Here is a 134,467-nt window from a genome sequence, read left to right as displayed (position 1 = left end):
TAAAAATAAACAAAGATGAAGTGTTTATTGGATGCATAAGTGAATAGATGAATACATTAGTACTAAAATGCAGAGAATACAAGTTTAAAACCGTTTGCTATGTTTTAAAACTATTAGAGATCCATTTCAAAGTCACAGATTCTCCCCTAGTTGATCTAGCTACTTAGCTAAAAGGTACACAAACAGTTAACATCTATAATCATCTTTTGACAGATAAAACCAAAGCAAGCAGGTGGTGTTCATAGGCAGGCTTGCAAATGACTCATGTGACCTCAGCTTCTTAAAATGTAAGCAGTACAGAGTTCTTTGCATGTGTAGGAAGCACTGGGATTTTGCAAGGAGAATGGGCGGACATGTGGGACAAATGGATTAAAGGAGATTAAATCCACACAAAGCATTCATTCAACTCAGTACCTGGCTCCTAGCACCTTTGTGCTAATTGGGCAAACACCTCTCCCGGCAGATGCAGCTTGGGCCCACAGCTTGGCAAGCTCGGTGGGGTTTAGAGTTCTGTTCCCAAGCTTCCTTGTGGGGCAGCCTTGTATAACGAACAAGCTGCAGAGCTATTTTTGGAGGTCCTGGGGCTTGCTGTTGTCATTAAGAGATGGCATGACATCAGGTCATGATCTCGCGGTTAGTGGACTTGAGCCCCACATCGGGCTCTGTGCTGACAGCTCAGAGCCTGGAGCCTGCTTCGGGTTCTGTCTCCCTCTCTCTCTCCCCCTCCCCCCACCTCGAAAAATAAATAAACACTAAAAACTTTTTTTAAACATAAGCGGCGGTGCTCTCCATCCCTTCCTCTCAGATGATTACTTATGAGTACCTCCCCCAATACTGCAGCATGCTGAAGCATATTCTCCCGTATGTCGTAGGTTCGCACACCTCCGCTTTCTTCTCAGGAATATTTCTTTTCTGGAATGGCGAGGAACACCAACAAACACAAGAGGTCTTGGAGTGCATTCTCCTGGATTTTGAATAATAGTAACATTGCTCATCGTAGACTTTAAAAAAACCAAGTAGACACTATTTCTAGAGCAGTTTTGGGTTCGCAGCAAAATCGAGAGGAAAATGCAGACGGTTCCCTTGTACTCTTCCCCTGCCAGGGCACAACACCCTCCACATCAGCCTCCTGCCCCAGGGTGTTAAGGTTGGTGGACCAACACCCACACATGGTTTTCAAAAATGTTTATGTACTTCTTTTGAGGGGGGAGGGGCAGAGGAAGAGGGAGAGAGAGAATCTGAAGCAGGCTTCATGCCCAGGGTGGAGCCCAACGCGGGGTTCGATCTCACAACTGTGAGATCATGATCTGAGCCCGAAATGAAGAACCGGAGGCTTAATGGACTGAACCCCCCAGGCGCCCCTTGTCACATCATTATTGACCAAAGTCCACAGTTCCCAGTAGTGTTCACTCTTGACGTTGTACATTCTGTGGGCTTGGACACATGTATAATGACACCTGCCTACCGTTATAGTTTCATACAGAACAACAACAACAAAAAACCCTTTGCTTTGGCTATTCATCTCTCCCTCCCCGGGACCCCTGGCAACCACTGACCTTTTACCCGTCTCTACAGTTTTGCCTTTTCCAGAATGTCAGAGAGTTGGGATCATACAGCATGTAGCCACTCCAGACTGGCTTTTTTTCACTTAGTCGTGTGCGTTTCAAGTTCTTCCACGTCTTATCAGGGCTTGATAGCTCATTCGTTTTTAGTGCAGAATAATATTCCATTGTATGGATGTACCACAGTGTATGTACCCATTCACCTACTGACAGGCATCTCGTTTGTGTCTAAGTTTTGGCAGCTAGGAATAAAGTTAATGTGAGCATTCACGTGCAGGTTTCGTGTGGATGTCAGTTTTCAGTTCCTCTGGGTAAGAACCAAGGAATGGGATTGCTGGATTGTATGGTACTAATATGTTGAGTGTTGTAAGACACCTCCAAACCGCCTTTCAAAGGGGTTACACCATTTTGCATCCCCACCAGCCATGAATGAGGATTCCTTTTGCCCCACCTCCTCACCAGCATTTGGTGTTAGTGTTTGGGATTTTAACCACTCTAATGGGCGTGTAATGGTAGCTCGCTGTTGTTTCAATCTGTAGTCCCTTTAATGGTGTATGATTTTGGCCATCTTTTCATCTGCTCAATTGCCACGTATATATCTTCTTTGGTGAAGTGTCTGTCCAGGTCTTTTGTCCGATAGTAACTGGATTCATTTTCTTATTGAGTTTCATCATGATTTTTTTTTTTTTTAACAGTGGTGGAGACTTGAGTAAATGTAGAAAAGCACAGGGTAAAAAAAAAAAAAAATATATATAGAAACTTCCATAACTTAGAAATAACCAGAGCACTGTTTTATACTCATTGGACCTGTTTCCTCTGTACATAAATAAATGTTATTATACACGGTACGTGAAAAATTAGGATAATGCTCAACAACTGTACAAATGCCAGATTCGTAAATGCTCCCCGGCAGAGTTAACACTCCTGCAGGGTCTGTAGTCTTCATTTGCTCAACACATCACTTCAGTTCCAGATGCTCCTCCTACTTTCCTTGTTGCAAACAAGGTCAACATCTTCACAATGGCTCAGTGATTGGCAGGTGGCCTTCCATCTTTCTTCCTTAAAAACCACAGCGATGTCAAGCAATGTAAATACAGTATGGAAAGGGTTTCTGTAAATCTCTTACGGATGATAGTTATTTCTCAAAGGACTTGGGAAATGATACCAAATCCAGTTCCTAATTCACACGTGTCCAATTTACAGCTCGGTGTCGTTCGGGATAAATAAATCTGGGTTCAAATCCCGGCTCTGGGTGGTAGAATGTAAGTTTTTTAGCCTCTTACCCATTTAGCCCATCCCCCCCTCCCACAACCTCTCCAGTAACCCTCTGTTTGTTCTCCATATTTAAGAGTCTCTTAGGTTTCCTCTCTCCCCCCCGTTTTTATATTATTTTGCCTCCCTTCCCTTGTGTTCATCTGTTCTATGTCTTAAAGTCCTCATATGAATGAAGTCATATGATATTTGTCTTTCTCTGACTAATTTCGCTTAGCATGATACCTTCCAGTTCCATCCACGTAGTTGCAAATGGCAAGATTGTGTTCTTTCTGATTGCCGAGTAATACTCCATTGTGTATATATATATATATATATATATATATATATATATATATGTATATATACACACCACATCTTCTTTATCCATTTAGCCATCGATGGACATTTGGGCTCTCTCCATACTTTGGCTATTATTCATAGTGCTGCTCTAAACATTGGGGTGCACGTGCCCCTTCGAAACAGCATACCTGTATCCCTTGGATAAATACCTGGTAGTGCAACAAACATTATCTATCTTAATGATCTATTATGGCCCTATAGGTATTTATGCGTTGAAGATATTGAAAAAAGAAAAGAAGGAAGGAAGGAAGGAAGGAAGGAAGGAAGGAAAGAAAAAGCTTCTTGCCCTCGAGAAGCTTGTTTTCTAGTGCATAAGGCAGATAAATAAGCCACCAGCCAGAATGCAGTGATGGAACTAAGTCGGAGTTGTACACAGGGTGTGAAGGTATTCTGAAGGGATGCTTGTCTAATCAGGGAGGCTTTCCCGGAAAGACCATGATTAGGCTTCCTTTCAGAGAAGGCATGGAAGGGTGAAGGACTACAATGTACTTGCAGAACCATAAATGGCTTGTACGAGGCAGTAGTGTTGCCTTGAGCAGCCGTAGGAGATGAATCCAAGAGGTAATTTCAGCAGACATCGCTATCTGGCATCGTTTTCTGACCCCACCTCATTTCCTACAACTCCCTCCCTGTTCCGATCCCACTGGCCTCCTTGCTCTTCCTCCCATACCCCAAGCACACTCCAAATTCAAGGTCTTTTCCTTTGTCCCAGGCTCCTTTGGACTGTTCTCCCTGCAGATAGCTGCAGGCCTGCTTTCTCAGCTCCTTTGGGCTTCTGCATAAGTGCCACTTCCCTGACCACCCCGCTGACCATTTTCCCTGTGCTGTCTCTCTCCCCGGCACTCATCACCACCCGACACGCCGTGTACTTTACCCATTATTTGTCTGTTGTTTATCTCTGCTGCTCTACCCCAGTGATACGAACAGTGCCTGACCTGTGCCAGGCAACTCACATATTTTTATTTTTAATTGAGTGCCACATGATTGCTGTTAAATTGAAGTTGACAATACATCTCTTTGAATGATACTTTTGCTCGTGTTTGTGCATTTGTTTTTGTTTTATAGTCAGGTAAGGGCTAAAGATATACAGAGTTCTTACCTTTTTCTATGTACTAAAGCAGCCAGCATTATGATCAAAATAATTTTAAGTTGATCCTAAAAGATGCTCAACGTCACTCATCACTGGGGAAATACAAATCAAAAGTACAACGAGATCTCACCTCAACAACTAAAATCAAACAACACAGGAAACAACAGGTGTTGGCGAGGATGTGGAGGAAGTGGAACCCTCTTGCACTGTTGGTGGGAATGCAAACTGGTGCAGCCACTTTGGAAAACAGTGGGAAGATGCCTCAAAAATTTAAAAATAGAACTGCTCTGGGGTGCCTGGGTGGCTCAGTCGGTTAAGCGTCCGACTTCAGCTCAGGTCACGATCTCGCGGTCCGTGAGTTCGAGCCCCGCGTCGGGCTCTGGGCTGATGGCTCAGAGCCTGGAGCCTACTTCCAATTCTGTGTCTCCCTCTCTCTCTGCCCCTTCCCCGTTCATGCTCTGTCTCTCTCTGTCTCAAAAATAAATAAACGTTAAAAAAATTAAAAAAAAATAAAATAAAATAAAAATAGAACTGCTCTATGGTCCAGCAATTGTACTACTAGGTATTTACGCAATGAATACAGAAATACTAATTCAAAGGGATACATGTACTCCAATGTTTATAGCAACATTATCTACAATAGCCAAATGGACACAGACCCAATGAACATCAGCAGTAAATGGATAAAGAAGATGTGGTATATATATGCAATGGAATATCACTCAGCCATAAAAAAAGAACAAAATCTTGCCATTTTCAATGACGTGGATGGAACTAGAGAGTATTATGCTGAGCAAAATAAGTCAGAGAAAGACAAATACCACATGTTTTCATCCATATATGGAATTTAAGAAACAAAACAAGTGAGCAAAGGAGAAAAAAGAGAGGGGCAAACCAAGAAAGAGATTATTTAATTTTTTTCATGTTTGTTTGTTTGTTTGTTTGTTTAGAGAGAGAACAGGGGAGGGGCAGAGAGAGAAAGGGGGAGAGAGGGAATCCCAAGCAGGCTCCTCACTGTTAAGCACAGAGTCTGAGTCCGACAGTTTGTTAACAAACTGTGAGATCATGACCTGAGCTGAACAACGGACTGAGCCACCAGGGTGCCCGTAACCCGTCACCAGGGTGCTTAACTATAGAGAACACACTGATGGTTACCAGAGGGGAGGAGGAAGGGGGTATGGGTGAAACAGGTGATGGGGATTAAGGAGTGCACTTGCTGTGATGAGCACTGGGTATTATACAGAGGTGTTGAATCCCTATATTGTACACCTGAAACTAATATTACACTGTATGTTAACTAACTGGAATTTAAATAAAAACTGAAAAAAATAATTTAAGTTGATCCTGAGAACTGCTGATGGAGACATCTGTGAGAAATTTTCTATTCCTTTAAAAGGGGCTCATGCATTACTCATATTTAAGAAACACTATTATAATATCTTAGATTGTGTATGTGTTTTTTTTTCAGTTAGTAAGGAATATAGGAGTTAAACATTAAATTTCTTAGTACCACCGCTTACTCGCTCTGTGTTCTTGTGCAAATTATTTATTTATGAACTACCTGTCTATAGTTTTTGAGAGGATTAGATGAGCTAATGCTTACTACAGTGCCTAGGCATAGAAGGCTCTCAATAAATTGAGTTATGTTGTGCTAATTATCTCAGGAGGCGGGGACTAAAGCTGAATCATTTTCAAAGAACCATATCCTTTCCTCCAGAAGAGTCACCGCGGTTTGAAATCCCATACGGACTTGAATCCTGAGCATATGTCTCACAAGATCTCAGGAATCGTGTGGGTTTTGCTCATGACTGCACCTCTAGCCAAGTGCCTGGTGTGCCAAAGTGTTGACTCCGGAAGTCCTTGTATAAAGGCGGTGTAAATCCCAATAGTGAACACATGGGGGTAGTGTTGTGCCATTTATCCCCAGCCTGGCTCCATTCAGAAAACTTGATTGAGGAAAGGGCATTTTTTTAAGCCTAGTTTTAGTCGAGAAAGCAAGTTCTTTATTTCTTTCAGGCTCAGGCTCTCTGATTTTGCTTCATTACTGCCTGAAATATATACCTATCCCCTCCATGGAAATATAAATAAAATCTAAAAGCTTGGCTGTATCTGTACCCAAGACTTAATAAGGAGTTTTAAATGTCCAAATGTTTAAATCAAAGAAATTTAAGCTGGTTATCCCTCTCTATTGGGTAACATAAAATATAATGATATTGCAAGTAAGGTGATTAGAGGTGCCCTCTTAAAACATTAATTTGCTCGGTTAATCATTGTGGACATTTTCCAAAGGTAATCGCTAACCCTGAATACTTCATTCTACAAATATTTACTGAGCGCCTTCTAGGTGCTGGGGCTTTTTCTGGGTGCTGGGGAATTGAGGAAGGCAGACAATGGTTGTATCTTTGTGTTTGGCCTGCCAGATATTCTGTCAGGAGAGGGAGGGAGGGAATTAATCTGCTTGCAGAGGCTCAACACTCTTGAAAGAATATCTTAGAAACATTTAGGTGTGTTCAGAGGAAGGGGGATTTAGAGATTATCTTGTGGAAATGCCTAGAGGGGCCAGACAAATAATATGCATAAATGAAATGGGACAGGTGGGAACTGCCATTAAATGAAGAGCAGCAGCCAATTAAAAAAAAATTTTTTTAATGTTTATTATATTGTTGAGAGAGACAATGTGTGTGTGCAAGCAGGGGAGGGGCAGAGAGGAAGACACAGAATCTGAAGCAGGCTCCAGGCTCCGAGCTGTCAGCACAGAGCCCGATGCAGGACTCGAACCCATGAACTGTGAGATCATGACCTGAGCCAGAAATCAGACGCTCAACTGAATGAACCACCCAGGAGCCCCAAGCAGCGTCCAATTTAAAGGCCACTCCCTCCCAATTATCTCAGGCTAGAATTTTCTTCTCTCTCTCTCTCTCTCTCTCTCCATCAGCACACACACCCCTTTTCCTCAGGTCACCAAACAGAAAGCACTGCTCTCAGAAAAGTGGATTCAGAGAACCAGAGACAGGGCATCATCATCTTCAGGTGCTATTATCAGAGGAGGGATGAGGTGGGCAGCTGTGCCTTCCTCCCTGTCATTTGCGAATGTGAGAAGCTTGTGAGATGTGGAAGGGAGTCTCTGAGGCCAGAGTTTTCAAGGGAATTCAGATTTGGATTTTGCAAAAGAAACCAGAGATATGAAATTTCATGGGAAATCTCCCAACTTTAGAGGGTTGCCTGTGACTGAAATTTTTTGTCAATGCTACGGAGGGCCAATCCAAGCTCAGCGGGGAGCTAAATTTGCCTCCTTGCCCCATAGTTTACTCTCTAACCTAATTCCATCCTCTGATTTCATGGACCAAAGAACAGACTCGGAGAGGTGTGCCTGGCTGGCTCAGCTGAAGAGCGTGAAATTCTTAATCTAGGGATTGTGAGTTTGAGCCACACGTTGGGTGTAGAGAGGACTTAAATAAAAAAAAAATTGGGGGTACCTGGGTGGCTCTGTCGGTTAAGCGGCCTGCTCTTGATGGCAGCTTATGTCAGGATCTCATGGTTGGGAGATAGAACCCCATGATGGGCTCCGCGCTGGGCACAGAGCCTGCTAGAGATTCTCTCTCTCTCCTCTCTCTGGCTCTCGCTCTCGTTCTCTGCCTGTTCCCCCACTTACATGTGCATGCATGTACAAGCTTGCTCTCTCTCTCTCTCTCAAAAAAAAAAAAACAAAAAAACACTTAAATAGACTCAGAGAAGCGAATGACTTGCCCAACATCTATATTCTCTCCCTGTAGTAGGAAAATGGCTGGGAAAAGTGGAGGAGAGGTGTGACAGCTACCAGACGGCTCTTGTCAACTTTAAACACGCGGGGCTTGAAAGGGAGCCGTGCTGCTTGGCAACGTTGGTGTTGAGACAATTCAGAGTGTGCTTTATCCTAACAATGAACGTAGTGCCTAATGTGGAAGATGATGATTATCGCCGAGGGGCCAGGGAGGCAACAAAACGCGCTCCTCTCCGGGCTCCGTGGTGGTAAGCTGGAACACCACCGCGTGCGGGAGGCCAGCTGCGGGATAAGGTCGGGAAATTCCGGGTAAGTCAGACATTGTATTATTTCACAAACCTAATAAGGGAAGCGCATGTGGGTTTGACTATTAAGTGAAGAAAAAACACGGGAAACGCAATGAGCTTCGGGGTGTGGAGGAGGAGCTCGCATGAACGAGGACACGAAGGCGGCTGGGGCTTCCAATTCTGCGGGCATTTCGTGGAAATGGGAACTAAAAATATTTTGGTACCATTTGAGAAAGTGCCATGTCCTCGATTGTCGACTCCACACGGCTGATTCTTGTGTCTTGACGTTCCGAGGGGAGAGCCAAGGGCTGACGTCAGCCTCCGGCTTCGTGAAGTCTTGTTCACCTCCCATTTATTCTGTTGGGGCAGAGTGGGTGTCTACACGTTCACTGTCACATTCCCGGTGAGGCCTCAGGCACTCACAAGACCCTCCGTGACTGCGTGTTTCGTTGGGCTGAAGTGACTTCGCTGGAATGGAAAAATGAGAAGCCATTGGAAGGGACCTTAGGGCTAGATCTCATCGTGTGCACCCACTCCCACCCCTGCGAGTGTGACAACGCTCCTTCCTGTCACACGGCCGCTCCCATCAGCGATGGGACACGCTATGTACTGTTGCCATGGCTGGCCAGCAGCCAGATCCAACTGCTCGAGACCCTCCCCAGATGATGAAGCCTCACTCCAAACTAGATTGTCATGATGTTCTTGGCCAAAAGCCCATACTTTTATAATGAGACTTCATGTGATTCATGGGTTGTAATAAAACCGTAATAAGTATTAATAACACATGCCGTCTAATCAATTGGCATTCTCCCACAAAGAGCTCAAACTCTTCTTATTTCTTACTGTGATATCTTTGTACTTACGGAGGCACGTCAATAAATCTCTCTACATAAGGGGAAAAACAAGAAGTTTCCAGGCAACAGTGTGAGTTAGCTCTGCTAGGTCAGAAGAGCAACGGGGCTTGGCAATTCTATTGTTTATTTTTATTTTTAATTTTATTTTTAAGTAAGTTCCGCCCACACCCAACGTGCGATTCAAGCTCATCGAGGGTCAACACAGTCTCCTGACTGAGCCCACCAGGCACCCTGTGATCTTGGAGCTTTTAGATCAATGGTCACTGAGATTACTCCAGAATGGAGTTTACTTTCTCAATGCATGCTCTCGCGCCATCCAAAAATGAAAGTTTCTGACCTAAGTCCGGGCCTTGCACACCTTGAACACTTTGGGTCCTTTTATCCATTCATCCAATAATTGAGTTCCTACCGTGCACCGGGCACCATGCAAGTTAACAGAGACACGGGATGAGCACCATGGACGTGATTCTTGTTTGCACTGAGCTGTTACTTCAGAGCCAAACAAAATGAAAACAAATGGCCTCGGAAGGCCTCGGGGAGATGACATTTAAGCTGAGGTCTTTGCAAAAAAAAAAAAAAAAAAAGTTGCAGCGCTTTCCAGGCAGGAGGAAGGGACACTGTAATAGACCTCTGCCTCCTTGGCTTGGTGCTGAGAAGAAAACCCAGCCATGGCCACAGCTATAGCAAGCAGGAGATGGGGTGCCAGATGACGTAGAGGGGCGCGGCACTCTCGCCGGTCATGCTCAGAGGAGCCCAGATTTTGTTTTAGGGCGTTGGGAGCCACGGAAGAGTTTTCAGCTGCGAGGCAATGCGATCTACTTTAAGTTTTGAGAAAAATGTTCTTGGTGTTGTAATGGGAATGGACCGCAGGGGGCTGAGAGCAGACACAAGGACATGGATTAGGAGGACACTGTGGGAGAGAAGACCAGACGGCTGGCTGCATCAGGCTGTTGGCCCTGCAGATGGAAAAACAGTGAGGCAGATTTGGAGTTCTACTTTGATGAGGTAATTGACAGGACCTGCGGATGGATTGATGTGGGAGGTGAGGGATGAGTCAGGTTTCCGGCTTGATGAATGGAATGCATGGCATCCCAATCTAATAAGACCATAACTAGAGCTGGTCCACTTAAGGAGGAAGACAAGGAAAAGGAGCAGCTGGTCCTGTCTATTGGGGTGCCTTCCCCTTTTCCAACTGCCCTTGGGTCCCCCTCCAGTACTCACGCATGGCTCTCAATTTTTAGGGTGCTGAGACACTTGGAAAGTTTATTCAATACTGGTTTCTAGAATATTCTAGTACATAGAATATTACTAGAGCAAAGCACTTAGAGCAGATACAGAGCAGAATGGTGAATGTGGCCGTGTCTGCTGATAAGAACTATGTATCCACTCCTTTCCACTAACCTGCAGAGTGTTGGTTGGAAACACTTTTAAAGCAACTGGCAAGCAGTTTGCTGGTGGACTTATGGCTCCTTTTTGTATGCTTTTTCTTTTTTTAAAGGAGATTTTTTTGTTTGTTTTTCTTTTTACTTTATGTTTTTCTATTCTTCGTACTTCACTGAAATAGAGTAGAACCAATGACAATTATTCATATTCCTAGAAACTCTACCAGTGGTTCTTCCAGTGGTTGGGATGAATTGTACTTTTTTTTTTTTTTTTAAGTAGGCTCCACACCCAGTATGGGGCTTGATTGAACTCATGACCCTGAGATCAAGAGTTGCATGCTCTACCAACAGAGCCAGCCAGACGTCCCTGAATTGTACTTTTTTTTAACGTTTACTTATTTATTTTGAGGGAGACAGAAAGTGCAAGTGGGGGAGGGACAGAGAATCCCAAGCAGGCTCCACGCTGTCAGCACAGAGCCTGGCGCACTGCTCGATCTCATAAACGATGAAATCATGACCTGGGCCAGAATAAAGAGTCAGATGCTTAACCAACTGAGCCACCCAGCTGCCCCTGAACTGTACTTCTGTAACTTAATGATGTTATCATAGCATCATCTCTAACCACAAGAACTAAGTAATATGGATGTGCAAATATGTGTCTCTGCTCAAAGCATTCATGTGCTTATGAATAAAAGTGAAGCAGAAATGTGCTAATTAATCCATTCAGAAGATCGACACAGAGGGTCAAAAGGGGGCAAATCAGCCCCAGACAAAGCTAGCTGGGTTTTCTTTTTCGTTGTGTGGCTTTTGTTTTTGCAAATAAGTGTCATCAGTCTCCTCTGTGTTTCTGTTGTTAGCAGGTGGCCTGTCCAGCCGGAACCATGCGTCCCTCCAAGTGACTTACAGAAGCTGGGTGGCCCTGCTATGAGCCACAGGGACAGTTTCCGCTCTGCCGCTCTGTCTCCCTTCTCTGAATGGTGATCACACTTCTGTGACCCCTCTGGCACGCACTACATCCTACTTAGCACTCAGCTCTGCCTCTTTCTTATCTGCCCTGCTAGACATTGCGGACATTCCCCGAGATCCAGGCCTTGCCCTTCTCCTCTGGTTTCATCTCGGCTTGCTTGCATTGAAGATTTTCAAGCCATATCTCGAACTTTTACCTTTCCCCTCGGCCCCTGACCTGAATTTCCAACAGCCTGCTGGGCATTTCACTCCCAGCGCAAGCTCCACGTGTCTAACATTGAAGAATTCACCAGCTGCCAGCTCTTCTCTCTCTGTTAATGATCACCATCCTCCTGGCTGGAGACACACAGGCTCCTCACGTGTCTTCCACTCCATATCTCATCAGGCACTTTGTCCTATTGATTTTTCTCTGTTCTCCTGAAAATGACTTATTTACTCTCTGCCAAATACACCTTGCACTTTCCCTCTGCTGATATTATAACCTGTAGTTGCACCTACCAAGACGGCCCTCCTACCTGCTTAGTGAAAGGCTCCAAGAAGGAGTTCCAGCCCCACCTGTAAAGTCCAGCCTTCACCTGGGCGGTTTGTCTGCCAAGCATTCCACTTCGGCGCTCTCCTAGCAAGTGCTGACGTCCTTTTTCTGAACGATCAGGCGGTCATGCGTCTTGTCTTTGTGAGACTGTAAGGGTGTGGTGCAGGTGTTCTTGAAGTCTTTCATTGTTACTAAGCTTCTCTCGGTTCATGAATACTTACATTTCTTTTTTTTTTTTTAATTTTTTAATGTTTATTTGGGGAAGACAGAGCGACAGAGTGCAAGCAGGGGAGGGGCAGAGAGAGAGAGAGGGAGGTACAGAATCTGAAGCAGGCTCCAGTCTCCAAGCTGTCAGCACAGAGCCCGACATGGGGTTCAAACCCACGAAGCGTGGGATCATGACCTGGGCCGAAGTCAGACGCTTAACCAACTGAGCCACCCAGGCACCCCTTTTTCTAGTGTTATTTATTTATTTATTTACTTAATTTTTTTTTAATGTTTATTTATTTTTGAGACAGAGAGAGACAGAGCATGAACAGGGGAGGGGCAGAGAGAGAGGGAGACACAGAATCTGAAACAGGCTCCAGGCTCCAAGCTGTCAGCACAGAGCCCGACGCGGGGCTCGAACTCACTGACCGCGAGATCATGCCCTGAGCCGAAGTCAGACGCTTAACCGACTGAGCCACCCAGGCGCCCCATAGTGTTATTTATTTTTGAGAGAGAGAGAGACAGAGCATGAGTATGGGAGGGGCAAAGAGAGGGAGACACAGAATCCGAAGCAGGCTCCAGGCTCTGAGCTGTCAGCACAGAGCCTGACACGGCTCGAACTCATGAACTGTAAGATCATGACTTGAGCCGAAGTCGGATGCTCAACCAACTGAGCCACCCAGGCACCCCTACCTTTCAATTGCATTGTAAATTCCTTGAAGACAGGAACCTCATCTTAAAACACTTTGCACTGGGGGCCCCCGAGTGGCTCAGTTGGTTAAGTGTCCAACTTGGGCTCAGGTTATGATCTTGTGGTTAGTGAGTTTGAGCCCCACGTCAGGCTCTGCACTGACAGTGCGGAGCCTGCTTGGGATTCTCTCTCTCTCTCTCTCTCTCTCTCTCTCTCTCAAAATAAATAAATAAACTTAAAAAAAGAACACTTTGCACTGTGCATAGTGTCTATACACACTCGACCCTCAAAACAACTGGCTGATGTGTTCGCACTGGATTTGTCTGATGATAGAAACGAAGGAGAAACACACTGTGGTTGAGTTTCCAATTTAGTTGTTCATTGAATAGGCCCATCACACAAAAATAATTTCTAATATATTGCTCACGGTATGTTTCCCCCCGCCTTGAGTAATTAAAGAGAACAAAATAGCATGATAAAAACCGGGGAGGGGCGCGGGGGAGAGAAAGATTTCTGATAGATATGTTTGTAAAAACGTATCCCTTCCTACAATTGTCGGGTACGTACAAGATCTGCGGGCATTGTGAATGTATACTTTCTCTTGGTAAAGTGATGCTGCACGATAAGCACGACACCCCAGTGGCTACAACAGTAAAGCTTTATTTTTGTGTATGCGTGAGTGGGTTGGCTGGGCAGGCCTGATCTGAGCTGTTCTCAGTGGGCTCCCTAGTGCACCTGCAGCCTGCCATGGGGATGGTAGCAGTTTCCCTGATCTTAGCTTGACTCTCCCGGTGTCTGCGGCCTTGGCTGGGGTGGCCGAGCTGACTGGGCTCGGGCCCTGTGTTCTCCCATCTTCCTGCAGGCTAGCCCGGGCTTGTTCTTCCAGCGAGGCAGGGTTCTAAGAGACAGCCAGGTGGAGGCATGGCCCCTTAAGGCTCAGAAGTGGCTCGCCACTATTCGTCTTTCCCACTGGCTGAAATAACGAACAGACTGGCCCCGATTCAAGGGGTGAGGCAACAGGCCCCACTTCTTGATGGGAAGATACAAATTCACACCACAAAGGATATGGAAACCCAGGTGGAGAGAGTCCCAGCTGTTTTTGTATCCAGTCTACTCCAGATTTACACCAGGCTTCACATACCAACGGCGCTGTTACCTAGTTGCACAATGTTGCACAATTCATTTCACCACTCTGTAGGGGCCGAGGGCAGGCTGCCCCAAGATGAGTCGCTAGGGTGTAAAGATTATTTTGAGCTGAAGGCAGTTGAGAGCCTACAAGCTCAAGAGAAACTTTTGCCCCTCTGTTAACTACGTAGAAGAATCTAAACTGGAGGGGGGTGTCTATCCCAGAATAGGGGTTACTGGCAGAGGTAAATTTTATCTAAGTGACCATCTGCATGGCAGGGCAAATGTCTAAACGCCAAACATCTGTTCTTCTTATTTCCCTGTGAATCACATTCCTTTCCCCTTCTCCCTCGTTCAAGAAGACAAAGATACCTCAATTTGCCTGACTGGCTTCAGAATTTCCACGTCTGTGTGGATTCCCCACTAAGTATGTTATTAAATTTGATTTTCTCTTGTTAACCCGTCTCATGTCAATCTGAGTCTTAGTCCAGCCAGAAGGACTGAGCAGGAGGAGGGATTCCTGTTCCCCGAGAATTCTGAGCCACCTTCCTGCACTTGGAAAATGGGTGCTGTGAGAATGAACGAACTATATTTGTCTAGAACACTAGAGGAGTTCTGTAAATCCATCATATTCACCCTCCAGCCATTCAGGGGTGGGAAAGAGGGGTACACCAGCTATGAACATTAACGGAAATTGAATAATTTTATTTAAGTTTAATTTGGAGAACCAAAATGCTAAAACCAACACATACTTCAGAAAAAAAAAATGATATAGAAGTTTGAACACTAATTTACAAGATTTTTGAATAAATGAACTGGGAAACAAAGCTCAATGTTATTAAAATCAGTAGGGGCCAGAGTACCCGGGTGGCTCAGTTGGATCAGGTCACGATCTCACGATTCGTAGGTTCGAGCCCCGCGTCAGGCTCTGTGCTGACAGCTCGGAGCCTAGAGCCTGCTTCAGATTCTGTGTCTCCCTCTCTCTCTCTGCTCTTGCCTGCTTGTGCTCTGTCTTGCTCTCTCTCAAAGGAAATAAACATTTAAAAAATTTTTTTTTAAATCAGTAGGGCCTGTGTGCTACTTTAACGGGAGCAAGAAAGGGTAGGTCATGAAGTCTGTGGGTCAGGCCATGGTGAATTTCTCATCTCTTTTTTTCCATACTCCACTCTGGTTGGTTGCTAAAACCAGTAGCTTTTTCTCTCTGTCCCATTCTTCATGGAAATATGCATTTCCATTACAGATGTGTTCCCCAAAGGAGTTTTAGCTTGGTCAGAGAACTCTCAAAACTGCACACACAGTAGCTCAGAGCCGGGGAAACCATTGGCCTCAGGGAAAAAAGTACCAGGTTAGGTCTGAGGCTATCGTGATCCTGACCATGGTTGCTGACTTTGTTCGGAGTAAATGCTTCGTAAATAGTAATTGGATGAATCTACCAGAGGAACAAAAGCAGAGGTGAACAACCAAGGTGACATAGCTACAATCACTCATTCTGCAAAGATTTCTTAAAATTCCTGCTTTGTTAGCATTGGGAGAATTGCAAAGGAGACAGAGAGGGTCCCTGCCACCAAAGAGCTTATGCTTTATGTGGAAAAGGGAGGAGTGTTTGTATGTGATTTTCAGCTAACATTTATTTTAATTTTCCCCCCAGCTTTACTGAGATACGATTGACAAATAAAAACTGATCTAGGGTACACAATGTGATGATTTGATATATGCATACATTATGACATTATTACCATAATCAAGCTAAGAAAGCATCCATCACATCACGTAGTTACTTGTGTGTGTGGTGAGAGCACTTAAGGTCTACTCATTCAGCAAATTCCAATATATAATAGAGCACTATTAACTATAGTCATCACGCTGTACATTGGATTCCCAGAACCTACTCATAAGTAAAAGCTTATATCCTTTGGCCAACATTTGCCATTTCTTCCACCACCGAGAATGGCAACGGCCATACGACTCTCTGCTTCTGTGAGTTTGACTATTTTAGATTCTACGTGTAAGATTGTACAATAATTGTCTTTCTGTGTCTGGCTTATTTCACATAGCATAATGTCCTTCTGGTTCATCCACGTTGTTCCAAATGGCAGGATTTCCTTTTTTGTGGCTGAATAATATTCCATTTTATAAAAAGGTACCACATTTTCTCTAGCCGTTCTCATCAACAGATAGGTTGTTTCCATATCTTCTTATTGTAAATAATTCCACGAACATTTGCCAAATACTTACTATGTGTCAGCAGCCGTGCCAGGCAATTCAGGAGTTACGTGTCTCACTTAACCCTCACAGCGGTCCTACAAGGAAGGTGTTGTTATATAATTTTATAGACGAAGAATCTGGAGTTTTGAGTTGTTACGGAACCTCCTCAAGGCCCCCCAGCCAGCGAAAGGTGGAGCTGGCTTTGAACTCAGATCTACCTAATAGCAGAGCCCGAATTCTTGATTACTATGGGTTAGATGGAAAGGCTTTGATATGTTTGTTTTATCTTTTAAAATTTTTATCTCATTTATTTTTATTATGACCATTTTCAAACAGAAGAAGTTGAAAAATTATACATACACTGCTCCTCGATTCTAGATTAACATTTTACTACATTGCTTTAGCACTGACTATCCATCTCTCCCTCCCTCCATCCAACCATCAACCTATTTTTTTTTTCTTTTTTTGATGCCTTTCAAAGGAGGTTACAAACATCAGTAGAAGCTAGGATTTGAACTGAGCCTGGAAGGATGTTATCAAGTCTATAAAGGCAGAAGAGATAGAGGAAGCAAAAGTCCATGTATGGGGAAAAGTGTGGGTGAATGAACAGGGGCAGGAATGTGCATGATGACTTCATAGAACAAGAAGGAGGCAATGACAGAGGGTGACGGGGCGGGGGGGACAATGATAATGAAGGATGGGTAGGAAGGCTGGGTGGAAGAGAACTTGGGCAAACGAACAGAGGAGTTCCACTTCAACGAGAGTAAATAGGGGAAACAGGAACAGCCAGAGTTTCCAGTAGAAAGAACGCAGGTCATAAGCAGTATCGGGAGGGGTCGGTGTCCAGAAGGGCAGGAGTAAGGGAACACTAACCTAATGGAAGGCTACTAGTTGTAGCAAACTACGCATAAGGGAACCTGAGTCTGGAGAGCAGTGGGAACAGATAGGGAGAGAACAAAAATCACCAAGAAAATGTAATATAAGAAATCTGTTTTATTGTTGCTTAAATTCAAAAGCAGTATTTTCTAGGATAGAATAATGTAGAACAACACAATCTAAATTAATTTTTTCTAAAAATGTTTTTCAACTGTGATCTTCGGAAAACACGTCCATTGACAGAGCTCATGGGTGAGCGGATACCCACGTCCCGCAGATGTTGACCTAGTCAGGCTCTGTGCCGGCTGCTTCCTGTACATCGTCTCCTGGAATCCTCACAGACCCACAGGGGAAGGCATTGACGCTCCTCCCAGAATTCCTCTAACGCCATGGGTGCCAACAGGAGGCAATTTTGCCTGTGCCTAGGGGACATTTGGCAATGTCTGCAGACAATAGCGATGGTCATGACCAGGGAGGTTACTACCGGCATCTGATGGGTAGAGACCAGGGCTGCTTCCGAACATCCTTCAATGCACAGGGCAGCCTCGCAATGAAGAATTATCAGGTCCAAAATCTAATTAGTGTGGAGAGTGAGAGTCTAACCTAATTAGCACAGAGGTTAAGATAAGTAGCAGCTCAAGTCATAATTTTTGAAAGGTACTGTTGGTCTAATTTTGTTGATGAGAAACACAAGGCTTAAGAGGGTTAAGAAATTTCCTAAGTTCACACTGCCAATGGGTGGCAAAAACCAGGGTGTTTACTTAGGTCTTTTGATTCCAAATTCAATGTCTTTCAGTTATACCATGACTCCATGAAGAAGAAAAAGGGGTTAAAATCATTCCATGGCTTCAAGTCACGGGACATGAGAGAATTTTAGCGCCAAAGACCAGGGCAGTGACATCAACGAGAAGAAAACAGAAAGTCTGGGGGCAACTAATGGCAGAGTGTACCTAATAAGTCCAGTTGCTGACAGGTCAACGCTGGAAGTGACGGGGTGGGGAGAAGTTAAGTGACAACGTCCCCTGGGGATCTGGCAAGAAGACCCAGAGGTCAGAACCGGAAATTTACTGCCTTGAACAGGCAGCTGTTAGCTACAGGCATGACAAGAGGGGCTTGGGAGATGGGTTAAGTAAAGAGAGCAGAGGAATTGGGGCTGAATTCTAAGACAATGCCCGTAAGAAAAGAAGTGCAGGAAAAGGAACCAAGGAAGACAATAAAGAAAGTGGAATCCGAAAGCTGCCCACAGGATGTGATTTTATTAAAGAAGGCCCAAGAATAGGAGTTCGAGAAGGTGGTGTTTCTTGGTGTGCTGGGAAGAATTTCCCTGTATCCCATTCCATGTATAATTTGTATAACTAATTGGTATAACTGACAGCAGATAATACTTGTTTCTTTTTTATGCTGTTTGTAATTATTCTTAGAATCTGTGTTAGCCCTGAAAATAAACTTTCAACTTTCATTTAGGCAAAAGCCTCAGACTGCCAGCCCCAACCACCAAGCTTCTGGTAGCTTCCAGTCTGACGTGGACACCCCAAATATTACTTATCTGGAGCCAATGTTCTCATTTCTCTCTGCTGAGTCCACACATCCTTGTTTGACCAAATAACAGGAACAAACAATTCTTTCCATAATGGATGTACCCTAAGGTGTCACGCTTCTGAGAATCTCCACTGAAAATTGATTCCCCTGAACTATGGCACGGTATGATTTTTGTTAACACACTTGTTACTTATTGGACACAAACGGTAGGGGTTGGAGCAAATATGCCGAGCCCCGGGGCTAGAATAGTACAGGTAGTGCCCAGCTCTGAGCAGGGGGGAAGAGGGGAGGGGAGGGGAGGGGAGGGGTTGGAGCGCAGCTATAAATGGTAGCCGTGGTACCAGAGCAGCTGACCACACCAGCAAAAAGTTATTGACTAATAAGGATGTAACTGTTGTACTATGTGCCCCCCCCGCAACTTTTTTTTTTTTTACTGTAAAATGACTATTAATGCTTATACTGATTAAGATTTTTTTGCACGTTTACTATATGCAGGAATTGTGTTCAGCACATCGTATGGATTACCCCATTGTGACCCTCACGAGGACTCAGTGATCTTGGTTTAATTATCAACCCCTCCACCCACCGTAGGCCAGATGAGGTTCTGACAAGGATTTGGGACAGCTGGAATACCGGGGCTCACTCCCTCCTCAAAATCCTGCTGCACACTGAAACTTTGTGTGCTGAGGAAAAGCTTGATATGCTGTCCGGTGTTCGTGTGGAGCGCTTGAAACTTGGTTAGTGCAACAGACTGACACTCAAACACAAGCACACACGCACGAGACCTCTGAATTTTAGCTAAAAATGTAATTACATTTTAATTACGTTTGTATTAATGCATTTCAATTACATTTTAATCAAAATTATGCAATGTGGTAAATAGCCACATTTCAGAGCCGTATGGACCGTGCAAATGCAGAACATTCCTACCCTGGAAGAACGTTCTATTAGGTAGCACTGTTTAGGAAAAAATGCTGCCTTTTTCCTTTCCTCCCTGGTTGGATTCCAGGGCAAGCACACAGGTCTTTCTCCTCCCCTTCCTTCCCCAACTACTCCAAACCCCCAGCCTCTGAGAAAGGAGATTCCTTTCCTCTTTCCATCTTCCCTTCTTCCACACGGCCCATCTGCATGGCCTCAGCCCTGCGTAGGCAGATGGGCGTGACCTTTCCAAATCAGGCCCTGCGTGCAGCATTACCCTCCACCTCATCAACAATCTGCAATTACTCAACTTGTAAAAGACGGAAATCATTCTGCCAGAGCTACCATCGGGCAGACTCAATCTGAACATTCCAAGAATCAAAAACAAACCCAAACACACAGCATTTAATGAAATAAACAAAATACATGCTTTGGGCTTTGCTAGAGCCTCTGTGATGACTTTGGTTAGAGGGAAGCCTGTGAGGTTTGTTTCTATTCTCCAAAACTTTTTATAAGAACTGGTCATCCTACATTACTTAAATGGAGAATGGGCCTTATTTGCCACTGAAAACAATGTTCTGAAATGCAAAAGCCCTCAAGCCTTGAACCTAAAGACCTTCACAGATCAGAGCTCAGGGCGCTCCAGCTCTACGTTTAGAAGTCCATTTTCAATGCTAATGAATTCTTTTACGAGCCATATTTTCTAATTCTTACCTGTGTTTTAGACATAGATTCGCTAATCATTACTTAGAAGCAACCCAGAGGTTTTTGCAGTGAAAATGGGACGTCAGTTCAGATTTATAAAGAGCAGGTGATTGCGGGAAGGAGAAGAAACAAAACAGCCAGAGGATAAAATGAGGAAGGGCTTGACTTAGCCTGTTTTTTAAATATCCTAAAGTACCGTGTGGCTACTGCTCAGTAACTTTGCAGTCCCCTTCTCAAATTTTCCAAAAAGTCCAACTCTTTCTGAAACTTCCTGAAACCGACTAAATGACCTAGGGATGCTTGTGAAGATGGAGATTATGATTTAGAGGTGCCGGGGTTGGGCCGGAGATTTTGCATTTCTAGCAAGCTCCCAGATGACAACGATGTTGTTGAGTAGCAACGGTGTAGAGCCCAAGAAGCTGGAATCAGACTGGCAGCTGGAACCTGCTTCTGCCCGAGTGAGTTCCAGAAAGGTTAGCCTAGAATCTGCCTTACGTGGGGGTACCTCTGAGCAAGCTCGGGAAGCTGCTTCTTCAGGCCTTTGAGACGGCCGCCTTCAAGGCGAAGTTTGAGGACCTGGGCGAACCGCAACATAATCAACATCAGTAACGTCTACTGGGGACGAGTTACACACGGGGCACCTGCACCTCCTTCGTTCGGTCCTCTAGGCAAACACAGGAAGTGGACCCTATTATTATTATTCCTGTTTCACAGGTGAAGAAACTTGAGGCTCAGAGACTTAAGTTAACTTGCGCAAGGTCACAAGCTTTTCAGGAGACTTGAATCCAGGTCCACGTAACTCCAAGAGACAAGGCCCCGAATGGCCTCAGTTTCCGGTGCTGTGAAATGGGAAGCGCTGGCCGGCAGAATACAGATTCGTGCCAGATGGTCTAAGGGAGCCCTCGATTTTCCCCTGGAGATCCTGCTCGCTGACGCTGCAGGGAAAAGTTCTGTTTGAGAACACCGGGCCCCCTCTGCTTGCCTAGGTCAGGGGCCCGCAAGGCTGCTAAGGGTCACGGCGGACCCCGGGGAGGGTAGGGCAGTCCTGGAGCGAGCTGGCTCGGAACACAGCGGGCCGACCCGTTACATAACCGCCAGGCGTCCCTCCGCCCCCGCGCCCCTCACCCCACGCCACTCACCCCGCGCCAAGCCGCGGCGCGCAGAGCGGGTCGCAGTGATAAACCCCTCTCGCCCGCCCGACAGAGTCCGCGGCGGAGCTGGCGCGGCGGGGGCTGAACCTGCCCGTGCGCTTCGGCACGCGGGCGCTGGGCTCTTCCCGGCCGCGCTCTCCTCCTCCCGCGCTGCCCGCGGGGCCCCCGGCCCCAGCCCCGCCGGCGCCTCCGCCCCGAGCACTCCCCGCCCCTCCTAGGAAGCGCGGACCGCGGCGGCTGGGGCCCGGGACGGGGGCCACGGCGCAGGGCCACGGCCGGGTGGGTGCGCCCCGGAGGCATGTACGCGCGCCGCGGCCCGGGATACAGCGGTCCACGCGAGGTGAGGACGCGGCGGGGCCGGGCGGAAGGGGGTTCGCGCGCCCTGGGCGGGCTGCGGGGCGCCGGGGTCGGCCCCGCTGGGCTGCACCGGGCGCGCCCTCCCGCCCGCGGCTCTGGCGTCCGGAGCCCCCTCGGCTCTTCTTCTCCCAGTTCCCCGGCGGCGCGGGGCTCAGTCGACCCAGGCATCCTGCGCGGCGGGGCTCTCGGGCTGCGCTTGGTGGAGCTGGCGGAGGGCGCTCCGTCGGCTGCCGCGGCCCCCCGCGCCCAGCCTCGCTCCGGGAGCCCCCACCCCAACCCGGGTCCCTCGGGACGCCTGCAGGGTTAGGAGACGGACGTGTGCCCGCTCGTCGTGTCGGTGTCGGGCCAGCGCTCCGGCAGTTTCTGGGCAGGTGGCTGGAGAGGAAGCGGCTTTGATCTCCATCTCCTGTGCTTTCCAAAGGCGGACTGCCCGATGTAGTAGAGACCGTTTTTCGGCTGGATTCGGTTTTCAGTGTCTTTTTTTAAATCTTCGTCTGCCTCGGGTAATAATATTTATTCCTCGTGGGCGGTGTACTAACAACACACCAGCCTCAGTTGATTGAATTTAATTTTTCAGCTGTTTCTTGTCCTCAAGGAAAGTAGTGCGGACTCAGGGTCAAGTGTTGGCAAGCACAATTTTAAAGCACGATCCCAGTAAAACCTGGGGCGATTTGGTTAGCCTTCTGTCTTCACAGCCCAGCTTTCTGACCATCTTATAACTTTTTTTTTTTTTTTAATGTTGAGACGGATGGAACCTACTAGAACACTGGTTAAACCATTCCATTCTGATGGGCTTCCATTTGTGCAACTTAACTTGTTTCTTGGCTGAGAGCGGGGTACTCTGAAGGCGCAGCCAGCTTAACCCAGGAAGAAAAGACTTCAGGCCTGACAAATTTAGAAATACACTGTCTCCATGGGTATCTGAGGTCACTAGCTTTTAAAATCATCAACCGACCCTGCAGAGTTTGTCTCGCCCCTCCCCCCCCCCCCCCCCCCACAGTGTCACGCCCGACTGGGCTCATGGTGTCTGACCCTTCCAAGGTGCTCAATGTATGTTTGTTAAAGAAAACAAACGATTAAATAAGGAGTAATTAAGTGACTGGGATTGCCTCACCTAATCACAGGATCTTGGAAATTGCTAAGGGTTTTAGAGATCATCTCTTCAAACCCTTCTCCTTGCAGGCCAGGAAGCTCAGATTCTGGTGGTCAAGGATTGGCTAAACTCCTACTGGTAACTGGTGATGGAACCAAGCCCACAATCCAGGCCTTCTCCTTCCCACTTTCTTCGACTTTCAAAGCGTATTGCCGCTAGGCATTTTGAACTACAATGATAATACTGGAATCACTTATGATCATATCATTTTCCTCTTCTTATTTATTTATTTTAACTGGTGTGATTTTGAAATAAACGAGAGGTTGATTTAGTCAAATTGTATTTGGGGTACAATTTTAAAAGTGAACCCTTAATTTAAAATATTTACATTCTACCTGAACAACGATGAATATGCAGATATGTCCTAGGTGAACATCCAGAAAAGAAAAGCAATCAAAACAGGTGGACTGAATTTACCATTTCTCCCTGGAACGTCTTCTGATTCTCAGCTCCTGATGGCGATGATTGGTTAGAGTAAAAGGTGTAATGTATGATATTGGAGCGAACTTGAGGATCATTTGTGTGTTATAAGGAACACCACGACCATATTGTAGAGCTGAGACGGGAACTTTAAGCTGACTTATTTAGCGTTTTATGCATTGCACATTTTTTTATGTTTTTCAGTTTAGTTGAATTTAACAGATATTTACCTGCTGCATTATATAATGCCTACTATGTGCCTGGTATATTCTGGGCATTTGGGATAGATCAGTGAACACAACAAAGAAAGTTGTTCCTGCGGAGCTCAAGTTACAATTCATTCATGAGAATTTTTTCCAGATTTTGTTTGGCAGCTAGAAGAGAATTTCAGGGGCACCTGGGTGGTTCAGTTGGTTGAGCATCTGACCATTGATCTCAGCTCAGGTCTTGGTCTCCAGGTCGTTGGTTCAGGCCCTGCATTGTGCTGGGTGTGGAGCCTACTTGAAAAAAAAAAAAAAAAAGAGAGAGAATTTCAGTTTTGCCTAAAGTAGGGAAATGGACATAAATGTTCCGGATTATCTTCCTTCCAGTCCTATGATTCTGCTGATTTTATAATCACTGAAAAGAAAGAAGCGAATTCAGTGAAGTTACTTGGACTTCTATAAACCGATACCCTCCTATACACTCACGAAGAGCAAGTCCCACTTTTGGTTATTTTATGGATGTTCATTCGGAGTCTCTTAAATTACATTATCTTTAGTGCAGGGATATCGCCGCCTTGGTGACATTAAACTTAAGCGTGGAAGGATTAGTTTTCTCAGTAGTGTTAGGGTACCCGTGTTAGGGTTACATACTGTAATTGTACTAGTTTGTAAGATGTAGCTTCTTATTTATTTATGAAGATGGTGTTCTGCTTTCATTTTTTTCTCACTTTACATTTGTCTCCCATCCCCCTGACTATCCCATAGGCCACACAGTGTTGTGACTTCTTGGTAAATCCGTTACCAGGGAAGTTTTTATTCAGACATTCCAGTTTTAAGCATTTTCTAATTCTCTCACTTGCTTTTTCTTCAAAACGGCATGGTTTGCAAGCTTAGGCATGTTTATTGTTTTTAACGAAGGCTTATCAAAATGAACTTGGCAGTTTTTCAGTCGTATACAGCCAAAAAAAGTATTCAGTGCAGCTTTTGGGGCTGTTTATACATTCCTTACCTAACCAACTGCTTTGCTTTTAAAAATCGCTAATTTGGAAGCTATTTGCTTATGAGAGAACCTTTGTCGTATATCTCAAAACTCACCCGTTAAAGGGGTATAATAATTGAATTGAGAAAAACCAAATCCACATTTGATGTTGGGAGATTCGGAGTACAAAGATGTTCTCTCTGTCTGTTTCTAATTTGTTCCACATCAAAGGACTTCGGGAAGTGTCATTATCTAACAATGTCCTATTTGAAAGTGGTCTCTGTGAAACACTTGGAGGAGAGTCACGATTTCTGACAGCTGCTAGGCACCCAAGATGAGTTGATTTTCTTCATCCGCCCGCCACTTCAGGCACCCATCAGGTACCCGTCTCCTTTACCCCTTCTTTTACTCCACACTCATGAATGGGATGAATTGCTGTAGCCAGGTAGGAAGTTACACGCCATTAATTAATTATTTAATGTGCTCCTTCTTTGCTTAATGAGTAAGTAATAAACACTTATCATTTCTACCCCCCTCTGCATGCCATCCCCTCCACCCCCCCCCCCCCCGGTACTCCTGGGTAATGGAGTACTGACCCACACTAAAACAACACATCGGGTTAGCCAGTGCCCTCCTTCCCTCTGAAACACCTATTGGTTGCTGCTCAGAGCACAGGGGCCACTCTGGCACATAGCTATCATCGCAAGAAACTGGTGTACTTTGCTTTTATCAGCCCAGGTGTATGCTTACAGTGGCGTTTGCTCATAGTCCTGTTTATTCCAGCACCACTTGCTAGTGTAATTTTGCAATTTAATGAAGTGTCACAGAAAGTGAAGAGATGGGAATGCCGAAGAATGCCTTTTCTATAAAAACTAAATTGATTGGCGTATAGGCGCATAAAAGTAAGTCGTTTTTTTTTAAGTTTATTTATTTATTTTTGAGAGAGAGAAAGTGCAGGTGGGGGGAGGAGCAGGGAAAGAGAGAGAATCCCAAGCAGGCTCCACACTGACAGTGACAATGCAGGGCTCGGATCCATGCACTGTGAGATCGTGACCTGAGCCAGCACTTCATCTGCTGAGCCACCCAGGTGTCCCAAAAGTAAGTTATTTTTAAAAACAGTGTCAACACATGCTACAACACGGTTGAACCATGAAAACATTATGCTAAATGAGAGAAGCCAGACACAAAAGACCACATGTTGTACGATACGCCCACAATAGGCAAATCCATAGAAACAAAAAGTAGATTCGTGGTTGCCGTGCTATGGGGGTGGGGAAAGTTGAGGGTGACTGGTGAGGGTTACATGGTTTCTTTTGAGGATGATGGCTTTGTTCTAGAATTAGATAGTGGTGATGGCTTTGTAGTATGTGAGTGCACCGAACTGTAGCCTTTAAAATGATTAAAACAGTAAATTTTATCTCAACCTCCTCCCCCAAAGATAATGAAGCTAAATAGAGAAAGAAAAGTCAGCAAACAGGCTGCTACTATTTAGGCATGGAACCGACAGCTATAAATGATTGGAAAACTATAATAAAGCAAATCCAGAAAGATTTTGCACTCAGGTTTTTCCACAAGTGACTTTAAGGTACAAGTGCTTTTAAGAACCAGAAGCAGGAAATCTGGGTGTAGTTTCACCAAGAAGGCAACACAGAACTCCAGTCGTGACCTGATAGCTAAAGGTTAGTGAGTGATTTTGCTTGTATTTATGTGACTAATGTTGAAATACGATGTTTGAAATATGTCGTATCAACTTTTTGACTCTGCTTTTACTGACTTCTGACTGCCCCAGTTAAGAGAGGTCTTAATTTTTCAGTTTCTTAGAGTACCCGTGTATCTTGAAAATAGCTCATCCCTCTGCTGCTGGAGAGAAATTCCATGTTTATAAGCCTCTCTTATGGATGTAATGTTAGTTACTTCCTATTTATAAAGGGGACCTGAACCTAGTCTTCAAGCTTTAAATCCCCATAAAAGTCACCGTCTGTCTCCCCCCAAGAAATCTTATGACTAGTATATGTAAACAGAGTAGCCACATAAAATCTTAACCACCCCAATACTTAAATATTTGTTAACTTTATAATTTTTCAAATATTTCTGAGCACAATCCACCATTTTCTAGTTTATTTAGCACATTACAGATTAAAGCTGTAATTAATTATCTGGGAGGCCAAGGGGTGTTATTTTTGTAATTTTACTTTTTTTGGATGAAATACTTTCCACGGGAGTAAGCTCATATTTACCTACTGAAACCAGTCGTGTTTCTTGAAATAGTAATTTCATCGTTCTAAACTTGTGACTTCAAAACACCTGCATTCATAGCCCATGAAGGAACTGCCCCCCCCCAAAAAAACCCCCAAAAACAAACAAACAAAACCCAAACCCACACTCACAACTAAGTTAGATCTGCTTGAAGGGAGAATAGAGTGCTATTTCTTCAGTCTGATGTTGGTCAACCAGACAACTAGCAAAAAGCAATCTTGACCATCATCATTAACGGGTCACGAATGCGGAAGCCCACTCACGGGCATCACTGCCATCAAAAAGAAGTTGTTTGTCCCAGGGGTACCTGGCTGGCTCAGTGGGTAGAGCACACGACTGTTGAACTTGGGGTCATGAGTTTGAGCCCCAAGTTGGGTGTAGAGATTACTTAAGGAAATTAAAAAGAAAAGTGGTTTGTCCAGGTTGAGGCCTGACTACTGAGTGATCAGTCACTTGATTCAAGACTGTATCAATGGTTCTCAGTGCTAGCTTCACATTAGAATCGCCTGGGAGGGAAAAACAGTATTTGTGCCAAGGACCCATCTTCAAAAATTCTGATTCACTAGGTCTGGGCTAGGGCCAGGGCACTGGTGGTTTTTCAGTCTCCCCTGGTGAACCTCCTGTGTAGGCAGGGTTGTGAACCTGATGTATATAATACTTAATAATTTTACACTTTTTCAGAACAATTTTTATTGAAACAAAGTATGATTTCTTAACATACTTGATGAAAATATTAAGCATGAGACTTTTTTCTTCTTTTTAATTAGTATTACAATTTCTCTATATGGTACTCACTCAGTATATGGGAAGCTTTCCCAATGGTCGAATGAATTTTCACTGATTTTCCTCCTGTGGGAGGAATTCACTGAGCTTATGTCTGTACAATGTCAGAATAACCAAATCAAGGGGTGCCTGGGTGGCCAAGTCAGTTAAGCATGCAACTCTTGATCTTGGCTCAGGTCATAATCCCAGGGTTGTGAGATTGAGCCCTGCCTAGGGCTCCTCGCTGAGCACGCAGCCTGCTTGAAATTTTCTCTCTCTCTCCTCTGCCCCTCCCCCCTGCTCACATGTGTCTGCGCACCCTCTCCCAAAAAAACATAAAAAAAACCCAAAAAACAACCCAAAAACAAATCGACCAAGTTGGTGTTATTACAGTCAACCAACCAATAATTGATCAGTCACCCTACTTGCTTTATGTTTTGGTGATTGTTTTTCTTGAGGACAGTAATTTGGCCTTTTCTACAACAATCGGTTTCCTCTATAATAACTTAAAGATGTGTCCTTGTTTATTACGCATTTCCTCAAGTTGATAGGAATCTTAATGTTCAAACTTGTTTCTGAATACTTTTAGTTTAACTGTATCAAAATAAATTTTGAAAATACATGGTTTCTATGTAAGAAATACCTAAGACTCATAGAAGCAAGCAGCTTAAACCTTGCCTTATGTGACTTAAAAAAATAGTGTCTGCTTTTAAGTTTTTCCTTACCATTAGGACTTACTGTCTTTGAGAAAATGTGATAAGGTGATAGACACTGTGAAAGACACTGATCTAGTGCACTTCTTAGAACTGACTTTATGTTTAATGACATTTGTTCTTATTTTACTTCTAATACTGTTGGGAATTCTCACCCACTGTTACCAGTTAGCTGTCCCCAAATGTGCTTTCCCTGTTGATTTTTGTATTAAAAGTAGCACCTTCATGGATGTTGGCCAGTCATTTTTGAACTGTGTTTTGCAGATTTCTGGGAGTTTCAAGGAGTCGCAGGGGCTGTTATGGGGCATGGGGACAATGAGGGGGAAGGATGTCCTGCATCCAGTTTGGGGTTCCCTTTGGTGGTCTCGACTGCAACCTGAGCAGGTGTGCTATTCTTGGTTTTGCATTTTGGATTTCCAAGTCAGATTTTATCTGAACAAAGGCTTTCTTGGTGAAAACAAGTTTGTAAATGATTAGGCCACGTGTTTGCAAGTTTCTGCTTCTGCAACCCTGCCAAATTTGGTTTGTGTCATTCTGGAAGCTCCTTATTGTTTCTGCTACTGTGCACCTGTGTTGAAAAAGCATGGGAAGACCTTGGTCTTACTAACTTTATATCCTCTGTGCCTGTGCAGACAGACAGCCAAATGAGCAGTTAGATATTCTGGGCAAGAAGCATAGATTGGGAGTTATCCGCGTAGAGACTCAGTTTAAGTCCCGCATGTATGGAAGTAATCGCCCAAGGAGAGCGTCTATAGAGAGACATGAGGTGAGTCAAAGATGAAATCCCGAGGAATGGCTGTTCTGGGTCAGGTACCCTCTGTAGTCACATTTTGGTCAATGGAGTTTCCTCTTTACTTTGCCATTTCCCCACGTATACTTGGGCATAACTGTCAAAAGAGTTGGAGTATGACTGTCTATGTGTGTGGGTGGGGGTAGGGGATGAGGTCAGAGCACATAGACTGTGGAAACCATCCAAGGATGTTTTCTGTTTCTTTGAATACCCTACATCCTAGAAGGCTTATTCTTTTTTTTTTTTTTTTTTTTTTTAATTTGAGAGAGAGAGAGTACACGCATGTACAAGCAGAGGAGAGGCAGCGGGGAGGGGGAGAGAGAGAGACAGGGAGAGAGAGAGAATCTTAAGCTCCACACTCAGTGTGGATCCCAACGTGGGGTGTGATCCCACAACCCTGGGATCATGACCTGAGCCAAAATCAAGAGTTGGACACTCAAATGACTGAACCACCCAAGTGCCCCACCTAGAGGGCTCCTTCCGCGTGTGTGTTGATGAGCAGAACAAGAAGATAAACTTGAGTGATTGCCTCATGGATTTGGTAGTGAGAGAGCCATTGCAGTATTTTTGGCATACAATGATTTGTTAAGAAGCATTATGGTTTCTTGACTTCTAAAATCCAGAAATTGCCTCTTCATTCTCCCCTCTGGAACGAGAGTGGTGACTGCTAGGCTCTGGGTAAGGTCCCACTGAAGCCCCAGGGTGAGTCTGCATTCCAAAGGGTCTGAAGCTTCATTCTGTTTCATTGACACAGACCCTGCCTTCAGTGCTGGCCAGCTGTTTGGCACATTTACTTACAAGTCTCGACAGGCAACAGTGTATTAACATAATTTATAAACTCACGAACCCTCTTAGAAAAAGCTCAAAGTACCATGGTAAAGAATAAATAAATGTTCATAAATAAGATACTGGCAAAAATATTTTGCTTAATAGTTAGGGGGTTCCAACAATAAGGAGATTGGTCGTTGTATCAAAAAAATTAAGCACCACACATTTATTTCCTGTCATTTCTACTTCTTTTGGTTGACTTCTTCCCCACTCAAAAAAGATAAAGTGCAGAAAACCATATATTCTAATTTTATTAGAGGTGAAGGTCTAATTAACATTTCAAATGACACTGAATAACTGCTGCATCCAAATCAGCATCTTGGGATTGTTCTGGCACATTCTGCTTTCTTCATAAACTCTTGCATGATGGTATACCTAATGGGTGGCATATACAGGCAACGTTAAGGTAATACGTCAGTTTGGGTTTTTAAAATTTTAATAGTTTTTAAGCTGGGAAGAGACATTTGAATTAGATGAAATAGAATTCATTACTTTTAAAGCCCCTAATAAAAAACATATTGGGATTAAGTAATGTTAAAATAACTCAGTGAGTTTACCGCTTCCTCAGGCAAGTGTGTGCTGAGTACCCAGCATGTGCTAGGTACTTGTGTCAGGTGCTGAAGGCCCACAGAGAATAGAGAGGATTTTATCCAAAGGCTTACAATCTCCTAGGGGATCCGGATGTGTGGACAAATAGTCACGGCATTGAGAAGAGTCCCCTAAAGACCACCTGCTACCTGGTTCAGAGCCAGAGACACTTCATGCTGCCTAGGTTGATCAAAGCATTAAGGAAGGGTAGAAATTCATGAGGCAAACAACAGGTGCAGGCACAATACGTACAAAGGCACTGGGGTGGGAAAGTCACACTGTGGATGGGACTTCAGGGCGGTTAGGTATGGCGGACCTACAGTGTATGCATATGGCTAGATGCTAGATAGGACCAGAAGAACTGGCAGGAGCAAGATCATTTAGGGTCTTTGTGTACCACACCACTGAGTTTCAGTTTTGCTTTAGCTGCTAAGAGTAGTCCTTGGAGGCCTTTAAACAGGGGGGTGGGGTAGGAATGGGGGTTGGGTGATAAAATTAGCTTGTGTTTCAAACATATATGTCTGAATGAGGCTTGAAGAAAGGTCCCAGAGGGTGACAAACTGGGGGCCTGTTGAAATGGTACAGATGGGAAGTAAGGTTAATGCCTCATGTAAGACTTCTGCTTTATTCATATTTCTATTCTCCGTGCTTGCTGCCCTTATAGGGATGTGGTGGAGATGTCTGGTTAGGCAATTTGATAATCTGGGCAAGCAATCCAGAAGGTGGGCATCACCAGCCAGTAGGCTCAGTTGAGCATGACAGGATTGGATGAACAAGACATAATTGAATGTAATTACCCGAGGAGCACATAAAGAATGACATGTGAAATGGGTCCAAAAATTGTGGAGGATAACTGGGGTGTGTTCGTTCGTGTTATACCCAGGGCACCTCTTGGTCATCGTGCCTTTCTTTTTCCACTCTAGTTACATGTTGATCTTTTTCACTAGCCCAACGGTGAGGGCAGAGACTATGTCTTCTTTACAGTGTCACTGCCATTGTTCACGGTTTAAGTCCTGTGTGTGGAAGTAAGCACCCAAGGAGAGTGGTTATAGAGAGACGTGAGATGGATCAAAGATAAAAATCCTTGCACAGTTCCAGAAAGTGCCACTCACGTGTCTGAGTAGTTGCGTCTCACGGTGAATAGTGCCTTCTGGACTTGTGCTTCAGCTGTGCCTGCCTTACTTGTCCCAGCAGCTGTCACAGTGCCTGAGACATGGTAAGAGTTCAGTAGTGTTTGTTGGATGAATGAATAAATGACACACCATCGAATGAGTGGTCAGAGGAAGAAGGATCTAGCAAAAGAAAATAAGCATGGGTATGTAGGGAAGAAGGATACACAGGGGAGACTCCTGTCATGGAAATTCAAGGAAGAGTTTCAACAATGACAGAGTGCCAAATGCTGCCGAGAGGTCAATGAATTACGGGTGGCAGAGTTACCACTGGCAATTAGGAGTCATTGGTGACGATGTCTGACACGGTGTGAGCAGTATGTAGGGGAGGCAGAAGCCAAATTCTATTCCATTGAGGAGGGAGTGAGAAGAGGGATGAGGAGACAGTGCAGACAGATCATTAAGAGGCTGGGTTTGTGAAGGGACAAAAGTCACTGGGGGCACCTGGGAAGGTGGCACCGTTGGAGGGGGGTTTCTTCCCTTGTCTTCTCTTCCCTTCTTTCCCCCTCACATTTCTCCTTCCTGCTTTCAAGATGAGACATACTTGAGTAAATGTGTAGGCTAAAGAGGACCCAGTATAAAAGTCTAGGTTCAAAATATAGAAACTAGAAGAGGGGATACTAACCTGAAAAATATAAAAGGACATGTCTTTCTTTTGAAAGGAACAAAAGGGATCAAGGATGTGTGTGGATAGGGATGAACTGGAGGAATAAGCAGAAGGGGAAAAATGGAGTAAAAGCAGCCCCCATTTTCCCTATAAAATAGTAACAGCATTTTTGGGACAGTTTATATGTTCTAAGCATTGTTACGGCTACTTTACACGTGTTAACTCTCTGAGTTCTTGCAACCATCACGTGAGGAGGGAGTTGTTATCCCAATTTTAAAAACAAGACAACTGAAGCCGGGAGGGGTTCAGCATCTTGCTGAGGTTGTACAGCTGCTAAGACACAGAACCAGGAAGCCCCTCAAGCTGTTTGCCATCCTGCTGAGGGGTACATGGAGTACTTAAGATTTTGAAGAACCATTGTGCAGATGGAGCAGGTGCTGATAGTGTTGCTGAGTCACTTTGAGCGCTTAGTTTACGTGTTGGAAATCATAACTGTGCCATTGAATTTGCAAGGGTGAGAGATTTCCTCTAGCGAAACTTGCCTTACCGGTTATAGGAACGGACAAGTTTGGATGCTCTGAATTGATTCAAAATTGGGGATTGGTGGTTTGGCAGGAGTGGGGGTGTCAGAAAAAGAGCAAGTGACATAACAGGGAATGAGCTCTAGCCTCTAAGGAGCGGGACAAGCTGAGGAAATGGGAGAAAATGGAGAAACCAGGGACGTGGGCGCTCAGAGAGGTTGGAAACTCGGTGCAGTAGGAGTTAGGGAATTGCTGTTGGATAGAAGCCTGGGGTTTGGGAGGGATACTGACATCTCACAACAACTGTAGATTCCAGAAGTGAGGATTAGCACAGGTGATGATTGATGATGTGGCTTGGGGAGTACATGGCTAAATTAAATGAAAGTGAATCTTTTTTTTTTAACTTTATCTTTTTTAATTTGCATCCAAGTTAGTTAGCCTATAGTGCAACAATGATTTCAGGAGTAGATTCCTTAATGCCCCTTACCCACTTAGCCCATCCCCCCTCCCACAACCCCTCCAGTAACCCTCTGTTTGTTCTCCATATTTCAGAATCTCTTATGTTTTGTTCCCCTCCCTGTTTTTATATTATTTTTGCTTCACTTCCCTTATGTTCATCTGTTTTGTCTCAAAGTCCTCATATGACCGAAGTCATATGATATTTGTCTTTCTCTGACTGGCTAATTTCGCATAGCATAACACCTCCGGTTCCATCCACGTAGTAATACTCCAGTACGGTAATACTGCCGAGAATACTCCACACCTTCTTTATCGAATGGAGGTGAATCTTAAGGGTTGTGATGAGCTCAAGGTTGAGGCTGAGATCAGCCAAGATGTTGGGGACATGTTGACTAGATCCTTTCTCTTGTTGGAAGATGGTGCCCACTAGCCCCGTGGACTGGTCTGGACTTTAGAAAGCTGTAAGACAAGTATGTTACAGTTCTAGGGAAAGATACAGAAGGTTGACTGATATCTGGCATGCAATAAATATCACTCGATCTCAATAGAACATTGTCAAAAGACAGTTGAATAGCTTCTATTTTGCACTGTCGTTTTTGAAAAACTAATTTGCAAGTACCGGTTGGCAAAACAACACATTTCACAAGTAACTTCTGATGCTTTCGCCAAATCGTCCTTATCAACCTGCCAAGAAAGGACTGCGTGCTCTCACGAAACCCCCTCTTCCTCTTCCTTCTCCCTCCTCTTCCTTTTCTCTGGTAGTGTGCAGTACAGCACTCTGTGGGCGGGGAGGCAACTGGGGATCATCAGGCTTCCAGCTGCCGAGCTTTGTTGTGATTTGTGGGGGTGGGGGTCATGGGAGAGGGGCCAGAAACTTGAGTGGGACTCAGTGTGGTGTCTTTGTTTCTATAGTTAGCCATGTGATGGGAACCAGCAATATGCATTCCCTTTGTACAGCTGTGCATACCACTGTCTGCTTTCCTCCTCTGCCCATTCAGGATTTTGGAAGTCAAAATTAGATCTGATGTAAGCTTAGAATACCCACATGTGAGGATCTGGGGCTACTGCACGGGGGACAGGACACGTGTGCTGGGCCCGATGTGTAAATGGCGTTTGTAGAGAGTATATCAGGTGGGCAGTTTGGGGGTATAAGAATGGAAACTCCAACCTGGCCTGGCTTCACTGGTAAGGAAAAGGATTCTTTGTGCGGTGGAAAGTCCAGGAGCAGAAATGTCTGGGCTCTGACTTTAGTTCTCTGTGATTCTCTTGGCTCTGCCCCTGCCATGGTCCTCAGATGGCTACGGTTGTTTGAAGGGCCACATGGAAGGGGAGTGACAGAATCTTTCATGTCTGCTCAGTAGTGATGAAATCTTTCCAAGAAGCTCCCGAAAGACTTTGTTGTCACTGGCAAAGTTTGGGTCACTGCCCTTTCCTTAAATCAGTCCATGACTGGCTGGCGGAACAGGATTGCTATAATTCTTGATTAACCACTTGGGATGGACTGGATGTTGGGAATCACGTCCATGATAGAGAGGAGGCTTGAGGCCATTATTATAAAATTCCAGCCTCCTCAAGGGGAAGGGGCCTTGGAGGACCATCAAGTCCCCAAGTCAACATTTGCTGGCAGTAAGGACTTGGACAAATTATTCAGTGAGCTTCTGTTTTCTCTTACAGGATCACTGTGGGACTCGAAAACACTTTATATAAACTTTAAGGAGCTATACAAATGCTAATTTTTCATTTAATAATAATGTTGATGATAATAAGGATAACAGTTTCATTTACTGAGCACTTACATGTTCCAGGCACTTGCAGAAGGCATTTAATGCATTTTCTTTATTACTCACTAAACACAGACTGAGCAACCATTATACTCAAGGCATTCTCCTAAGTGCTTTATTTCTGATCTCTGTTAAGCTGAGATCTGGAACAGTAAGGCTAGGGACAGAGAAGGGGGGGTGCGGTGCTCTGTTTCATGTACGGATTTCAGTTTTTTGGACTGCGTGACTGAGAAGTGGCAGCTGGTTTGTGGTACCTCTGACAACTGCTCTGTTTTCTGCCACTGATGGCCTTCGGCTAACTAGTGCAGGGCTCCCTGCACCGGGGATTTGCCGCACACTGGTGTGCATGTGCTTTTGATGCTTTTCTTTTATAAGCGTTTGCATGTTTCTGCTCTTGAAATAGAGGGATTTATAAGTGTTTATTAGGTGCTTGTCTGTGCTGCCTCATCTGAGCCTCATGAGGTCAAGCCTTATTTTGTATTTGTACTGAGGCTTAGTGGTCATGAGATCCTCAGGTAATGAAGTCTGTAGGTGGCGGGGCATCGGTTTTTTGATGTTGCAAATTGCCCTGCTGTGAACATCATTGCAAAGTGAACTTTTTTCATATTTTGGTTTTGTGTCCTTCAGATAGTTTCCCTGAAGGAGAATCTGGGTCAGAGGGTCTGAACTTTTTATACAGATTGCATGATTGGTTCACGGAAGGTTTTTGAATGGTGAAAATGGCACACTTGTAGTGTTTTGTTTTGTTTTTTAATGTTTGTTTATTTTTGAGAGAGTGAGAGCAAGTGAGGGAGGGGCAGAGAGAGAAGGGGACAGAGGATCCGAAGCAGACTCTGCACGGACAGCAGTGAACCTGATGCAGGGCTCGAACTCACGAACCGTGAGATCATGACCTGAGCCGAAGTCAGACGCTTAACGACGGACTGAGCCCCCCCAGGCGCCCCGGCACACTTGTAGTGTTACTTGGGAATCATGTGTTTTCTCATTCTACGGTGTTTTATATGCCCGGGATCATAAGGTATTTCCAGAAAATCTGAACTGTTCTAATACCATACAACTTACATTTTCCCAGGTCCCCCCTTGCAATTATAATAAAAACAGTGTTACTGTGGCTCAGCCCCTACTGGATTTTGAGGGGGTCCCGCCTATGTCAGTTCCTCCCCATTAGTTCCTAACGTCCTGGGGAGAAACTAAACTTCTCCATCTTGATTTATCCTTTCCTTAGTGTGTGAGTTGCTGCTCTTGAGGCTTCTTGATCTGCATGCAAATAGACTCCCTGCAGGGCTATCTTTGATGCACATCTGCTTTTTATTCGTAGTTCTGGCCCTCATGCTGGGAGCTCTGCTATACTCTTAGACAATATGTGAGCAAATTGATGGGGAAAATGAAGAGATATACTGTGATTTTTTGCTGATGCAGTATGAATATGGAAAATCTATTTTGGTGTTGTGGTGCAAATAGAACGACTTTCATTCGGATGACTTGACTTCCCCTGTAATTCTCTCAACGGTTCCTAAAATACTTCTCTCCCCAATTCTTCCTACCCCACCAGATCTATTGAGGAATGAAGCTACGTAGCCAATGGAAAGTCAGGGGAAGAAACCACTGCTATTCTTAAATAGATTTTTAAAAAATCATAATTGCAACCATAGCCAATTTGTATGTGTATTTTGCTCTTTGTACATTTCCTCAGCTAGTTTTTCACACTAGTGTGTTGAGTGGGATAATAGGAAAAAGCAAAAGAGTGGGACCTTGCAGGGGACTCTCAACAGAGCACACAGTGTGACCAGGGCTGGAGGGGACACAGAGAGTGCCGTGGCAGCAACTAAGTGGTTTGAGGGAGGGCCCAGGACAACCCTATGTAGCCCGTAGGACACTGGAGCCCCAGGAGGCCACTCCTACCTGGTTGGTTACACAGCAAGTCAGTGGGAAAGCCCGGTCTTTCTACATTCAAACCAGGTCTTTCTACATTCAAATGGCACCTTCTTTATTTGCTTTTTTTGTTTTCTTTTTCCAGATTTGAATTTTCAAAACTACCTCTAAAATAATTCAGACTTCACAGAAGGGAACAAAAGGGCATACTGCTTCCCCCACCTTCTCTCATATCTGAGGCTTATGTTATTTTTTATTATTTTATTTCAATTCTAGTATAGTTAACATATAGTGCTTAGTTTCAGGTGTTCAGTATAGTGATTCAGCACCTCCATATGTTACCAGTGTGGGCAAGCACACTCCTTAATCCCCCCAGCCCCACTCATCTCCCCTCTGGCAACCATCAGTGTGCTCTCTATAGTTAAGTATCTGTTTCTTGGGGTGCCTGAGTGGCTAAGTTGGTTAAGCGGTTAAGCCTCTGACTTCAGGTCACAGGTCATGATCTCACAGTTTGTGGGTTTGAGTCCCATGTCTGTGCTGATGGCTCAGAGCCTGGAGTCTGCTTTAGATTCTGTGTCTCCCTCTCTCTCTGCCCCTCCCCTCTTGTGTTTCTCTCTCTCTCTCTCTCTCTCTCTCTCTCTCTCAAAAATAAATAAATAAATGTTAAAAAAAAAAAAGGGGGGGGGCACCTGGGTGGCTCAGTCGGTTGAATGCCAACTTCGGCTCAGGTCATGATCTCACAGTTCGTGAGTGTGAGCCCTGCATCAGACTCTGTGCTGTGACAGCTCAGAGCCTGGAGCCTGCTTCAGATTCTGTGTCTCTCTCTCTCTCTGCCCTTCCTCTGCTGATGCTCTCTCTCTCAAAAATAAATAAAAACTAAAAAAAAGAAAAAAAGGAATCTGTTCCTTGTCTTGTCTCCTACCCTGTCCCCCCTTGCTTGTTTGTTTCTTAAATTCTACATTGTGAGTGAATCAAGTTTACATTTTACATTTTCTAATCTCCCCCTTCCACCAGTAGGACTCAAGAAGCTATTTTCATTTTGAATTTTTAAAACATGGCTCTTGGCGCGCTTGGGTGGCTCAGTGGGTTGAATGTCCTACTTCGGTTCATGGTTCATGGTTCATGGTTCGTGAATTCGAGCCTCACTGGGCTTGCTGCTGAGGATGCAGAACCCACTTAGGATCTTCTGTCCCCCTGTATCTCCACCCCTCCCCCGCTCCCACTCTCTCTTTCAAAAATAAATAAATAACATTAAATAAACCTTAAAAAGACTCTTAAACCCTTGAATTTTTCTCGAATTAGGCCTTGGCAAGAACTATTTGCCTATCATGGATTTAGGGGGTTCCTCACCCTTATTGGAAATATCAGTTGGCCCCCAAAGTCTCGTACCTCGGACAGAATGTTAACCCAAAAGAAGTGCTAAAATTCAAATGGGAAATTACAGTGCCACTTAGTTCCTGTGATTTGCCAATTAATAGGAGGGGATTAAAAACTATTACTCTCTTCCTGTCCCAGTGGAGTTCAGTTTGAGAACCTTCCAATAGTGAAGACTGGTAGACACTGAACTAAATTTCCCCTTCCAGCTTGATTCAACCAAGCTGCCCTAATTACAAGTTTGGAGGAGTTTATAATCTAGTAGGAAACAAGGTAGGCAGTCACCTTGCCAGGTAAAAAACAGGGTGCAGAGCAAATAACTCCTGGAAACAAGATCACAGAGAGAATACATCTATTCCAAAAGAAATCTTACCAGTTATTTACAGTATCCGTTCACAAGGAAATGGTCGGTCATGGCAGTTAAACCAGGGGTTGCAAAATCGCCCCTCTTTGGGAACTCAAGCGTGAAGTAGCTGAGTCTTGACCTAATAGGGAAGGAGCGGGCTGTCGCCAAATTGAGGAAAACATTCTTTCGCCATTGGACAGATCCTCAAGTTCTGTTCTTCGTGCCAGGGATATATCAGCCAACAAGGCTGACAGAAATCCCTGCCCTTCTGGAGTTTACATTCTAATTTGTCACTGCCTTGAAAAACAAATAACCAAGCCAGTTAGACTTCTCTCTAGAGTAAAAGTCAATGAGTCAGACACATTGGTGTGTTCCTGTAATCAAACTGCCCAGATCCCAGCTTTGTTTGCCTGGAGGCCCTTTTCACGTAGCTGATGTTTCTGGATAAGTGAGATTCTTGTAATTACAATAGATGTTGAGGTGGCTAATTTTTGGCATTCTGCTCATTCTGTTGCCTTAATTTGCCAAATAACCATAATTATAAAATACTTTTGGCTCTACAAGGCAGCCCCTGGTCTATTTCGTTCTAGTTTTGCTACTGAATTGAAAATAGAGCATTGGGAAAAAGGCCATCTGTCCTTGCATGGATTGTGTTAATTGGTGATGCCCTAGTGCCGTTGACAACCACCCCAGCTCCCTCGGGGCTCCCCTGCGCTGGGAGCTCCCCCCACCCCCACGCCCACCCAGAGCCGTGTGACTCTGATGAGGTCACTAGAATAACACGCTTGAGAGATTGGACCTCAGAAACCATGTGCCTTTTCTTTGAGCTTCTTGTGGGAAAATGGGGATAAGGAGCATTTGTGACTGCTCTTATCTCATTTTTGCAGATGGAACTTCTGCTGGGTCTGCAAAGTGAGGCGAAATTGATAGTTTGGGAGAGAGAAAACGCTGGCCACTGGCAGGGATTAGAGTCCTCTGTTCTGTTCAGCCTTCAGTGCCTGGGAGATTGTCTTTAGCAATTTAATGGGTATTAAGGATGTGAACGGCTGTGGCCCGGATTCCTGTCTCAGGAACTTCTTGGCGTGTGTACTCAGGAGCTCCTGCTTGCCTTGCATGTGGGGGGTGCTGTGCTGAGCCCGGAGGCAGTGATTTTGCCACGCCAGTGTCTCAGCAGTCCCGACCTGGGGCATGTTCCACTGGGGGGACCTGAGAGTCCCGACATTGTATTACAGAAGTGGTCTTGGGTTGTTACTGCGAATCTGTGTGCCCTCAAGTAATCCCATCACCCACTGAAATGGCTGCCAAACGCCTCATGGGCATCTTTACATCTACACAAAGTCCAGTGGGCACTGTTGGGAGCCCAACGTTTGTGTCTCCCCTGCGTATGTCGAAGCCCCAACCCGCAATGGGGTGGTCTTAGAAGGTGGGGCCTTTAAGGTGTTAAGTTTAAGTGAAGTTGTGAAGGTGGAGCCCCATGATGAGATTAGTGTCCTTAGAAGAAGAGGAAGAACGGGGAGGGCTGAGGAGAGGCCATGTGAGCACACAGCCAGAATTCAGCCCACTGCCAACCCCAGGAGGAGAGCTCTCACCAGAGCCCCACCATGCTGGCACCCTGGCCTCCGACTTCCCGCCTCCACAACTGTGGTATATTGTTACGACAGCCCGAGTGGACTAGGACAGGCTCAAGTGCCTCTTTTTAGAGTCTTACCTGATCTGCCAGTAGGGTTGATAATGCTGTACCTTTCTTCTTTGACCTCTGACCCCGTGCTCTCCTGGATTTATCTTCACCTTTCTCAATTTCCTTGCAACCTCTACTTCTCCTGACCCTCCTTGAGAGATTGAGATTCCTCAGATTCCTGCTCTCTCTCTCTTTACTCTCTCTTCTCTTCCACCTACCGTCAGGACACCTCACTCCTCAAACTGGGGTCTGTGGACCAGCACATAGGCCTCACTTGTGAGTTTGTCAGAAATTCGGATCTCAGGCTCCACCTCAGACCTGCCGAATCTGAATCTGCCTTTAACAGGAGACACTCACAGAAGTCTGAAGGGCCTACTCTTTAACGTCTCAGTGACCAAGGGTGCTCCCCAGCACCTGTGTACATGTGAACACCAGACCTCTCCCCTGGGCCCTAGACCAGTCCCATAGGGATAGCAAATGTTCCCTGTCTAGAGCTTTGCTCCTCTTTTTCCAAATAAGCACCTATTCCTTTGGGCAACCAATAAAATACAGGGGCTCTTCAAAAACTTAAACAAAATTGTTTTTTAATGTTTTGTTGATTTTGGGGAGAGAGAGAATGCGAGTGGAGGAAGGACAGAGAGAGGGGGACAGCAGATCTGAAGTGGCTATGCACGGAGAGCAGCAAGCCCGATACGGGACCCAGGCTCACAAACTGCAAGATCACGCCCTGGGCCGATGTCAGACACTCAACCAACCCAGCCACCCAGGTGCCCGTCTTCAGAAACTTTTACTTTAGAACTTCCGTTTAACCTCATACTCCTGGTTAAATGGTTCCTTTGGGGTTAAGAGAGCTAATCTAATAGGCAATATGCTCTGATCCGGCTGACCCCATTGTTCAGCTGGCCTCTCCTCTGAGTGATCCGTGCAGCTAACAGCCTTTGCTAAATATTTTGAATATTGCCCAGGGTATCATGTTCAATTCGTACCTTGTCTAGCTTTTTCCCTCTGTAGTAAACTTGAAAGTATACAGGTACTTAATAAATATTTTTAATTAGTATTATTCATTATATTTGTTACTAACTGTAACATATTAAAGGTACTAGGACTTAATAAATATTTTTAATGGTGAGCAGACAGCAAGTTCTCTTGAGTGAAGTGCAAGCTTTCCAGAATATTTGTGAATGACCCTAGGTAGGGTTCCCTGGGAATGTAGTGCGACCTGATATGTCACATGATTGAATCATCCAACATCTTTTTGGGACAAGAAAAGTCAGAGGCAATGCAGCTGTCCGACAACAGAGGATTGGTGACATTAATTATAGTAAATTCACACAAATACTTTGCAGCCATTACAATGATCAGAGTACATTTATTAACATTCATGATGTCAAACTAAATGAAAAGAACAAAGTACAGATAAAATGATTACAGTTTTGGATTTTTTTTTTTTTTGAGAAAGAGCAAGAACATAAGTGGGGAAGAGGTGCGGGGAGGGGGGAGAGAGAGAGAGAGAGAGAGAGAGAGAGAGAGAATATCTTAAGCAAGCTCCATGCTCAGTGCAGGGCCCTACGCGGGGCTTGATGCTACCACCCTGGGATCGTGACCTGAGCAGAAATCAAGAGTCAGACACTCGACCAACTGAGCCAGCCACCCAGGCACCCCAGTTTTGGATTTTTTTTTTGAGGTATGGTGAAATATATGTAATGTACAGTTTACCCTTTTAACCTTTTTAAGAGTACAATAACATTAAGTACATTCCTATTGTTAAGCAACCATCACCATCGTCTATCTGCAGAACATTTTTTTTTTTAATCGCTTCAAACTGAAACTCCATACCCGTTAAACAATAACTTCCCATTCTTTGTCTCTCCAGCCCCTGATAACCACCATTCTTTGTGTTTCTATGAATTTGACTCGCATAAGTGGAGTCATGTATTTGTCACTTTGTGGCTGGCTTCTTTCCCTTAGCATAATGTCGTCAGGGTTCGTCCGTGTTGCAACATGTGTCAGAACTTCCTTTTTAAGGCTGAGTAATATTCCATGATGTTCATAAACTTTATTTTGTTTGCCACTTGAGTTGCTTCTACCTCTTGGCCCTTACGAATAGTGCTGCTGTGAAGATAGCTGCACAGATACCTGTTCGAGCCCCTGCTTTCACTTCTTTTGGGCATATACCCAGCAGTGGAACTGGTCAGTCATAGGATAATTCTATTTTTAATATTTTGCAAAGCCACCAATATTTTGCAAAGCCACCATGCAAAGCCAAAGAGGCTGCACCATTTTACATTCCCACCAGCAGTGCCCAAGGCTTCCAATTTCCCTGTGTCCTTGCTAGCACCAGTTATTTTCGGGGTTTTGTTTTTGTTTTTTATAGTCGCCATTGTAATGGATATGAAGTCTCAGTGTTGTTTTTAAAAAGATGTATTGAGGGGCGCCTGGGTGGCTTGGTCGGTTAAGCGTCTGACTTCTGCTCAGGTCATGATCTCACGGTCCGTGAGTTCGAGCCCCGCGTTGGGCTCTGTGCTGACAGCTCAGAGCCTGGAGCCTGTTTCAGATTCTGTGTCTCCCTCTCTCTCTGCTCCTCCCCTGTTCATGCTCTGTCTCTCTCTCTGTCTCAAAAATAAATAAACGTTAAAAAAAAAAAATTAAAAAAAAAAAAGATGTATTGACGGGCATACATAATATAGAAAAAAAAATTCTCCAATGGATTTACTCCAAATAAAAACAGTACCTATTGGGTGGCAGGATGTAGATGATTTTTGTCATCTTTGTAGATGATTGTTCTCCTTTTGCTCTATGCTCTCCTTTTTCTGCATTAAGGATGTATAATACGTGTAATTAAAAATGCCTGAAACTCAGAGTCAAGGTTTATCAGTTCAGACGTTGGCAGCAACTTGTTTGCCTCTGGCTGTGCAGCGCTCACGTGGGTCCTCATACTTGCTGATTTTGGACTTGAGGCTGCCCCTGTCATGTTGCCACTCTTCACCTTGAGGCCATCCACGGATGCTCCAGTGCTTGGGGCCCGGCTGCTGCTCATTCCTCTGCCCAGTGAAGCAGAACCAGGTTTTCTTGGCATTGGATGAGATGCAGGAAACTATTATAACCAGGTGTCAGCTTTCTGGTGCCCTAGGCCACTTCCTCCCCCATTTGGATTTTTAGCACAAAGAAATCTCCTTTTTGGGGGTGTTTACTCAGCAAGGTTTGGGCCGGTCGTCTTAACTGATTGCAAATGGAAGGGAAAGTTACTTTCTTCCTATTCTGTGAATTATACGCTCTGTAATTTTCCAAAGAGTTTCAAGGCTCATACATCACAAGATTGACTCTGTGTCGGCTTAAAAAGCAGTGAGGGTTGCATATGTACCAGTTCAGAAAGAACCAAAAGAAAAGCTTTCATGGAGCAAATTACTACCTTTATGAAAATAAGGGCTGTCCAGTTTACAGTAATATAATTTATTCCTTTTTTTTGCTTACTGTATTTGTTGATGTGGTAGCTGAAAGGATGGCTTTCTGCTTGTTTTTTTTTAGGGGTGGAGAGGGAGCCAGGGACGGGTATAAGGAGAGGCTTCAGTTAAAGCTCTCTGTACTTGTAATTGGGTGTTTTAATCAATTACCAATGACCTTTTGTGGGGACCTTCTTTTGGTTGTTTTGCTTTGACGGGACGATTCTGGCTGCCGAGTTCGAGGGCCAAGATTTTGAAGCAAAGTCCAAGAGACTGTTGGAACAGTCCAAACTTGAGCTGTTAGCACTTGTGCTGATCTTGTGCAGATAGGAGACGGACTGGTGAGATCCGACAACTGAGCCTGGGGCCTCATAGAGATGGAAGGAGTGGAAGCTGAGGACAAATTGTGGATCGGGGAGGCGCGAGAGCAATTCCACATCTTCATCACGTTACATCTGGATAAGGCATCGCTGTTGCTTTTATCTCCACATTTCTTCCCTGTGCTCAGATTTCTCACAGACCTCTCAAGAGAGAAGCCGTCGATAACTTTGGGTTTGGCTTTCTGCCACCTTCTCCTCTCACTTCTAGCTTCCTCCATGCCTGCCATTCCTTTCCGTCAGCATAGCCCCAGCCTGGTGCAGGCCTTGGCGGCCCAGATCGTATGGAGGCAACTTCAGACTCCACTGTAGGCACCGTTCCTGCCCACAGCCCGACTGTGGGCTCATCTCTGGTTACTCTGGGCGCACCCCCCCCCTGACCCAGCTGGCCCCGTGGTCTTTTTCAGGTCACTGCCTCTGACTCACCTGCTCGTGTCTCTTTCTCTAGGCACATCTAGAATCCATGTGCTCCAGCACCCGCCGCACCCTCCCTCCCCTCTCTCCCTACAGTGCGTCACCACTCATTTTAGTCTGTTCACCATTATGCGCATCCACACGGAAAAGGCAGGCAGCCATTGAAAGAGGTCCTGCACAGGTTGATGGGGGAGGGTACAGGGACCTTTTATAATTCCAAGTGGGATCGGGATAACAACTGTGGGTTAGATGGCGTTACATCAATTGTTCCTGAGTTTTCTTTTTACCAAAGTTAAGTCACCACCTCATTTTAAAACCTTTTTTAAATAAAACAAGGCCATGTTTACATGTTGAGGTTGACCAGGGACCTACCACTTAAGTAAGACATTTTTAATATAAAAAGAAAGTAATGAGAAAAAAGGTGGAAGCCAGTTACATGAGAAGTAAGCCATTTCGATGTATTTGTAATTTAATAACGTTTGTTATGCCAAGAGAGAGTTGCCCTGTCCTTTTTAAAGCCTGTTGTTGAATGATGTGGGGCTGCTTTTGAGAACATTCACTGGAGAGAAATGAACTGAGTGCTTGTCTGTCATTGACAAGGTACAAACAGGAACCCCCTGACCGTGACCTCAGATAGTAATTTTAATTGTGGGTAGAACACGCGTTTCCTATAAGCTTTGCCAGGCACTGTTGCTTCTCATTTGTTCAATTTCTGCTGAAGAGGTAAAAGAGAGACGACTGCTGGCTTCTTTGGACAGATGGAGGTCTAATGGATAGGAAGTCGGGGAATTCCTGATCCTTTGCCAAATTAATATTCAGAAGCGTCGTGTTGGTCTCAGTCTGAGGCAACCCGTGTGATTTGGCAGCTGGAAACTTTAGTGCATGCTCCTTATGGAATGGGTATTGACTTTATCGATGCCCGGCAGATGCAGAGCTAAAATGAGTGATGTTTATTTGCTTCTGTAATCCCAAGGGCTCAGGGCACTTGACGCATTTTTGATAGCCCTCCAGAGTGTGGCTCCGAAACCCTGCAAACCCCTGGGCAAGACGCTGAATTCTCAGGAGCGTTGCTCGTCCGCTGGTGAACGCATGCAGGATCCAGTTCTCTGTCGTACCAGGAATATTTCGGTGGGCATCACTCCTGCCTGAATCCCGGCATCAGGTGGAGGTTGTGCAGGCTGTATACCGCCTCTGCTCCTCTTGTAAGCAGTTGTGAATCTGTGAGTAGCCAACCTACGTCACTGAAATGGAAAGCAACGCGGTGAGGATCAAATTGTCTTCTATTTATGAGGCAATGAATCCTGCATTTTCAATAAATATTGGTTGGGGGTTTGCTGTATGTTAGGCTTGTTCTAGATGCTGGGAATCCAGCAGCATTTAAGTAAGATAGGCAAGATTCGCTCCTTCATGGGGCTTACAGTTTTGTAGTGAAGACAAACAGGAAACAAGTTAATGAATGAGACAACTTCAAATAGTGGTAGCTACATGAAAATGAAAAAGCCTAATTAGTGCAGAGTTACTAGGATTTGGGGGGGACAGGGAACGTCGTAAATTATTATGGTGGGGAGGGGCTATCTTAGAGGCATTTGACCTAAGATCTGAATGGTAAGAAGGGGCCATCTATGTGAAGATACGGCATGAGGGGGCTTGCTGGCATGAAGGGGCTTTCTAGGCATGAGGGAAAAAATGCAAAAGTCATGAGGCAGAAATGAATTTGAATTTGGCAAGTTCAGAGAACAGAAAGAAGGATACTGCTCCTCCCATGGCTGAGAGGAAGAGTTCTAGAAGGTGACGTTTGAAGATTGAAAAGGGTCGGATCATTCAAGGCCTTATGTTATAAGGATATTAGGTCATATTCTCAGGGCAAGGGAGAAACCATTAGAGAGTCTTAAGCAGGGTCTGATAAACAGTGCTTCTTTCTACCCAACTTGACAGTGATAGTCTATAGTCTTCCCTTTTTATATCCTGACTTTTTATTATATAATGTTCCAGATTTTTTTTAAATTTTTTAAAATGTTTTTATTTATTTTTGAGACAGGCAGAGACAGAGCATGAACAGGGAGGGTCAGAGAGAGGGAGACACAGAATCTGAAACAGGCTCCAGGCTCTGAGCTGTCAGCACAGAGCCCGACGCGGGGCTCGAACTCACGGACCGCGAGATCATGACCTGAGCCGAAGTCGGCCGCCTAACCGACTGAGCCACCCAGGCGCCCCAATGTTCCAGATTTTTTATAAATACTTATGTACATTTGATAAAAAAAAAGAGATCATGCCTAGTTTCACAACTGAATTCATCCACGTATCTATGTATCTGGAACAACTTCCCTGGTCAGTAATATGCATCATAGCCAATGTCATTAACCCCAATCAACTGAACTAGTAAGGGTTACTGTCTTTGTTTTCTCTGGTTATAAAAGTAATACTTGTTCCTTGCTATATTTTTTGTTTTGTTTTTTGTTCTTATATTTTTAAGTAGTACAGAATTAGATAAAATAAAATTGTACCTATTTCTAACTTCATTTTATGTCGTCTGAGTGCTCAAGTTTACTATTTGGAGGGAATAATTACCTACTTAACATATGTACCTAAAATATAGTTTTGACCTCAATAAGAAAATGTTAGTTTATATATTATTGAAAGGGTCTTTTTTTAATTAACAGAGACATGCTCTTAATGAAATAATTTTGGGTTTTCTTTTTCTGCCTGATGTCTATACCCTTCTAATTCCTTTTTTTTTTTAATTACATTTTTTTAGTGTTTATTTTTTGACAGAGAGAGAGAGAGAGACAGAGTGCCACCGAGGGAGGGGAAGAGAGGGAGACACAGAATCTGAAACAGGCTCCAGGCTCCGAGCTGTCAGCACAGAGCTTGACACAGGGCTTGAACTCACGGAGTGAGAGATCATGGCCTGAGCTGAAGTTGGACGCTTAACCGACTGATCCACCTAGGCACCGCCCTCCCCGTACCCTTCTAACTCCTAAATCAGTAATTCACACAGGATAGCAATAGCATATAGTAGGATGTATGCTAGATTAGGAGTTAGGAGATCTGAATTTAGTTGCACTCTGCCTTTAACCAGCTGTGCATACGTAGACAGATTGGGGCTCCGAGCCCCTAACCCAGTGCTCTTTCCCCCGCACCATGAGGAATTCTCCCTTGTGCTTTTGCCAGGTACCCCTGTTGCACCATCGTGCTTTCCTACTGAAGCTGAAAAGACCTGGTCTTTGAGTTTTCAGAAATCGGATGCAAACAATGCAATATACAATAGTTTGATTTAAGAATGATATACATTTCTTATTGGCATAAATAGTAAATGTTCCCCTGAATTTCTTTGTTTCTACTTCTACTCTTTAAGAATACATAAATAAAACCGAAGAAGCTTGATACCCAAGGAGAACGTGTTGATCAATGCGGCACATGACCAGATGGATGGGTTCTGAGTGGACTCAGCATATGCATACAGTAGTCCCCCCACCCCCTTATCCTCAGGGGATACGTTTTAAGATTCCCCAGAGGATGCCTGAAACCGAGGGTAGTACCGAACCCTATTTATACCACGTTTTTCCCTAAACATACATGCCCATGATAAAGTTTAATTTATGAGTTAGGCAAAGTAAGAGGATTAACGGCAATAATTATAAAATATAACCATTATAATAGTATACTGTAATAGAAGTTATATGAATGTGGTCCCTCTCTCTCTCTCTCTCAAACTATCACATTGTACTGCACCCATCTTCTCCTCATGATAGTATGAGATGGTAAAATGCCTACGTGCTGAGATGAAGCAAGGGGAATGATGTAAGTAAGCATGGTCTTCTTAAGGCTTAATTGTTTTGCTTTTCATATTTTAGTTGTATAGCACACCAGAAGTTGATGTTTGTGAATAGTGTGAGATGGGGGGCTGTGGGGTTTTGTGTTAAGATTTTTGCACACTCACATGTGGGGTATGTTTTCATCATATATTTTCTGTGTTTAGGGGACACCTATTGTGAACATTGGATCTCCTGAACTAATCCAATAATTTTCTTATGTCTCCACTCTAATATTCTGTGTCTTTGTGTTTTTGTCTGCTTTTTGGGTAGACAAAGCTTTACCTTCCAATTCTTCTATTACATTCTAAATTTCTTTTTTTTTTTTTAATTTTTTTAATGTTTAGTTTTGAGAGAGAGAGAGAGTGAGCGTGTGAGCAGGGGAGGGGCAGAGAGAGAGAGGGAGACACAGAATCCAAAACAGGCTCCAAGCTCCAGGCTGTTAGCACAGAGCCCTATGTGGGGCTTGAACTCACGAACAGCTCATGACCTGAGCTGAAGTCAGATGTTTAACTGACTCAACCACCCATGCGCCCCTAAATTCCAACTTTCCACTATCAATATTTTTGATTCCAAGAGGGTTTTAGTTCCCAAATGTTTCTTTTTTAAAGACTCCTTTCATTGTTTCATTTATGCACTTTTTTGTGTGTCTGAGGATAGTAACTACAGTGGTTTTTAAGTTGAAGTTTTTTAAGTTTATTTAATTTTAAGTTATTTAAGCCTTTACGTTTATTTATTTATTTTTGAGATAGAGCACCCACAAGCAGAGAGAGAGGCAGAGAGAGGGAGAGAGAGAATCCCAGGCAGGCTCTGCACGATCAGTGCAGAGCCGAATCCGGGCTCAAACCCCAAACTGTGAGATCATGACCTGGGCTGCAACCAAGAGTCGGATGAACAGTTAGCCGACTGAGCCATCCAGGCGCCCCATCCTTGCCTTTTTTCTTTTAAGCTCTGAATTGTCCTCATTTCCTCTGAGTTCATTCCCCACTCCCCTCCCCTTCTGAATCCCCCATCCCAGCTCTTATATTAGAGGCTTTTAATTATCTGGTGATCTTTAGTTGTCTGTTCATTTAGGAATGAGACACTAAGAAGCTGATCAGAAGGTCTTATGAATTGGCAGCTACATTGTGAATGAGTTTTGTTGGATCTGGCAGTTTTGTTGGACTTAGTTCCTGCATCCCCCAAATGACAGTGCCTTTTTTCTCAGCGTGGTCAGTCACTCCAAAGATAGAGCTCAGTCCTCTGCCTGGAGGTTCGAAGGCTGACTGCTAGTCTAATGGGGCCAGGGTGTTTCACCATTTAGCATGATTTCTATTTAATCCCCTGTGTTCCTGTGGTGCCTCGCCTCCCCGCTCTGTTCTCCTGTAGTCTGCTATCCCCAGTAGGTGTGCAGCCTATCCACAGAGTGAAATCTAGTTTTCTTCCAGGGAGGGGAAGGCTAATTGTCAAGGGGGCAAGAACTTTTAAAGACCTTCCATTAATCCTCCTATTTTTAACCCCATCCTGTTCTGGCTGCCTTTAGAAATCCTCCGTTCCTTCATGCCTGACACTTTCTGAGATTTTGCAGTTGGCTTACTTTTTATTGTATTCCTTCCCTGTTGGTTCAGTTCTCTGTCTTGCTACATTGTATATACCATCTGTTGGGTCACTCCCAGCTTCCCACAGGTGGTTCACCTCTTTTACCTGCTGTTCCCTTCTCTCCTTTCCCTGTATCTTTGTGGCTTCTTTCTTAATTTCTTTGCTATCAGTGGTGTTTTAGGAGAGAGCAGATATAAACATGTGTTTTCAACCTGCTGTATTAAATCAGAAGTTGTATGTACCCCAATTTATCCAACTGATTACCTGCTAATGGAAACTTATTCCGTTGTGTTTGCAGTTATAAATAATGCTAATGACGGGGCACCCGGGTGGCTCAGTCGGTTGAGCCTCCAACTTCAGCCCAGCTCACGACCCCTTGGTTTGTGAGTTTGAGCCCTGCGTCGGGCTCTGTGCTGACAGCTCAGGGCCTGGAACCTGCTTGGGATTCTGTGTCTCCCTCTCTGTCTGCCCCTCCCCCACCCTGTCTCTGTCTCCCCAAAATAAATAAACATTAAAATCTTTTTTTTTAAATAATGCTACTGTGCCTTTATACAAACATATCTGAGCCCACGGGGGAGCGTTACTCTATGACATTACAAAATGTAGAAGTCTTGGGTCTGAAGTTAAGTTTGTTTAAAGTTTTGACAGATACTGCCTAATATGACTCAAAAAAATTGAATCAACTAATACTCCTATCAAAGTGTGAGACAGAACACATGTTTTTATTCATGAACTAGCTATATGTCCTCCTTGATCCTTGACTGACAGATTTCTCTGTGGGGTTGAAAACATTCTATTTAATAATTTTGACAGATTTTCCCATTAGGTAACCGAAAAATTCAATACTAAACATTATAGTTCTTCAAGACAAAAAATGATACCATGTGGGTGATTAAATTACCAACAGGAATGGAGCCAGTATGATTGCTTGGATTTTCTTTATTTCTACTCTATTCTTGTGGCTCATAGTACTTCAGTTTCATAGGCTTCCAGAACTTTAAGTATTAAAGGAACTGATGATCGATTTGGTAATAGTCTGCTTTCACAAAATTGCTTTAGTGAACATCCTTCATTTGTCTGCTTCATGTCACAAACTCATTCTCCTGATCCTTCTGCTTCTGACATGGCTGCTGGCCTATCTGATTAGGTGAGTGCTTATGCAAAAAGAGGTAAAAAATGCAGTTAGGCCTGTAAAACGCTGGTAGTATAAGTATGTGGGATGGAGAACCAGCTGAGAATTGGGAAGAGCCACAGACAGGGAGTTTGACAGCTTTGGGTTTGCATCCTGGCTCAGCCACAGATTATTGCATGATCTTGGAAAATCATGTAGGCTCTGAGCCATATTTATGTAAGACAAGAATAACAATGGTTACAAAAACTAGTAAGGATTTTTGGGTGCAGTGAAAGAAATCAAATTCAACATGACTAAAATCAAAAAACAAATTCATTTATTTACTTAACAGAGAACCCCAGGGATAGAATTTAGACATAGCCGAATTCAGATGTTTACACAATTCCAGAAATATGTGTTTCTTTACCTCTCGCTCCTTCTCTTTCCTGGGTTGGCTTCATTTTAGGTGGGGGTCTCTCAAAGTGGAGAGAAAAATGGCTTACCACGGGCGCCTGGGCAGCTCAGTTAGTTGGGCATCCGACTCTTGGTTTCGGCTCAGGTCATGATGTCACAGTTAAGGGGTTCGGGTCCCTCGTCAGGCTCTGTGCTGACAGTGTGGAGCCTGCTTGAGATTCTCCCTTTCTCTCTGCGCCTCCCCTGCTTGTGCTCTCTCTGTCTCCTAAAACAAATAAACGAACTTAAAACAAAATAAAACAAAAAATGGCTGCCAGCAGCTCTTTATATCCATTCTGGGTCTTGGGAAGCCCATGCAAAGAAAGCACTCTTTTCCAACTGTTTTGGCAAATGTCCTGCAGCTGACTCTTACTGCTCTAGCTTGGCTCATAAGTGTCTGGTCAGTCAGTGTCTCCAGCTGGCCAGGCCTCTCCAGGAGCGTGTAGGTTCTCAAGGCATGTGAACCGAGAATAGATAAGATGCCCAAGGAAAGCTGCTGCCGCCTCTAGGTAAGGACAGGATGCTGGGCAGAAAGAAAACAAGAGCTGTTTTTCTCACTGGATGGTCTCAGGCTTAAATACCGTAATATTTTGAATATAAGCTCCATAGCGCATATAACATAGTAAAGTATTCTTTTTGTCCCATTTTATGGATACTCAACCCACGTAAATTATTTGTAGTTAATTTTTGCAAGTTCTTTTAGGCCTGGAGGGCCTCATGCTTATTCCTAAACTACTCTTGTCCCAGGTCACATGACTTGAAGGATAACTTTAAGAGAACGTTAATAACCTTTAGTGGATAGTCTATGTGCATTTATCATCATCTTTATAGAGTCTTGTTTAAAATGCCTTGGTCAGGGACACCTGGGTGGCTCAGTTGGTTAAGTGTCCGACTTCAACTCAGGTTGTGATCTCATGGTTCGTGAGTTTGAGCCCCGTGTCAGGCTCTGTGCTGACAGCTTGGAGCCTGCTTCGGACTCTGTGTCTCCCTCTCTCTCTGCCCCTCCCCTGCTTGAGCTCTGCCTCTCTTTCTCTCTCAAAAAATAAATACACATTAAAAAAATATTTTTTTAATGCCTTGGTCAATGAGATAATGCTCATGATAGATTATTTTATCTTGGTATATAATGGTTATGGTCAATTAAGACATGCACAGTTTTAAAACATTGAAGTTGATCTTTTGTTTGCTTGTTAGTATGACACCAAAAACAGAAGAAGCCACTGGGAGGACATGGTTATCATATTAGTGCAAAGTATGACAGCATCTTCCAAATATTCCCTGTTTCTCTTGGCAGCCAATCTTGACATTATCCGTGAACTGATCTAAACTTTTCTTGAATCTACTTATACCTAAATTGGTATTGCCTCCAGAGATGAGAGCCATAATTTTTTTGTGGGTCCTATCGATACACCTCATTTTGTGTGATGGTATGTTGAGTGAGTACTACTTACAGAATATAATAAGCTGCAACTGTATTTTTCATCTCCTGTTTTCCTTTAGAACGTGTTCCATAGGGAATAACCCTCTGCCATCTCTCTAAATAAAAACGTGGACAGGTCCCATGGCTCTCTGTTCATTCTTGGGTAGCAGGTGGCCCCATGGCCACCTCAAGTCCTGAACATGGTCTCGATTCAGACATTAGAATAGCTAACCCATGCAGGTAGTGGAAACATAGAATTGAATTTAATGTCAATCCTCACCTCCTCCCCCAGGCAAGGTCACTAAAATGTTGGCTGTTTGTAGTGGCAGAAGGAGGCATGATTCTTTCCCCTTCCCCAGCTTAATGTTTCTTCCTCACTAGCTTGCTGTAATTTTTTTTTAACTCCTTGGGACCTGGCTTAAGTAGGAGAGGGGATTAGGAGAATAGGGCACAATGTTACACTTGTCAACTCTTTATCTGGCAGGTGATGTTTGCTTGTTTTTAGTTCTTGTTTTTTGTTTTTGGGTTTTTGTTGTTTTTCAGCCCTTGGAGCACAGCACCTGTGAGGCACGTAGTACTTCTCATCTGGCTGCCTGCAACCCCCTTGGCTCCTGGTTCTCCAGGGATTATGGACCTTTGCTGTTAGAGAACCATCTCCCATCAGGAGGCCCTCCTGGGCAGAAGTGTAATGGCTCTAGACAGCTCTTTCCTCAGCAGGGTCTGTGCCTGGCCCAGGGGAAACTATGTGGCACCTGTTGAGTCACCTTGAGGGACGGGGGAGTTCTCTCTCCTTCATGCCAAGGTCAAACCCACGTATTAGCCACTCTTGGGATTCCCTGGGCCTGGACTCATATCTCCCTCCTCTGTTCTCAAATGCAGAGTCCAAGTAGCCCCCCCGCCAAAGTTTCACTGACACCTTACTTCTTCTAAACTTGAGGTAGGGTGGGGGTATCCCCTCATCTCTAAGGAAATTGTCTTTAAAAACTCCTATTTATTTATTTATTTATTTATTTATTTATTTATTTAGATAGATAGATAGATAGATAGATAGTGAACAGGGGAAGGGCGCCCAGTGTGGGGCTTGAACCCATAACCACAAATGAGATCATGACCTGAGCTGAAATCAAGAGTTGGACACTTAACCGACTGAGCCACCCAGGTGCCCCCCACAAAATCCTCTTTTTAATTTCTAACTCTCAGTTCTTTTGTATTTTCAAAGCTAGATGAGGAGCCCAAGAGTTGTGGAATGAGATTTTTGTGTGTAAGTTCCGAAGACAGTCATCTGGCCTGTCACAATAGAATTTCACATTGGGTGTTTCAGATAAGACTTTAATGTTAACAGACTTGCGGTATGATTAAAAAAAAAATTTTTTTTTCAGTCTCTGTCCCTGGCTCCTGGCACAGCACTCCTAAAACTCTTGGCATTTCCTGAGTGATAGGGGAATGTCTTTTGTTATTCATAAGGAACCACTTCTTGGCACACTGGAGTCTGCTAAGGAGGTGACGTAGGGTGGGGCCCTGGGTAGCCTCAGGATGGGGCTGGTCACCAGAATGACCATGTGATTTGGACTTTCAACCATACTCACTAATTTCCTGGGAGCAGCAAGAAGTGGGGCTAGAGATTGGGCTCTGTAGTGAGTCAGGTGGGAGTTTGTTTTTTTGTTCTTGTTTTTGGTTTTTGGGTTCTTCGTTCTTGTTGCTCAATCCTTCGAACACAGCGCCTATGAGGCATTCAGTACTTCTCATCTGGCTGTTTGCAATTCAGAGAGCTTCCAGGTTGGTGAACACATCCACATGAATTCATCTGCCAGGAGGGTGGCCCACTCCAAGTCCACAGACGGAAGCGCCCGACTTGGGACCCTTCGGGTCCTTGCCTTATGTACCTTTTCATCGGTTTCCTCTGCATCCTTTATAATAAACCCGTATATGTAAGTAAAGTGTTTTCTTGAGCTCTGTAAGCTGTTCTAGCAAATTATCAAACCTGAGGAGAGGGGCGTAGGAACTCGAGTTTCTAGCTGGTCAGTCAGGAGTACAAGTGGCCCAGAATTTGAGATGGCGTCTGGAGCGGGGACAGTCTTGTAGATGAGGCCTTTAACTTGTAAGTTCTGATGCTAACTCTGGGTTGATAGTGTCAGAATTGAATTGTGGACACGCCGTTGGTGTAGGATTGCTGGAAGACTTAAAAATCAGAGAATACTGTATTACATATAAGCCACTGCAGTCCCTTCTAGCCTTCCGGAATTGCTGGCAGGTTCTGAGATTTGTTGCAAGTCCAGATTCATCATACCTACTCGTCGTGATTTTTTAATCTTCAAGCCCATCAACCTTTGATCTATTTCTTTGCCTACTGAAGAAGAGCCCTACGTCTTCATTTCTCTTCCTATGAAGACCTTTGATGTCTTGAGACACTGTAGCCATCTTTCGTGGGCCCTTCTGAAATTGTTCTATTTTTCTTGATTTTCAAGTGAATGGAACTGTAGCATTATGGATGCTGATGTTTGATACAAGGGGAATTACATTTTTTTAGTTTGTCCCTATTTCCCCTTGATGATGGCCAGAAATTATATTGACTCTCTTGATCACAGAAGCACTTGAACTGATGATACCTTTAGGGACTATTCAATAATAGATTTACACCTTTTTTTCCCATCATTTCTGAAATAACAAACATTATTATATGTTCACAGGTTTAGATACATGTAATACACTATTGACTCAAAAGGAAATATATATCCAAATGATATTATCCTCATAAAAGCAGCTACCTTAGGAATTTTTAAGGTCAGTCTATTGTTCACAATATTTTAGAACCTCATATTTTGAAACTACTTTAAATCTTTAGCATATTCTTTTGAATGTCCTCAACAATGGCTATTCACTACAAGAAAGTGACTATGATTTTTGGAAACATCAAAAATCATTGGAAACCACATCTTGCGTGTGATATTGATTATTCATTTGAGCAGTACTGTTAAGGTCAAAATAGTGTGTCTATAAAATGGTGGGCCTGGTTTCCTTATTTAAATGAAAACAATACCAAGAATAATTGTAAGGCTTTTTTGACAATGATAATACCATTGATATTGATAACCCACATTTTGTAGAGATAACTGTTTAAAAGTAACAAGTATAATCACTCTTTCTTTCCTCATGAAAGACTCCTTCCATGAGGCTGTACGATATCTAGTGCCGACAGGGAAGTGAGCCACTCTCTAGTCACTTTCCTGACATATCAGTTCTCATTTTGACTCTTGTCACATCAAAGCTTCTACTTATCCTGATACTGTGCAGAATGATCTTAACCAGACCTTACCATGTCTAGCTATAGCCTGTATCTCAGTTCCCCTTGAGCTTTTTCCATCCTAGGACATATCCTTCCTCCTTATTTCTTTTATAAGTGGGAAGTGGTCCTTTGGGAATCCATACTGCTCAGAAAAGGAGCATCTGTAGATTTGTAAGGCATCATTTGGTGGAGAACTGTCATTGTAATTGGTTTGTTGCTGCTGGTATCCCAGGCGTACGTATCGCAATGCCCAAATTAATTAAAGCTAGATTATTTAAAAAAGTTTTTAAGTTTATTTATTTATTATGAGAGAGATGGGGAGAGAGACAGAGAGTATGGGGGAGGGGCAGAGAGCTAGGGAAATGGAGAGAATCCCAAGCACATTGCCAGCGTGGAGCCTGATGTGGGGCTCGAACCCACAAACCTTGAGATCATGACCTAGGCTGAAACCGAGAGTTGGGTATGTAACCTACAGAGCCACCTAGGCGCCCCAAAGCGAGGTTATTTTCAAACCTCACTGACTCTCCCACAGTCTATTCGAGGGTGAGGGGGTTTGGTTGCCAAGCTCTCAGCACTTCTGGAGGCTTGGATTAATTCAGAAAGGAAAGGGAAATTCTGCTACGCAAAATCAAGGTACCATGATGCCACCGACAGTGAGGAGCAGGTACTCAGATCCTCTTCTGAAAGACTATTGCGTATGTGACTCCCTGAGCACAGTGCCTTGCCTGTGGATCAGTGCTCACAAAATAGTAGCTTGTTGCTATTTTGATGATATTCATCTATAGAATTAAAATGCTAAGTTGTCTTTTGGCCACACCATCCTGGGTATTTCCTTTAAATACCCAATTAGTCAGTCAAATGTTATTCCCCCTTAGAGAAGCCTTGTTGCCTTGCCCAGGATGGCCATGCTGATCTGGAGGAATCTGACCCTTCGTACAGATCCCACAGAGCCTATGGCCTCCTTCCCAGCCAGCTGTGAAAGGGATTGATGGTGGCCCTCCAGCAGCTTTCTGGAGCACTGCTGCCGGGCAGTGAGAAGGTCTTCATTTCATCCCATACTTCCAAATTTCATCCTTGAGCGTCTTTTGACCTGCAGGGGTCCATTCACCGCTAGGAAGCAACACGGATCTCTTCTGGAACACTGTGTATCTACTGCTTTCTGACCTAGGACCTTTGAACTGCCAACTACAAAAGGAACTTTTCCTCAGAATTACATTATCCATACTAGAGGCTGAGTCGAGAAGAGGAGAAATAAGGGATCTAGGAGGCCTCTGTTTCTGTAACATTGGTTTCCTCTCCTCCCTCTGTTTCTACTTAGTACATGTCACGGTCACATAATTTACATATGTAAATTACAAATTACATTTGGCTCTGGTTTTTCGAATCTTTCTTCCCCGGAAAGATTTAATGATCCTTTTTTTGTTTGTTTGTTTTTAATCCTAAACCTCCTTCTTTGTCTGAGGTTGAGGGGATGTCCATTTCTCAGTCTTTGTGGACTTCTTGTTTGTTTCATAAACCACAGGAGGCTTTTCCATGTAACCCCAGATGCTCACCCATGCCAGGCAGTGAGCTTGCTGCCCACCAACCCTGCAAGGCACGCATCAGCTTCCCCTTCCATCTTCTGGGGACCAAATAGCTCATTAAGAACTATTGCAGCTAATTGCCACAAATGCTAGAGATTTCTGCCTCTGCTCTGGTTAATTTTACAAAATGACTCCAGGCTCTTGAATTTTTCTGGGTCTTTTCTTTTTTTATCTTTTTCTCTTTGTTTCTTTTATTCTAGGTTGTCTCTGTTGCTCTCAGACTGTCAACAGCGATCTCACACTTGGTTACAGATTTGTCTGTGATACCAACCCCCCCTCCCCAACACTATGACTACTGCTTACCGTTGGTGGGCCTGAAACCCATAACTTGTTCATGTAGAAGATACAGTGGAAACACACTGGCCTTTGGAACATAGACTTCAGCCATTCATCAGCCTTTTTTTTTTTTTAAGTTTATTTATTTATTTTGAAAGAGAGAAAGTGAATGGAGGAGGGGCAGGAAGAGGGAGAGAGAGAACCTCAAGCAGGCTTTGCACTGATCGTGGGATGATAGCCCCAATGCGGGACTGGATCCCATGAACTGTGAGATCATGACCTGAGCTGAAATCAAGAGTCGGATGCTTAACCAACTGAGGCACCCAGGCGCCCCCCCCCCCCCCATCAGCCTTTTTTGCTGTGTTCTTAATTAGTTGTGTTTTTGCGAAATGAGAACCAAGTAAATTGAATTTATATTATTCGACACTCTATTCTAAGTGAGGAATACCAGTTTAAGACATGAGTGATTAAGTACCGACAAAACTGTACTTCTCAATCTTATAGACGATTGTCTTGTAGAAATCAAAATGTTCATTTTCTTGGTTCAGATTATTCTCATTCCAAGATCCTGCAAGTATCCAATATAACTCAAGCCTTTATTTATTCTTACTCTGAAGATGTTAAGTAACTCCTTCCCTTGCCCCCAGAGAAGACAATTCTGTCATTGTCCACATTCTTTCAAAACACAGGTCAAAGAAGACAGAATGAGATTCTTATGGGAGCCTAGAATGTCCTGAGCAAGAACGTCAGATTCTCATTCCATCCAGTACAGTTGTTAAGGTGGACATTTTCATTCCCTGTTATTTACTCATCAAATATTGCATCACTGAGGTGTCTGGGTGGTTGTCGGTTAAGCATCCGACCTCAGCTCAGGTCATGATCTGGCGGTTTGTGGATTCAAGCACTGCATCAGGCTCTGTGCTGGCAGCACAGAACCTGCTTGGGATTCTCTCTTTCCCTATCTCTGCCCTTCCCCTGCTTGCACACATGTGGGCGAGGGCTCGCTCGCTCTCTCTCTCTCTCTCTCTCTCTCTTCCCCCCCTCCCTCCGTCCTCCCTCTCTCAAAACAAATAAATACACAACAACTATTGCATCACTTTGTAAGAGGAGAACAAACCTGGAAATTATAGTGAAAGACCATGCTGGAATAAATTTATTTTACATACACACACCACACCATACCACATACCCCACACCACACATACACATATATGAAAAGAAAAACCAACAATAAAAATTAAACTCTGCCAATTGAATTGTTTCCTTAGACAACCTTAAAATATGACCAGACAGCTTCTCTTTCCACAAATAGATTTCTTGTTTTCAGCCTGTTGGGAAGAAAAGAAGTGAGGGGTGCCCTTTAATTCATGTATGAGAGAGTGGTCCCAAAGCAAAGCCCTCTCAGGTATTACTGGAAGGAGAAAGATCTTGACAAGTTTGAATAAAGACAGTAAACATAAGCATGATAAACATAATAAATGGGAAATGTTATCTCTGTAAAATATATAAAAAAGCATATATAAATGTATGGAAAATGGAAAAACCCAGCTTACTTAGTTACAACTGTGTAAAAATGGTTTTGTTACTGTTTGTAAGAAGGCTATGAGTATTACGAGACTTTCAAAAAATACACGAAAAGACCATTCATCATCTTACTTTCCTCACACCATACTTTCTATTTTTGCACATTCCTTTCTCATTTTGTCTGTATGCATCTGTATTTTCTGTAGGTGTGCTCAGAGCACGCACATTTTGTGTTCTGACTTTGGGTTTGCCCAGCATAGGCGTGTTTTTGGTGCTGCCCCAGTCCTCATGACCATCAGTGGGAAAGGCTTCATAATAATCCATGGCTTGGATGTGCCCTCCCTGTACCTCTTAGGAAAAGTCATTAAAAGGGAAGAGAATGTGGCTACGGATGTTTGGTATACAGGTAATGGCCTGCAAAGAATTGCTGTGTGCATTTCAAAAGGACCAACTAAATACTGCAAAGAAGTGAAAATTGGCTTACATGTTCAAAAGACATTGTATTTCTTGGATGTATTGTTTTCTCTTTCATTTTCTCTGGCACTCTTTCTCCATTATTTACTCTTTTGTATCGTCTCTGTAGCATAAGAGAAAGTTGACATAGCAACGTGAAGTCATTGGGTGGCTCCTTGGCTTTTTTCCTTTGGATACTCTAGCAAAAGAAACATGGGTACTTTCAGCTATAATGAAGATACTCATTGACTAATAATTTGCTAATCATGTCACTACTGGAACTAGTAACTGGTATGAGTTTAACTTAGGTAAGTATTTTGTGAGTGTGTACTGTGTTAATATGCGAATTTTTTGGTGGGTGCTAGGTGCTTTTACGTGTACTTTGCCCTTCAATCCTCATTAAAGCCCTATTAGAGAGGAACTATTAACTCCCACAGACACAGCGGTAGACTGTGATTCAGCAAGCTGAGTCCCGTGGTCAAGGCCACTCAGCCAGCAGTTGTCTGAGTTGGGTTTCTAAGCCGGAGATGTCTGGCCCCGCCCCAAGCGCACTGTTGTGCATGCTTAAAAATGTGATCCAGCGTTTGTATTTGTGGCAGTTTTAAAGGCATCAAGGTCAGTAGTAGAGGGAGGAGGGAACTCCTGGAATCCTTTAACGGGGGAGATCCTGTCAGAGAAATGTGGATTTCTTTTTCCTCTTAAAAATGTTTTTCTAGGGGCACCTGGGTGGCTCAGTCGGTTAAGCGGCCGACTTCGGCTCAGGTCATGATCTCACAGCTTGTGAGTTCAAGCCCCGAGTCCGGTTCTGTGCTGACAACAAAGAGCCTGGAACCTGCTTCGGACCCTGTGTCTCCCTCTCTCCCTGCCCCTCCCCTGCTCGTGCTCTGTCTCTGTCTCTCTCTCTCAAAAATAAATAAACATTAAAAAATTTAAAAAATAAATAAAAATGTTTTTCTAGGGGCGCCTGATGGCTTTGTCGGTTAAGCATGACTTGACTTCAGCTCAGGTCATGATCTCACAGTCGTGAGATTGAGTCCCACGTTGGGCTCTGTGCCTGCTTAAGATTCTCTCTCTCCCTCTCTCTGCTCCTCTCCCTCACTCACGCTTTGTCTCAAAAAAAAAATTTTTTTTTTAACCGTGTTATGTCACTATGTCCAGCTGCATCATGGCCTAAGAGCCTCTTGTAAGCCTCCTTCTCAGGGAACTGCTCTTTGAGAACATTTTTCACACGCAGCCTCAGAACACACATAGGTGCTCCAGTGTGAAGTCTCTGGAGAGGGGAGGATGAAAGGTCTTCTTTTGCAGTTTTTGAGGTTCCACTTGATATAACTGTTATCCCCCCCACGCTCTCTCAATATAAAAAATTATAATAATCAGGACACCTGGGTGGCTCTGTCGGATAAGCGTCCAACTGTGGCTCACGTCATGATCTCACGGTTTGTGAGTGTAAGCCCCACATAGGGCTCTGTGCTGACAGTCCTCTGTCTCCCTCTCTGCCCCTCCCCCCCCCTCAAAAATAAATAAACATTTAAAAAATTATCATAAAATATTGAAATCTTATCCCCCTCCTATGGCTCATGGAGGCAGCCTGTAACAATTAGAGTAGTAATAGCTAACATTTATTTGAACGCTTATGCTGTGGGGAGGGTCTATGCTTCGTGATATAATATGGGTTACTTATTTCATTTTCCAAATAACTCCACGAGGTAGGCATTGGGATTTGAAAGGATCAAGAAAAAACACTCATCTTTTCCCTAAATTCTGAACCAGTGTAGAGGTAGAAACAGATATCCAACAGAAGAAGATCAAAATGCCACCTCCAGTGCTAATGATTACCGATAATTGGGGAAAGAGGCTTGGGACTACTAACCAAGTAGGATTGCAATACTTTCCCCATAAACAATACAGATTTACCTAGTCGCAGTCCCTGCCAGCCCCGGACAACCACAGGCTTACTGGCAAGGGCACCTGCCCCTATCTCATTTATAGTGTGGAAGACCTGAGAAGGATGAGCACTGTCTACTAACAGGCAGATCCCAAGTGGAGGGGGGGGGGGGGGGCGGGGGAGACAACGGTGAGAAAGGCGGAACTGAATATGTGCAACTGTGTCTGTTTCTCCCAAACTCACAAATCAGGTAACTGCTTTCCTCCTATGGAGAAAAGGAAGTGAGGAGGTTGAGACAGGTTAAGGATGTCACATCTGCTGGAGTCCCTGACACATGGAATCAATCGAAAGAAGGCCTTTGTCCCCATTTGTAGGTATTGTACATGGATCTGTCCTACAGATATGGCAGCTGGGGCACTGAGACACTAAAGAGTTGCGATTAGTGAGTAGCAGAGAAATCTAAATGGGGTCACTCTGTAAGTGATGGATGGAGCCAGGAACACTGGGGTGGGCTTCAGCGTGGCTCAGGTACAAGACAAAGGGAAATTCAAAAGGGAGGGCAGATGTGAGAGGCACACAAGCAGAAGCCATGTGTTGCACTCGCTGGTTATGAGAGCTGGGGAGTTGTCGAGGGGACTCAGGGTGTTCTAGTATGCCTAGTTGGAAAATACTGAAAGCATTAAACGTGTGCGTGCGCTCGCGCACACACACACACACACACACACACACACACACACACACACACTGTGTTTCCAGGGGAGATATAGCCTGTGCTCTTTTGGACATGTGAGTTTGAGGTACCCTGGAGGCTATTGGAAGTTTGAGTCCACAAGTTGAGGAATGTCGGCAGCAGAGGCAGATTTGGGCATTGTCCCTTTAAGGGTGAGTGCTGGCTGAAACTAAGGGAGGACTAAAGTAAGAGCAGCAAAGGAGGAGGTCAGTTTCACAACTGAGTTTTGTATTTGAAATAAGCCAAAAGGTTGGAGTTGGTAACCTTGAGCGACTTGCTCTTGTCTAAAGGCAAGCCTGGCTGCGGTTCAGGAATTGACCTCATCTTTTAACCAGAGCCCTGGTGCATGACACAAGATTACAGCCCACACTGGTGTGCCGGACGGCTTCCATTTGTCCAAGTTCACTGTTTATCCATTTCCACCCTGGGAGACTGACGTGTGGGCTGCATCAATTGGGTCCCCCTTGAGTCCAGCTACTGAGAGGACTTGGAAGGCATGTGGAGTGCGAGGCTGGTGCATTTGTGTCCTTGGCTCTTTTACTGTCTGATCCTTGTGGACTGGCTGCTTTCTTTTGCTCAGGATTTTCTATGGTGACTTTATAGAAGGTTCCAGTAACTGTCCTTCAGACCTAGAGGTGGTAATATCTTCCACTATTACTACCCCCTGGGGACTCTACTGACCTTTGTTAGAGTTTATGAACACAGCTCACATCTTTCTAAATGTCTTTGTGGAAGCCTCCCCAACTTCCTGGCCTTGGATAAAAAAGGACCTTGGATAAAAAAAACCAAACCAAACAAAACAAAAAAACACCTAGTAAACCAGAAGGAATTTATGGTCTCCAAGGCACCAACCCTACCCTTAATAGACAGAGAGGGGCTTCTAATTGGGGGGTCTCTGACCTGGAAGGAGACAAGAGAGTTAGTACAGGATATGCAAACCCACATGCACAGGCAGCATCCTTATCCATAAACAGAGTAACATCTTACACAGTTGCCAGGCTCTTTCAAATGTTTGTAAGTGCCTTAGTGATTTGTAAAATAAAATATATTTGAAAATACCGTGAGATTCATTTTAACTGTTGTCTTTATATATTTTCTTAATCAGTAAACATATTAAAAATATAACCATTGCTAGAGTGCCTGGGTGGCTCAGTCAGTTGAGCATCTGACTCTTTTTTTTTAACTGTTCTTTTTAATGTTTATTTATTTTATTTTTGAGAGAAAGAGAGCTTGTGGGGGGGGGGGGTGGGTAGAGAGAGAGAGGGAGAGAGAGAAAGAATCCAAAGCAAGATCTGTGCTGTCAGCACAGAGCTCGAAGGCAGGGCTTGAACCCATGAACCGTGAGATCATGACCTAAGCTGAAATCAAGAGCCGGGCATTTAACTAACTGAGCCACCCAGGCACCCCAAGACATCGACTCTTGATTTTGGCTCAGGTCATGATTCCGGGGTCATGGGGTCGAGCCCCACATCGGCTCTGTGCTGAGCACGGGGCCTGCTTGGGATTCTCTCACTTAACCCTCTCCCCAACTCAGGCTCGGTTTCTCTCAAATAAATTAGCGCATATGTGTGTGTGTGGCCATGTTTGGCTAAGGAAATATTTTATTTATTTATTTTAGGAAATATTTTTAAACGTTTAGTGCAAACTCACACATGAAGAAGTTGGCAACTACTTCCAAGGCCTTTGCTGTTAAAATTCACCAGACTTTTCCTTGGGCCCCAAACTAGGAGAAAGTAGAATGAATTGGTTCCGTTCTAACTCGTTCTATCAGGATCGAGACAGAGGTGACCACCCACATCTTGAAAGAATTTTTGTAAAATCCTTTCCAAGTTTTTTTATTTCCAGAAAGAAACTCAGGTCCTCGGTCTTGAATCAAAAAGTACACCACATTCTCAGCCTTGGCAACACCTTGTCCTTTGCGTGACCTACTGTGGCTCAAGCAGTGAGCAGAGTCTGCGGAGCGCAAAAATAAACATCTCTAAGGGCCTGTGGAATTTGATGGCCTGTGCACTGTGTGAGGCAGACCGTGGGCTGAGTGCCAGGCCCTGTAGGTGAGCCCTCCGGCAACCCGTGTGCATTTTTAGCCTCTCTCTTGGTCGCCAGAAAGGCCAAGCCTTGATTAGAAGCGCGGGATTTTCAGCCTCACACCCACCTCTCTTTTTCAGAGAAGGGAGAGGGGCTGAAAATGGAGCTAATTGACCCTGTCTCTGCGAGGATGTCTCCATAAATTCCCAGTGGTGTGGGGTTCGGGAAGCTTCTGGTTTGGCGAACGCATGTAGGTGCTGGGAGAGCGTCATGGCTGGAGACCGCGTGGAAGTCCCGCGGCCCTTCCCCCATACCTTGCCCTATGTGTCTCTTCCACCTGGATGCTCATCTGTGTCCTTTATCATACCGTTTTACAGTAAACTGGTAAATGCGAGCAAGTGTTTCCCTGAGTTCAGTGAGCCACCCTAGCAAAATAGTTGAACCCAAGGAAGAGGTCATTAGAACTGCCCGTCTACAGTGTGTTGGTCAGAAGTTCAGATGACATCCTAGGCTTGTGTCTGGTGTCTGGAGGTAAGGTGAGAGACAGACTTCTGGGCCCGAACCCTCGACCTGTGGGATCTGACACTCTCTCTGGGTTGACAGTATCAGAATTGAGATGAATTCTTAATAGTGTGGGGGAAACCTCCACGTGTCTGGTGACCAGAAGTGACAGAAACGTGTTTTGTGTGGGAGGTTAAGGAGACTCACAGGAGAGAAACACCCAGAGGGAAGAACCAGGTTTTCCCTACTCAGGAAGGAAAAATCTGAGTTTTTATATTATACTAGCAGTGAAATTGTGTTTCCAGGTTTAGCCTGGTCGGGGGTCAGGATCTGGCCATGCTTGGTGTACTCAGTGAGATACATTCACTTAAGGCTCTGTTACCCAGATGCTGGGAAGGCTGGTCAACCTGGTTTGACAGTGGGTAAAAAGAACAAAGAATGATGGGTAATTTCTTACCCCCCATTCCTCAAGCTCCCCTTCCCCCTTCCCCATGCGATTTGAGAAAATGTCCAGAACGTGAGAATTGGGGATATTCATTCCCTAAGTATTTATTGAGTGCCAGTGTCCGAGCCATTGAAGCGTCAAGGGTCCCCGCTCCCAGGGAGTTCACACTCTGTGCAGACTTGACTTCTGCCTGCACTGGCTTTCAAACGGCCATTCTCCACGACCCTGTATGACCTGAGGGGTTAAGCTCTAGCCCACCAAAATAACGGACTGGTTGCCCCTCCCATTCCAACCACATGGCAGCAACAGCGATTACAGAGCGAAGAGAATGTTGTGGTATAGACAGGCGGCACTGTGCTCCGATAAAAGGCTCTCTGTCAGCTAACAGAAAGACCCTGTGAAATTCATCACAAGCCCCGAGGTTCTCCTCTGCAGCCAAGAAGCCTCTGATATAACATATTCTCACCTAATAACTTCATATGCCGTAAGAGTGCAAAATTAGACTCCGCAAGGCCACGGAGTTAGACTCCAGGATTTATTCACTGAACCACACAAATGTTGAACGCCAGCTTCATACCAGACACTGTCCCAGGCCCAGGCATCTCTGACTGCATAGTGTGTGTGTGTGTGTGTGTGTGTGTATACATACATGTATACACATATTTTTATCAAAGAGGGCTACAGCTCAGGCCTGTCACTTCTTTTACATGCCCTTCCAAATAGGAGAGAAAAGAACTCCGTCACTGCAGAAGAAAACAGTAAGTGGGAGCAAGCTCCTGGTTATGAGTTGCACCATCAACAAACTATTAGACGCAGAAGTAAGCATTTTTCTGACGTTGCCTAGACTCAGCAGCTTCTGTGGGTTAGGAGCTGGCGGCGAGGGAAAGAATGTTGCTTTCTGCTCTCTGCGCCTTACGGGAATCACAAGTCGTACCTTTTTCTCCCTTGTGTAGACCAAATACCATATAAATTGCTCTGCTGTTTATTCTAGGTCTTCTGTAACGTATTCCTGTCCCCGAAGTCTTACACAAAGTAGGAACTTGAGCAGCTGCATTACCAGAAGTCAGAATTTCTCAGTTTAGTGCCCAAAGGTGCCCAAGAGACAGCCCCAGCTTTCTGGTCGAAGTCAGTAGTTTTACTCCCCTGTTACCAGGATCTGTTGGAGGACTAAGCAGAGAGAAGCAGAGAGGAGAGGGGGCAAAAGCGAATCACTAGTTTTTCTTTACTAAGAACAATATTTTTCATAGCACACATGTGATATCATTGAGCAACAAAAATAAATAAATCCATATGCGTTAGGAGTCATCCCTAAGACCCAGAGACTCCGATGGAAAAAATAGTTGGGTCCCTGAGCCAGAGACTGTGCAAACCCAAGCAGAGAGGACTTTCTTTAACTTCCCTCCCCATTCAGTCCTTTTCAGAGCTTGTGTTTGGCCCAGGCTACAAGTCTGCAGGGTTACCAGCTGGAACGCTTTGCTCCACTGCTATAAAGGCTATAAATGCTGTGCAAAAAAGTGTTGGAATCCTCTCATGGCATACTTGGAAGATTGCCCTTCGGTGTACCTGGCGTCCTCTGTGATTCCTCGCCACTGAAAGTATCAGTCAACTTGGATAGATTTCGGCATCTTCCGTGGAATGAACGTGGTAGCTCTCTCTCTCTTTTAGGCATTTATAAACCTCTCTCAGCACTGTTTTGGAGTTTTTAGTGTAAAAATAATGCAAATGTTATGTCAAGTTTGTTCCTGGACATTTCATGGTTTTTGATGCTACCATAAAGTAGTATTTTTACATTTTAATTTGTAATTTGTAATTGCCTATATATAGAAATACTATAATTGACTATACAAGAAAAAATAATAAATTCCAGTTCGTCAAAAGTAATAGCTTCTGTTCTTCAAAATACACCACTAAGGAACGAATGGGCAAGCCACAGAATGGGAGAAAATATTTTTAACGCATGTGTTTACAAAGGACTTGTGTCTACAACATACAAAGAATTTTTATATCTCAGTAAAAAAACAACCCCCCCAAATGTGCATGATATTTGAATAGACAAAAGAAGATGTATGAGTAGTTAATAAGTACATGAAAAAACTGGTTAGTATCCTTAGTCATCAGGGAAGCACAAATTAAAACTAAAAGGTGTGGGGCATCTGGGTGGCTCAGTCGGTGAAGCGTCCAACTCTTGGTTTCAGCTAAGGTCATGATCTCATGGTTCGTCTGTTCGAGCCCTGCATCAGGCTCAGCACTGCTGGTGCGGAGCCTGCTTGGGATTCTCTCCCTCTCCCTCTCTCTCTGCCCCTCCCCTGCGCTCTCTCTCAAAAATAAATAAATAAACTTAGAAAGAAACTACAATGTGAATCCATTATACACAGGAACATCTGGACTTCTGATATATTACCAATAATATTGTACAGCCATTTTTGAAAAAAAGTTTGGCAGTTTTTTCTAAAGTTAAGTATATACTTACAACATGACTCGGCAATTTCATTCCTATGTATTTACTCAAGAGAATAAAAATAGATATCCACACAAAGACTTGTATAGGTGATGTCACAGAAGCTTTGTTCATAATCGTCTAAAACTGGAAACATGTCCATCAACAGATGACTACATAAATAAGTCGTAGTATATCCATTATATAGGTTACTATTCAATAGTAAAAAGGAATCTACAGATACACACAGCAACCTGGATGAATCTCAAAACATTATCATGAGTGAAAGAAGCTGGAAACAAAATAGTCCCTGTTGTGTGGTTCCATTTTTATGGAATTTTGGACTGGCAAAACTAATCTATGTTGGACAGAAAGCAAGTCAGTGGGGGCGTGGTGCTGAGGTTGGTTGAGACTGACTTCAGAGGAGCACGAGGGAATATTTGGGGTGATGGAAATGTTCTATATCTTGGTTGTGGTGGTCGTGGTTATGTGAGTGTATACATCAACAAGTCATCAAAACAAAGACTTAAAAATGGGTGTGTTTTATTGTGTATGAATTGCACCTCAATTTCAACACGTTTCTAGCAGCCTTTGCAAGTTGAAAGTACTCTCTTGCATCTTTGCTCAGTCTTCTGGGATCAATATTTAGCCAAATCCAAGGTTAATCTCTAAGTAAGTGTTGTTTCTCCTTTCTGTGGTGTTTATCCCTCCCTCTCCTCTATGCCTGTCTGGCTTCGGGGAGAACTCATGCGTAATGGTGGAGGAGGTGGTTGGCATGCAGGTCCCTGAGTTCGTACTAGCCTAGGCGCAGCTTTCCTTGGTGTTGGTGCCTGGGCGTCCTGCCGGCGACTCTAATCTGGCTGGCCCCTGGGTGTTGGCTTCTGTCCTCACTGTGTACCATGCTGACGCTTGTGCTACTGGTGAAACTTACAGTCCGTACCGCCTTTATGGCCAGGACCTGGGGGGGATTCCCCATCTTTCTTGTTGCAGATCCTCGTGTGAAGATCAGCCATGATTTCCGTTTGGCTCAGCCTGTTTCCCCTTTGCCACAGCCCTGCCTCTCATCGATAGATGTATTTCATGTCTCCACTGAGAATACGGAAGAGCATCTGGGCCACTTCTGTGTCACATGGGAGGTGAGGGACGGTCAGTAGGCACCGTCTTTGGCTTTCTCTCTGCCCTGACACATCACAGGCCAAGGGCACCCAATGAAGTTGGGTCTTTCCACAGTTACCCACAGGATACATAGCACAAGGCTCCTTATTGCAACCCCCTGCCCCAAATACCCAGTTTAATTCTTCGCTATACCACTTACCTACCCCTGCTCAGGACTCGAGAGAATGGGAAAGGCAGCTCATCACTCTTCCTTTAAAAAAAAAAAGGGGGGCGCCTGGGTGGCTCAGCCGGTTGAGCATCCGACTTCGGCTCAGGTCATGATCTCGCGGTCTGTGAGTTCAAGCCCCGCGTCGGGCTCTGTGCTGACGGCTCAGAGCCTGGAGCCTGCTTCAGATTCTGTGTCTCCCTCTCTCTGACCCTCCCCCGTTCATGCTCTGTCTCTCTCTGTCTCAAAAATAAATAAACATTAAAAAAAAACCTTTCCCCTTCATCTCTGGGCAGGCTTCTACTTTCCCTTTGTGTGGTGGAAACTTCCCCTACAGCACAATCCTATGGTTCCTTATTTATGGATGAAGTTATTATGGACAGGACCCATCTTCTTGTTTCCTACAACAAGAAACTTCTGGGCTTAGCCTTAATGATAGAACGGGGTCAATGAGAGAAAACCAGCTTGCCAACCTAATATCAAGAGATATTTCCAAAAATCATCTGCAGTAGAGGAATATTTTAGAAATGCCGGAAAAAAAAAGACTGGCAAATTTCATGATTCTTAAGTAAAAACAAAGAGTAGAATCAATCCGAGTTTACTGAGAGTGTCTGGACTACCAGGTAACTCACCTATGGGGGAAGAGGTCCTTAATAATCAGTCACCTGGTTTGAAACATCAGTAATTCAACTCCCTGGTTTTATAGATCAGGAAATGGTAGCAGAGAGGAGGTGATTTGCACAGGGTCATTACTAAGTAGTATCAGCTGGACCCAATGGTCTTGATTCCTGCTCTTGATATCTTTCTCCCACACACCCTTATCTGTTTTGTGGCTGTAAAGCAATTAATAAAGAAGCGTACTTGATGAAGGTTAAGGCACTGGACATAGAAGGGAATGGAGGAAGGAAAGGATAATAGAAAGACCATGTTGGGAGCCTAACAAAATGAGTGGTTCCAGGACCACTGTGAACTTTTCTCTAGCAGTGTCCTGACTGTAAGAAATTCGTAGGTCTTCTACTGACAGAGGCGATCACTTCAGAAAACTTTACTGAAGGCAACATGAAAGATTTGCCCCCAAAATGTAGTGCTATATTGGGAAGTTATGGACCATTGGCAAGAATTCTTTGCAAATGTCTAGATTTTTGAAAGCAAGGAGGATGAAGTGAAATTGAGCATATAGCCTAATTTGTACCGTGAAGGAGTAATCTTAGTGGGACATCATAATATGGAGCCTCTTTTGTTCCAAAAAGATTTTTCTGAAACCAGAATGAGATGCAGAATGCAATTATATTTCAGTGGTTGGACGTCAAAATGAAATAAATTAGAGGCTGATTAGTAAAATGACAAACTACGTGATGGTAACATGCTTCCTTTGCATACTGTTTTAGGTATACTGTTAACTCAGTAAAGGACTTTTTCATTATATTTGTGCCGTATCGGGCCAGTTAATTATTTATAAGAATGTGCAGACTAATACTGTAGGGGACCTGCAGGTTGCTCCAAAGTCTCTATGAAACTAGGTTAGCCTGGTCTAACTTGTGCTCTTCTGAAGGCGTATAAATCTAGTAAGTGACCTGTTTTGAAAGAAACACGAGTTATTTTTTGGGCAGTATACCCTTGTGTTAACCTGTGGGCTCCCTCCCCTTTCTTTCGTCATGAGCACTCACACGAATGGGTGCTCAGCCTTCACCATTATTTGCACGGCTTGTTGAAAGAAATGCCCAATAGCCGCTCTGAAATCTGGAGGGTGGATGGGCAGGCGCACCGTCCAAAATCCGCCAGACCACACGTCTCCACCTGCATCTCCGCATAGCGCTGCCAGGTGAGTCCCTTCTCTTCTCTGGGCTTCAGCATCATCACGGTGAAGGGGAGAAGACGGTGCCCAGCTCTGAGGCTTGGGAGGCTCAAGTGTGCCTGCTCAAGAGGACTGATTAATCATAGGACTGCGCACCGATGCTTTCAGAGCTGTTTCTCCCCACCCTGGAACCCCGTGAGAATGTTCCTGGGTCTGTGGTGTTACCCAGGTTGACTTTAACTTAACAACAGACCTCTGTTCGCTGTGCCGTCGGCTCGGCGCTGCTTGGGAGGGTTACTCCCATCTTTAATTTGGATTCATGCAATTGTATCTTTTGAGCGATCCTCTCAAGTTGGTCCTTAACTCCTAGATTGTGGGAATGCCAGGGAGAAGCTGCTCGGCTGAAACAAACGGAGACCGCAGAGGCGAAGTAAAAGTTAATAATGCTTAATATTTTTGTAATGAAACGGAACATTTTCTTTTGCCAGGCCTTGTTACCTACATCATATCTTCTACTGAACAATCACCTGATTTTCATTGTGTTGCATCAATAAATGATACAGTTCTTTCTAGTCCTCGAGAAACTATACAAAGAATTTTTGTGCGCATGTCCACGGTGCAGGAGTGGATCTGAATTACCTAAGAAAACTATATATGAAATGGTATCAAATACAGTTTTGAAAATGAATCATAACAGTCATACTGGCTGTATACTTTTCTGCATAGTCTTTGCAACTGCATTCCTTCTGGCACAGTCTTCCTACTCTTTGTGACAGTTACGAATATACAACTTTTACGTGAGTTTCATATCACTTCCTTCCCAATGCACACACAATATTAGTGGCTGCTTTTTGCCTTACTGTTGCATCATAAATGTTTTCCCATACTACAATATTATCTTCTTGTTTATGGTTTTAAAGGGGTGGATACTGTTCCATTTGTTGCTTGTGTCATAGCTCTCGAACACTTCCCAGTTGTTGAGCACTTAAGTTGTTTCTGTTTTATATATTATTCATAATGCAACTATTATTTTTCACCTATAGTGTCCATCTTCTCTTAAATTGTTTTCTTAGGATAACTTCCCAGCAATGAGATGACTGTTCAAAGAATTTGAACAACTTTTTAATTCCTGATCTATCGTGCTGTATTATACTGCCTCCTTGGGCATTCTATTTTTTAAATTTTTAATGTTTATTTATTTTTGAGAGAGAGAGAGAGAGAGAAAGAGCAGGAGAGGGGCAGAGAGAGAGGGAGACACAGAATCCAAAACAGGCTCCAGGCTGTGAGCTGTCAGCACAGAGCCCAACATGGGGCTCGAACTCTAGAACAGTGAGATCATGACCTGAGCTGAAGTTGGATGCTCAACCTACTGAGTCACCCAAGCGTCCCTGTTTGAGCATTTTTGAACAGCACTGGGCAGCACTGACTGGGGATGGTCCTTATTCTGGACATTTATGGGTTCGTGGATGTATGGTCTTAAATTGGAACACAGCTTACCCTTGGGGTTATTTTAATGGGAAAACCTATGAAGAGGCTAGGACCGAACCAAGGCAGAGGTTTCTGAGTTTGGCTTTTTGACTTGTACAACTGATTCTGTCCTTTCATGACACTTGCCACCCCATTATGTCTAAGCAGTGAGTTATTTCGTTGTGCGTGTGCAGGTGTGGGCAGAACTTCAAATGCTAGTCCCATTAAAATTGTGAGAGAGAGACGTGCTGGACGAAAAGTATCCCATAAATGTGACTCACATGTGGCTGTTCAAGAAACTTGGAGTTATGGCAATGTGGTACAGGCAGACGTTCAAAATCTGCTTGCAGGAGCCTGTCTGGTGTCGTATACGAGTGAAACAGCAGGGCTGGGCGATACAGGAGGTCAGGGACAGGGTGACGTGGGGAACACGGGCCTTATCCAGGAATGTGCTGGTACTTGACTCCCTCTGATAGCTTCAACAAAGGAATGCCATCTCGGTATCTTTAGCACTTCCAATTTTTCAAGAGAGTTTGGAAATCTAAAGTTTTAGGTGTCTTGGTCCATTTGGGCGACTGTAACAAAACTACCACAGACTGGGTGGTTGACAGACCTTTATTTCTCACAGTTCTGGAGGTGGGAGGTTCAAGATCAAGGTGCTGGCAGGATTGGTGTTGGGTGAGAGCCTGTCTCCTGGTTCCTAGACAGACTTCTTTAAGCTGTGTCCTCATATGGCAGAAGGGGTAAAGGAGCTCTCAGGGCCTCTTTTATAAGGGAACTGATCCCATTCACTGTGAACTCACAGGCCACCAGTTTGTTCGGGTGGCTTTAAAGAGGCACACTTGTAAGATTCTACCGTGAGCCGTTTCCTTCAAAAATTGTGGTTTTAAAGTAAAAGATATCTTATTAGTTTGATTTGTCCATCATTTACCAAGTGGTACATAGCCCGTGTTCCAAACAATGCGTGCTTCGCCATATTTGAAATGGTGTTGCGTTGAATTAATATTATTTCAGATTTCTTCTGGTGACTGTGATACAATCGTACCGACCACTGAGTGATTTGCTCAGTCCAGTGGAAAATGTATCTGTCCTGTCAAAACTCTTATTTTCGTCTCTTAAATAATTCATCCCTAATGGTAATTTAAGAAGTCTGTTTAATATACTAAAAAATATCCTGAGAAACACCGTATGTCACCGTTCCTGTGAGGCCAGAATCCAGGACAGCTTAACGGGGTCCTCAGCTCAGGGTGTCACAGGCCACAGTCAAAATGTCAGCCAGTCTGTGTTCTCAGCTAGAGGCTCACCAGGAAAAGAAGTCGGCTTCCAAGATCACTTAGGATGTTGGCAGAATCTGCTTCCTTTCTGTCGTAGTACTGAGAACTTCAGTTTTCTGCTGTCTCCTGGAGGCCGTCCTCAGCTCCCAGCAGGCTGGCCACAGTCCCCTCCACGTGGCCCTCTCCATAGGCAGTGTGCAGTGTAACAGCTTGCTCTTCAAGGCAAGCAGGAGAATGAGAGCATTCGTTTCTAGCATGACTGAGCCTTACACAGGATGCCATAATCATGGGATTCCTGTCCAGTCACCTGTGCCCTACTCTGGTTAGGAGCAAGTCACGGGTCCCACCCACACTCAAGGGGAGGGATTATACAAAGTCAAGAACACAGGAGGAGGGACCATAGGGGTACAGTAGAGTCTGCCATAGAATTTCCAGTGCCCTAAATACTGCCTGGCACATGGTAGACAGTAAGTGCTGGTAGTTGATTGAATTAATGTTGCAGCCATTACTTTTTGAACCACGTATTGCTATTTTTTTCCCAAGTCTGTGGTTTATCATCTGGTTTTATTTATTACACGTTTTGATATGTAGGAAAGGTTAAATTTTAATTTAGACAAATCAACCAAATTTTCCCTTGGTTTGTTGTGTTACTTTACATCTCAAGGTGCCCTTCTCCTATCTAGAGATCAGATAAATATTTGCCTCTATTTTCACGTAGATTCTTAATGATTTCTTTCTTTCTTTTTTTTTTTTTTTACATTTAACTCTGACCTATCTAGTAGGTTAAGAACTAGAGGGAGAGTTGTAACATGATACAGTGAGTAATCCTTTTTTTCTCCACTAATCTTTGCTACCTTATTTAGCTATATTGAGTTATTATATACTTGCTGCTGGACTCTCTATACTGTTTCATTTATTTGCCATTCTCTTCTTGCTTTAATTACACACTTACAAAATACAGCATTTACAAAAAAATTTTCATTAAAAAATAAAAATTATAGCATCACCAGTCAGAAATGCCAAAGAAGTTACTATCAGACTCATTCAGTGTAATAATTAGGTACATGGTCTAAGCTGTTTTAACAGAGAGACTGAAAATACAGAGGCTCAAATAAAATTGAAGCGTTTTGGTATTTTGTGTAACTGTGCAAAGGTATGTGTAGTCCAGAGCTAGAGAGGCAGTCCTTCTCCACCATCATCTAGGGACCCAGGCTCCTTCCACCCCATAGCTGTCCAACCCCCAGGGTGCTGTCCTGGTGTGTGTGGCATAGCTGTCTCACCCTTACATCCATGCTCCGGTCTATGGAAAGGGAGTGGTGGAAGTCCTGGGAAAGTGCCTTGGCCTTTGAGCTCATGAGCCAGAAATGGCGTATTATTTTTCCTTGCATCCCTTTCATTTAGACTAAACCATGTTATAAAGAAGATGTGGTGTGTATGTATGTGTGTGTGTATATATATATATGTGTGTGTGTGTGTATGTGTATATATATGTGTATACACACACACACACACACACAAACACAATGGAATATTACTCTGTGATAAAAAGGAATGAAATCTGCCATTTGCAATAATGTGGATGGAAATAGAGTATATTAAGCTAAGCTAAATAAATCACAGAAAGACAAATATATGATTTCACTCATGTGAAGTTAAAGAAACAAAACAGATGAACATAGGGGAAGGAAAGGAAAAATAAGATTAAAAACAGAGAGGGTGGCAAATTATAAGAGACTCTTAAATACAGAGAACAGGGGCGCCTGGGTGGTTCAGTCGGTTAAGCGTCCGACTTTGGCTCAGGTCATGATCTCACTATTTGTGAGTTCGAGCCCTGCGTCGAGCTCTGTGCTGACAGCTCAGAGCCTGGTGCCTGCTTCGGGTTCTGTGTCTACCTCTCTCTGCCCCTCCCCCACTCACAATCTGTCTGTCTGTCTCTCAAAAATAAATAAAACATTAAAAAATTAAAAAAAATACAGAGAACAAACTGAAGGTGGCTGGAGGGGTATTGGGCAGGGATTGGGCTAAATGGGTGATGGGCATTAAGGAGGGCACTTCTTGGGATGCGCACTGAGCGTTACATGTAAGTGATGAATCACTAAATTCTACTCCTGAAATCATTAGTACACTGTATGTTAACTAACTTGCATTTAAATAAAATTTAAAAATTAAAAAAAATAGGCTAAACCATGTTGCCACATCCACCTTCAAGAGAGGTTAGGAAATATGGTATCAAACTGGGCGGACATGGATTTGGCTAAAATTTAGGAGGATCTGTTATTAAACAGAAGGAGAAGGGGTATCAAGGACAGCTAATGGCCTTTGCCCCAGTCCAGGATCCATAGCTACAAATAACCGTATTTAACAGGAAAAGAATGATCATTTTTGTCAAGTGAAAAGTCAGCCTTTGGATATGACCATAAAATATAAATATGTCCTGGTTTTTGGTTTTAGATGGCCAGTAACCCATGTGCCAGGTAGCATTCTGTGCCAGTCTTGAATGCCAACAGGAAGTCACTGGACAGCAGACCTCTTCCAGGATCACAACTGGGCTATTGAAGTAACTCGAAAAAGAGGAAAAAAAGAGCTGAGGCCATGGCAAAAAGAAACCGAGTTCGGTCTACCTCTCCTCCAGATGGAGGCTGGGGCTGGATGATTGTGGCTGGCTGTTTCCTTGTTACCATCTGTACTCGGGCAGTCACCAGGTAGGTGGGATTTTCTTCTAGATTTATTAAGATGATCTGGCTTGTCTTTTCTTCTAAGTCTGCTTCGTTCTATTTCTGAACCTCTCATTGTGAAAATATCTGTGTATATGTACAGGGTGTGTGTGTGTGTTTGTGTGTGTGTGTGTGTGTGTGTGTGTGTGTGTGTGTGTGTGTGTATTTCTTTTGCTTGGATATCTTTTTCTTTGAGAGGAATGTGATTTTCTAATACCTGAAAGTCCTGGATAGTGGTGTCTTCTATAATATCTGGCACATACACCTGAAATGTGAGGACATTTTTAGACTAAATGTTGTGGCTATTCCAGCCGTTTGTTTTCGTAAACAGCTCATCCCAGAAAAGAAAAATACATAAGGTCAAAACAATCCTTGAAAACCTCTTGGCTCACCAGATACTGAGCTGTTGGAAAGCTTAATACCTAGAATTTAAATTCTTCTGCTTCCTTTTACATTTGGCTGGAGGCTAAGTTCTAGGTTGAAGGAAAGTAACAGCGTTAAGTACAGGCTTCTCTCATTCTTGTTCATTTCTCCTCGTTCTTTTATCCAAGGCCCTATTGTTGAATATGCTTAAGTTAAACCCATGTACATTGGGACTCATTCGTCTCACTTATATTTGGAGTAAATGTATGCTTGAGGTCTGCATGTGCTAGCTCTTCCCTCTACTTATGCCTTCATTGAAGTAGAACTCTTTACTCTTCTCTGGCAACACACCCTTAGCAGTGACCGAACGTAATTTGCCCTGAAAACTTTATTTGATGACATCATCAATAAAAGCATCAGTAACAAATATATAACGCAGGAAATAAGCAGGCTCTTTGTGTTTGGTAAAATAAGAGTTGGTTGATTATGTATCATAGAAACCTATAGATTTGTTTAACATAATATGGTATTGGCTCTGGTTTTTTTTTTTTTTTTTCCATCTCTATCATGGGTCTTCTGTTGTGGGTGTGAGGAGTCATAGAGTTAAAAAGGAATCTTTCGGTTCTTACATGTGGAAGCTCCCATCATTTCCATCATGGAAAAGTTCTGGAAGTGACTTCAGTGCTTTATAAGGAGGTTGATATCTTTATAAGGAGGTAGTGGAGTCTTCATGACCCCTTTTATTTATTTATTTATTTATTTATTTATTTATTTATTTTGACGTTTATTTATTTATTTATTTATTTTTCAACGTTTTTTTAAATTTATTTTTGGGACAGAGAGAGACAGAGCATGAACGGGGGAGGGGCAGAGAGAGAGGGAGACACAGAATCCGAAGCAGGCTCCAGGCTCCGAGCCATCAGCCCAGAGCCTGACGCAGGGCTCGAACTCACGGGCCGCGAGATCGTGACCTGGCTGAAGTCGGATGCTTAACCGACTGCGCCACCCAGGTGCCCCTAACGTTTATTTATTTTTGAGACAGAGAGAGAGCATGAATGGGGGAGAGTCAGAGAGAGAAAGGAAGACACAGAATCTGAAACAGGCTCCAGGCTCTGAGCCATCAGCACAGAGCCCGATGCGGGGCTTGAACTCACGAACCGTGAGATCATGACCTGAGCCGGACGCTTAACCGACTGAGCCACCCAGGCGCCCCTCATGACCCCTCTTAGATGGAATAGTTTTATATGTCCCCACGAATAGATTAGGACACTGGTGCTAACATAGGTTAAGTGACTTACCTACAGTTTTGGTCTAGTGGGACAGAACTGGACCGGATTTCTAGCCTTTTTTACTTCTTGTCTTGTTTACTTGCCATTGCATGTGCACATGTAATCCACCAACTCTTTCCAACACAAACCAGATTATCTTCCTATCTCATTATTTCTCACACATGCACCGTATCTGCCCCATCTTCCATACACATGTATATATTCACACACATATCCTCTGTTAGTGCCTTTTCATTGTGAGAAGTGATTACTTCAGTCTTCACCTTTGTTCTGCTCTAAGATGTAGGCACTTGGAGGAAGTTCTGTGGCCAGTTCCTTGTCCCCTGAAACACTCTGCACCTTATCCTGTAGAACAGTGTGGTATCACCAGACGTAGGTTTTTTTAAAAATTGCCTTGGTGATGGAATCGTCGTCTTAAGATCTTACTTCCTAATCTCCATATGGTTGTCACACCAGTGATGAGAAGTCATGGTGCCAGGGGACAGCTGTCCCTAAATTCTTCTAACGGAGGCTCTCTACCCTCCTTGTCCTGTTGGCAATTAGTCATGTTAGTTGTCACCCCAATTCATGTACAAACAACTGCACATTAAGGCTTGGAGACATCTGGATTGTTTTTGAGTGTTGTACTCTGAAACTATGGAAGTGACTTGGGGCAGGTGTCTGTAGAAAATTGAGGACTTACCTCAAGGACACTGATTTCTTGATGGTCTTTTATGCTCATTGGCATCTTATATGGCTTGTCTTGTTTGGCAGGACAATGAATCTCATTTTTTTTTTCTCAATCACAGTGGAATTGCTGTGGAACCCATGACTGTCACCCAAGGCTGAAAATCTTGCATATTTTTTTCGGTTGTATCCTTAAGTTTTCAACTTCAAGTTAATGGAAATCAAGTTCCCTAATATCTAGCTATACGTTCATTGAGGACAATGCTCTATCTAGGTGTCTTCCAAAAACACAGAGATGCTGGAACACCGCCTGGTAGGCTCGGGCACAAATAACTGAAATCCAAATCCAAATGGGCTAAGTATACATCGGATAAAAACAGCGTGTAAAATAACACTGGTGAGAGAGGGGTTAATTCTGATCTGGGAGTTCAGGACAGCTTTCAAGAGAAGTTGTCCCTGGAGTGAAGTCTTGAAGAGTGGATACTATTTGGCCAGGAGGAAATGAGAGGGAGAGAGGTTTCAAGCTGCATTAGGTGCATGCACTTTATTTGCTTTCCTCACTTTGTGATAACAGTGGGCAGTCCCCCTTCCTGAACTGCTAAGGGTTTAGCCAGAAACCAGAAGAGCGTTGTGGCAGGTAGCAAAGACCTGTTCTCAGAGGTTAATGGGAGAGGCTGAGAGGGGCATAGCTGAGCCGAATTAAGTTTAGAGGAGAAAAGTGCAAAGGCACGGCCAGCATTGGAACTCAGTGTCGTGAACAGGCAGCAGCCAATAGGACTGGAGATAGGGCCAAGGAAAGCGGCCCCTAGGGTGATTTGTCAAGTCAGAGGATCAGTGCCTATTGTGCAATTAAGTCTTTTTTTCCCTGTTTAAACTGTATACTTAAAAATTAAACCATGGGGCACCTGGGTGGCTCAGTCGGTTAAGCTGCCGACTTCAGCTCAGGTCACGATCTCGCGGTCCGTGAGTTCGAGCCCCGCGTCAGGCTCTGGGCTGATGGCTCAGAGCCTGGAGCCTGTTTCAGATTCTGTGTCTCCCTCTCTCTGACCCTCCCCTGTTCATGCTCTATCTCTCCCTGTCTCAAAAACAAATAAAATGTTTAAAAAAAAATTAAACCATACTTCTAGGTGCTAAAAATTTGAACAATACAGAGATGCATAAAATAGTCTTTTTCTCATCGCTTCCTGAATGCCAGTTTCACTGCCCAAAGTTAACCTTGTTATTAGCTTCTTCAGGTGTGCCCCCCCCCCAATTTAAGAACCTTATATCCATCTGTAAAGCATATTATTATTCTTTTCATTGACACCAATAGGATCATACTGCACACACTGTTTTGAACTTATTATTATTATTATTATTATTATTTGCTTAATAATATCTCTTGGAAGTATTTCCATATTCAGCACATACAGCTCTACCTCACTGAAAAATAACAGCTTAAGATTCCATCACAAGGATGTGTGCATAATTGATTTAACACATTTTGATTGAAGGACTTATATTGTTCCCTGGGTTTTGATTTACAAACAATGCTACATACAGTCATGATCCAGACCACTTTAAAATCAACTTTCAACTCTTGCCTTGTAACTGACGATGCTGCCTTACATGTAAAGTTTACATAAAGCTCGAAGTTGTCTAGGCTATTAAAGCCGTCATTCTCATTTATTTATACTCTCTGTTCATTAATGTGTGTTGAGTACTTATTTTTTGCCTCAGGATATCTTATTACCAAACACATTCTCTATTTCAAGAATCACATTTCATCGTGAAATTATGTGACATTCTGTTTGTAAACTGACAGCTTGAGTTGGAGTTGATGGTTGAAAAAGCAATACTTGATTTGAATGTTCAAAGAAAACCTCCAGCTGTAAGACCTAACTTTTCTCAGGGCACCTGGGTGGCTCAGTCTGTTGAGTGTCTGACTCTTGATTTCAGCTCAGGTCATGATCCCAGAGTTGTGGGATCGAGCCCTGCGTCAGATTCTGCACTGAGCTTGGAGACTGCTTAAGATTCTCTTTCTCTCTCTCCCTCTGCCCCTCTCCCCCACTCACTCTCTCTCTCTCAAATTAAAATAATAATAAATAAAATAAAAAATAAAAGTAGTACATGCTCATCAAAAAAAAAAAAAAATCAGAAAGTAAAAGGAAAACAAAAGTTCTATAAAAAAGAGCACCTGGGTGGCTCAGTTGGTTGAGTGTCTGACTCTTGATTTCAGCTCAGGCCATGATCTCATGGTTTGTGAGTTCGAGCCTCACACTGGGCTCTGTGCTGACAGAATGGAGTCTGCTTGGAATTCTTTCTCTCCCACTCTCTCTCTCTGCTCCCCCCCACTCTCAAATGAAATATTTTTAAAAAGTTATATTAAAAAAAGACCTATTTTTCTTGACATCTTTTGGATCCAAATTAACTTAGTTGCAGTAGATGCCTAGAGTCCTGTGGAATTGGGGGGCTCTTTTAACAATGGCTGAATTCCTATAAATAGTAGCTAATGTTAGCTGAGTACTTGTTCTGTGCTGGTTAACATCGTTCCAAGCACTTTTCATTTATTAAATCATTTAGTCCTTGAAACAACACACAGAGGTCGAATAGTGTGTCCAGAGTCACAAGGGTAGTGAGTAGTACTGCTTTTAACTACTAGGCTACACTGGCCAGTGGATCACTTCCACATTGATGCACTGGATGACTTCATCAACTGGAGGACCATCTTTCCCAAATACCAGATGTTGTCAACATCTAGCTCTATAGGAGCCAGAGAAGAAGTTTTATTTTTTAAGATTATTTTTTCTTTAAAAAATTTTTTTAAAAAATGTTTATTGATTTTTGACAGAGAGAGAGAGAGAGACAGAGCTCAAGTGGTGGGGTGGGGGGTGGGAGGTGGGCAGAGAGATAGGGAGACACAGAATCCCAGCAGGCTCCAGGCTCCGCACTGTCGGCACAGAGCCCGACACAGGGCTCAAATCCGTGGACCGTGAGGTCAAGACCTGAGCCTAAGTCGGATGCTCAACCGACTGAGCCACCCAGGCGCCCCAAGATTTTTCTTTCTTTTTAAGAAATCTCTACACCCGACAAGGGGCTCAAACCCACAACCCCGAGGTTAAGAGTCACATGCTCCATCAACTGAGCCAGCCAGGTGCCTCGAGAAGAATTTTATAGCAGAGTGGCAAGATGGAGATACTAGGCATGTTGGCCCTTTGAGGGAGAGTATCTTTGAGAATGGTATTTCATACAGATGACACTTGCGTGACAATTTTGTTTCCTTATTCTTAGGAACAGAGCTTATCAACCACTGAAGGATGATACTTGCATGATAATTTTGTTTCCTTATTCTTAGGAACAGAGCCTATCAACCACTGAAGGATGTTAGGAGTTGTTTGCTACTGAGCATGATCTAATGAATGCATTATGACTGATCCAGTTATGCTTATCAAACTGCTTATTTGAGAAATGAGGAAAAGAGACTCTGAGAGATTAAGAAGCTTTATTCAAACTCTCAGTTACTCAGTGTGAGGATCAGCGATCAGGACCCAGCTTTCCTGACACATCAGATGCACAGATTTTCCAAAGGACAATAAAAATTATTTCTGGAGTGAGAAGCACGTGTGCTCCCGATAACATTTATTTTCTTTAAGGTCATGCCTGTGTTTAGAAGCCATAAATTATGGAACTTTACCATTTGAAAAGTACTTTTTTCCCTTTTGAGAACAAGTAAGAAGTGATACTTGTTTTTTGAAAGTCGCAGTCAATCAGAAGCATGTTCATGGTTATTAAATTTTGCCTCTGGCAAGCCTATTCACATGGTTAGATAAGAATCTCGGGTATTATTTTTGAACTTTGCATACCTAAAGTTTGACTGATATGACTAATCAGGTCAGTTAAGAAAACCATCAATCAGAAAACTGAACAGCAATAAAACGAGATAAAAAAGTCACAAGAGACAAACATAGTCGCACAAACATGAAATCCCTCAGAATGATTTAGTGAAGAGAAGAGACTGGCTTACCATCGCAAAATGTCTTCTCATCATCTGGGACCCTTTTTTCTTAGTCACCCCATGTTCTTTCCCATCTCTAGCTTCGGGATCTTCCTCCTACTGATACTTCATTCTGCCAGCTTATGAACTCAGATTCTTCACATCTCTACTTCACCTTATCTGGCTACACGTTCCTGGTCAGCCACCCTCCAGTCTTCCTCTTCCCTTTCTCATTCATGTCCTTGAAGTTGCCGTTCAACCTTTTTTACTTCCTTCACTTCTAGTCACTTCTTTACCAATGCTAATCCTTCCTTCCTTCTTTCTTTCCTCCCTGCGATACCTTGAACCTTGAACAATATTTAATGAACACCCAGGTAATGATATGAGATCCAGTGCGGACATGGTCTTTGCTGTGACAGAACAACAGTCTAGTGGAGAATACAAACAAACGCAAAGGGAATCGCCATATCCCTGTAGTGTGGTAGGTGTCCCGCACGTCATGTAAACACTTACGAGAGGTATTAAGCCCAGACTCAGGTTGTCAGGGAGGCCTTCCTGGAGGAGTTGACTATTAATGTTTATTTTTGAGAGAGAGAGAGACAGAGCATGAGCATTTGAGGGCAGAGAGAGAGGGAGCCCCAGAATCTGAAGCAGGCTCCAGGCTCCGAGCTCTCAGCACAGAGCCCGATGCGGGGCTCAAGCTCCTGAACCGTGAGAACGTGACCTGAGCCGAAGTCTGACGCTTAATCGACTGAGCCACCCAGGTGCCCCTGGAGGAGTTGACTAATATCTTTAGACTACAAGAATGAGGGCAGCTGAGAGAGCAGCCTAGAAAAGAAGAAAACTCTTTAATGCTCAGAGGTGTGAAAATGTATGGGTGGTATGTTGAAAGTGATGGAAATAAGTTCAGTCTGGCTGAAATGAGGAATGCATGGTGTAGGTTAGGGGAAACACTGAGAAGGGTCAACTCCTGCGGGGGTCTCAGAAGTCATGTTAAAGAGTTTGAAGTGTCAGGATCTCTTTCGTGTTCTAGTAAGGTCACTGACCATTGCACATAAAATGTACAGAAGGCAGCCAAGTGTGAATTCAGGGAGATGAGTTAGGAAGGTTTGGGCTGCAGTCCAGGAGAGAGGTATGGGCATGAATTATGAATGATAAGGGGAATGGAGAGCTGTGGAGGCATTTGGGAGCTATGTATAAGGTAGAATAAAACCTGACCATAGATTAGATCAGTGGTTCTCAACAGGCTGATTTTGACCTCCAGGGGACAGTGGGCAATGTTTGGAGACATTTGGGGGGTGGAGGCCAGGGATGCCACCAAACACTGTATGATACCCAGGACAACCCCTAAAACCAAGAGTTGTCTTTGTTAAAGATGATGGCCAAAATGTCAGTAGTACTTGGGTTGAGAAACCCAGGCTAACGATAACTTAACTATTTTGATAATGAGGCGATGTCTATGAAATTGTTATTCTCTTTTAAGTTTATTTATTTATTTTGAGAGAGAGAGAGAGGGAGAGAGCATGCATATGCACACACAGGCAAGGGGCAAAGAGAGAGGGAGAGAGAGAATCCCAAGTGCTCTCTGCGCTGTGAGTGCAGAGCCCGAGGTGGGTCTCTATCTCACAGACTGTGAGGTCATGACCTGAGCTGAAATCAAGAGTCGGATGCTTAACCACCTGAGCGCCCCCAGGTGCCCCTTCATGGAGTTTTTAATTTGCTCTTCGGTGTTCTTACTAGCATGAGTTTACCATTCATCTTTACATCCTGCAATTCCAGTTTTGAACACGAACGTGAGCGTTGAACTCATATGCGGAATCACTGGAGCTCACGTGTATGTATTTCATTTTCACCAGAACAGGGGAAACCCTGCACCAAAAACCAAAACAAAACAAAACAAAACAAAACAAAACAACCTCTACCGTTTTCTCTTCGTTTCTTGATGCACTCACTTTCTGTCAACATTCTCTATCTTCCACTTCCTGATGAATAAGGGAAGACAGAGCAGGAAAGGGAAAGGAACGGTGGGTAGCCCTACCTTTCTTTTTTCCTCCACGTCATGATTTTCAGCGTAAGTGGTTGGCTAGTAAAATACAGAGACATAACCTGAGTCGGAAAGGATATGGGAATCCTCAGTGCTTTGTGTTTCCTAAAACACTGTTGCTTGCTTTCTGCATTTGAAACAAGTTCTGATTTGAAAGGAAAGCATGGCCTCTCTCAGGAGTGAGAGCCTTCCTCCCCCTACCCCCATGCTTACTCAGTTGTCCATGTAACATAACTTGCACACACTCTGAGTCTAACCCAACTCCCACACATTGTGAGTCTACCAGAGTTTGCGTGTCTAATACCACACGTGTCCATGGGAAGGCGGAGAGTCGCAAACACATGGTGCGTGTATCTCCTCTGCTCGCGTGCATGCCCTGTCGTTCCTTTGGACTTTACGTACAAAACATGAATTCAGAGATGAACGTGTTAGAAATTTTAAGACCGTGACAGCTGAAATTCTATGCTTCTGAGTGCCAGATTCTGTGCGATTGCAGAGGATGCACGCTGGGAAAGCTGGCCCTGCCTAACACAGTTGTCCTGGTTCTACCTGATTCTCCTCCTTCTTCTTTTTTCTCCATCACCCGCCTTCACATCTAGCAGCAACTGGAAAGGGCTGGGGAGAGAAATAACAGGTTACTGCGGGCTGCTGAAGCATGATGGGTTAGACGGTAGCCCTATCCAGAGAGACGACCTCCTATCTCATCCTCACCAAGACCTGATCCTTCCCTGGCTGTAATCGAGTACCAAAAGCTCCTGCCCTGAATTGGGAAACTTGCTAATCTGTATGACATTCATTCCAACTTGTACAGTGATACAAATCATTGCTCTAAAATCACTTACATCATTTTTTCCTGAGTAATTAACAATTTTTCAGTGTAAAGTTTCTCTGTCTCTGTATGTCTGTCTCTCTCTCTCTCTCGTGATTATTTATAATTTCACCATTCACATATAATGACTGGGTACTTTTTTGTTTTTTTCTCTATTTATATGAACTATGATTTTATCAAAATAAGCCTTTACTATGTAAACTACTTTGTTTTACTTAACATTGTATTGTGAATTTTTTCCCAAATCAATAAATACATATCAAATCATCATTTTCAACACCTAAAAATATTTCATTTTATCGATGTCAAAATTTACTTAGCCAGTCCCTTATTGATGGGCAAATAGGTTGGTTACAATATTTGGCCTTTATAAATAGTTCTCTAAAATATATCCTTTTATGTGTATCTATTATTACTATTATTATCATCATTTGATTATTACCTTTTGTTAAAACCTAGAACTGAAATTGCTGGGAGAGGAGATGTAGAACTCCTTTTTTTGAGAGAGAGAGAAAGAGAGAGAGCAGAGGATGGGCAGAAAGAATCCCAAGCTCCGACATGGGGCCCGATCCCATGAATTGTGAGATCGTGACGTGAGCCAAAATCAAGAGTGGAATGCTTAACTGGCTGAGCCACCCAGGCACCCTGAGAGATGTATAATTCTTAATTGTCAAATTGTAACTTGTGAAACAACCTCTTAGAAGTCACAGATGTTGGTGAAATATGAAGATAAGAAAGAACCCATATTTTTGACCTGCCATATTTCCCATAAAACCTTCCCTACAGCGGTGATCCTCATATCCACTTGGCTTCAGCAGCCCTTCTAGTGGATGAACATTCCTTCTCATCCTTTAGAGTGGCTCTGTGGCCGTTGGGCCATTCTGACTTCCTACTTACTATGGCCCAGCAATGTACCACTGAAAACCAATTAAACCAGCTGAACCAGAATTTGAACAGCTGAACCAGAATTTGAAGCTGTGGTTTTGATCCATGCTTATTCTTTTTTTTTTTTTTTTTGTATAAAATTCTTGCACTAGGGGCGCCTGGGTGGCGCAGTCGGTTAAGCGTCCGACTTCAGCCAGGTCACGATCTCGCGGTCCGTGAGTTCGAGCCCCGCGTCAGGCTCTGGGCTGATGGCTCGGAGCCTGGAGCCTGTTTCCGATTCTGTGTCTCCCTCTCTCTCTGCCCCTCCCCCGTTCATGCTCAGTCTCTCTCTGTCCCAAAAATAAATAAAAAACGTTGAAAAAAAAAAAATTTAAAATTCTTGCACTGTATTTTTCAGATGTATTTCCATTTTTTTTGTGGAGTTCCAGACATACTTCACTCAGGATTATGCACAAACAGCTTGGATCCATTCCATTGTAGACTGTGTGACCATGCTCTGTGGTGAGTATCACCAGGGCTAGACAATTATTGGTTACTCTTGAACTGTACGTGACACTGGCCTTCCACTGCTTCTGTTTACCAGCTTTTTATGAATAGAAGGGCTTTGCTAAAAGTTGGCTAAGACTATATATAAAGAAAAGACCGATCCTACCTTCAGCCAAACCCAACCAGACCTGCCCTTGGAATTAATGGTCTTCACCGAGGGCAGATAGAACAGGTGGTTAATTAACACTCTCAAAAAGACATACTATTTGGTGCTCCCATATAGAGATAGGGTGCTGGACCTCACAGGACTCATCCTGATTTGGGAAACAGTTAACCATACAGTATATGCTTGACCTCTCTTTGCTAAATGCTATGGTCCCTCATTCTCCAGTCATGAAAACGGTCATTGGATTGCACTATGAGCCATTCCTATATGATCTCCTTAAGCAAATGCCAACGAAATCTTGTTCTTATTCTGTTCCCTTCCCAGAGGTTCAAAATGTGGCTCATGGATTTTGTTTTTCATGCGTAAACCTTCATTCTTAGAGAAGTATGAGGGAAGGATAGGATGATACAGTCATGTGATCAGCACGTTCACCGTCACTATAATTTCATTCAGGAAACCCCAAGGGGACTACAGAGGGCATATAGAGTCATCTCAAAATCCATGGAATCTCTCAATCCATCTATGTCATAGAGGAACGCTAGTCTTGGGATTTTTCTTTTCGAACGTTTTAAACCAAAGTTCTTAAATGAATGTCTTAGAGAGTTTCTGAGATTGGGACAAGTTGGAATGATCTATTTGCAGTCTAGACCCATTTAATCATTTCATTTAAATGAATCCTTAGTATTAAAAAAAAACCACTATTATCTCTTCAGGCCATGTCTTGTGGCAAAAAGGAAATCCCATATTATTTAATAACTTATAAATAACATCAACTGATTCCACTCTAGGTACTGATTCATACTTATTTTTAGGAAAAAAAAGGACACACTCAGGAATCAGTTGAATTGTGCTGAAATGTATTTCCTTTGTTGGGAGGAATTTGAGAGCAGTTCTAGGATGAAGAGCAGGTTTCATGAGAAGCCTAAGTTGACTCTGTCTACTGATAACCCTGGAAGGTCTTAAGGGATCAGAAAATAATATCTTTGGGTTTTCTACCCTGTTTTCTTGTTTGTTTGTTTTGTTTGTTTTTTTAATCAGGAAGACTATCACTTGGTTTTCAGGGTCATGTTATTAGTCACAGCCTTTGTATGACCATGCCAAGTGAGCCATGTTTATCTTTCTCAGATGACACAGGTGACTCATTTCCCTCACTGTTATCTTTTGGAGAATATTTATAATCCCCAGAAGAGGACTAAATGGCCTTCGGTGACCAACAGGATCACAGTGACTGTGTGATAAAGCTGGGTCGTATTAGATGCAGCATTTTAAAATTCAAGGACTGGAGGCCATGCAAGGACTTGAGGCCTGTTGGATCCAGTTTCCATGTACCAGTTTCCATGTTGCTCACCTGGCAACATTAGTTGAGGTCAGGAGATGGAGAAGAGGCTGCAGACACCCACTGGGGGCACTTTTCATTGAGTTTAGTGTAAGTTTTGTCACTTTCCAGTAGCCATAGCAGCAGCAGCCTGGAGACTTAGATACATTCTCGGGAGTTTTGCTCCTTCCTGTTCTCCAGAGATTATATAGACACACAGCCACTGTTTTAAGTAGGCAGGAGACATCAGGCTGACGGCTGGTTCTGTCACGTACATTTGAGTTGGGCCCCAGTTTCAACCTGACCAATACAAAATTATACTCCACAGATACCCGAAGAACTTGCTCTTCTGATCTTCGTACTAGGAATACTGCTCAGCATGAGTTGTTCCATAGAAAGAATTCTCATGCTTTCCCCATGTCTCCTCTGCCATCAGTCTGGGAGGCCCAAGGAGACAGAGTAACAGGGTGAAATAACCCTGAACTTGGTGTCAGGTGCCCTGAGCTATAGTTGTTGGTGATCTTGGACATGTCATAGTCCCCTGAACTTCAATTTCTCCTTGGTCTATTCCAGCTTAATTAATATTCTATAAACCTGAAAGCTGGCACAATTATAACACATTGTTAAACCACAAATAGAGTGAGGCCAACCCAAATGTCGCTACGGATGTGAGGCATTTTCCTAGATTTTCTGGGTTTTGATTTCTCATCCACAGGGTTTCCTGTATGAGAAAGGTTTCCACAGTACCAGATTGTGGAATGGTCTTTTTCCTTGGCCTTTTCCTGCATAACACTACTGGCCACACAGTGTTGCCACTTTCCTTCCCTACTAGTTAACTGTGATAATTATTGCTAATGATGCATGATTAATACTATGTGAAACATACAAGCCACATCCCTGTGTAAGTGGCATGTAATTTAAATAAGGAGTTGATTCGCTATTTTAAAAGCACCCCGAGCCCTGGAATTATGACTATAATAGAATGGAGAAGCGGAGGGCGCACGGAAATGCAACTCAGCGGAACCGATCCTAATTCCAGCTTTGCTACTTGTTCTCCGTGTGACCATAGACAAGTCATTTCCTCTCTCCTCAGTTTCCAAATATGTGGAATGAGCGAGACGGGCTTGATGCCGTAAAGATCAACCATTCTCTGTTCTGTCAACGCAACACCACAGCCTTTCCACAGTGCCCTCAAGGCCTCTCTGCTGAACCTATTTATTATTGTTTTTGAAGCTCCACTTGGGAGTGTCGTCAGTAACCATTTATCCTGTCAAGTGGGAATCATGCTGGGTGGCTTGCTTGCATCGACTGGTCTCATCCTGGGCTCATTTGCCACCAGTCTGAAGCATCTCTACCTCACTCTGGGAGTTCTCACAGGTAAGGGCTCTTTGTACCGCTTGTCTCCCCACCCCCTTCAGGTGTTGTCAGGCACATCAACAGAACTGTCTTCCGTAAAGTAGTCATCTTGTTAGATGCGTAACGTAAAATTTTTTTCATGTTTATTTATTTCTGAAGGAGAGAGAGAGAGAGCATGAGCAGGGGAGGGGCAGAGAGAGAGGGAGACGCAGAATCCAAAGCAGGCTCCGGGCTCTGAACTGTTAGTGCAGAGCCGGGGCTCGAACCCACAAGCTGTGAGATCATGACCTGAGCCGAAGTCAGACGCCCAACTGAGCCACCTGGGTGCCCCATAGTTGCATAATTTAGTTGACTTAGCTTATGTCTACCTACCTAGCAGTTAAAAGAGCTGGAAATGCAATTGATTGCACTCCTGGAATGAAAATGTATCACTCCTCCAATTCAGCCACATGATAGAAGTGATTTCCGGCTTCCCCTCTGGTAGCAGTGGATGGCTGAGATTCTGTACTCAGAAGCAATGAGATGTTAGCCAGGGCACCGTGAATTTTCAGCGGTCATCATTCTCCCAACATCTTTGCCGAGACTCCAAAACACTATCTGCACTCGACCTGAGTTGCCCCTGCTTTATAGTGAGTGAGGAGCATCATCCAATAAATGGGGGTTTACAATTTAAAAAAGAAAGCCCCTTATTGTGAAGGTTTTTACATTATGCATTCTCTCTCAATGTGATGGAATTATGCTTTAGAGAATTATGACGGACCCTGCAAGAAGAGAAGTAATCTATGTGCATCCCATAAATCATACCTAAGGGCACTGCATAGCATCAAGGTGGGGTCACTCGGTGGCACTGGAGTGGCATTTTGCCCCATCACTCAAAGGAATGTGGAATAGCACTAACTCAGTCTGGGCCGTAGGGGTAGCATGATCTGGTCAATGAAGGACATAATCTCATAGTGATTTTATAAATCTGGCTCTGTCAGCTTAAAAAAAAAAAAGGTATCTGTTCCATGTAACCCAAAAATCCCAACCGCTAGGTGTCCAGTCATCCCAGTTTACCAAGGAGTGCCCTGGTCTTAGCACTGAACATCTCGTATCCCAGAAACCCATCGGTCCAGGCAAATCTGGATCATTGGTCACCCAGCACTGCAGATGGGAATAGGAGCCGAAGGTGGTTCTGTTTTTCCATTTAGATGCCATGAGTTCAAGGTTTTACACTCTTCAGATTTTCTTGACTTAAAAGGAATAGAAGCTGAAAATCCTTAAAAGGCTTTCTGCTGACTTTAAGGAATATGTTCAGGTTACTATGTGTACATGCTGTGTTCATACACAAAGTTGGCATGAAGTCTCCCCATTATGTGAAATTATTCTGGAACTTTCATGGGGTCATATATGCTATTTAAACCCAAATTCCATGAGTGGTCCAGATGATCAGAGTTGTGTTTTCATAGGCAGTGAAGAGTTGAAGTAATCCTCTGGATAATTTAAGATAAAAAGAGGTATTGGGTGGGGAGAATAAGTTTCTTGGGTCAGCATTATCTTCATTTTCTAGTTAATTCAAATTCAGTTCGTGTAATGATTTTTTAAGCTCTTCCTTTCATTTTAATATTTCATATATTAAAATAGATTTCATTTCATATATCTATCTATATCTATATCTATATATATGACTTTCTTCTTTGGAAGCAAACCTTAAAAAAATATGGCAGATATAGATATAGATATCTGTACGGGGCGCCTGGGTGGCTCAGTCGGTTAAGCGGCCGACTTCGGCTCAGGTCATGATCTCGCGGTCCGTGAGTTCAAGCCCTGCATCGGGCTCTGTGCTGACAGCTCAGAGCCTGGAGCCCGTTTCAGATTCTGTGTCTCCCTCTCTCTGACCCTCCCCCGTTCATGCTCTGTCTCTCTCTGTCTCAAAAATAAACGTTAAAAAAAAAAATTTAAAAAAAAATAGATATAGATATCTGTAGATATCTATCCATCCATCCATCCATCCATCCATCCATCCACACACACTATACTTCCCAAACTGTGAATGACTGGTCAGGGAGACTCCTCTTCAGCTTGCGTAGAAAATAGTTTTAAAAGGGTTTGACAGAAGGCCAGATTCTCTTTAATCCAACTAAGTTTATTATGAAATATTTTGTTTCATCGGCTGCTCACGGTATACCAGAACTCATATACTTCTCTTCATCCTTAGGTCTCGGATTTGCACTTTGTTACTCTCCGGCTATTGCCATGGTTGGCAAATATTTCAGCAGACGGAAGGCCCTTGCTTACGGGATCGCTATGTCAGGAAGTGGCATTGGCACCTTCATACTGGCTCCGGTGGTTCAACTCCTTATTGAACAGTTTTCCTGGCGGGGAGCGTTACTCATTCTTGGGGGCTTCGTTTTGAATCTCTGTGTTTGCGGCGCCCTGATGCGGCCTATTACTCTGAAGGAGGACCATACAACTCCAGAGCAGGACCACATCTGTAGAACTCAGAAACAAGACTTTAAGCGAGTGTCTCCCTGTGCAACTTTGACTAAAAAATGGGTGCAGACCTGCCTCTGTTGCTCTTTGCAACAGGAATACAGTTTTTTACTGATGTCAGACTTCGTTGTGTTAGCCATCTCTGTTCTGTTTATGGCTTACGGCTGCAGCCCTCTCTTTGTGTACTTGGTACCTTATGCTCTGAGTGTCGGAGTGAGTCACCAGCAAGCTGCTTTCCTTATGTCCATACTCGGGGTGATTGACATTATTGGCAATATCACATTTGGATGGCTAACTGACAGAAGGTAAAATCCATGAAACCGCAGTCGGCCCCCTACCAGGGGACTCCCAGCTTTGAGATCCCCCTCATCCCTTTACCCTGTACAAAACCTACATCTGAGTGATGTCAGTGAGTTTTCAGTATCTGAGGGCAACCCCCCTGCTGGTTCTTCTAGGTAGAGGTTGGAAACCTTTTCCCGTAAAGAGGTAGATAGTAAACGTTTTTGGCTCCGTGGGTCCTGTGATCACAAGTGTTCAGTTCTGCTGTTGTAGCACAAAACAACTATAGACAATATGTGAAGAAATGAGAGTGGCTATGTTCCAGTAGGACTTTACTATGGATACTGAAATTTTTATTTCCCAGATGATTTTCACACGTTGAAATAGTATTGTTCTTTTGATTTTTTTGTTCCAACCACTCAAAAATAGAAAACGCTTCTTAGTTCACAGACAGTGCAAAAACAGGTGGTGATCTAGATTTGGCCATAGTTTGCCAACCTCTGTTCTAGACGGTTCAGGATGACGGGTATGTCTAAATTGCAGAAACCTGTGGTAACCACAAGTTCTGGTGACACATTTCATTCCATCCGAAGTCAAGTCAGTGCTCAGGCTGGGTGTTGTGGTTTTAGTTTAAAGACAGAACAAAACAAAACAAGCAAACAAACAAAAAACACAGAGGCTGGCTGGAAATGGAGAGAGGAACAGAATTGAGTCCAGGCAGGGAGATTAGGTGCAAAACTAACACATTATTTACAGCCACACGTTTGTGTTTGACCATGCGGATAGCAAATACTTTCAGTATGGTTTTAGGCTTAGAAACCCAAGTTATAACAAATCTACTAGGTAGTTTCTTAAGCTAATGCTTACTGCTTGGATTGAAGAAGAGTGAGATACTCAGATTCTCTTCACACTCGAGCTGTGACCTGGGAGAGCAATCATCATGTGGCTTCTCACATATTATGTCTTCGGTACTTAGTGTCCAACAGCCATTCTCCAGTGCTATGAGTATAATATTTAAAGTTAATTCCAAATTTAATGGTTAAGGAAAAGCGGGAAGAGTTGGGGTCTCTATCTTGACCACTAACACCACAAGAAGCAGCCCCAGTGTAGGTTTGATAGAGGCATCTCTGCTCAGGGGCTATACCAGACCTAAGTTCTTCTGCTGGCCCTGCCCCTTACTATCCCTGTGACCTAGGGAAAATTAGTGACCCTCAGATCTTCAGGGGTCTTCATCTGTAGAACAGGCGAGTGCAATATTTTTCTGTTGACCTCTTAGCATTTTGTGAGGCTCAAATGAGACTGCGGGTTGAAAAACATTTGTAAAGCATAAATGGCCGGGGCTGATACTGTACCGAGTCTTTGAAATAATTGGTATCAGTGATGAGTTTGGAGCTATAGGGGGAAAAGGTAACGGAAGTACCACTGGGGAGGTCTTGAAAATAACACTTAGTCCTGGTACAAGATTGACATCATCTCTGGCCGCTCATTTTAATGTCTTCATATTCTAGCTTCTCCCTTGTGTAACTTGGGTTATTGACCACATATGACGTAGCAGACACCAATGGGTGACGTACCTGAAAGCATCTAATATGGTAGACGGCTAGAAAATAGTCACCTGACACTCGACTTGTTATTTTACAACTATCCGTAGGGTGACCGTATGGGATAGGTAACCTTCCCATTATACAGCTTAAAGAAATGGAGATTAGAGTTAAGCAGTTCGTAGGTGACAGAACTGGATTCAGACTTCCGCCTTTCTAGTTTTAGAGCGTATTTTGTGCCACACCATGTTTCCTGGGAAGATGAAGTCTTGTGTTTTCCTATACCAAAAGAAAGATAGACGACATGGATAACGGGAAGCCTTCTCTATAAATAACTGCAGTGCTTATCACTGCATGGCCATGGTTCCAAAGCTCTTTGATAGAAGCTGTGCATTCTGCACTCATTCTTGGTCTTCAAATCCACAGGTGCCTGAAGAACTACCGGTATGTCTGCTACCTCTTTGCCGTGGGACTGGATGGGCTTTGCTATCTCTGCCTCCCAATGCTCCAGAGTCTTCCCCTGCTCGTGCCTTTCTCTTGTACCTTTGGCTACTTTGATGGTGCCTATGTGACTCTGATCCCAGTAGTGACTGCAGAAATAGTAGGGACCACGTCTTTGTCATCAGCCCTCGGTGTGGTGTACTTCCTTCATGCAGTGCCGTACTTGGTGAGCCCACCCATCGCAGGTAAGTTTCCAGAGAGATCCCCCCAGACACCTCTTCTGTTTGTCATACTGATGTGAAAACTGTCAACTCACACACAGACAATGGGGACTGGAAGTTAAGTTGGGAAGAGCGAAAGAGAAAGGGATTCAAGAGCCACCGAGGTATCATGGTCTCACTTGTATCCTTGTTTTATCATTTTCTTCCAGCCAAGTGGAGACTTTAGCCTACTTGGAAAGAAAAAGTCCAAAATTAGGGTCTTGATTCCATTCCACACTAATGATGGGAGCGATGGAATGGAGCAGCTGTTCAGGCTTATAAATAAGTCAGGCACATTCAGAGGGAAGTCTGAAGGGAGTACAGGATTCCACTTGGGGAGAGTGGGCAGTGAGGCTGAAATGGTAAGTGGGTGTCATAGCGGAGGGTCTTGAGTGCCAGCCAAAGGAGCCAAAGGGGCCCTATATTCTTAAGAGACTACGGATAGTATTTTTATTTTATTTTTATTTTTTATTTTTTAAAATTTACATCCAAATTAGTTAACGTGTAGTGAAACTATAGAATGATTTCCGAACCCAGCCATTGCTAAAGCAGCCAACTAGGGGAAACTGTGGCTGTTTCACAGCTGCAGATAAAAATTCCTGGTCAGGGGTGCCTTGGTGGCTCAGTCAGTTAAGCCTCCGACTTCAGCTCAGGTCATGATCTCATGGTTCGTGGGTTCGAGCCCTGCATTGGGCTCTGTGCCAACATCTCGGAGTCTGGAGCCTGCTTCAGATTCTATATCTCCCTCTGTCTCTGCCCTTCCCCTGCTTATTCTCTGTCTCTCTGTCTCTGTCTCTCTCTCTCTCTCAACTAAATAAACATTAAAAAAATTTCCTGGTCAGTTTAAATTCTGTGATATAGGACCATCTTTTTAGTGCTTCATTTTTTGGAAACTGCCCCCAAAAGGTCCCCCCATCCTCCCTTGGTAGCCAATTTTTGTGTTTACCAACCTTGGAGGGAGCAGTGTAATTCAGTTAAAAAGTCATAGTGCATAAATGAAATTTGGATTCCTGGGTCCTTTTTTTGATCCATGGCCTTCATTTGGCAAATTAGACATTCTCGTTGCCAGGCATTGGAGGATTAGGGTGTAAGTTCTTACCGTAATACTTCTCTTATTTAATTACCGTTAAAATGACAACTCTCTACTCAGTCTCTTTTGTTTGGTGCTACAGAAATGCATAAGCAAATCACAGGATAACTAAAATATTCAAGAGTAGTTTGGATTACAGGAAACTTTGTGGGGCTTGTAACAATTTCTGCATACTGTTTTTGACTAATGAAGTGGGTGAAAGGAAAAATCATATACTTTTCCAGAGGATTTTCTTGGCATAGAAGTTTAGAGGAGTTTTTAAAAAACTTTAATCATAAAATAATTGTCTGCCAAGGTCTAATTTGATCCCATCGATTCTCTGATCATTGTGGCCCATATTTTGCATATCATATGCCCTGGTTCTCCTCAAAATTTAGAGCAGGAATTGATATTGGGATTAATTTGTTGCAAAAGGAGCTAAAGAAAAGAAGAAAAAAAAAAAAGCCATGATTGCAAAATGATATCTTGTGAAGTTTGCGTTGGCTGCATCTAAGATGGCCCAAAGTTCTGAATTTCACTGTATGGGGTACAATGACTGGGTCCAGCCGAAAATTTGGATTCTTCTATATCCAGGAGCATGTTAAGGTCACTCAAGATAGACAGTATGTGGGTGTAGGGAATACTACCAGCATTTGGTACAATTATATTCTCTTAACACGAGAGATAAGTGATCCCAACATCAATAATTTGATGCTATTTTTATCTTTTCTACCATATTTTCTAGGATTAATGACAATATTTATTGTGCGATTACTAAGAATGGGACACTCTTCCAAGCACTTTACCTAGCAATGACAATACATTTAAGAACTTTTCCTAGAAAACAGAATGCATTTTCAGTTGCTGCACCATATTTTTAGATCTGCTTCTCATGTTAAAATTATAATGGTGGTGCTAGCAATCTGTTATTCTTATCCTTAGAAATGATTAGATTTGAGGCACCTGGGTGGCTCAGCTGGTTAAGTGTCCAACTTCGGTCCAGGTCATGATCTCACAGTTCGTGGGTTCGAGCCCCATGTCAGGCTCTGTGCCGACAGCTCAGAGCCTGTAGCCTGCTTCGGATTCTGTCTCCCTCTCTCTCTCTGCCCTCCCCTGCTCACACTCTGTCTCTCCCTCTCGCTCTTTCTCAAAATTAAACATTAAAAAAAAAGAAAAAAGAAATGATTAGATTTGAGAGTAGGTAAATAATTGAATTGTCAACTCCACAATGTAATTTCGCTGTTGCTTATTACAGGATGGCTTGTGGATACGACGGGCAGCTACACTGCAGCCTTTCTGCTCTGTGGATTCTCAATGATATTTAGTTCTGTGTTGCTTGGCTTTGCTAGACTTGTAAAGAAGATGAAAAAAACCCAGCTGCAGTTCCTGGCCAAAGAGTCTGATCCGAAGCTGCAGCTATGGACCAATGGATCGGTGGCTTACTCTGTAGCAAAAGAGTTAGATCACAAAGATGAGGAATCTGTCGCTGTCGCAGTGTCTGGTTACAACCCCACATGACCAGTGGCCCGGAGCCTGGGAATCTTCAGGGCTGAGAGAGGTGGGACCACCAGACCGTGTGTGTCTCTGAAGCATTTTATTTTGGCAGAAGCACTGCCGTCCGAGGAAATTATTATTGTTGTTTCATTAACGCGTTTATAGGGGAAAATAGCAAATAACAAAGCACGTTGGACTGGCTCAGAGTTTCCTCATTTGGGATTTGTACTCACAATTGAACTCACATCTTTCAGGCAATGAGCATCACTCCGTGGAGAATGTTAGGACATAGCTGAGGCAGTTAGTGGTAATTGGGGGTAATTTCAAGGCATGACCAAAGAAGATGACACTGGGAAGCTTTGTCTCCAACTCTCTGGCCCTCCATCTTCCTCAGTCAGAAGGTAAAGAGAAACAATGACGTGTAGGTGAGCTTACTTTATGCTTTTTTGGAGAAAGGGGTCTGTATGAATCACTGCCTTTTGAAGAATCTAAAGTATTCTTCAACGACTCTGTTTAAAGCCCTGATGAGAATCTCCACTGTGAGAAAGGGTTGGCATCTTCACCTCTCCACCTCCACTGAAAGCCTTCTTCCTAAGACTGAGCGCCTCATCTCTGACCCGGCCCTCACCTCTGTTCCTATCACATATAATACTGAGTTTAGCAGAATACGCCAAGTCACAAGGGTGATTCCTCAGTCTCACCTGAAATGTTAACACCAACACGTCTTTAGAAACAAAGCTTTTATTGAACTTGCACACACATTCCTGTTAGGAACTGAAAAATGTTGGCAGTATTCCAACTGGGCAGGAATTGAATTCTCAAATCAGCAGGTGTCTGATGGGAGTTTTCTTTTCAGACCAGACATTTAGGTTCATCATTACCCAAAAGGGAGGCTTGCCTGAAAAAGATTGTTCTAGAGATACTCCAGAGGTGAGATTCCTTTCTGCCTGTGTTAATTCTTGTTCCAATGTCCACTGCCCTTTATCTCTTGATGGATAATCGTTCGAAACTTCATGGGCCTCTCCAGATGAATGAGAAGGCGTCAGGGGTTAACCTCAGCATCCTAGCCCTCTCATTAATTAGAGCTTTGTTCAGGCGAGAGGGAGGAGAAGGTGAAGAAGGCTAGAGGTGTGGTATTTTACAGCTCATAGAACTCTTTCACATACCTTCACTCCTTGGATTAGAATAGTTTACTCATTCTCAAGTACTCTATTTTCCTATAGTTTGGGACAATTTCTGACCTTTAGAGGGAGGGTATCAAAGAGAAGAGAAAGGCCAGAGCCTCCAGCTTGTCTCCAACCGCTTTTAAATCCACAGAGTGATAGCCCTGAATCGCCAAATCGTGTCATACCCGTAAATTAGGAGAAAATTACACAATTGAAAAAGGATCTTAATTATAGAGAAATTTTAAATCTGAACCTCAAAGAAATATTTTTACCCTAAAGGCCATTTAATCCATTGTCCCTCAGGCGGTCTCACAAATGCCTGGTCGGCACTGAGGAGGATCCTAGGTTGACGAAGCGTGTTCACCAAGAGTCTTGGCCTATAACTGGATTATTTCATAAAATTGCATATTAATACATTGCTTTCAGAATGAAATACTGACTTGATTTAATGGAAGAAAACTGTCATATTTCACTGCTGCTTTCCAAAGATAAATTTGAATGTCGCCTGTTATCTTTTTACTTAGCTCAAGAATTAAGTTTTGAACCCACTTACTAGATCATTTGCAATCTACAAATAATACTTGGAAAATATCTGTAAAAAGTCAAAGTTATGATGAACTTATGTGTGTTTGGAATAGCACTTTATACTAGATATCATTTCTTGAATCTTCAAGCCTAAAGATTTTTTGAAATATAAATAGTTCTAAATATTCCTAGACATATTTTTTCCCAGCGGCCAGAGTAAAATTTTCTTTCTCCAGTTCTGCAATATGATTTCTCTGAAGTATGATAAGTGTTCCTGAAAAACGAGTATAGAAACCAGAGCTTTAAAAATTTTGTTTAAAGTATTTGGGATATTTTTACTTTCTACACATGCATAAATTTGTATTTTACTTGCCCATTTGGAGCGCAATTTTAGAAAACCAAGGAAAATGTAGATCTTAGACTCCACCATTGTATCTCCACAAAATTTTACTGTTAAGGTTCCATGTGCCTATACTGTTTTTTCCAAAAGGGAGAGATTCATAGGAATGATGTGTTTTGTGGAATCAAGTACAAAATTGTGGTAGGATGATTCTGCATCTTAAATATTTCTTCATATCACTGTGAGCTCTACTTTGAGTAGAAAAGCAAAGAAGCTAACTTCTATCGATACACTGTACCATTGGGCCTTTTTTTTTTTTTTCAGATTGTGATTTTACTAGTAGATCAGATATTTATGCTCATATTTTCTTACTTCAAAAGCGTAATAAAATGAATTTATATTTGTGTTTGGAAACACATTTTTCCCTGTACAAGGGGTTTGGATTGAATGACGAGTGAGCTTGTGTGGATTATGCTAAAATGTAGCTGGCATATAAAGATGTGGTAAACAATCAAATAATTTACAAAAGCCAAACCCATTTATTGAGTGTTTTTTTTTTTTTTTAACGTTTATTTATTTTTGAGACAGAGACAGAGCATGAACGGGGGAGGGGCAGAGAGAGAGGGAGACACAGAATCTGAAACAGGCTCCAGGCTCTGAGCTGTCCGCACAGAGCCTGACGCGGGGCTCGAACTCACGGACCGCAAGATCATGACCTGAGCCGAAGTCGGCCGCTTAACCGACTGAGCCACCCAGGCGCCCCAAGTGTTTTCAATGTATTAGCTACTGTGCTAAGCACTTCCTATGCATTGTATTATCTAATCCCCATAACCTCTATTATCACCACTTGATAGACGTGGAAACTGGGGTATCACGTGGCCACTGCACTTCCATTGCCTCCAGGGAAATCCGGTAAAGCCAGGAATCTATCTGATGCTGGACCCTGCCTCCTTCCCCTTGTGCCTATCTGGGTTATCTTACGTGTGTTGAAAAGCCATTTGGAAACAGGCCCTCCCTCGAGAAAAATTTTTAAAAAAACCTTTGGATTATGCTTCAATCTACCAATTCGTATAGGTAGGAAGATTCTAGAATGGAAATTTCCAAGAGTTTTCCCAAGAATCTGGTTCTAGCGAGACCACTACTTCCAGGCTAAGTGGCTTAATTTGCTGTCTATTGATCCAGGCCTCTCTTGGGGAGCATTTACGTGTGTGTAACAGGGAGAAGGAGAAGGTTGGGAAACATACTTTGTCCCAAAAGAGAGCTCCACCTTCTGCATTACCAGAGTCATGCTTTCTCAGTCAACAGTTGAATTCTTTCTTAAGTGCCTGCACCATTGCCCCTTGATGACGAAGATGGTAATGTCTATCTGGCACTCACCTTCCTCGTCTCAGTGGGTCTAATTCTGAAATTGTTTACTGAGCTGAGATAGTATGAAACATCAAGGTAGATATCTGAGTTTCTCTTCCCATACTTCAAAGTTCGAGCCTTTATTTTTTTTTCTAAACCAAACAACAGATTTTTATACCTGTTGCCAGAGCAGCTACTAGTGAGAGACGACTGGGATTTTGTCCCATAACACAGAGAAATATTTGGTAGGGGGGAATGGGAAAATACTAAATCATGATCAAAAGACTGACATTTAAAGCAAAACATTTTATTATGGAACTTTTCAAACGTACAAAAAAAGAACAGTAAAATGAACTCGACATAACTACCACACAGCACCTACGATTATCTATCTTTCACCCTCCCCCTTGATGAACCTATTTGAAATACATTAACATGCTGACAGGGTATGTCTTCCTTCAGCTGCCAAGGAATAACTGAACCTGGCAAGAATAATTTATTCCTGCAAGCAGAGGGCATGGGTGGTTTAGTATCACCTATTAAGGGACCACGTCATTACAAAGCTGATTGGGTCCGCTTTCTTTCTGTGGACTTTGGGCATCCAAGTTACAGGTTAAAATTCTTCCTCTGTCTTGCCCCAGCCCCCACGTGATCTATCCACCTGAAGCTTAAGGAGGTATCATATAAGTGAAAGTGCTTTTGAATTCTGGAAAAAAGTGATGATTATTACTCTTAATTATTTTAAGTGTCAGCGACCTCTTTCAGGAGTAAAAGCACTATATGTATATACATACATACATACGTACGTTTATTTATTTATTTATTCATTTATGTATTTATTTTTGGGAGAGTGCGAGTAGGTGAGGGGCAGAGAGAGGGGGACAGAGGGTCCAAAATGGGCTCTGCACTGATAGACTGACAGCAGTGACTCCGATGTGGGGCTCGAACTCACTAACAGTGAGATCTGACCTGAGTTGAAGTTGGATGCTGAACCGATTGAGCCCCTCAGGTGCCCCTATTTTTAAGGAATTAATTTATGGCCCACTTAAGATTTAGTTGACATTAAAAGGTATTAAAATTAACATTTTAGAAGATGACCCTTGGGGCACTTGGGTAGCTCAGTCGATTGAGCCTCTGACTTCTTCAGCTTGGTTCTTGAGTTCAAGCCCCACATCAGGCTTGCTGTTGTCAGTGCAGAGCCTGCTTTGAATCCTCTGCCCCCTCTCCTGGGTGGCTCAGTCGGTTGAGCGTCCAACTTCAGCCCGGGTCATGATCTCGTGGTCCGTGGGTTCGAGCCCCGCATCGGGCTCTGTGCTGACAGCTCGGAGCCCGGAGCCTGTTTCGGATTCTGTGTCTCCCTCTCTCACTGACCCTCCCCTGTTCATGCTCTCTCTCTGTCTCAAAAATAAATAAACATTAAAAAAAAAAATTTGAATCCTCTGCCCCCTCTGTCTGCCCCTCCCCCTCTTGTGCTCTCTGGCATGCATGCGCTCTCTCTCTCTCTCAAAAACAAAAATTAAAAAATAAAAAGGCAACCCTTTTAGTTTTCCCATAAAATTGTTTCGCTTGTGATGGCAAGTTAGGTGTTCTCTCACTAACACAATGACGGGAGAAAAAGGCCCCAGTGCTAGCCGTGCTGAAGACATATTCTTATTCCCAGATAACTTGTTTCTGCAACTGGCCCTGAGCAGAGTCTGGGTGTGGCTCAGGGTGGGGAAGGAGATGCGAGTGAGGGAAAGGGCCATGTGGTTACCTGAGATTCCATCAGACTCTGAAAGCCTGTGGGTCTAAAATTTGCTGATCCCTGCCCAAGCAGAGGTGGAAGAATTTGGACATCTGACTCTAGTTTTCAAAATTCAACAGGGGAGAGGAGACCCTGTTTTGGAATCACAAGTTACAGGCCTGGTGTGAGCACTGGGTACGCACACTGGAATAGGGCCTACGAGGTCGCGCGGGGTGTAGCTCCCACCTAACTTCCAGACCCCACGTTGGGCTATACTCTCGCTGCTCATTCTACTGCAGGGCCCGGCTCTCCAGGTGCCCTAGGTCATTTCACACATGTTGATCCTTCACTGTACTCACTTCTCAACTTTTGGGCCACAGTTTACATGTCACTTTCTAGACACCCCATCTTTAACCACTGCCCCATCTAAATTACATATCCACACCATCACCACCCTCGTTACTCATTTTCATAACACTGTTCTTTTCCTTTAAAGAATAGAGTTTAATTATAATTAATACTCATTTGTGCGTTTAAAATGTCATCCCCACAAAACCACAAGCTTTCTGAAGATGGGGATCACAACGACTGACTATTCACCGGTCAGTCCAGTGCCTAAAATGTAGCAGGCACTCAATAGATACTTGGTGAATGAGTCAATGAATGGAAAAAAAAAAAAAATCAGATGAAAACAAGAAGGAATGAAGAAGCTGTTCAAGAGAATTGTAACACAGCAGGGATGGGGCTGATTGAAGGATTGGGTTTGCTTGAAGTTGCTCCTGTACCCAAAACAGATAGGACATGTTAGATGTTCCCCATTCGGTTGGCCTCAGTAAGACACCGGTGAGAAGTGTCATATGAATAGTAGAGCTCCAGAGCACGGGGTATCATGGGGCAGGTTTGCGAAAGCAAATAAAGGTGGCAAAGAGCAGGGTTGGTAGATGTATATTAAATAACTAAACCTTTCGATTGAAGCCCGAAAGTAAAAATGATGTGATTGTGTTCAACCCAGACAGGCTTACTTGGAAAGCTCGGTTGTGTTCAAGTTGAGTGGAAGGCCCGGGGCTGGGGCAATCCACACGGAGCCCAGGGACATTAGGAAAAGGTGGAGCACGTGTGCCTCATGCATGAGAAGAGGGGATTTCAGGAACAGGCACCACACAAGCCGCTTTTACTTTACTGGAAAATGACACCAGTATTTGGCCAGGAGCAGAAGTCTCCAATTAGTCTTTTGCACAGTCCCTATGGCTGGCCTCTAACTCATAGGACGTTACTGAAAATTAGCGTGCTGGCAAATATGTTTAAGAATTGGTGAGAGGAATTTAATCAACTAAGCTATGTATTAAGCGCCTCATCAGGATTTGATATTGTGTTTTTCTGGTGGGGAATTGAAAATACGCGGAACACAGCCCCATGAGTTCAAGTTAATTGCCTAACTGGTAAATTGAAACCATCACCATGAGAACAACACCATAAAGTTGTTAAATGCTGACCTGAGGCTCAGGGCACCGCAAGCAAAGGAGTTAGAAGAGGAAGAATTCATTAAGGGCTGGAGAAATTTAAGGCTGGTCCAAGCAACTCAGGTATAGGACCGAATGGGTTGGAATCGGCCTCTACTCTTTTTTTTTTTTAATTTTTTTTAAATGTTTATTTTTGAGAGACAGAGCATGAGCAGGGGAGGGGCAGAGAGAGAGGGAGACACAGAATCCAAAGCAGGCTCCAGGCTCTGAGCTGTCAGCACAGAGTCCGACGTGGGGCTCTAACCTGTGAACCATGAGATCATGACCTGGGCCAAAGTCGGACGCTTAACCAACTGAGCCACCCAGGCGCCCGGCCTCTACTCTTTTTAAGGTAAGAAGCTGGGAGTAGGGGTAAGGGATGTGGGGCAGCTGCTTCATGTGGCTCCTTGAGGTTCTAGCAGATAGATATCCGAGGCCAATGCAGCACTAAGTTAACACTAACAAATGTTCTGATGAAGGGATCCATAACAGTGTCTGGGACTTTGCGGATTGCTGGGATTTGGGGTTGCATTTGGCATCTCTAATTTGAAAATGGGAATTTTCAGGGAATGGGGTTATATACTTCAATGTTCACTTCTCAACTCTGAAAAGGAACCATTTAGGGGAGCCTGGCTGGCTCAGCAGAAGAGCATGTGACTCTTGATCTTGGGGTCATGAGTTCAAGCCCCACGTTGAGTGTAGAGATTACTTAAATAAATGAAAACTTAAATAAGTAAAAAGGAATCATTTTGTAAGTTTTCTATCTTAAAGGGTCCACAGCTTCCAGAAGTTTTTTGTTGGTTTGGTTTGGTTTTGTTTTGACATGTTATGCGGTACTGCCATCTGCTGGAATTATGAGACCACCTCCCAGAATTTGCTGACTCCTCCAATTATAGCTCAATTGGACAAGGACAGCCTTCAAATAAACATTGACGTTTGTTATTGTTTCCTTCTCCTCCAGCCCCCAGTTCCCTGCTCATTACCCATCCCACGTGTATCTTGCAGCACACATAAATACAGGTATAAAGATGCTATGTTGTATTTTTCAGCATTTTGATTGTCTAGGTCAGTTTTCTGTGTGGAATATCAAAGTTAATATGAACGATGGTTTTTGATTGATTTGACTAAAGATAGCAATTGGTAAATGTAATGTAGAAGAACTGTTTTCTGAGTCTTCTTGTCTTCCTTAGGAATCCAGAGTGCCATTCTGGGTCCCCTTGCCAGTCCCCTACTAATATGTTAATTGTTTTGATATGAGTTAATGAAGTGTTAGAGTGTGAGACACAGAATCTCAAACACCTATCAGAAGTCAAATTTTGAGAAATGCTGAAACCAAGTGATATAGAGGAGTGTATTGTGTCAATTTGGAAATGCAAAACATCATGTTTATTGTATTGTACACAAATTACGAGATTCAGGGATTGGATTTCCTTAAAAATGTGTAATTCCTATGAAATTTTGAGGAGATGCTATTTGTGTATAACAACAATTGCTTTCAAAGGGAAGTATATTTCTGTTAAAGACCCTTTTATTGAACTAAGCAACTTGATGAGTTTGGCTACATGTAAGTGGGTCTGTAGATGAGGATGAGTTAGAACTGAATTGCTGTTTAAGAACAATGGACGAATTGGTTCTTATTTCAGAGGGAGAAGAGAGAAAGGGAAGAGGTGAGGCCCAGAATCGTGGAAAGAGGCAGGGTCATCAAGAAATGGTTGAGGGTGTTTCCTTCTTCTCCCTGTCCCTCAATCCCTCTCACATTCCTTTCCTTACTTCTTCCTCTACCTTGTCCCTCTTTCCCTCCTTTCTGTCAAAAAAAGGGGGGATTATCTAATATTAAATTTTAAGTTGTAGATTCTTTCCTCCTGAACCCTCAATGAAGTGTTTTTTTTTTAATTTTTTTTTTAACGTTTATTTATTTTTGAGACAGAGAGAGACACAGCATGAACGGGGGAGGGGCAGAGAGAGAGGGAGACACAGAATCGGAAGCAAGCTCCAGGCTCTGAGCCATCAGCCCAGAGCCTGACGCGGGGCTTGAACTCGCGGACCACGAGATTGTGACCTGAGCTGAAGTCGGACGTTTAACCGACTGAGCCACCCAGGCGCCCTCAATGAAGTGTTTTTATATACAAATGATATATAAGTGGTTTATATTTTTTTTGGATTTGTTTTAGTTCTTATGTTGTTGTTTGTGTGTTTTGGTGAGGTTGGCACATAAGGTGGCTGGAATTAATGTGATGTGGAGAAGGAAAGTCATGCGAAGCTACTCTTACACTAAATCAATGTTCAGTGGAATTAGGGCTCAGAGCCACTTTCCAAAATCCACAGCTTGGAGGCCCAAGGCAAACCCAGGCCATCTTAAAGGGGAGGTGGTCCTAGCCTACCTCTGGTTGTTACATTTTTACAGCACTCTCCTTCCCTGACTTCTTGTGCTGCTCTCCGCACTGGGAGAAGGTTCTGACTCTGGTTGGTGTGGAAGATGTATCCTTTCTCCCAAGGACGAAGGACTGGGTGTCCTGGCTTCTAATTGTCTACTGGTTCTCCAGCCTTCCAAAGTAGGTTCATTCCAAATCTCTGTTTTCCAACATCCACCTGGAGATAGGCCTCTCCCTTAGATTGAGTTCCTTGATTTCTTAAAGCCATTCTTTGGAGTTTGAGAGCAGCTTTGAATCCCAGCATCAAAGGCAGCTAATGCGAACAACCAGTTCTTCTCTATTCATAATTCCGTCCGGGGAGTTTTCGGACCCTATGTAAAACAGTGTTGGGTGACCTATGATTGTAGAATGTCTGACCTTGGTGTGATCCTCTGTAGCGTTTTCCTACAGTCTCTGTAAAAATTGGTCCTATCTTCCCACATCCTTCATTACCAATTTTAAGACTATCTTGAAAACACTATACAGTGGTTAAGTGCTAGATTCTAGAACCAGACATTTAGGGTGTGAATCCCTTTTCCACCTCTTCTTAGCTGTGTGATCGTGGGCTAACTTAATTTCTCCAAATTTCAGTTTATTCACATGCAAAGGAAGGAATAAAAATGCTATCTGTAGGGATTTAGTGAGGATTTTATAAGTTTAATACATGTAATGTACTTAGAACAGCCCCTGGTACATAGTGTGTACTAAGTAAGAGTTAGCCGTGATTATTCATGAGTCACCAGCATCTACAGATGTGGCTAAACTGGCATTCCCTTTTTCTTAGGGCTTTGCTCCAGTCTGATGGTTAGTTAGGGACATGTATAGAAGGAACTCATCAGTAAGCTGACATCTGAACTTCTGCATTTCCTCTCTTTCTTTCTTTACGTTTACTCCCTTTTACCCCGGGTGTAGGAGTGGAAGAAGCTTAGACAGAAACGGCTTTTCCTGAAGAAGAGGAAAGGCCAGTATGTTCAGTGTTTTCAGTATTCAATCCAAATGACACCAATCCATGCTTGTCCTTCAGAGTTTATCTGTGAGGCGTCTATGTCCTGTCATGAGATACGGCTTCCCCAAAACTTACACATCTCACCTTATTTCATTGCTTACTCTGCCTAGGTGCCAACATGAAAGGAGATATTGAGAATTCTAGTTCATCACTTATAAAGACCTCTAGGTTCAGAGCAGATATGGGAATACATACATGGGATTTCTGTGCATGTTTCTAGTAATTAGATGCTGTTTTTTAATTCATTTGTAGTGAATGGCAACAAATGCTTGATGAACAAATTTATTTTAGGAAATATGAAACTTCCAGAGAAGGTGGTAGTTTTGTTTGGGGTAGGATGAGGGGTATGTGGCGTGATCACAGAGAAAGAGGAAGCTAAGGAGAAGAAACCACATCTCAAAGATGCAGAGAACCTTGGCTAAGAAGAGAATTGGAGAGGCACGAGAGCCTTGGTCCTGGGGGAGAAGTGGGGAAGAAGAGAGGAGGAAATGTCAGAGTAGAGAGGTAAGTGATAAGAGGTGTGGCCATTGAATATAAAATAACTCTGTTGTTCTGTGGGGAGGGAGAGAGGAAGGTCAGGTTTAGGGGAGGAGTCCATCCTAACCTACAGTGGGTGCCTGTGGTGGGCTTACAATGCTATTTCTTGATCTATTTAATGTAGACTTTATTGATTGACTGCTATGTTAAGAGAGGACTTAATTATTGAATTTGAAGAACTCCTATTCCAATTCCTCACAGCTTTGAGACAGTTATGGCTCAATTCTTAGTTACCTTATCAATTAGTTTTATAATGTACAATAAAATATTTAAACCTTTATTTCTTCTGTCAGGTTGTAACTCAATGTCTTGACTTCCCTTTTTGCAAGATAAGGTCTTTTTTTTTTTTTTTTTTTTTTTTTTTTGGTTTCTACCCTCCCCTAACCTCATTCCCCCTTTCTTTTCCAACTCAAAAATTACAAGGTTAGAAAGATTATGTTCTGTTCTTTAACCATATTACTGATCCAAAAAGTTGAAAAGCATTTAATATTAGGTAAACATGATTTACTCGACAGCCAGTTAGAGTCATCTAATTGTATTTCTTTCAATAGGTGAGTTAATTTGACCTCCAAAAGCATAGGATGGAATACAAAACATAGGATTGAATACAAAATCCTAGGACTTTGAATACAAAACATAGGATTGAATACAAAAAATTCATTAGGGAAACACGTGTGAGAGAAAATGGACTGGAGCAAAGAGAGGCTGGAGAGCCATCTGACTGTGATTCATGTCTGTCTCCAAGTGTAGGAGAGAGAGAAGGAAGAAAAGTTGGGCAGAAGCATCTTAGAGTACAGTATAGGTTTGGTTTGTTTTGTTTAAAGATTTTATTTTTTAATCTCTACACCGAACGTGGGGCTCAAACTCACAACCCCGAGATCAAGAATCACATGCTCCACCACCTGAGCTAGCCAGGTGCCCCAGGGTACAGTAGAGTTTTAAGTAAAATTTGGCAAGGCTGATCGAGAATCCTTGAGCCGAAGTCATCTGTCAGAGGAGTTGTGCGTCTCCCAGGTCAGGGCCCGAGATGGTGTCCCTGCCATGGCAGCAAGAATGGCCTCAGTGCAAATTCAATAATGGATGTCAGTGTATAGCAGATGGGACTCTCAGTCTCCATGTAGCTGGAGATCTTAGAGGTGCTTCTCATGGCCACCACACTAGGGTTACAATGTTATTGCCCCTGAACTATTCAGAGGAAACTATTCTAATTGTGAAGGCCAAATAGATTTTCATTTCTTATAATCCACCAATTATACAAAAGCATGCTACATTTTCATTTGTTTTACATTTCTTTCATGTTCTTTAATCTCATCAATAAACACATATCATAAAAGAACCATCCTTGGGCCTGCTTGTGTTGTGGTTGATATGATACAGGCATAGGCATATCATGGCCAAACTGTCAAAGTTTAATTGGTATAACAAATGTTACTGATTATAGGTAGAAACTGTCAAACAGTGAAGAGTGTTGCTGAACCAGGAGCAAGGAGAAGAAATCGTAGTCCATAACTTGTGAGATCTTAAGTGACATCACCAACTAGGATCCCAACTTTCTTATCAATATGTTTGGTTAGAGCAGGGTCCTCCTCGTTCCAAAGTTCTGTGGGTCTATGCAGTTTTTCTTGAACTGTGGTAATTTGCATCTTGGACTTTTAGAAAAGAATATTGCCTGGTTTTATTGTCATTGAAAGTCCAGCAGAGGGAATGTGATCAACTGCTAAAGTCAGCTCTGCACCCAGAGAGGACAGAAAATGTTTTGTTTTGTTTTTTAATGTTTACTTACTTTTGAGAGAGAGAGAGAGAGAGAGAGAGAGAGAGAGAGAGAGAGAGAGAGAGGGAGACAGAGGATCCAAAGTGGGCTCTGTGCTGTTAATGTGGGGCTCAAACTCAGGAACTGTGAGATCATGACCTGAGCCAAAGTCAGATCCTTGACCAACTGAGCCATCCAGGTGCCCCCAGAAAATGTTTAAAGCTCCATTACTCTGAAGCTGGTTTTCCTGCCAGCTGATTTGCCTGTTGAAAGGGTTTATCTCAGCTTTTGTGAGGCTTGTAGCATAGCTTTAGTGCTGAACAAAACAGCTTCCAAGAGCACCTTCCATCTCGGAGAGAAGCATTTCTGTCTTCCTGAAGGGGTAAATTACCTGAAATCAATTACAGTCACTTTCCTTGAGCATATTTTTTGGTTTGTCTAATAGGCAAAGAAATAAACTCAGGCCCGATAATTCTGGACTTTGTCAGGCCAAATGATGAGCTTATCTAACTAGTCTGATTTTAGACCCATTTCACAGGCTTTGAGTCAACTAGTAAGGCCAGCTTTCAGAGGTGGGGACAAAAACTATGGAATTCAATTTAGGCAACTTTTATTAGACCTATTATATACCAAGCACTGTGTTATATACTGAGAAATTCAAATAAAAGCAAGATACTTGAGGAAATCTAGGATCCCCAGAATTAAGTCTATTAGCCTAATTAATTTTATTCTCTGTTTATGTTTTCCATATTGTAGACCAGAGGCTCTCAAACTTTGCAGTACGATAATTTCACCCAGGGAACTTAAAAATCATACTGTCAATTTAGTCAGCCTCTGAGGTGGGACCCACACACCAATAGTTTGTTTAACTTCTCAGGTGATTCCAATGTGTAGCCAAATTTGACGAACAGTTTTGTACACTCCTACCTGACAGCAGTGTTGTTATTAGTTGGGAGCCTGCAGAATCTCAGACCCTCTGTGACATCTACAGAATCAGTATCTACCTAACAAAATGCCCAAGTTATTTGCAAGCACATTAAAGTTTGATAAGTGTTGCAGTAGGCCATGTTTCCCAAAGACTTCTGCGTATAAGGCAGCTCTTGTTTGCTGATTTCTAAAAACAAGTTAGATGAAATGAATACTCTTTTCTATGACTCACTGTCCCAATGGCCCCTTAATATGAGAGTTTTCTGAATTAGGTGGCAAATGTTGGAGTTACTATGTACTTTAAGGTAAAAGAACAGGATGGCTCCATAGTTCATACTGAGGTCCCAGAGAAAGGCCATGGGGAGGGGGAAAGAGAGAGCTGATCCTGAAAATCCAATTTCGCAGTGGAAAGGGCTAAGGTATATATGCACGTGAGACAGAAGGAGAGATGGAAACTTTTAGTGAGCAACTCTGATGGATTTTGAAGAGACTCTTCATATAATTGATGAGGCAGAATTTTGGGAAGAGATTCAAGGTAATCCTAGGTTATCTGATTCTACTTTAGCTGATGTGGCTCCAGAATTCTAAGTTAGGCTGACATTCTGAGGCAAGACCCTTCCCAAACCCGATTGATCATTATTCTTGCTTTTCCTTCAGTTATTTCCCCTAACCTCTTTATTTGGAGAGCTTGCACATAACAGGTTGAGAATTGTGTCTAAATTTGGACTGTTAACTTTCACCTAACACATATACAGTTGCCCTTAGGATTGCTAGTTGCAAATGAAATGCATAGGATATACAACAACAAGGCCACCCACCAGTGGTGTTGTAGGCTGTAATAGCCATTTCCCTACCTGGCTAATCCTCAGGATCACTTTGGGTGCTTTGTAAATTTGTAAACTTCCAGATCTCGCCCCTAGAGGTTCTAGTTTAGTAGTCTGTGGGGGGAACCTAGGAATTTTATTTTTAAAAAGCTTAATCAGTGACTCTAATTTAGGGTTAGGGTTGTGAACCACTGATACGATGGAGAGAGAGTAGACTACAAATTTAGTGGGTTTGGTTTTAAGTCCTAGTCTCATCACTTAGTAGCTTAGTAATATAGATAGATTAGATAGATAGATAGATAGATGATGGATAGAGAATATATTCTCTGTCCTTATTTTCCATATTTTAGGCCAGAGGCTCTCAAACTTTGCAGTACAATAATTTCACCTAGGGAACTTAAAAACCGTAATGCTAATTTAGTATATATCTCACGTATGTAATCTGTTTGGGCTTTGATGTCCAGATATTTCCATGCCCACTCTTATTCTCTACTTTTGTCACCTTGAATTTGAACTAGTCATGTTCAAGACCTGGAGACCTCACAGCAGCTGGTGAATAAGCTGGTGATGGCCCTTTCAAGGGCTGCTCAGCTTTACTGGATATAGTTTATTCAATTAACACAGTCCATAATGCCTCTGGTTTTATTTTTTGAAGTTGTCTGAATTACAGTTGGTAGCCATCACTACAGTGTGAGTTTGACTTCTTCCTTTCCTCCATCTTCCATACACCACCCCCTTACCAGGCTGCCCTCTATGATGCCAAGGTGGAGTGCAGATCTGAAGGAATAAAGAAGAGGATTAAGAGAACCAGAATAAGGAGACACAGCACTTGGGATCCCATCAGAAAGTTTACTGGGGGCTTCAGTGATAAGAATGACTGTAACTCCTTTCCAAAATATTTTACTTGCTACTGAGAAATGTATGGAGTGGAGTTAGAAGGTATTAATTTGAATCTATATACCCACGGTGTTTTGGCTGTCAGTATCCACTACCAATTTTCCTGAAAATTTCACCCCTGCAGCTTGCAATCCATATGCTTCTAGGGGAGTCCATTTTCTCCCCATTCTTCGTTCAGGGTCAGCTATGTGTCTCAGGCCTAACTAATGAGCATAACTTCCTCCCTGGCCATGATGACTGATTTGAGAATGGCACATCACTTAAGGCAGTCCTATCAGAGAGCAAAGCTAGACTTCTTAAGCGGCTGGGAGAGCAAATACACTCTTTTCCACTGCATTGGGATAAGAGTACAGGCAGCAGCCATCTTAGTATCACAAAGATGGAGCTTTCTCAGAATGGAGCCAAATCTGATCAGAGCTGAGTAGAGTGATTATGTCTTGGTCACACCTCTTAAGATTAGGTCTTGCTTGAAAACAAGATTTATTTCTGCTACTATTTTAAAGACAAGTTAGGATTCCATTATCTGTTGTTATTTGCAATGACTAGCATTTTATACATATACTTTTCCTCAACTTTTTAAAGAGGTATGGGTTATCTGAATTGAAGTGCTGAATGCTACCAAGTGACATAAAGCACTTTTAAAAGCCAAATGCTCAGGTATAGGATATGAAAAACATACCTTTAAATGGCATGGGTGGAAAAACCTACACATGGGTAGATACCAAGGAGATATTTTGGTTGGGGCCACATTAATAGGAGTATAGTTCATAGAAAAAATAAAGGATCATCCTACTATAGTCCTAAAACCTCAGTTTGGGTATTAAGTTAAACTCTGAGCACAAACCATTAGCAAAGGATAAAGACAATTTGGAGAGAACTAAAACTGACCATGATGGAGATGGGGGTGGGCTGAAAGAAAATAGCATGCTTAACTTAAAGAATTCTTAGGGGACAGAGAGCAATTGTCTTCAAATACTTTTAGACATATATAGTAGACACTTGGTTTTTGGCTACTCAGCATCACTTGACTTACAATAATAGCCACTGATATGTATTTGGTGACTCATCCCCTCAAATTTATCTGAACCTAGTACTGCCCCTAGACTATTAAATAGCCATTACATTCCCATTTTTGCTTAGGTCAGTTTGAGCTAGGTTTTATGCCACCTGCAATCAAGAGTTTTGATACAAAATGTCACCTCTAAAAAGGATTAGATCTTTGAGGCCCCTAAAGACAGACCAAAATGTATATACTTCAGGCCAAAAGTATGCAGTTAAATGGAAGGAACAGATTTCTAAGATTAGGACTATCTGAAGATGAAAATTATCATTTAGGAAGATAATTCAAGCTCCAAGTTTTGATGGTTAATTGGTAAAGGTGAATGAACTCTGAGGTCTTTTTAAAACCTAAGACTCTATGAAATTATCTCTAAATAGTTTTAATTTTTAGGAAGGCAAGCCCAAAATTAGTGACAAAACTTACAGTTATTAGAAGCATACTAATTTTAGTTCAGTGTTTTATAGAGTTGTATTTTTCATATACCAATTTTATACTTTCTTGGTGTTTATGACTTCTTATATGTTGGTATGTTATAGTATCTAGTGAATTTTATTTATTTTTTTTAGAGAGTGAGCATGAGAGAAAGGGGCAGGGGGAGAGACAGAGAGAGAGAGAGAGAGAGAGAGAGAGAGATAGGGAAAGAATCTTAAGCAGGCTCCACACTCAGTGTGGAGTCCCACGTGGGACTCTATCTCATGACCCTGGGATCCTGACCTGAGGCAAAATCAAGAGTCAGATGCTCAGCTGACTGAGCCACCCAAGCGCCCCTCCAGTGAATTTTAAAGTCACTTAATAGACTCTATTTACATATTTAAATAGAGGCTTATAGTTGTGTCATTGTTTTGATATCATAACTGTATTACATTGTGTGCAAATTCCTTACTTGGGAATATAACCTTAATCACATTATTCCCAGTGGGGGAAAATGACTTGCTGCAAAATAAAATATTTGCTGCAGAGTGTAACACAAGCTTCTACTGATAGGTCAGGACTTCAGTCCCAAGTTTCTGAAATACTTAAGTAAAGATCATTCCCTTCCCATTCTTCTTTCTTGAATAAGCAAATGAGCAAAATAAACAAAAACAGCAGGGGCTTAAGTAAAACAAACATTTTTAAAAATTTAATTTATGAAATACATTGTAGTATGGATGTATGTTTGAATATGCATTGAAAAAATATCTGGAAGGATACATATTAAATTGTTAACAGATTACCATGGGGGCATAGAATTAGGGAAGGGTGAGGGGAGTGCTCTTATTTTAAATTCATATGCTTCTGCTAAGTTTGAAATTTTACAGTGAGAATTCATTACTTTTATAATAATCAAAACCATAACAGGAAAAAAAATTTAAAAAGTAACAAAAAGTAAAAAACACACAAACATATATACAGTAGTTTTAAGAGCTACAGTAGAGGTATGGAGAATTAAATCACATGGCACACTTTCCCACTAATACTGTGGTGGTAAATATAATTGTGTAGTCCATAATCAAAGAAGCAACATTAGAGATGCTACTTTTAGCAATATCCCAATTAACAATGTCCCCTGGGGTAAGCGCCCTTAAGCAGTGACCCTTCAAGATGGATATTAAAACTGAAAGGATCTATAGGAAAACATGTCAATCTGAAAACTTTAGACAAAAGAAAAAGATTCACAGAAGTAACTTTAGAATACTAAAATAGTGAACCAAAGACCAGAAATTGGGGGTATGAGAATGATCCAGTCCAGACCGAAACCCAAATCACTGAAATCTTGGTAATCTAGGGATGTATGTTAGGGACATCTATTTTACCCATTTGTCTATCATTTCTCCCAATTTCCTAATTAGTCTGCTTTCAAGCTTAACGATTTTAACTTAAAAATTCTGCAATTTTAATGTGAAAGATTAAAATTAATTTCATCTAGATTAGTTTAAGTTCATTCTTCTAGTTAAAAGAACCAGAGAAACTTGAGATATGATTTTCCATTCATTTTTTTTCTCACAACTATTTCTAGCTACTTAATGAACATTCTGGGAGATAATGCTTGTGATTTCTCATGGGTCCCTTAGTTCTGTATTTAAAGAAATTTTTTTCCTGTTCTAGATTTTTCTCCTTTTATTAAAGTCACCATAGATAACAAGTTTTTTATTATTATGAACATTTTTCTTTCACCAAAGAGGATTCTTTAGGTGACTATCAGGTTCTCAAAGTGAGAACATCTGTAACTGAAGGGTTCATCTTCTGCAAGCTACACAGTTAAAAGCTTAACTAATATAATTCTGCTGAAAGAATATTCCTGACCTAGGTGTCAAGCGTTTATGCAGAATTATACTCACTGTGTGAATAATATGGGAAATTTGATAAAATTTAATAAAAACTTATTATAAATAACAAAGATAAAGGGTATAAAGTCATAATGACCAAACCATTTTTAAGAGTTATAAGAGCTGAAATGTTTCTGTTTCTCAAAGGATTATATGAATTTAAAAGAGAACAGCAAAAAGATTCATCATTACGTATATAAAATAGTATTTAGCATAATGCTTAGTACATAATAATCATTCAAAAGAATTGGCTCTATAATGAACAATGGATTAAAATAATAAACAAAAAATACAACCCAAAATGGAGACAAAAGCTTATAACTAATCTCCTAGAGTATGTATTTAAATAGAAAGTCGAAGTTCACAGAGAGCGGTAATGAATTCTGCATTTTCTGGATCTACCTTTTGGGCCCTCTCATAGTACTCAGCAGCTTGCCTCTTTTCTCCTTCCAGCTTGTAAACAAACCCTAGGGCACTTAAACTCTGCACATCTGAAGCATTGTGACCAAGTCTCTTGATAGCTAATTTCTTCAGAGCACTTGTCAATTTGGTGCGTAAGGACGACCGGTCTTTGACCTTTAAGGCTTCTAAATAATGGTGGATAGCAGTACTTTCTGATTTGCGGTGAAATTCCTGAAAGCGGCCATAGTGATAGTGGATCTGATGTTTGTGATCATCAGTTATGTTCTCCAGACGAAGGGCTTTCTGGAAAATGTCTTCAGCATTGCTATACTGGCCTCCCTCAGCATACATATTGGCCAGATCCGTGTAGGCAAATGCAAACATAGAGTCTCTTTCCACGGCTGCTTTGAAATGAGATATAGCAGATGTAATTAGCTCATCAACTTTTAGTTTATCCTTTCCTTTAGGTCTGTTGCGCGTGGCCTTCTTGATTTGGATCATTTGTGCCCTATAGCAAAGTCCCATCTGGTGATGCAGGAAAGAAGAGGTTGGTGTCACCTCCAAGGCCTTTTTCAAAAGTTCAAGAGCTTTGTCCCAGGAATTTTTTCTCCTGTAGAATTTGGCTGCATAACGAAGGACATAAGGTTGGGATGATATTTGGTCCAGGATTTCTTCAATATACTTTTCCCCTTCAGCTTCTGCATGTACATCTTGAAGCTTTAGTGCCAGAAAAACTTTAATGTAGGAGTTATCTGGGTTCAGGGTAACAGCTTTCCTCAGAGGACCCAGAGAAAAGCTCTTTATAGACCCCTCTCTGTCAGAATCATCCAGCCGATACACCGTGATGGCATAGCCAATGTTAAATTCTGGATTGTCAGGTTCCACTTCCAAAGCCTTCTCAAAAGCTGCTTTAGCCTTTTGGTAATACTTTCCTCCAAATTTCAAGAGTGCCCACCCTTTTTCACAGTCAATCTCAGGACGCTCCAACTTGTAGTTAGAAGGACTAGACAATTTCTTACAAACGTTTGCTATCTTGTCTATATACTTCTGAGCTTCTTTGAGCTGGTCCATGTGATAATATACCCAGGCATAGTTTCCCCAAGTGACCAGACTTCGTATTTCCTCTTTGTCTGAATGTTCTCGCCGGATTATTTCTTCTGCTTGTTCCAAGCATTCTAGGGCATCTTGATTTTGGCCTTTTAGGTGTTTCACATAGGCCAATAGGTTATAAAGAGTGAGTCTGGATTTTGTGGTAAGAAATTCAAGCTGTTGCCCAATTGTATCTTCCACATCAAACAGGTCAATGTCTTCCTTAAGTAAATTCCATGTAAAGTGACATTCTAACTCCAACAGAAGGGCCTTCAAGGAGTCCTTAGGAATTTCACTGCAAAGATAAAATCCTTTTTAACTTTGAAGAAATAAAGGAAATAATCAATCTTTAAACCTTAAATACTGTTTTTTGCTTAACAACACTTCTATCTTTTATTTGATCTTACAGTTCAAGCACTAGTCCCCTACAACTTTATACTAATTTCCTTGGTGTAGAGTTAAAGTCTAGAAATATTCTCATTATTTATTGCAAAAGCAGCTCTGGAGAGATGTCAGGGTTTTCTATGTCACAGAATATATATTTCCTTTGGCAGTCACTAACCCACCAGTACCTCCAATTTTTACAAAAGGGAATTTAAAATGTTTTTATTTAATTGCCTTAAAAATTAAGAATAATACACAGTCAATAATTAATATAAAAATTACATGTCTGTATTATGAGTAGGAAGGGGGAGAAGAGGAGGTGAGAAATAAGAAAAAGAGGCACACTGGAGGAGACACAGAAGCCATACCAATGCATCATTTTTGTGAAAGAAGGAAGGACGAGAAGGAGAGAAAGACGAAGGAAAGGAAGGAAACCCCACAGAGAGAAAAGTCACAGAAACACACAGTAACTGGTATACCACAAGATGAGGAGAAGCATAAGTTTGAGACAGATAAAAGGAGAGTAACAGATATTTCCAAATAGATGGGGAAAAGGCAAAAGGAAATTTAGTAAGCTTAGTAAATTTGATATTAAGTGCTACATCCTTCTGAACTCTGGGGTTGTGGGCAACAATAGCTAATACTTATTATTACCTTATCATCGCCCCTAAAATTCACTTTACAATATTTGTTGAGCTCCCTCTGTGCAAGGCACAGTGGAATATCTGCAGGGCACACTGGAAACACTATCTCTGAAACTAGGAAGATGAAGGGGAAAGGAAGGACAAGGAAATATTTATTCATTACTGAGAACCTTTTATGTGTAATATTTTCTAGATAACCCTTGGTATGTAACTGCGAACAAGACACAGCCCTGCTTATACAGACCTTGTAAGTAGTCAATTACAACTCAGCATAAAGTTTCTTGCAAGTGACCCAGGAAACATACGTAATCCGATGCTGTGGACATCTGTGGTTTTTACTTGGTAAGGACGCCTCTTTTGGTTTCCATTTCTGGAACATCTCCCTCTACTCTCAGTCTATGTGATTTGAAATGGGCTGTCTACTGCTTAGTCTGGGAAGGCACATGATATTCCGGCCATCGCCTGGTCCCAGGGATTTATTCAGAGATAGTCCAATTAAAATACAATTGTGCTGAAAAGGGACTTTAATAGAACTATCCACCTTCCTTCTAAAAATTTTAAGTTGGTAGAATATAAGCTTAGATTTGCCGGTGGACATCTTTCCAAACTCGGGGAGAGTCAGCCTGCTTGAGAAGGAATCTAACAGAGAGGAAAGCACAGCTTAGATGGGAAGAAAGAGAAATTGTTCATGACAGTAACTAGTTTTGCCTGGATCACCTCGTCTACTCTGGACTTCTATTTACTTAAGGAAATAACCTCTCTCTGTCTGCTTAAGCCACTCTGAATTAGGTTTCTACTGTCTGCAACTAATTATCATTTCTGGCTTTATTCATTTGTTTTGCTGATAGTGGTGGTGTGGCAGTCAGGAAAGACTTTCTAAATCTACTATTAACTATAATTAAGAAATGTACAGAAAATAAATTCCTTAAGTCTTCTCTCAAAGACGAAAATGCCCTAATTATGGGATGAACAGTATACAGGGCATGTGTGTGTGAATGTATGTTTATTTCCCTTTCTGATGCACACAGAATCCTCCACCCACTTGTATGTGAAATATATAGTTATATAAATGTCTTTGGGAATTATAGTAATAGTGCCCTCAAAACATTTATTGACCACCTCATGTCATATATGCCAGGCAATATTCTAGTTGTATGGATATAGCAGTGAACAAGTTAGAAAATGGCCCTTTCTTCATGGCAATGCCATTCTGGGAGGGGAAGGAACAAAATGAGTTGATGGAAAACAAATATGTAAACAAATCAATATGAAAACAAACGGACACTATAATTCCAGACAGTAGTAAGTGTTAATTAAGCTAAGAAAAAAAAAATCAGAGTAATGGGATTAAGGTTTTGGTGGTTGGGGGAGTACTTCCATTATAATTGTGAATGAATAGCCTTTTTGAAAGGGGCGATTTGAAGTAAGAGTTTTTTAAAAAAAATCCCCCTGGCTGCTCTGAGGAGAATGGACAATCAAGGATCAAGAGAGGAAGTTGGGAAACTGATAGGGAAATTATTTATTCAACCAAGATGTACTAAGAGCCTACAATGTAGAGGGCACTGTTCTAAGTGTTGGGATACACCCGTTAACAAAAGAGAAAAAACAACCTGACTTCATGTAGCTTATAATAGATAGGGCAGTGGTGTGTACCAAGAAAAGACAAAAAAATAAATGGAAAAAAAATAAATGAAAGTATAGAGTATGTGAGATGGTAATAAAAAGAAAAATAAAGCCGAAAGGGTGGTGGTGGGGGAATGGAAAGTTGGCAGGGGTTCTGAGAAGTGGTTAAAATTTAAAGAACACGGCCAGAGCAAATCTCCCTAAAGGAGACATGAAAGAAGCTGTAGAGAAAATCCAAGGAGAGATGATGCAAGCTTAAACTGTGGTTGCAGTATGGGGTTAGTGAGGACTGGACTGGTTATATTTGAGGCAGAGTTGACAGGTCTTTCTGATGGACTGGGTGTAGGGAGGGCCATAAGGAAAAGAGCAAATGCAGGATGATGCCTATGCTTTTGACTTCAGGAAGTAAGTTGATAAATCAAGAGGACTATTTGGAAATATTAATTTTGAGATGTCTATTACACACTCAAGTGAAGATACCAAGTATGAAGTTGGATATTAATAAGGGAAAATACCAGGAACAAGGAGTGAAGTTAGAACTATAGATGTAAAATTGGGAGTCATCAACATGCAGATGAACTTTAAAACCACAATATCTAGAATGAAATTACCTGAGGAGTGAGCATAGACAGAGAAGGTCAAAAACTAAGCCGCAGGACACTCTAAATGAAGCAGAGTAGAATGACCAGGAAAGGAGGCCAAGAAAGAATAATCAGTGAGGGAGCTGGAAAACTAAGAAACCTAGTATCAATGAAAGCCTAAGGAAGAAAATGTTTATTTTGAGAAAGAGAGATCAATATTCAAGTGTACAATGATTCTAAGAGATTGAGTAGTCGAGGACAGACAGGAGATCACAGTTTCAGCAGGAGTAAAGCTGTGGAGGACCATGTTAAGTGTTTCACTAGAATGGTAGGGATGAAAATATTACTGGAGTGGGTTGAGGGGATAATGCAAGGTAAAGAAGTGGATATGGGGAATACAGGCCACTCTTATCAAGGAATTTTGCTATGAAGGAAGTAGAGAAATAGAGCTATATCTGGAAGGAAGGTAGGAGGCTGAAGGAATCGTCAAAATAATTTTTACTCACAATATTTTTAATAACTTAATGATATACCAATAGGAATGATCCAGTAGTAAGGGAGAAAATGATGCTTGGGGGAGAGAGGTGAGGATAAATGCAAGAAAGATAGAACATGACGCAGAAGCAAAGCTATAAATTGTTAATATTCAAATCTTTATCTCCAGTCTCAAACTCCTAACCATGTCATCCAGCCCTTGACTACTTCTCTGGCCTCATTTTGTACAACTTTCCTCCCACTCACTGCACTCCAGCCATACAGTCCTTCAAAAAAATTTGTTACTTCTTCTGCGAAGTACGTATCTACCTAAGGGTATCTGCATGTACTTTTTATTCCCACATTCTGTGAACTTTTCCTAAGAGAGTTCTAGGGCTTACTTATTCTCACAATTCTGGTCTTGGCTCAAATGTCAGCGCTTTAAAGAGTGGTACCCCTAATCACCTTAGCTAAAGCTGCACCCCCACCTTGCCAGTCATCCTAAAGTCTAGTCTATCATATTTCCCTTTCTGTAGAGCACTTACATCAATATTTGGTGGGGGGTGAGAAGGATGAGAAGAATGCTTTAAATCACATATGGTGGGGCACCTGGGTGGCTCAGTTGGTTAAGTGTATGAGTCTTGATTTTGGCTCAGGTCATAATCTCATATGCCAGGCTAGTGCTGGGTGTAGAGTCTGCTTAAGATTCTCTCTCTTCCTCTGCCCCTCCTCTGCCTGTGCATGCATGTTCTCTCTCTCAAAAAAACCCAAAAAAATATGAGATTGAGGTTTTAAATGGAATCAGACAGAGTCTTTAGGAACTGGAAAGGGGCTGTCCTAATAGCAAAAAGTAACAGAAGAGTTAGAGAACTGAATTAATTGCACATTAGCAGTAGTGATTGGAAAAATAAAACCATTTCATATTTATAACTTAAATACTACTCCATGAATTGTTTTCCAATTTTTATAAATACTAAATGTAAACATAAATAATTGACTTAATATTATATTTAGGGGGCATTTAAGTTTATAATTAATTAATAAAATTGAATATACAGGTCTCACATTTTAGCATATGTAGTAGGTTCTACACCAGAGCTTTCCAAAAGAACTTCCTGCAATGATGGAAATGTTCTTATGTGTGCTGTATAATATGACACACTGGCCACATGTGGCCACTGATTACTTGAAATGTTACTAGTACAGGTAAGGAATCTAATTTTTTATTTACTTTTAATTAATTACAATAACCACATATATGACTAATGGCTACTATATGGGATGGGAGAGTTAGAGACACTGGGCCTATAGGGCTTAACAGATAAAAAGATTTCAAGCCCAACAGGTTAGAGCTTTCCTTTAACTTGAAATTTCTGCTATTTATTCAAGGTGAAGAGCTAAATTAAATGACAGACAAGGACATATTTAAAAAAAACAACTTAAACAAAGGACCTGGGCTCACTGCAGATTCAGTTTGTTAGTATGAATGTTATATTATTTATAACATACTATCTAGAATCAGATGAGTACTCAAAACAAAACAAAACAAAAAACCCCTGAAGCTGGGGCTCCTGGGTGGCTCAGTCGGTTGAGCATCCAACTCTTGATTTCGGTTCAGGTGAGTTCGAGCCCTGAATCTGGCTCTGCAATGACAGTGCAGAGATGCTTGAGATTCTCTCTCTCACTCTCTCTTCCCCTCTCCCTATGATCTCTTTCTTTCTCAAGGTGAATGGATAAACTTAAAAAAAAAAAAAAAAAGCAAATACAGAAACATTAAAAAAAAAAAAAAAAGAAAACAACAACCCTGGTTTACTATATTCCAGGCAGTGTGCCAAGCACTTTATACGAATTATATGTAATTTTTCTAAGAATCTTTTATTATTTTCCCAATTTTATGGATGAAGACAGGGAGATAAGAGTTTAAAATACGTTTCCAAGGTTACACAGCTATCAACTGGCTGAGCCCAGATTCAAACCTAGTTCTGCCTGACTGAAAAGCTAATGCCTTTCGACCATAATGGTATACTACTTCTTTAATATAAAAATTAGAGGTTGTTTACAAAGAGCTTGCTTTAAAATATGTGATATATACAATGTATTTAAAATTCACTTTGCCTCAGGAGGACCTACAAAAATAAAAATAAAAATAAAAATAAAGGGATTTTAGAGAGCAGCTTAAAGAGCAGGTAAGAGGTCTGTGTGGCTGCCCGTTAGAAAGGATATGCCAGATATTTACTTAAAGGTCTCAGGTTAAGAAAACAATGGTTTCAAATATGAACCCTCATTCTAAAGTCACAACATTGTACATTGCTGCAGTTGTTTTAGATGAACTATTTCTCGCCAGGATTTGCTGTGCACAGTGCTTTAGATAAGGAGTGGCAGAGAGATTTACTTAAGGATGATTAGTGATTCTCTCAAACAACAAAAAAGCTGGGTAAAAATATTTTAAAAATGAATCAGGGGTGCCTGGGTGGCTCAGTCAGTTGAGCGTTCTACTTTGGCTCAGGAGTTGGGCTCTGTGCTGACAGCTCAGAGCCTGGAGCCTGCTTTGGATTCTGTGTCTCCCTCTTGTTCTGTCTCTCTCTTTCAAAAATAAAGATTAAAACATTTTTTTGAAATGGTGCAAAGGAAGGGCAAAACTCTTAGTTATCAAGATCCAATTATCATCATTATTAAGAGAAGTGAATTAAAATATTTTTTTCCCACAATTCAAGACTTTCTAACGTAGACCTAATGATCTTCCAATACATTTCTTTGATCTCTGATCTTTTCCCTAAATTCCAAACTTAATGACTTTTTATTCACATCTTCAGTTAGAAGTTCAACTGGCATCTCAGTAGCACCTGGATGGCTCAGTCAAGCATCCAACTTTGGCTCAGGTCATGATCTCACAGATGTGAGTTCAAGCCCCGGGTTGGGGTCTGTGCTGACAGCTCAGAGCCTGTATCCTGCTTCTGATTCTGTGTCTCCCTCTCTCACTCCCCTTACCCCGCTCACACTCTGTCTTTCTCTCTCTCTCAAAAATAAACATTAAAAAAAATAAACATTAAAAATAAACATCAACTGGCATCTCAAATAAACATAGCCAATCCAGAAATCTGGATTCCTTGAGCCTGCTCCTCAGAACCTCATCTTTTTTGGCATCTCTTAGTTCCACAGGCCAAATAATCTAGGAGAAAGCTGATTTCTCTTCTTCCCTCAACCTCTCATCCAATACAACAGGAAGTCCTGTTAATTCTATCACCCAGATACATCTCAAATCCATCCACTTTTCTCCATTTCTACTCCATTTCTTCCTAGTCTAAACCACAATTATCTTTCCTTTGAGATGGAGCAAATATCTGGTCTCCCAGCGTTGGCTCTTGATCCCCTCAGAGTACTAGTAAACTTTTGAAAATGTGAACCAGATATGTCAGTCTCATGCTTAAAATCTCCCAATGGCTTCCCAACACCCTTAAAAATTAATCCAGCCCTTGTCATGTCCTAGAAGTCCCTAAAGGACTTGGTATTATCTATCTGTCCAACCTTTTCTCCTCCTACTTTCCTCCTCATTCACTGTTTTAGACATATTGACCTTCTTCCTCTCTCAAACATATCAAATTCAAGGACTTTTATCCCTGTTGTGTTTATTCTTGCAATGTTCTGCTCCTAAGTCTTTACATGACTAGTTCTTTCCTGTAACTCAGTTCCAACATTCCCTACCCAGGAGGCCACCTGTGGCAGATCTAAAATAGCCCCCTCCATTCTAGATCACTTTCTTAGCCCATTACACTATTTTATTTTCCTTGTAGCTCTTAACACTTTCTGAATTGATCTATTGTTTATCTATTTCCCCCATTAAAGGCAATTTTTTTAAATGTTTATTTATTTTTGAGAGACAGAGACATGGCACGAGTTGGGGAGGGGCAGAGAGAGGAAGACACAGAATCTGAAGCAGGCTCCAAGTTCTCAGCTGTCAGCACAGAGCCCGATGTGGGGCTCGAACCCACCAGCCTGTGAGATCATGACCTGAGCCGAAGCCGGATGCTCAGCCGATTGAGCCACCCAGGCGCCCCTATTTCCCCCATTTTAAATTAAGCCCCATAAGAATAGGGACCTTGTTCTGATTTTTGTATCTTTCACTACTGTGTCCCTGGAATCTATTATTCCAGGCAATTAACAGAAGCTCAATAAATATTTGTTGAATGAACATAGTTACATGCTGGCAACTTCTGGCACGTCCAGCCCAGAGGTATAGGCGATCAGCATAACAAGTACCTGGATTCCAGAGGAAGGAATTCTTACTAGTTCTTCGCTTCCTGCTAATGGCTCCAAACTTTTCTCCCACTGCAGTTCTCCCTATCCCACTTGTCTTTATATCTTGGCATACTCTCTGTCTGGCTCCATGTTTTGATTCTGAAAATTACTTTTGGACTATTTCCTATGGCCCTGACTGGGAAACCTGGTATGGCTGTCCCGTGGTAGTTTGTTCCTTACTCTGGTGTAACTGCACCAGACTCAGAGGCAAGACATCTCCTTAACAGCCTGCCCAGATGGGTGACAAACGGGCTAACCAGCCCCCTGTCCATCCACAGAGTAAAATAAACATCTGCTTTTGTTGTGAAGGTTTACACCAGCCCCGCTCAAGAACGATAAGGAGGGCTGCCTCAGGTAATTCGAATGTGGTTGTGAGATCTCAATGGGCTATTCAGTCACTGAAGTGCCTTGCCCAGGCTCTGGAATTTATGCACAACTTGATGCCCCGAGAAATGTTATTTTTTAAACTCTGCTTAATTTTTAAATTCAGTCTCTGGGAGGCTGGCAGAGAGAGGCTATTGTGTCTGAAATGGCAACATTTATCTTTAGGCAATTTGGGGCTTTTTCTCAGGAAGAAGCAGTCTTTCATCGTCCTTGGGAGAAAGTCCCCACTGGGGTCCACCCCTCTTCCAGCCTGCATACACATACAGAGCACCCCCCCCTTTCCTCCTCGTTTCTTCAGGCACCTTCCTGATACCTCCCTCCCTTGTTACAGATGTGAGAAGCGAGGCACTTATTAAATTTTTTTACTTAAAATAATAGTAAACATTTGCAAATATTAGGTACTACGCCGTGCATTAAGCCCACAGGCCTAAGATTTGGATGCCAGTAATTTGCACAGATAAGGAACAGACTCAGAGCGTGGAAGCAACTGTGCTTTGGGTCACCCAACTAGTAGATGTTCAGAGTCGGGATTGAGAAGAAAGGGCTTTCAGCTTCAGGAGCCCCAAATCTCATCCGTCAACTTATTAACTGCTTCACTCATCACGCACCGGGCAGGGTGCCAGCCCCCGGGGATACGAAACGGGCGAGAAAAGGACCCCACCACCAAAAGGCAGTAAAGGAGACAGACGAAGACACCCCCGTAAAATAGCGGATTGGGGGGAACAATAAGAATCTGGACGCGGCACAAAGGCAGCTCCCAGGAAGGGAAGGACTCAGACCCAGAATCGGAAAGGCAAAATGGCAGTAGTAGACCTAGGTGACAACTGCAGGGCTGCGGCCAAACCGCGTCTGTCCACCTCGGGGGGAATGGCAGCTGCGGTCCCGGGAAGGGGAGGAAGGCGACGGGCCTCAGGAGACGCGTGCCACGTAGAAGCCGCCCGGGAACGGCCCGGGGGCGGACGACAACCAAGCACGGCCGTCGCCGCCGCGGAGAAAAGCCGCAGGGAGGGCACAGGCTCCCGGGGCGCGTCGCCTGGCTACCCGACCCGACAGTCCTGACCGCGGACGCCCTGGAGGGTCGGAGCTCCCGGGAAGCGCGCGCGGTCACCCTCCCCGCCAGGCCCGACTCCAGACGCCCGGGACCGGGACAGGGCTCTCGGGGAGCGCTCCGAACACGACGCCCGGCTGCAGGGCGCAAGGGGCTCGGCCCCCGGCAGGGCCGTGCCGCTGCGCTGGCAACGGGATGAAAGAAAAACACCGGCTTGAAACAAAGGCCTACGCAGTCTGAGAGCAGAAGCGGGGAAAGCCCTCACCTCATGGTGGCTGGGCGCTGCGGGCCGTCCGGGAGGGGGAGAGGGGCGGCTGTCCCCTCGGGCTTTCTCCTCAGGACTGGGCTCCCCAGCTGCCGAGCGGCGGGACGCGCGCGGGCGGGCGTGTGCGCGTGCGCGGGGAGTGCGGGCGGGCGGCGCGCGCTTCCCGCGGGGCGTCGGCGGCGCGAGGTCGCTGCCCAGGCGTGGGCTTTGTTAAACGCAGGACCCGAGCGGGAAAAGGAAACCGAAAAGTGAATCTGATCCCGGACTAGGCGGAGTCCAGTTCCAGGAAACGGAAACTTATGCGAGAGCTGAGTGGGGCCCCAACGGGGCTGAGGAACCCAGGGTGGGGGTGGGGGGCACGTTTACGGACCTCGCGGTGGTTCGGTGTGGAATTTGCAGCTGGCCCTCTGGACTTTGGGCTCTCCCCTGTCTCGTTGAGCCTGCGTGGCGCTCGAGCAACCTCATTTATTTTTAAATAAAACGCCAGGATATCGTTCAGCATTATTTTTGTCGTGAGGGTGGCAGCGATGCTCTTTCCAGCTTCCCGCATCCTAAACTGAAACTGAAGCCCCTGCTTCCAGTCTTGATTCAAACAAACGAACAAAACAGGTGCAGTGCTGTGCACCCGTGCCATTATTTCCGTTGGGCAAATTTAAAGAGATTTGGGGGGCAAAATGCATATACATTTAAAAAGTTGATAGGTATTGCAGAATACCTTCGCAAAGAGGTTTATACACCTCCACTCACAGTTGTGTGAGAGTGCCTGCTTTCTGTGCCTTTGCCAACCGTGCTCCCTATAATAAGATTCGTAAAGATGGGGGTGGTATTGGTAGTCTAAGCAGAAAATGCCAAATACCCATAAACCAAAATTTTTGCTCCTCTTGGATTTATTCGTTCATTCATTCAACAAGTTATATTGAACAACTGCTAAGAACCATTGTTCAAGGCACTGTCAATATAGCAATGATGAAGATAGAGGACCTAGCTTTATGGAAGTTATCTTCTAGTATGGGAGATAGAAATAATAAAGAACAAATAAAATATTATATACCAGATGGTGCTATGGAGAAAAAGCATAGAGACGTTTTGACTCCAGGGTGATTTTTGCTAGTATAAATATGTTCATAAGGGCCGGTTTCATTGAGAAAGTCACAATTGAGCAAAAATCCGAGGTGGGTGAAGAAGTGAACACTGTAGATATGGAGCTAGAGAAGAATATTCCAGACATGGGAAACACTAAGTGCAAATCGCTTGAGGTGGGAGCATACTTGGCATGCATGGATGGTGTGGTTGGAGTGGTGAGAACAAGGAAAAAATCATAAGAATATAGATCAGAGAGGTAATGTGGTGGGCCTGAAGGCTATTGTAATCTTTATCTTAAGTGGGAAGCCACATTTTAGAAAAAGTACTGAAAAGGGTTTTTTTCTTCCAATTTTTAATTTAAATTCTAGTTAGTTAACATGTAGTGGGATATTGGTTTCAGGAGCAGAATTCAGTGATTCATCACTTACATACAACACCCAGTGATCATTGTAACAAGTGCCCTCCTTAATCCCCATCACCCATTTAGCCCTTCCCCCAGCCACCTCCCTCCATCAACCCTCAGTTTGTTCTCTTATGGTTTGCCTCCCTCTCTCTTTTTTTTCTGCTCCCATATGTTCATCTGTTTTGTTTCCTAAATTCCACATATGAGTGAAACCATATGGTATTTGTATTTCTCTGACTGACTTATTTTGCTTAGCATAGTATATACTCTAGCTCCATCCACATTGTTGCAAATGGGAAGCTTTCATCCTTTTACGATGGCTGAGTAATATTCCTGTGTGTGTGTGTGTGTGTGTGTGTGTGTGTGTGTGTGTGTACATACATACCACCTCTTCTCTATCCATTCATCAGTCGATGGACGTTTGGGTTCTCTCCATAGTTTAGCTATTGTTGACAATGCTGCTATAAACATCGGGGTGCATGTGCCGCTTCGAATCTGTATTTTTGTATCCTCTGGTAAATACTTAGTAATGCAATTCCTGGATCATAGGGTAGTTCTATTTCTATCTTTTTGAGGAATCTCCCTACTGTGTTCCAGAGTTTGCATTCCCACCAACAGTGCAAGAGGGTTCCCTTTCTCTGCAACCTTGCCAACATCTGTTGTTTCTTGTGTTGTTAATTTTAGCCATTCTGGCAGGTGTAAGGTGGTATCTCATTGTGGTTTTGATCTCCTGATGAGGAGTGATGTTGAGCATCTTTTCATATGTCTGTTAGTCACCTGGATGTCTTCTTTGTGGAAATGACTATTTGTGTCTTCTGCTGCCCATTTCTTAACTGGACTGTTTGTTTTTTAGATGTTGAGTTGGATAAGTTCTTTATAGATTTTGGATACTAACCCTTTATCAGATGTCATTTGCAAATGTCTTCTCCCATTCCCTAGGCTGCCTTTTAGTTTTGATGATTGTTTCCTTCGTGGTGCAGAAGATTTTTATCTTGATGAGGTCCCAATAGTTCATTTTTGCTTTTGTTTCCCTTGCCTCTGGCAACACGTCTAGTAAGAAGTGGCTACATCCACTGGTGGATGGAAGGTAGAAGGTTGGAAGGTGGAAGAGGTTGCTGCCTATGTTCTCTTCTAGGATTTTTGATGGTTTCCTGTCTCACATTTAGATCTTTCATCTATTTTGAATTTATGTGTATGGTGTAAGAAAGTTGCCTAGTTTCATTCTTCTGCATGTTGCTGTCCAGTTTCCCCAACATCATTTGTTGAAGAGACTGCTTTTTTCCATTGGATATTCTTTACTGTTTTGTTGAATGTTAGTTGACCATATAGTTGTGGGTCCATTTCTGGGTTTTCTATTCTGTTACATTCATCCATGTGTCTGTTTTTGTGCCAGTACCATAACTGTCTGATGATTACAGCTTTGTAATATAGCTTGAGGTTCAAAATCATGATGCCTCCAGCTTTGCTTCTCTTTTTCAGGATTGTCTTGGCTATTTGGTGTCATTTTGGGTTTCAAATAAACGTTAGGACTGTTTGTTCTAGCTCTGTGAAAAATGCTGGTGGTATTTTGATAGGGATTCCATTAAATGTGTAGATTGCTTTGGATAGTATAGACATTTAAAAGATGTTGGTTCTTCCAATCCATGAGCATGGAATGCTTTTCCATTTCCTTGTGTCTTCTTCAATTTCTTTCATAAGTGTTCTATAGTTTTCAGAGTATAGATCTTTTACCTCTTTAGTTAGGTTACTAAGCATCTTATTGTTTTAGGTGCAGTTATAAATGGGATCAATTCCTTGATTTCTTTTTCTGCTGCTTCATTATTGATGTATGGAAATATAATAGATTTCTGTACTTTGATTTTATATCCTGTGACTTTGCTGAATTCATCTGTTAGTTCTAGCAAATTTTTACTGGAGTCTTTTGGGTTTTCTACATAGAATATCATGTCATTTGCAATTAGTGAAAGTTTGGACTATAAACATTGGGGTTCATGTGCCCCTTTGAAACAGCACACCTGTATCCCTTGGATAAATACCTAGTAGTGCAATTGCTGGGTCATAGGGTAATTCTATTTTTAATTTTTTGAGGAATCTCCATACTATTTTCCAGAGTGACTGCACCAGCTTGCATTCCCACCAGTAATGCAAAAGGGTTCCTCTTTCTTCATGTTCTCGCCAACACCTGTTGTTGCCTGCGTTGCTAATTTTAGTCATTCTGACAGGTGTGAGGTGGTATCCCATTGTGGTTTTGATCTTATTTTCCTGATGATGAATGATATTGAGCATTTTTTCATGTATCTGTTAGCCATCTGGATGTCTTCTTTGGAGTGTCTATTCACGTCTTTTGCCCATTTCTTCACTGGATTATTTGTTTTTTGGGTGTTGAATTTGATAAGTTCTTTATAGATTTTGTGGATACTGACCCTTTATCTGGTATGTCATTTGCAAATATCTTCTCCCATTGCGTCGGTTGCCTTTTAGTTTTGCTGATTGTTTCCTTCACTGTGCAGAAGCTTTTTATCTTGATGAGGTCCCAATTGTTCATTTTTGCTTTTGTTTCTCTTGCTTCTGGAGACATATCAAGTAAGAAGTTGCTGCAGCCAAGGTCAAAGAGGTTGTTGCCTATTTTCTCCTCTAGGATTTTGATGGCTTCCTATCTTATGTTTAGGTCTTTCATCCATTTTTAGTTTATTTTTGTGTATAGTGTAAGAAAGTGGTCCAGGTTCATTCTTCTGGATGTTGCTGTCCAGTTTTCCTAACACCAGTTGCTGAAGAGATTGTCTTTTTTTCCATTGGATATTCTTTCCTGCTTTGTCAAAGATTAGTTGGCCATATATTTGTGGGTCCATTTCTGGGTTCTCTATTCTGTTCCATTGATCTATGTGTCTATTTTTGTGCCAGTACCATACTGTCTTGATGAGTACAGCTTTGTGATACAGCTTGAAGTCCAGAATTGTGATGCCTCCAGTTTTGGTTTTCTTTTTTGGGATTACTTTGGCTATTCAGGGTCTTTTCTGGTTCCATACAAATTTTAGGATTGTTTGTTCTAACTCTGTGAAGAATGCTGGTGTTATTTTGATAGCGATTGCACTGAATGTGTAGATTGCTTTGGGTAGTATTGATATTTTAACAATATTTGTTCTTACAATTCATGAGCATGGAATGTTTTTCCATTTTGTGTGTGTGTGTGTGTGTGTGTGTGTGTGTGTCTGTGTCTGTGTGTCTGTGTGTGTGTGTGTGTCTTCAATTTCTTTCATACGCTTTCTATAGTTTTCAGTGTATAGATCTTCACCTCTTTGGTTAGGTTTATTTCTAGGTATTTTATGGTTTTTGGTGCTATTGTAAATAGGATAGATTCCTTGATTTCTCTTTCTGTTGCTTCATTATTGGTGTACAGAAATGCAACCAATTTGTGTACATTGATTTTATATCTTGCAACTTTGCTTAATTCATGGATCAGTTCTAGCAGTTTTTTGGGTTTTCCACATAGAGTATCATGTCATCTGAGAAGAGTGAAAGTTCGACTTCTTACTTGCTAATTTGGATGCCTTTTATTTCTTTGTGTTGTCTGATTGCTGAGGCTAGAACTTCTAACACTATGTTGAATAACAGTGGTGAGAGTGGACATCCTTGTCATGTTCCTGACCTTAGGGGGAAAGATCTCAGTTTTTCCCCATTGAGGATGATATTAGTGATAGGTCTATCATATATAGCTTTTATGATCTTGAGTTATGATCTTTCTATCCCTACTTTCTTGAAGGTTTTTATCAAGAAAGGATGCTGTATTTTGTCAAATTCTTTTTCTGCATCTATTCAGAGGATCACTTGGTTTTTATCCTTTCTTTCATTAATGTGGTATATCACATTGATTGGTTTGCAAATACTGAACCACCCCTGAAGCTCAGGAATAAATCCCACTTGATCGTGGTGAATAATTCTTTTAATGTACTATTGGATTTGATTAGCATCTTGTTGAGAATTTTTGCATTCATGTTCATCAGGGATATTGGCCTGTAATTCTCCTTTTTAGTGGAATCTTTGTCTGGTTTTGGAAACAAGATAATGCTGGCCTTGTAGAAAGAGTTTGAAAGTTTTCCTTCCATTTCCATTTTTTGGAACAATTTGAGAAAAATAGGTATTAACTTTTCTTTAAATGTCTGGTAGGATTCTCCTGGGAAGCCATCTAGCCCTGGACTTTTGTTTTTTGGGGGAGGTTTTTGATTACCGATTCAATTTCTCTGCTGATTATGGGTCTGCTCAAATATTCTATCCTTCCTGTTTCAGTTTTGGTAGTTTGTATGTTTCTAGGACTCTGTCTATTTCTTCCAGATTGCCCAATTTGTTGGCATATAATTTCTCATAATATTCTCTTATAATTTGTATTTCTATGGTGTTGGTTGTGATTTCTCTCTTTTATTCATGATTTTATTTATTTGGGTCCTTTCACTTTTTGGTAAGTTTGGCTAGGGGTGTATCAATTTTACTAATTATTTCAAAAAAGTAGCTCTTAGTTTCATTGATCTGTTCTGGTTTTTTTGTTGTTGTTGTTTCTATAGTGTTTATTTCTGCGCTAATCTTTATTATTTCCTTTCTTCTGCTGGCTTTAGGCTTTATTTGCTGTTCCTTTTCTAGCTCCTTTAGGTGTAAAGTTAGGTTGTATGTTTGAGAACTTTCTTGCTTCTTGAGGTAGACCTGTATTACTTTTTTTTTAAAAAAATGTTTTAATGTTTATTTTTGAGAGAAAGAGAGAGTGCAACTGGGGGAGGGGAAGAGAGAGAGGGAGCCACAGAATCTGAAGCAGGTTCCAGTCTCTGAGCTGTCAGCACAGAGCCCGACGCAGGGCTCAAACTCACAGACTGTGAGATCATGACCTGAGCCGAAGTCAGATGCTTAACCGACTGAGCCACCCAGGTGCCCTGCAGTATCCTTCAATCTTAGGACAGGACTGCCTTTGCTGTATCCCAAACGTTTTGTTTTCATTTTCCTTTGCTTCCATGTATTTTAAAATTTCTTATTTAATTTCCTGGTTAATCCGTTCATTCTTTAGTAGGATTTTCTTTAACCTCCATGTATTTGTGGTCTTTCCTAATTTTTTCTTGTGATTGACTTGAAGTTTCATAGTGTTGTGGTCTGAAAATATGCATGATATTAATCTTTTTTCCTTGTTGATTTGTGACCCACTATGTGATCTACTCTGAAGAATGTTCCATATGCACTTGAAAAGAATGTGTATTTTTTTGCTTTAGTATGAAATGTTCTGAATGTATCTGTTAAGTCCACTCAGTCCAGTGTATCATTCAAAATCATTGTTTCCTTGTTGATTTTCTGCTTATATGATCTGTCCATTATTGTAAATGGGGTGTTAAAGTCCCTTACTATTATTTATTATTATCAATGAGTTTGTTTATGTTTGTGATTAATTGACTTATATGTTTAGATTTATTTATAGATTTATTTATTTTTTTATAGATTTATTTAGATTTAGATTTTATTTATATATTTTAGATTTATACATTTAGACATTGGGGGCATAAATATTTACAATTGTTAGATCTTCTTGATGGATAGACCCCTTAATTATAATGTAATGCCCTTCTTCATCTCTTGTTATAGTCTTTTGTTTAAAATCTAGTTTGTCTGATATACTTATGGCTACTCTGTCTTTCTTTTGACATCCATTAGCATGATAGATAGTTCTCCATTCCTTCACACAGTATCTGCAGGTGTCTTTATATCTAAAATGAGTCTCTTGTAGGCAGCATGTACATGGGTCTTATTTTTTTTTACCCATTCTAATACCATATGTCTTTTGATTGAAGCATGTAGTCCATTACATTCACAGTGATTATTGAAAGATATTAGTTTAGTGCCATTATGTTACTTGTAAAGCTCGTGTTTCCGGTTATC

General features: G+C 42.8%; 2 protein-coding genes across 2 annotated transcripts; one reads left to right on the top strand and one right to left on the bottom strand.

The window, feature by feature from the left end:
• Nucleotides 1-21,468: 21,468 nt before the first annotated feature.
• SLC16A12 (solute carrier family 16 member 12) lies at nucleotides 21,469-100,003 on the top strand. The gene is given in 8 exon segments (XM_019445039.2): nucleotides 21,469-21,804; nucleotides 76,376-76,512; nucleotides 76,515-76,626; nucleotides 87,085-87,188; nucleotides 89,888-90,031; nucleotides 92,208-92,787; nucleotides 94,729-94,988; nucleotides 97,328-100,003. Coding segments are annotated over 7 exon segments (1,554 nt in total). The 5' UTR covers nucleotides 21,469-21,804; nucleotides 76,376-76,421; the 3' UTR covers nucleotides 97,591-100,003.
• Nucleotides 100,004-114,671: 14,668 nt separating this feature from the next.
• Nucleotides 114,672-127,412, bottom strand: IFIT5 (interferon induced protein with tetratricopeptide repeats 5). The gene is made up of 2 exons (XM_019445038.2): nucleotides 127,075-127,412; nucleotides 114,672-117,670 (listed from the first exon to the last, which is right to left on the bottom strand). The coding sequence occupies exons 1-2, from the start codon at nucleotides 127,077-127,079 to the stop codon at nucleotides 116,227-116,229; spliced, it is 1,449 nt and encodes a 482-aa protein (XP_019300583.1). The 5' UTR covers nucleotides 127,080-127,412; the 3' UTR covers nucleotides 114,672-116,226.
• Between the last annotated feature and the right edge of the window lie 7,055 nt (nucleotides 127,413-134,467).

Source organism: Panthera pardus, unplaced genomic scaffold, assembly GCF_024362965.1.
Source record: "Panthera pardus isolate Hobbes unplaced genomic scaffold, ASM2436296v1 HiC_scaffold_22, whole genome shotgun sequence".
NCBI lineage: Eukaryota > Metazoa > Chordata > Mammalia > Carnivora > Felidae > Panthera > Panthera pardus.
The sequence above is the reverse complement of the archived record's forward strand: the minus strand, read 5'-3'. Positions and strand labels throughout refer to the sequence as shown.